Source organism: Oncorhynchus clarkii, chromosome 20, assembly GCF_045791955.1.
Source record: "Oncorhynchus clarkii lewisi isolate Uvic-CL-2024 chromosome 20, UVic_Ocla_1.0, whole genome shotgun sequence".
Lineage (NCBI taxonomy): Eukaryota > Metazoa > Chordata > Actinopteri > Salmoniformes > Salmonidae > Oncorhynchus > Oncorhynchus clarkii.
Window position 1 is genome coordinate 61,307,546 of NC_092166.1, and position 141,329 is coordinate 61,448,874.

Genomic DNA, 141,329 nt, shown 5'->3' on the forward strand with positions numbered 1-141,329 from the left:
TCAAACACATTTGGTGTGTCATCATAGTGATCTCTGACTTGTGGTCAGACTCACTCAGGTGGAACAAACTTAAACTTGTGCATTTTTTTCAATGCTGATTTGAATGCCATTGAGAAAAGAGTGTAAAATATTTTTGGGGCTTGAAGCAAATAGGCAAGTGTAAGGTGGTGTCGAGCAGCTGGACTGATCAAGCAGGGAAGACGTGGATTAAAGGGGTGACAACAGGAGTGCCTCTGAGTGTTAGCATTAAAGAGGTAAGCGACATCTTGAGTGGAGGCGTTCTAGTGAATGTTCAAAGGTCGCAAGCAACAAGGGGTGGAGTTAGGGTAGATAGTCCATCTATTCTGTTACATTTCAAGGACAGGGTACTGCCAAATAACGTAGCCATAGGATATATAAGTTATGTGAGGATTTACGTACCAAAGCCTTTAAGATGATATAACTGCCAGATGTTAGGGCATGTTGCAACAGCCTGTAAAGAGAAAAAAGTGTGGAGGGGAGCATGAGAATGGGCAGTGTGGGGATGGTGTACAACCAACATGCTACAGCTGAGTTTATCATACAGGAATATTTAGTGGTTTGTAGGGACATATATGGAGGGAGGGGGGGGGCACCCTCATAAAGCAAGGACTTCCTTACAGGATGCTAGGCAAAGGTATTGAAAGGTATTGAATGTGGTATGTGGTGTTGTGAGGAGGGGTGCTAGTGGTAGTGAACTACTATAATCCAGGTCAGATATTGGACCTGGAAGTGCTGGAGAGGGTGGAGGGCCAGGATAGAAGTAGGGTAATGTTGTGTGGGGAGTAGGCAGGTAGGTGTTTGGAAGGGCAAAGTGGGATCCGTTTCAGGTGCGGAGTGAGCAGGTGATGGCTCGGGTGAATATGAAAGGGGATGTGGATAGTATGAATAACTGGGTGAGTTAGAGGGGCAGCTACTGAGGCTATACCTAAGAGTTCAGGGAGGAGAAGGAGGAAAGCAGTCCCATGGTGGACGGAGGAGTGTGGGGCTATGTTGAGGAGTAGTAACAGGGCATTTAGAGTACTGCAAAGCACGCACAACTTCCAACACCTGATTCAGTATAAGCAGGCCCTGGTGAGGAGAACTATCCGTCAGGCAAAGAGGCCATGTTGGCGTCGGTTCTGTGACGCCATTGGGAGGGCGTCAATTGTGGGAGAAGTGTGGGGGATGAGTGGGGTCAGAAGGGAGTGGGATTATCCAGTGTTGACGAGTGGGGAGGAGGTGGCAGTAACAGATAAGGCAGAGATGAAGGCCAAGGCATTTGTCCAAGTGCATACTGTAGCTCTGCAAATTTGTCAGAGGAGGGGCAGAGAGAAAACGAGAGAGGAACACCATGGAGTGCTGGATAGGAGGGAGGATGTAAATGATATGTTGAATGCACCATTTACCATGGCAGAGATGAAAAGGGCAATAGGTAAGTCTCGGTTAACTTCACTTGGGAAAGATGAGGTGTGCTATGTTATGTTGGCCCATCTTAGTGATGAGGCACTGGGTAAAGTATTGGTGTTGTACAACAGAGTGTGGGAGGAGGGGAAACCCATAGGCAGCTGGAAGGAGGCAGTAGTGGTACCAATCTGGAAGCCAGGGAGGACCCAACGAGGCCAACAAGCTAACGGCCAATAGATTTAACATCACATGTACAGTACATTTGGAAAGTATTCAGAGACCTTGACTTTTTCTACATTTTTTTTTACGTTACAGCCTTATTCTAAAATTAATTTAATAGTTTTTTGTCCCTTATCTACACACAATACTCCATAATGACAAAGCAAAAACAGGTTTTTAGAAATAAAAAATGGAAATATCTAATTTCCATAAGTATTCAGACACTTTATTCAGTACTTTGTTGAAGTACAGCCTCGAGTCTTCTTGAGTATGACTCTATCAGCTTGGCACACCTGTATTTGGGGGAGTTTCTCCCATTCTTCTCTGCAGATCCTCTCAAGCTCTGTCAGGTAGGATGGGGAGCGTTGTGCACCTCTATTTTTAGGTCTCTCCAGAGATGTTTGATCGGGTTCAAGTCCTGGCTCTGGCTGGGCCACTCAAGGACATTCAGAGACTTGTCCCGAAGCCACTCCTGCATTGTCTTGGCTGTGTGCTTAAGGTTGTTGTCCTGTTGGAAGGTGAACCTTCGCCCCAGTCAGAGGACCTGAGTGCTCTGGAGCAGGTTTTCATCAAGGATCTCTCTGTACTTTTCTCCATTCATCTTTCCCTCGATCCTGACTAGTCTCCCTGCCGCTGACAAATGTCCTTACAGCATGATGCTGCCACCACCATGCTTCACCGTAGGGATGGTGCCAGGTTTCCTCCAGACGTAATGCTTGGCATTCAGGCCAAAGAGTTCAATCTTGGTTTCATTAGACCAGAGAATCTTGTTTCTCATGGTCTGAGAGTCTTTAGGTGCCTTTTGGCAAACTCCAAGCGGGCTGTAATGTGTATTTTACTGAGGAGTGGCTTCCGTCTGGCCACTCTACCATAAAGGCCTGATTGGTGGAATGCTGCAGAGATAGTTGTCCTTCTGGTATGTTCTCCCATCTCCACAGTGGAACTCTAGAGCTCAGTCAGATATTGAGCTGCAGATACCCAGACTTGGAAGATGGTAGCATGCTGAAATGGCACTTCCTGATCTTCAAGTGCGCTACTAAGTATTCTGATAGGAGACGCAATCGTATGGGGTGACGTCATCGTTCATATTTTCTACAGTCTATGGCAGATAAGCTTGTGAACAACAGGTGCCTGGTTTGTACTTGCAAAACAGGTCTACCAGTAAATAAAAATGTACAGGCTACCGACAAAAATGAGAAAGTCTGGAAAGAATCTGTATTATTTTTGACCAAGTCCACCTCTTCGGCACCTCCATCAATAAAATCAGTCGTTACTGCCGCGCACAGAGTAGTTTACGGAGTTTCCTTTTTTACCCGGGTAGAGTTGGTGGCGGTAATGCAAGATAAATATTGGATGCCAACCGCCGTTAAACTTAATCGAAGAAGAAAACTTCCCTACGATGGATATGGCGCATGAGCACTTGGTCAAAAACAATAACGATTCTTTCCTGACAAGGCATATTTTCGGTTGCTTGTACATTTGTATTTAGATACAGGGCGGGACTGCAGTAAATAAAGATAGTTGCTCAGCGAAACGCCATATTTTGTGAGTAACAAACGTATTTTGAGAATTGCTTTCAGAGCTGTCTAATGGAAACAAACATGGTAGCTTTCTGGGCTAGAAAGGCGACTCGTCAAATTCACCGTCTTCTCTGACCAGACCTGACCTGGTTCAGCCTAAATGCAAATTGTATGAATGTAAAGGCAACGTTTGTATAGTAGGCTACTCCTTTCATGATCAAAAGTCGAGCATTGTATTGTAATGGTAATTTATGCATGATCATTGTACACATAGTAATTTACTTGCTGCTCTCCAGATTTCAGCTACAATGGATGCTTTACCAGCATGGCCCAAGGGGAAGAAGCTGGTTCACCTGGATCTGAAAGGAGCACCTCCTAGAATTGATTACCTGCACAAGGTAATAGCACTGCTCACCTATCTCTTCCTTATTTGTGTGTTGAATGCAAGAGGTCTGTCTGACATGACCGTTCCCTCTCTCCAGCTGATTGGTCTTTTTTCTGGTCTGGGTGCTGACGGTATATTGGTGGAGTATGAAGACATGTTCCCCTATGAAGGCGAGCTGAAGGTGCTGCAATCCACTCAGCATTCACCATACAGGTTGGGCTATACACATCCACCATACAGGTTGGCCTAAAGCCAATCACTGATATCAACTCTTATCCTCGAACATCACTATCTTGGCCTCGCTAGAAAGTGAGAAAAAAAAAGGTTCTTCCTGACAGGTAATGATTCTCCTCTCTCTGCTGCAGTCGTGAGGAGGTCCTGTCCATTCAGGAAGTGGCCAAGTCCCAAGGGTTAGAGGTCATTCCTCTCGTGCAGACGTTTGGACACATGGAGGTGAGAGAGGGGGAACACATATCTGCCTCCCACCTGTTCATATCATACCTCACTTAATAATCAGAGAGATTGAGGCCAGTTTATGTTGTTGCATGTGGTTGTATTGTCTTAGTATCTTTGGTATTCTTTTCTTTCTTTACCTCCTTTATCACTCACTCTCTCACAGAACTTCTCACCCCCCACCCCCCTCTCTCTCAGTTTGTGTTGAAGCACAAGTCGTTGTGGGGGCTGAGGGAGGTGGGCCACTGCCTGGGCACTCTGAACCCCCACAGAGAGGAGGGTGTGAGGCTGGTAGAGGAGATGCTTCGCCAGGTGGTGGAGCTCCACCCAGGCAGCACCAGCCTGCACATTGGAGCTGACGAGGTGAGGCCTGGTATTTTGATCCTTTTGCAATTAAAAAAAAAGTGCAGACGAAGGGGAGGAGATGAGGAAAGGAAGCCATATTGAGATGCATACAAGATTGAAATAACTTTCTAATGATGAACGATGCATGACACCACTTTAATTGAAAGCCTTTCCCCCCCACCATATGTCATGCGTCCTCAGGTGTACCTGCTAGGTGAGGGAGAGGAGTCTAGACGCTGGCTGAGCACACCTGGCCGTACAGTACAGCAGCTGTTCCTCAGTCATGTGACCAGGGTAGCAAAGGGCGTCAGGGAGGCGTGGCCAAACCTCAACATGATCATGTGGGACGACATGTTGAGAGGGATGGACCACGACACACTGAAAGGTCAGGGTACAGGCTCTTAAAGTGATAATTCTGCAAAGTTACACAATCATTTCAATGTTTTAGCCTGAAAGTAGTCTATGGGACAGTTTGCAATCCACTAACATTTGCTTTTTATACCTGTTTGCCAGGCAGTGGTTTAGTAGGATTGGTCCAGTTGATGCTGTGGGACTACAACCCCACCCTAGATGTGAAAAACACGGGTAAGAACTAGTGGTTTTACTAGAACAGTTTCACTATGCACATAGACAAACACGATTTGTGCTTAATGTCAATGTTTCCCATCTCCTTTCCCCTCTCCAGTATATCTATTGGAGAGGTACAGTGGTGCAGGGCTGTCAGAACTGTGGGCAGCCAGTTCCTTCAAAGGCTCTACTAATGTCCACACCTGTGTGACCAGCACACAGAGACATGTGGACAACCATCTACAGTGGCTACAGGTGGCAGCAGCCCTGCCTGAAGGCATACACATGCTGGGCATCGCCCTCACTGGCTGGCAGAGGTGAAACGGAGAGAATTCACTTGTTTTCATCTAAATGATTGTGTCATAGGGCAAAATCAGACTTGTCTAAATCATACAATGCGTCAGACTTTTGCGTAAATCATGGGATGTTTGTGCCGAAATGTATGATGTTATGATTTAGCCATAATCTATTTAATAATCTTATTTCAACAATAGATATGACCACCTGTCTGTGCTGTGTGAGTTGCTGCCCCTAGCTCTGCCCTCCCTGGCCTCCAGTCTACAGACACTCACACATGGTCAATACTTTTCTCCATATACACTTTGATGTGATCCTTGAGGTATTGTAATGGCACCTGACCCGTGTTGATGGTGGTTCTGTGTGTGCTACAGGCCAGTTCAGCCCGGAGGCTCAGAGCAGGGTGACAAAGACTTTGGGCATCTCTTCTGTAGAGGTAGAAACCATGGAAAGGTGAGACCCTTCATAACAGAAAATTCTCCTCTGTTATAAGGGGATTGCGTTTTTAATCCTAAAAGTGTCTGTCTCTCTGTGCCCTGCCCTAGCTCCACTACAGGTGACTCTGTGCTGTTTCCAGGGAGGAGGTTGGCAGAGCTGGTTGTGGAACTAACAGCAATACTGCAGTCAGAAGAACTCCGCCATTTTGAAGACAACATGTGAGTGAAGCCAGCAGCCACCTGGGCTGGAACTAAAGCCTGCACACCCTGTAGCACTCTAGGAAGAGGCTTTGTGACCACTGCAATAAAGGCACACTTAATGATTTCTTGATTACTCCTATAAAATCCTTGAATTAAAGAGCTCTCTAACCTTGACACATATTGCTCTGTGGTTCTCAGGTTTGTGAGAGGCTGGTTCACTCCTTACCACAGACAGAGAAAGATAGTCAGCCCACTTATTGCTCAGCAGTTACAGAGTCAAGCCATGACGTAAGCATCTGAATGTTTGTATTCCACCACTGTTTATATGCTAGGAAAGGTTTTTCACTCCCTCATATAGTTTTTTTTTTTTTAAATGAACCCGAACAACCCTCCCCCTAAACAAAAAGAAATGTGCTCACCCGTGTTTCTTTCAACCACCCTCCTCTCCCCCAGATTGTTGGCTCTTGTGGAGCAGAGAGTGGCGATGGTGAAGAAGGAGATGGTGCGTCTGTACCCAGCCTCCACAGCTCTGGAGTGGGTAGAGCAGCATGTCAGCCCCGTGGTGGCTCCCCTCCAGAGGGTCCTGGAGGACACCAGAGCCAGCCTACTAGAGATGGTACCCCAGAACGTCTCAGCTTCTATGGTTGGGCAGTAAGGTTTAGCCTGGGTCCAGAAAGCGATCTATCCGTGCAGACTTCATACAGTGAGGTCCAAGAGGTAGTGAGAAAATTATGAAAATGATTTTCAAAAAGCAACTTTTATTTAATTTTGTTTGTTAACAAAAAAAGCAACAATAAATGTATAAAAGTTTTTTTTTTTTTTTTTTTTTTTTTTTTTACTTAAAAAAAACCAAAAGACTAGGCAAACCAGTACCTGAAGTCATCCAGCAACACACACTAACTGGACACAAAATATCTCATGCATTCTTTCTTTCAAGCAACAGAAGGCATCTACACTCACCTTCCTCTTGCCAACAGATGCAGTAACTTAGTTAATACAGTCCAGATACAATGTAATACAGTTTATTTGTCAAACATACATATTGTTATTAACACATTTGTCTATGGACAGGAATGTTACCTGAGACTGGTCTTTCGTTTTGTGTATATAAGGCCAGACGAAATCTGTAGTTTACCCAATGAATAATAAATCAATCAAATGTATTTATTACACCCTTTTTTTTACATCAGCAGATGTCAAGTTTTATACAGAAACCCAGCCCAAAACCCCAAACAGCAGGCAATGCAGATGTAGAAGCTGTTAGATCAAGTTCATTCTAGAGGTTTTGCCTCCCCAGATTCTGTCTGACCCTAGTGATAGGACCCATCAATGCTGAAAGACATGCAAGTATTTACTTTAACATAAAAACAGGCAAACATTCTTAACTGATCCCTGGAAATCCATGCTTGATTATAGTTTACAGTCACATGCATTCAGATGGATGGATGGTTGCAGTGAGTAGAGACAATCCTACTAGACCAAGATTATCACTTGGGAGGTCTCAAACACACTGTGTTCCCTAAACTGTGGGAATGTTTTGAATGAGTATTTCACACATACTGATTACATTTAAATAGAAAGGCACTGTAATTATAGGGTTGAGTCTAATAGAGTAATGATTGTTTTTGAAGATCAGGCAACACAAACTATGAATTTGTTTAAATATTCTGTGGAAAACTCTACCATTGAAGCGTATTTAAGGCAATTTATAGTATCAAGGATACTACAAAATGCTGTAAAATATATTTGGGTGCATTTCAAGTCTGCTGTGGCTTCCCCTCATCTCTTCCTCTTCTACTGCACTTAGTCCCCCTCTTCTCCGGAGTCGGTGCTGGGGTTCAGTTCATCTTCCTCCCTGACTGCCTCTTCCTCCTGCTCCCAGCGACACTGGAGCTCCTCCAGACCCAGGAAACGCTTGAGCAACGAAGCCACTGCCTCCACATCACTGACAGAGAGGGGGAAAGAACAGGATCAAACAACTAGTTGTGATCAAAAATAGACAGCAGGAATATTTTGACAATCAAAACACTAAATACATTTGTCTAATTTGACTTCTGTTCCATGCCATTCTTGAACTGTTATACTAAATATTCTACAATGTTTTCAGATCCTGGGAAACCTGTGTTCTGATCCTTTAACACACATCTTCCATGTTAGGTCTATTATAAGACCCTATCTCACCTGCGTCCCCCCATGGTGGCGCTCTGTGTGAGGGGGTAGGAGAAACCTGTGGCCAGTCGCAGCACCAGCAGGTAGCCCTTCCCTAGGTAGCGCACCTTCTCTTCCTGAACACATACGTCACGCAGGTGCCTCATGTCCATCACCACTGAAAGACCGAGACCGGAGGAGAGGAAGGGTATGAGGCAGGTGACGGAAGGGCGACAACAGGAGAGGGAGGGTATGTGAGGGAGATGGAAGGGAGCAATAGAAGGATGGAGACAGGGAGAGACCCCGTTGGAAGACCCCTGCGCTAACTGGATTCCAATCGTAAAACTCATCCCATCTGATCTACCCTTATTGGTAAAGGAGGTTCCATGTGAAAGTACTGTACAGGACACATTAGGTGATGTTTCTCACCTTTCTCCTGGCCTCTCCTACACATGGTGAGAATCAGGGCATACAGACTGAAGGTCTTCAGCTCTATCACTTTCTTGGTTTTATCAAACACTGCCTCCTCCCACTCCTCCATGTTCTGCATGGCCACGAACAGACAGCCCGTCACGTAGAAAAGCTTCCACAGGATACTGTCTGGAAAGACCAGAAAATGGGGATGAGAGACAGGCAGACATTTTTTCCCCATTCTGTCTTAATTATGTAATTGATGACGGGACAGGCTGGCACTGGTGATGCCTGTAAATCAGGTTGTACCGGAGCTGTAGTATGCAGCAGTCAGGCCAATGGACGCAATACCTGAAATCAGAAAAAGGACCAAATGCTGGGGCAATTTATTTTCTGACATTGCATTCAAAGAAATAAACTCAGTAAATATACACACACACATCATGATCCTACCTATGAGCAGCGACCAGGAGCGGATGCCAGGCGACCTCTTCAGGTGTAACATGTTGGTGGTGTGCTCCTCTACCTGCATATACCCCATCTTACAGACCGACAGGCAGACATGAACAAATTGTATACAATATGGATAGGCAAAAGCTACATAATATAAAGAACCATTGCTTACACTTGTAATTCTGTGCTTACTTCAAGGAAAGAGGGAGGATGTATGTCAGAAGTAGAACATGGCCATGTTGGTTCAATATTGAAGTTATGAATAATGATCACAGATGAATGGAAACCAGGATGTTTAAACAGGGAAATTGTCAGTGTTGAGGAAATGGGGAAGCAGATCTGAAATACAAAATGCTATGTTTGACTTCTGACAGATATCCCCCTTCTCTCTAAGAGCAGGGTTGCCAGGTCAAGCAAAATTTCCAGACCAATGGCAACTCAAAAAGTGCCCAAAAGGCCTGAAAACAAGCTCCTTTTTTTCACAGCAAGAGGAGTTGCCATTTATATTGTAAACCCCTTTTCCATAATGTTACCGAGACAATTAAAGATGATCGTAGTAACTTGTAACTACGTTGGAAGCTAAATTCAGTTTTCCTCATAATAATTATTGCAAGCTGTGCCTTAGACCGCTGCGCCACTCGGGAGGCCAACAGTTCATCTACTCCAGCAGCTCTCCAGACAACGTCTACATTAGAGGAAAACTGTAACATTGAAGGGAATGGAATAAGTTATTCTGCAATGTATGTCACGACGTGCGCGCGTGTCAATAGCTGTAGTGCTCTCTCAACTCACACACACACACCCCTCCGGTCCCCCCAACCACTCACTCACAGTGACAACCTGCCTCACAGTCAGCAGCAGGTCCCTGTGAAATATATATTTTAAGATATATGTATAATTCTATTCGTTATGAAGGTATTCAATTACAAAAAAAGAAAACAATGAAAACGTTCATGAAAGGCATCAGATAGAAGTAAATTAATCCACGAATATAATTTTACATAGATCTTCAATGACCGCGTTTTCATGAATTTGATTATATAATTTTGAATGCCATTCAAAAACAGTGGGCATGATCCAGGAAGTAGGTGGGACATTCATAGTGTTGCCGATCACTCATTCATCATCTCGCCTATAAATGAAATAATTTATCCCCATATGCCTATTCATTTCTCTCCTACCTTACACTTTCAACTGGAATCCTAAAATGATACACGCTGAATAATGTGTCAAATCGGCTTGATGATAGTGACAGTTACATGTCTAAAATTTTAGAGAAGTCCCAATTAATTTAATTTCACAGTAACAACGCACAGTGGGAATGTGTTGATTTCTTCCGGGTTACGTCTATGCTGATTAGATGATGACATGAGCTACAGTTTATCCACCCCCTCATGATAATATTTCTAACAACTTGTCTCGGATATTTTAATAACACAAACCCATAGAAGAAGAAGAAAAAACGCATCTCAATCATATTTGATTTGAAGTGTCTTACAGTACTAGAATATAGTCATTGATTTACACCAAAAGTGTGGCGCGTGACGCACCCAAAGGGAACCGGGTTTTACGCATGCGCCCTTGATTGACCGGGGCTCAATGGATTCACTCATGTTCTTTTATAGTTCAATGTTCACGAATTCTGATGTCAAGCCGTCTGGAAAACCGGTCTGGAACCCCCGACTCATTTCTACATCAGACGGTCTTGTGACAGAAACCGTCGCGGAGTCGCATATTGTCCATTATAGCCTTTCAGTGGTATCGTAATCGCTTCAGATATTGCTGAGTAAATATCGCTACATATTACCCTGGCTCAAACTCCCCCTTTCTCCTTTACGAAACAGCTTGAAAGGTGTCTGAAGTCATTTGTATAAAGTCAGACTAGTAGAAAACGTCCAACCGGTGAGTGAGTGCGTGCGTGCGTGCGTGCAGTGATGTAATAAATACGGGAAAATCGGATGTCATTGAGTTCAATAATTGCCAAGAACGTGAAAGACACACAAAACATAACAAGATAATTCGTTATAATAATGGACTTTAGATAATCTTTTCTTATTATTTAGTATTTTAAGACTCAATTAAAACAAATTATATCAAAAACACGTTAAAGCAGGGGGTTGATTTATTTAATTTTTTTATTTAATATGGTTTTGTGGATATAACGTTGACCAAAATCATGACGTTAGTTCTACATTTGAAAGAGTTCAAAGTATCAATAAAGTGACCAGTTTTACTCGGTATGTACTCCTCCATATCTCTCCGAAATCTAATAGTGTACGAACATCTGTAAAACAAATGTGTCAGTGTTTCCGGTTCATCATTGGCGAATGCACACTTCTCATCAATTTCTGTTAACATTGACACCATTGTTTTGGAGGGGTATACATTGTGCACAAATATTTCGGTGCACCTCTCATCTTATTAGAAATACCACATTTGGAAGGGACAAAGCCAAGACTTTCGATATTGAATGTTTGTTTTTCCACACAGTTGGTCAATTAATTGTTCATCTCCTTACATGTGGATTCACGCACAAGAAGAGAGCGAGCTGGATAAACAAACCGAGATACACCCTCAGCCTTTGTCAATAGAACCATTCTTAACTAATACATTTAATGGCTGATGATGGAGCCTGGTATAGGCGTCATAGGTTATCTGAGCTATGCCAGACATTGCACATTTGTTGCCAAGCAAGGAATGTTTTTCTCCCCCCAATTACTGTTTAGAGATTTAAAGCATAATCATAGATAATTAACTCTTACCAGGATATAAATAGCTAAATAAATTGCTGTTTATATTGGGTCCTGATAATAGGCCTATATGTTCTAACAGAGGCTTCAGCCTTTATTTAGCATTTATTATATCAATTATGATGATGAATGATGTATAATAATAATTTATGATTATTTTTGTCTTTATTTACTGTATACTATGTAAGCCCATTTTGAATACAGTAGTCTTCTCGGAGGACACACAGATGGTTTGGGTCCATTCTTTGGCTCTCCGTCAACATAATAGTTATCATGGCATAGCCTATACAAATAAAGCTTTATTGCCTGCCTATTGAAACACTTGGTGCAATTATGTATGCTTTGTTGTGATATGGAAGCTGTTTTGTCTGCAGTTTACCATCTTTATTATATGTTGCTGTTGAGATAAGAAGAATGATCCTGATTGGTTAGGACAGGGCTAATGATGTAGAAGTTGGGTGGAGTTGAGTCACACACCCACACACAAATACTAGCATTTTAGTTTGGATCGTAGAGTAGTTGGCACCCCAGTTGTCCAAGGAAAATGTGTAGAAGTGTTGTGAAGATTCCAGGTCTATTCCAGAGTTGGATGGCTTACTGATCCTGTGTTTGTGTGAAATCCAACCCACAGCCATTTCACAGAAAAATGTCAGAAGAGAACATCAGAAGACGCAAGGAGAAGTGTGAGAATTGTACTAAACAGGTAAGCCCATGGAATGTTTGTGGTTTCACTGTGCAGTGTACAAGTGTCTCTGCAACTGAAATTGTCCATCCAGTCGTATCTGACCAAGTTGCTTGAGGTCATTACTTTTTGCACGTTACAGTCAAACATCATATATTGTGTCCAATTCTAACATTGATTAATTTATAGATTTTTTTGGTTGATTGGTAATTTCCAGTGCAACAAGAAGCCGAGTGATGAAGACCGTAGCTCCCTTCCGGAGGAAGATGTAGCCAACGGAGAGGTCCCTGCCTCTTCCCATCTCCTCAAGCAGCAGGTGTTGCTGAGTGCCTGTCTGTCCTGTGAGGGCTGTGTGTCCGAGGAGGAGAGCCTAAAGATCTCCCAACAGAACCTGGAGGAGGTGGCCCGCGTCCTGGGTCTCAACAAGGTACTACTGGACCACTGACCAGGCTACCTTGGTCGTATTCAATAGGCACCAAATGGAAGAAAACGGACTGAAACGGGGAGGGACTATTTGAACTTATCTAATAAAAACTGATGTTTTCCCTTTTTCGTTTCAAAAGGTTTTTGCTGAGGTGGCCACTAATGAGTACAAACCTGGACACCTCGCATGATTAGCCTCCCTAAGCACTTGTGGAGATCTGAGAGGCTTTATGATGTCAAGGCTTCAATAGTAGCTAAAGAGACAAGGGTATATACTGTCTGAGAGGAAAGGGGAACAATTGTGTTATCTTTGCTGTACTTAGTTTCCAGATGACCTCATGCCAGATTTGTTTTAATGTGGGTTGTTATTGCTGGTCTCTTTGCCTGGCATGCAGACTGATTGTTTTATTTCACTTCACTGAAATGTATGGGGCATTCAGTGTTGATGCCAGGTAAATGGTCTCTCTCTTCTCGGCCAATGTTTGACAAGTCCCTCTCTCCCTCTTTTTGTCATTGCAGAAGTGTGATGTGTCCAAACACCAGGTCCTGGTGGTGTCAGTCTGTCCCCAGTCTCTGCCTTTCTTCGCTGTCAAGTACGGTCTGGACATTCCCGAGGCCACACGCAAGCTCTGTGGCTTCCTCAAAAGCCTGGGTAAGTGAGCATGTACAGTATCTATGTCTCTGTGTTGACTGGGAATTCCAGACAAGCCCTGTAGTTTCCTCAAAGATATGAGAGAGAGAGAGGTACATTCATTGGCATCTACCATAACAGATTAATCATTATCTTCCCTTCTCTCTTCTCTCTCTCTGTCTGTAGGAGTGCAGTATGTCTTTGATACCACTCTAGCAGCAGGCTTCAGTATTCTGGAGAGCCAGAGAGACTTTGTCCAGAGGTACAGCAGGAGGCACCATGATAGCCAGGCCCTACCCATGTTCACCTCCTCCTGTCCAGGTAATATTTACACAATCTCCTTGTTCCTCCCCCTCTTTCCCTCTGCGCGCACACACCACAACCTGAGTATAAAATATTAAGCAGCTCTGTTGTGTTTCAGTTTAACATTTGTGTGTGCTGTTTGAGGGATGTGTGGCATTATTAAGGTACGGGTATTAAGGGTTGGACCTAGCTCCTATTTGAAAGTAGAGATAGCCGGGCTGGGAGAGAGAGATACAGACACAGCCTCACACCACTCCCTTCCCTGGAGATAGGCCTTTCAGGAGGGGAGTCGCCCTCCCTCTCCTGCTCTCTCATTCAAATCAAATAGTTTTTGTTACATGCACCGAATACAACGGGTGTAGACCTTACCGTGAAATGCTTACTTACGCTCTCTCGTGTACTCGTTCTCTTTTTTTCAGTTTCAGTCTTGCTCGCTCTACACCTTTCTCTGACCCCATCCCTTTAGATAATAAAACCATAAGCTTAGGACTCAAGTCAATTTCATTATTCTATTTCTGTTCAGGGTGGATCCGGTACGCTGAGCGTGTTCTGGGCAGTCTGGTCACTCCTCACATCTGTACGGCCAGGTCTCCTCAACAGATCATGGGCTGTCTGGTCAAAGACTATTTCACCAAACAACAGGTCAGGGCTATTTGTGTGTCGTAACAACCCATCGGCATACAATTAAATTAAACTCATGAGAACATGTGAATAGTGATTGATTGCCACACTATTCATGTGTTTTAACCATGTTACTCATCTCACACAGCAGGTGAATAGTGGTGTCTGCTTTGTGTTTGTAGAAGCTGAGCCCAGACAAGCTTTACCATATTATGGTGGCTCCATGCTTTGATAAGAAACTGGAGGCAGTGCGAGAGGAGTTCTACAACAGTCTCCTGGAGAGCAGAGACGTGGACTGTGTCCTCACATCCGGTACTATGCTCTCATTACCTCTACCTCTACACCCTTGGACTTTTTCCACATTTTCTGGGATTAAAATGGATTTGTCTTTTTTTGTGTGTCAACAGTCTACACAAAATACTCTGTCAAAGTGGAAGAATAATTACAACTTTTTTTGTAAAAATAATTATGACAAATAAAACGCTAATGTTCATTCGGAAAGTATTCAGACCCCTTGACTTTTTCCACATTTTATTACGTTACAGCCTTATTCCAAAATTGATAAAATAACACAAAATACCCCAAAATGACAATATGAAAACAGTTTTTTGTTTTATGTTTGCAAATTTAGCAAAAACTAAAAACATAAATACATTATTTACATAAGTATTCAGACCCTTTTCTATGAGACTCGAAAATGAGCTGAGGTACATCCTCTTTCCATTTATCATCCTTGATTTGTTTCTAAAACTTGATTGGAGTCCACCTGTGATGAATTCAATTGATGGACATGATTTGGAAAGGCACACACCTGTCTAATAAGGTCCCACATTTGACAGTGCTGCAAGCCATGATATCAAAGGAATTGCCTGTAGAGCTCAGAGACAGGATTGTGTCGAGGCTCATATCTGGGGAGGGGTACCAAAACATTTCTGCAGCATTGAAGGTCCCCAAGAACACAATAGCCTCCATCATTCTTAAATGGAAAAAGTTTGGAACCACCAAGACTCTTCCTAGAGCTGGCCACCTGGCCAAACTGAGCAATCGGGGAGAAGGGCCTTGGTCAGGGAGGTGACCAAAAACCCAATGGTCACTCTGACAGCGCTCCAGAGTTCCTCTGTGGAGATGGGAGAACCTTCCAGAAAGACAACCATCTCTGCAGCATTCCACCAATCAGGCCTTTATGGTAGAGTGGCCAGAAGCCACTTCTCAGTAAAAGGCACATGACAGCCCGCTTGGAGTTTGCCAAAAGGCACCTAAAGACTCTCAGACCATGAGAAATGAGATTCTCTGGTCTGATGAAACCAAGATTGAACTCTTTGTCTTGAATGCCAAGCGGAAACCTGGAGGAAACCTGGCACCATCCCTATGGTGAAGCATGGTGGTGGCAGCATCATGCTGTGGGGATATTTTTCAGCGACAGGGACTGGGAGACTAGTCCGGATCGAGGGAAAGATGAATGGAGCAAAGTACAGAGAGATCCTTGATGAAAACCTGCTGCAGAGTGCTCAGGACCTCAGACTGGGGTGAAGGTTCACCTTCCAACAGGACAACGGAGTGGCTTCGGGACAAGTCTCTATGTCTTTGAGTGGCCCAGCCAGAGCCCGGACTTGAACCTGATCGAACATCTCTGGAGAGACCTGAAAATGGATGTGCAGGGACGCTCCCCATCCAAACTGACAGAGCTTGAGAGGATCTGTAGAGAAGAATGGGAGAAACTCCCCAAATACAGATGTACTGAGTAAAGGGTCTGAATCATATTTTTGTTGACAAGCAGACCCATAACATGATGCAGCCACAACCATGCTTAAAAATATGAGGAGTGCTACTCGGTGACGTGTTGTGTGGATTTGCCCCAGACATAACGTTTCGTATTCAGGACATAAAGTTAACAAATTCTTTGCCACATTTTTTGAAGTTTTACTTTAGTGCCTTATTGCAAACAGGATGCATGTTTTGGAATATATTTTATTCTGTACAGGCTTTCTTCTTTTCATCCTGTTTTTTTCCCCATCACAGCCATTAAACTGGCCTCGTGGCCCCATTGGCCTCACGGTGAAGTCCCTGAGCGGTTTCCTTGCTCTCCGGCAACCGAGTTAGGAAATACACAGTCACTACAATGTATCTTTGTAGTGACTGTTTATTAATACACCATCCAAAGTGTAATTAATAACTTCACCATTCAATGTCTGCTTTTTTGTATTTTTACCCATCTACCAATAGGTGCCTTTCTTTGCGACCCATTGGAAAAACCTCCCTGTTCTTTGTGGTTGAATGTTTCAAGTTCAATGCTCGACTGAGTGACCTTACAAATAATGTGGGGTACAGAGATGAGGTCGTCATTCAACAATGGTGTTCACCACTATTATTATTATTACTACTATTATTATTGCACACGAGTCCATGCAACATATTATGTGACTTTTTAAGTACGCTTTTACTCCTGAACTTATTTAGGCTTGCCATAACAAAGGGCTTACTCATTGACTCAAGACATTTCAGCTTTTCATGTGTAATTAACGTGTAATCCCCCCCTCCCCCAAAAAAACAAACAAACAACGTCATTCCACTTTGACATTATGAGGTTTGTGTGTAGGCCAGTGACGCAAAATCTCAATTTTAATACATTTTAAATTCAGGTTGTAACACAACAAAATGTGGAAAAAGTCAAATGTTTTGAATACTTTCTGAAGGCACTGTATAAATAAAATGTTATTTGTCACGTGCCGAATACCTTACCGTGAAATGCTTACTTACAAGCCCTTAACCAAAAATGCAGTTTTAAGAAAATACCTACAACTTGTTGAAGAGATAAGAATAACAAATTATTAAAGAGCAGCCGTAAATAACAATAGCGGCGTTATATACAGGGGGTACCGGTACAGAGTCAATGTGCGGGGGCACCGGTGTCGAGGTAATATGTACATGTAGGTAGAGTTATTAAAGTGACTATGCATAGATAATAACAGAGAGTAGCAAGCAGCAGTGTAGAAGAGTGGGTGGGGGCAATGCAAATAGTCTGGGTTGCTATTTGATGTTCAGGAGTCTTTTGGCTTGGGGGTAGAAGCTGTTTCGAAGCCTCTTGGTCCTAGACTTGACACTCTGGTACCGCTTGCCGTGCGGTAGCAGAGAGAACAGTCTATGACTAGGGTGGCTGGAGACTTTGACAATTTTTAGGGCCTTCCTCTGACACTGCCTGGTATAGAGGTCCTGGATGGCAGGAAGTTTGGCCCCGGTGATGTACTGGGCCATACACGCCCTGTGGTCAGAGGCCAAGCAATTGCCATACCAGGCAGTGATGCAACCCGTCAAGATGCTCTCGATGGTGCAGCTGTAAAACCTTTTGAGGATCTGAGGACCCATGCCAAATCTTTTCAGTCTTCTAAGGGGATATAGATTTTGTTGTACCCTCTTCACGACTGTCTTGGTGTGCTTGGACTATGTTAGTTTGTTGGTGATGTGAACGCCAAGGATCTTGAAGCTCTCAACCTGCTCCACTGCAGCCCTGTCAATGAGAATGGGGGCATGCTTGGTACTCCTTTTCCTGTAGTCCACAATCATCTCCTTTGTCTTGATCAGGTTGAGGAAGAGGTTGTTGTCCTTGCACCACACGGTCAGGTCTTTGACCTCCTCCCTATAGGCTCTCTCATCGTTGTCGGTGATCAGGCCTACCACTGTTGTCATCAGCAAACTTAATGGTGGTGTTTGAGATATGCCTGGCCGTGCAGTCATGAGTGAACAGGGAGTACAGGAGGGGACTGAGCACGCACCCCTGAGGGGCCCCCGTGTTGAGGATCAGCATGGAGGATGTGTTGCCCTTACCACCTGGGGGGCGGGCCGTCAGGAAGTCCAGGATCCAGTTACAGAGGGAGGTGTTTAGTCCCAGGTTCCTTAGCTTAGTGATGAGCTTTGAGAGCACTATGGTGTTGAACGCTGAGCTGTAGTCGATGAATAGCATTCTCACGTAGGTGTTCCTTTTTTCCAGGTTTGAAAGGGCAGTGTGGAGTACAATAGAGATTGCATCATCTGTTGGTGCGGTATGCGAATTGGAGTGGGTATAGGGTTTCTGGGATAATGGTGTTGATGTGAGCCATGACCAGCCTTTCAATGCATTTCATGGCTACAGTGGTGAGTGCTATGGGTCGGTAGTCATTTAGGCAGGTTACCTTAGTCCCTGTGCCCAAGAACACTATGGTGGTCTGCTTGAAACATGTTACTATTACAGACTCAGACAGGGAGAGGTATGTCTATCTGCTTTACCCCTTTCTCTCTCTCTCTCTCTTTTCATCAACTATTTTCTTCCTTTCAGCATTTCCAGCCTCCTCCTCTCACACAAGATGCCTCGATGCCAGCTATTCTTTCAATTCCCTGTCTCCTATACCTAGACCCATTTCATTACCCCTTCTCTATCCCCAGAAATTGAGAAACATCAGACAGTGAGGGATGTCATTCGTGTTTATACTGTAAACCTGTAGGTTTTATAATTTGTCCATTGTTTAATGTAAGACTGTAAATCTGTGTGTGTGTTCCAGGGGAGGTGTTCCACATGATGGAGCAGAGGAAGGTGTCACTAGCAGACCTAGACTCCGTCCCTCTAGACCACGTGTGAGTGTTTCACTTTTCACTGGCCTCTTATCAGGAAGTTTGTGTCATTGCTCAATGTGGGGTTCATTGCTCAGTGAAGCGGTGGTGTGTGTGTGTCCTTCCTCCTAATCAATTAAATCAAATCAAGCTTTATTTACACAGCACATTTCAGACATATGGAATGCAACGCAATGTGCTTTATAAGAATCAACAAATAAAATAATAAATGAATAAAAGCTGAAATGTTTTACTACACAACAAACATTAAACAAAAGAAAGACACAAACTGAACAACTAAAAAGCACCCTAAGGAAAAGCAAAGCTAAAAAGATGTGTTTTAAGATCTCTTTTAAATATGTCCACAGTTTCAGCCCCCCTCAGGCTATTCCAGAGGCTGGGGGCATAATAACTAAAGGCTGCCTCTCCATGCCTCTTTGTCCCAGGCTTTGTGATAGTTAAAAGGCCAGTGCCAGAGGAACTGAGAGACCTACAGGGTACATAACTTAAAAGCATGTCTGACATGTATTGAGGTGCACAATCGTGGATTGATTTAAAAACCAATAGAAGAATCTTAAAATGAATTCTAAAAATCACAGGCAGCCAGTGCAGAGACCTTAAAACCGGTGTAATGTGTGCTCTCTGTCTGGTCAGTACCCGTGCTGCAGAATTCTGTATGTTTTCAGAGGACCAATGGCTTTCTTGGGTAGACCAAACAGGAGAGCATTACAGTAGTCACGCCTGCTTGCAATAAAAGCATTGATGAGTCTCTCTGTATCAGCCTGAAAGAGAAATTGCTGCACCATGGCACTGTGGTAAAAGCTATTTTGGTCACATTCCTAATGTGGGATTCAAAATTTAGTTCAGAATCTAAAATAACACCTAGGTTTTTTACCTGGTAGAGTGCGGGCTCCCGAGTGGTGCAGAGGTCTAAGGCACGGCATTTCGGTGCAAGAGGCGTCACTACAGTCCCTGATTCGATTCCAGGCTGTATTACGTCCGGCCGTGATTGGGAGTCCCATAGGCCTGGGTTTGGCCGGGGTAGGCCGTCGTTGTAAATAACAATTTGTTCTTAACTGACTTGCTTAGTGAATTAAAAAATAATTATCTCTCTGTGCTTTGGCTCCAACAATAATTACCTCTGTCTTGATTTAGCTGGAGGAAGTATTTAAATCACTAATGCAGTCTAATCGTTTATCCACGGAGCTAAATTCCTCTGGTGACACAGAAATGTAAAGCTGTGTGTTGTGTGCGAAGCAGTGAAAATCCATGCTTTCTGATAATGCTGCCAAGGGGTAACTTATATAAACTGAACAGTACCGGACTCGAAATCTAACCTTGGTACGCCACATGTGATATGTATTCTCTCTGAGTTATGTTCACCAAGGGTGACAAGCTCTCAACCGGTTAAATAGGTCCTACACCAATTTAGACCTGGACCGGAGAGGCCAACTCACCTCTCCAGTCTGTCCAGAAGGACATCATGGTCAACAGTGTCTAATGCAGTACTTAAATCTAAGAGTACAAGGACCAAGATAAAAATACTGTTGGCACTTAACTCTTTTAGCTATTTGAAAACCAATTTCTCCAGAATCTTGCTCAAGAATGGAAGTTTGGAGATGAAAATTGCTAACAACTGAATAATCTAGATTTTGTTTCTTTGTTATAGCACTTCTGTTTTGTTATTTTATGATATGAAGTACGTTTTTACTTGTATTGAAAGCCCTAAACAAATAGTTTATTATTATTATGTGTGTGTCTGTGAGTCTATTTCTGTGTGTTCGGTTCAGTGTGTCACGTTCTTCTTCGTCTCCATGTTAGCCTGGGTGAGGCGGGGGATCCAGCCTTGGTGAGACACCAGGGCAGAGGATCGGAGGGCTTCCTGGAACACATCTTCAAATATGCTGCTTCTGAACTGTTTAGTCTGGATGTAGAGGAGATCACATACAAGACTCTCAGGTAAGTTGTGAGAGGGATGACTGGGACAGAGAGAGAAGTTGAAGACCTTGAACTGAGAAAGATGGAGAGGGAAGGATGAGAGCAGAGAGGGGTAGGAAAGGGGGTAGAGGAAGCAAGCTGTAAAAGAGGACGTGAGTTTAAATATCCCTCTCATTCTGTCTCCCCCCTCCCTCCCTCTAGGAACCGTGACTTTCAGGAGGTGTGTCTGGAGCGGGATGGGGAGGTGCTGCTACAGTTTGCATCCGTCTACGGCTTCAGGAACATCCAGACCCTGGTCCACCGCATGAGGAAAGGACACGTCCCCTACCAATTGGTGGAAGTGCTCTCCTGCCCCGGAGGTAACCCATTGGCCCAGCCACCTGTCAGTCACATCTACTTCCTAGTTCTGATTTGGTTTTGGGTAAATGCGACGAGGCAATTGTGAAAACCTGTGTTAGAAATTCTTGCACAAATCATTTTTTTTTTACAATTGAGTAACCCCAGACTAGGCTGCCATTGAACTTAAATCCACCGTTGCAAGTGTAAAAAATGTAACTGAGGAAGCTGAATTCATGTAGAAACTTCAGTAGTAATTTAGTGTGATCTTTATTGTCCCAATGAATGTTGACCCTTCATTCTCCCATCTTCTCTCTCTCTCCTCTCTGCCTCCCCCTCTTCTATTCTCTTCCCTCTCTCTCCCCAGGTTGTGTGAGTGGTCGTGGGCAGGCGCAGGGAGAGACAGGAGGCCGGGTGGACAAAGCCTTGGTTCAGCAGATGGAGGAGGCCTACAGCAGTCTACCAGTCAGGCTGCCTGACACCAACCCTGGCCTACACTTTCTCTACCAGGACTGGCTGGAGGGACAGGACTCCACGCACGCCAACACACTCCTACACACACAGTACACACAGCAGAGCCCCAGCCAGACACTGACACACACAAAGCCCCCGCACATACAGTGGTGAGAGAGACACACACACCTCTCGTACACACACGCGCACACACACAGAAAACTCCAACACACCTCAACATCCAAAAGCCCAATATGAGGGGTAATCAGGACACTGACCCTTTCTTTTCTAAGGACCATTATAATGCTTCCCATAGGTACCATTGTATAGGTGGGGACGGCCAGAGGACCAGGATGTTGCTTTTGTGGTCTTTTGCACCCCGCCTAAAGAATAATCTATGGAAAAGACTGGACCAGTATATCCCAGAAAGACTTAATTCTGGACTTCAATATGCCACAAGGTGGTGCTGTTGTTCCATCTGTTTCACTGCTCTAGACTGCTGTGGAGGCTGGTCCACTGTGCTCTCACACCATGGAGGGGGAAACAAAGATATGGGAAAAGGACGCTAGTGCCAAATATGTGGGCTAGATTCCAGCGCGAATCAATTATGTGACGGACCACAACATTTAATCCAGAGGGACACATTTGCAGGATGGACAACATTTCATCTGCCAGCCAAAGGAGCAGTAACCCTGGGAGGAATAGTATTCGATCCAAGGGGATGAAGCTGAAAAACTCACACAAATGTGTCCTGTTAACATGTACTGAATGTTAAGCCTGTAAGAAGATCTAGCTAGATGCCTTAGTAGTATTGCATTTCAGAGGGGTAAAAATACCCAAAATGTTCAACATAAAACCAGGTGTACTTGTTTCAACTGTGAAATGTACATGTTTTGTCTCCTGTGATTCCAAAATGATCAATCAATTGATTGAAAATGCTAGATCTTCTCACTAATAATGCTGATAGTGCTGTTGTGACTGCCATTTGCATTGCGTGTGTTCATCCATCTAATAATCACTGCAATCAATTTGGTAAATGGCTGTGGGATAGGGATGGAGAAATATAACCACTCTCAAATTCATAGACAAAGCTATTGAGACTTTTTCATTTATTTGTATTTTGTTTAGCCTTTATTAATACAGTTTTTTTCCCATTGAGATAACATCTCTTTTTCTTGAGGGACCTGGAGAGAGACTGACCATTTATGATTTAAAAATGATAGTTTTAACCATAACAAATCAAATGTTATTAGCCAAACGCTTGGTAAACAACAGGTGTAGACAAACAGTGAAATGCTTACTTACGTGTCCTTTTCCAACAATGCAAAGTTAAAGATATAAAACGTAGAATTAGTGACACGAGGAATGAATACACAGTGAATAACACTTTTTTTTTTTCATATTCACATTGTTTACAAACAAATGAATAAAACAAGCTCATATTTAGGGTTCTGATGGGGTACAACAGTTGATCTAAGCATGAGGCATTTCTAAGTTATATTTTTCAATAGTTATTGGGTACACATCAATCCATTTACAAGTCCAAAAGTGAATGTACCAATCACAGATTGGCCCTTTTAAGGTTTTTGTTTTATTTGACCATATAGTGTCTGTGTCATATTGATTGATGAGCATTAAAACAATTCTAACCTGGAAATCAGTCTGATTTGAATCCATTCTGAAATGGGACTGAGAATATATCCCTTAGCCCCTCTCTCTCTCTCTCTCTAGAATGCTATAGACTCTAGATCCTAGAATTTTGAAAATGTGTGGAAAACCCAACAAATCATCCACCTCTGTTCTGACAAAAATAAAGTGATGCAAAGGTTGCATTTTAGGAGTGCAGGCTAGGGCTCTTTCACCTCTGTAAACTATAGTTGCACGTTTTAATGTCACAAGTACAGTTGAATGCCTTTCTTGCAAACTCAAAACCCAACAATGCAATAATGAATAATGTATTACTAGGAGAAAAAAAACATGAGAAATAAGAAAAATGAAACACACTAAGTAAGCATATAATATACAGGAAATATTTTAAAAATCAGATCCAATACAATATTTGCATGTACAGGGAGGCTGGTGTGATCGAGGTAGATATGTATAGGGGTAAGGGGAATAGGCAACAGGATATAAGATGAACAGCGTAGCAGCAGCTTGCACGTGAGTGGGTGTGTAGAGTCAGTATAAAATGTATGTGCATATTATGTGTGAGTGAACAAATGATGGAGTGAGTGTTTGTGTTGGAGTGACGATGTCTGTGAGTGTGTATATATTGAAATAAAAATGCAACCAGAGGATGGCAGTAAACCTGTAAATAGTATGCTGCTGTGGCTGGATATTGGAGCAGGGCCCAGATCTACCCTCTTTCTCCCCTCTATCTTGTACAGTGTGTATTCTATTTTGGGAATCAGGAAAGTCTGGTTTAGTTTATTTTCCTTTCAAACTGTAAACAGATTTGATCATATATAAGTCCATGTTTGCTTTTACTGTTTGTTGCTTTGTCTCAGCAGTGCATACTACATATTGTTTCCGATGAGTTTGTCATGAGCTTTTGTTTTCATTGACTACACTAAAGCTGGTTGTCTTTTCTTTTCTATTGATGCAGTAGTAGTTCAGATGGGGAGAAGTCTGTCCCTAGTAAAGTGATGCTCTGCCTTCTTAACAACACTATCAACAGGGCAGGTCCTACAGGCCCTAGTTTGGTCGACCTTGACTCTTCATGGATTTAGTACTGTAGATATGTGGTAGTGTTGGAGTAGGGGCCTGAGGGCACACCGTGTGTTGTGAAATCTGTGAGTATTGTAATGTTTTTAAAATTGTATAAACTGCCTTAATTTTGCTGGTCCCCAGGCAGAGTAGCTGCTGCGTTGGCAGGATTCAATACAAATACAGCCCCTACAAACATGTGATTGGGAATGTTGATTGAGCCCAACAAAAAGTCTAATGAAAACAGGGGAAAAAAACTATTCAGGCTTTGTCCTCCCTCAGTGCCCATGTTAAAACCTGTCGAGACCTGTCAGAGAGAGACATCATGACAGTGTAAACTGCATCCTGTTGGCATTTGATTTGTTTAAGGTACCTCCTCCAATGAGAGCCATATCATTTGCAGATTGCCTCAGGAAAGATAGGGAAAGTTAAAAGTGGAATATCCACTCTCTCCACCCACTCACTTCTCCCACAGTTATAACCTGGGACACTGCATTGTATGGATTTATTGGACAGAAGAACCTCCAGAGGCTGTGAGCTTGTAAGTGCATTATATGTACTATTTAGATCATTGTGTGTGTGTGTGTGTGTGTCAGGATTTATTAGTCACCTGACTTCGAGGTGACATCTCATGGTTACGCTCAGGGTCTCTTTCTCAGAATGACCTTTAGAGTCTGTGTTTGATGGTGAATTCAGCTGAACTGTGGGTGTTTCTTTGGCACTGAGGCTGTGGAGAGAGGAAACTGCATAAACTTGAAAATATTTTGGTGTACTCTGGGACTGGGGCTGACACAATTAGAAATCCCTGATCACACTTGTAGGTGATGTCATGGCAACGTTGGCTAGCTAAACTCATGCGCAGAAACACATCATCGGGTCTAACGTCATCACCTGCCAAACTGCGGGACACATGAAAATGTGTCAGTTTGTCTCTTTCATGACCTGGCCTCCACAATCACCCGACCTCAACTCAATTGAGATGGTTTGGGATGAGTTGGACCGTAGAGTGAAGTAAAAGCAGCCAACAAGTGCTCAACATATGTGTGAACTCCTTCAAAACTTTTGGAAAAGCATTCCAGGTGAAGCTGGTTGAGAGAATGCCCATTGTGCAAAGCTGTCATCAAGGCGAAGGGTGGCTACTTTGACGAATCTAAAATCTATAATATATTTTGATTTGTTTAACACCTTTTTGGTTACTACATGATTCCATGTGTTATTTCATAGTTTTGATGTCTTTACTATTATTCTACAATGTAGAAAATAGTACAAATAAATAAAAACCCTTGAATGAGTAGGTATGTCCAAACCTTTGAATGGTACTGTATATATATTCCACTTTGACATGACAGAGTATTTAGTTGTACAATTAAATCAATTTTAATCCCACTTTGTAACACAATAAAATGTGAAGAAATCCAAGGGGTATGAATACTTTTGCAAGGCACTGTACATATACTCTTTAAGTTAGTCATGTGTTGTGGTCTTTTTTCTTTGTGCTTTAAGACAGATAACTCACTGGCAAAATGCTTCTGTTGTTTCTGTCTCTGGTGTTGGGAACTCCACAAGGACAAGGTAAATTTCAAACTGCAAACTTATATGATAATGAACATGTGAATGTCCACTTTTATCATTGTATATATATGAGCATATTTATCATACTGATGTCATCCATTGATATCCTTTTATTCATTGATATCCTTTTTGCTTTACAGGGGTTACAGTAACGTGTGACAATATATCGGTTTCAAAAGACCAGCAACTGACACTGTGCTGTACAGTGGATTACACTGCCATACAAACTATCAAACATGGGACGAAGGGGACCACAAATGACACAACATGTGTTACTGAGTGGTTTCAATGGAAGTATTCAGATAATGTACTACGGAATTGTAGTAAAGACTGTCACAAGAAGGAAACGGAAGCACCACACTACTATTATAAGAAAGAAAATGTTACAAAAGCTGATGAGGGTAATTACACTTTTTCCATTGGCACAAACTGTGGGATTAGTTCAGGGACAACAAGCTTTTTCACTGATGCAGTTACTGGTGAGTACAATGCTAAAGCACAAAGCACTACATCAACTACTCCTGTGTCAATTCACTGTCCGGTAAGATATGCTCTGCTTTACCGGACAGTGACCAGTCTATATTGACTAGGGTTAAATGGGCCCTGAGTTTTTCCCGATCATGTGATATGACCAGGAAAAGCTTTAGTAATTATTAAATGTGATAATACAATATTCCTATATAAATTCAATATAGGGCTTTGTACTGTGACGTTTGTGAGTATTCCGTGTGTTCACAGCAAACTTATCTTTATTTTCTCAGCGAAAAGTGTTGACAACTGGAGAAAGCAACAAGTATGGTCAGCTCTGGTTGTTATCATCAGCGTCGTCGCTGTTCTGGGCGTTCTATTGTTTCTAAAAACTTCTCGTTCTGGCAGAAGATTGATGGAACGACTCAAGAGTTCTCTGACCCAGAGCAACAACAACACTGATGAGAGCCCTGAAGGTTCAAGAGAGGCCGTTACCCTGGTGCCTGCATAACATTCAGCGTGAGCCAGTTGTCTTGTTGGTTATTTCGAAATGAACTCCACGTTGACCTCTGCTATGTTGCTGTATGTCAGATGCATTCTATACCAATAAAACACTCACTTTTGCACCTAAATTAGTTTTGCACCAACATTTGTGGAATCAGTTAGTGAAATCACTAATAATTGTCTTTCACAGAAAAAAGGGTGCTAAAAAGGGTGCTATCTAGAACCATCCCCATAGGGGAACCCTTTGAATAACTCTGGTTCCAGGTAGAACCCTTTTCATAACCCTTAAGCTTGTTTACAAAGGCAGTTGGTTTTGGTCTATATATACATTGATGTTGTAATATTCTGTAATATTCTCACAAGCATTGTTTTCATAACTACTAAGCTAAACTTGTTTTTAGTTTTAGCCTAAACTCTGACGTAATTTTCTGGGACTCATGTTTTTTTTTATTAATATGAAATGTTATTGATTTGTGTACAAATAAACGTTTGGAAATAACCAGTCTTCATAATGTTATTTCTCTCATATAGAGCTTGTTGTCTTGTGCCGAATTATTATCTCCAACAATAATGTACATTTCAGTTATCACAGCACATAGAGTACCCGTCAGCAGAAAATAACCACAACACTTCCTGTGAACAAGTCAACAGAGGAAACTCTTCTCTATCCATTTATTCAGTTGTTCACCATTTTACCCTGCCAAAAGACAGTTCACCAGTCAGTTGTGAGTGTTTTGCGCGTGTGGAAGAGTGTGTGGAGCTCTCTGATAAATGCAGCTGGTACCTAGTCGGCAGGATGGATGTTCTGTTGTGGAGATGTGTGCTGGGACTCCTCTGCAGCCCTGCAGTGCTCACCTGGACAGGTAAGTGAGTTTTTAGTTGACCCTAAATGGACAATTAACCGTCAGACAAAAAAAAGGAGGACCAAGGTGGCATTCTTGTCTTCATAATAACAATATGTCTAAATCCTGGGCCCCTGTCTATCTATCTCTCTCCCTGCAAGTTTCCCAGAGCCCCAGTGCCGTAGCTCTGATGAAGGTCAACTCCTCGGCCGAGATCCTCTGCTCCACATCGCTACCGGACCCCACAGGCCTCTACCTCAGGGGTCGATTCCACAACAACAGAGATGTGCTGTACTTGTCGATAGCTGACAGAGCAGTCGGTAGGACCACAATCCACAATGGGTTCAGAGGTCGGGTCACAGTGGTGTCAGACCAGGACCAGGAGGTCAAGCGGTGCTGTGATTTCACACTGAGGCTGTCCCAGCTTGGGGTGGAGGACACAGATAGTTACTACTGCAGCTGGAGGTACTACGACACCAAAGGGAAAGTGCTGGTACAGCGGCACAGTAATGGCACCATCATCATTGTCAGAGGTACAAATATTATTATTTTTATTAAAGAAGAAGAAGAAATGTTATTCATCAGGGTTAGGGTGAATTCCATTTTTCATTCAGATTGTCTTTCTCTTCCTGGATTAACAAAGACTTGGTATCCAATCATTATTCTAGAACTGTCTGTTCCACACTTTTTTATGATTGCGGTGTGAAAATATCAATCTCTACTATTTCAACGACATACCACAACTGATGTAAGTGGTTTTAATGTGCTAGTACAAGCTATGATCATGATTAGTGCACAATATGTCAGGTATTGTGTTCCAATATGTGCAATATGGACTCACCATATTCCTTTGAATTTCTTTTGAATGAGTTTTCCCTGAGCAGTTGACCAGGCCAGGAAAAACTCTGGGTCAGAGTCAAAGGGCTATAATGAGGGCCCAGAGTTTTTCAAGAAGACATGAAGCTGAACCACTCCTTCTAATTCCCTCTCCCCTCCATACAGAGAGAGATCCAGAGAAGGGCTGTGGCGGCGGTCAGACCATCATGGAACTCATCTTGATTGTGTTGAGTTGGACGGCCTTCATCGTCATCTTCTTCCTCTTCATTGGAGCTCTGATGTGGCGATGCACACGGGTAAGCCAATGTTTCCCTTATATTTGCCACTGCAAAAACATTCAAGTAGTAATTATAATAATTTTTGGGATGGTAAAAACGTTTTCAGTGTAACATTAAACATATTGGAGCAATATATTTTCAATAAATAAGATTATCTTTGAGAACTAACAATCACCATTCTCAGGGAGAATCTGAAATTCCAAAAATGTCATGGGCTGGGTCCCCCGAATGATTTCTTTGTCATGTTTGAGTCATTCCAGATAGCATAAGAACAAGGCATAGGTCAAGGCTAAATGTATATAATTGCAGGAAATTATCTTTAAAACTGAAAATTCTCTCAGTCCCATGACAAAATGTGTAGAATTGCAGGAAATTAGCTTTAAAACAGCAACATTTTGTGTCTGCGGCCAAGAGGAGGGCCTATAAAACCGTGCCTTTGCCCATGCCCATGCCCACTAACCCCACCATTTTGGATGAAGTCTAAGATGAGTGTGAATATGAATTTAAACATCTCTATGTTTTCCTACAGACCAGAAAGCACTACACACCAGCCAGGGACAATAGAAGACACCACCATCACCACCACCAGCATGTGTGTCCACAGCACAGGCCTACTGCTGACCCACAGTTCATCTACTCCAGCAGCTCTCCAGGCCATGTCGACTTTAAAGGGAAACTGTAACATTGAAGGGAATGGAATAAGTTATTCTGCAATTGCGGTAATGATTTACCTTTAGAGTGTCTACGCAGTTACGCCTACTGTCTGTTCTCACTAATGGAATGTTCTTTACTTACTGTTTTTGGCTAGATTTCAGATGTATTTTCAGACGTCTGTCTGAGCAATCCATTATTTGCGTTTATTTGCCAAATTGGTAGTTGTGCATTTCTGTTCATTGCATCTGACAGAAACATCCGTGCAATTAAATAGTGTGCAATTATGTGCATTTTGTTAGGCTACTGTTCTCATGAGCTCTTTCTCACCAAATGTCTGTTTTTCTCTTCTTTTGTGTCTCCACTTCCGATTGTTATGGGAATTGTCTATGTTAACAGAAAGACTCTTTCTATGTGACTCAGTGATACTAACAGCAACGTACCATACCACATCCTGCAGTTTGATGTCTGACATGCTTTCAGATCATATATCGGCTGCCTAATGTGTGAACGGGTCAATTGTTTAGTTTTTTGCACATCCTGTAGATTTAAGTGTTTCGACAATGTTGTGCTAATCTGTTAGATTATCCTGCTCTTCATCTGACATGTCCTAATGTGACCAAGCTGAATATACATTCCACGCAAGTGAGAGATATAAAATAGGCATGTGTCAGTCAAGTCAACACATACCCATTTAAAGAGATATTGCTGCATTACTTTGTATTTATGGATTCCCTGGTCTCACTGACAGACAGCGGCGAGCCCCAGCTGTTTAGTTGATTTATATATATATTTTTGGGGGGTTGCGTGTTATTTTGGCATTAATACGTGTCACAAATCAGTTTGCAAACAATGTGAAAAAAAATAAAGCTGCATACAGACATGGTCTCTTTTTGCTTTCTTGAGGCAGCTTCAAAATGCGGGTGTTTCAGCCGGGCTCAATGATTTCTGTGGTGGTGGAGCAGCCAGTGGAGAATACGGAGTGTCGAGGTTGGTAATGTTCTTTAGTTGCACCGTGATTGGCTCAGTGTTCTGTCACTCATGGGGACACTACATCACTGCAAAATCTACAGGGAGAGCTCGAAAATTCAAGCCCTTGGGTGCTGCCATAGATTTACATTAGAAGTGCGCAACCAAGCAGGCTCAAGATAGAATGATGTCAAATCACATTATATCTACCATAGCTTTGATTGTCGTCAATCTACTGGCAAATCCTTTTCAATCCTTGTCATATGAAGAGAAATGAAAGATAAAACGTATCGGTGCTCATCGGCCATAAACATTGCACAACAAGTTGGAAATCGCAATTTCAACAATGAGTGGTTGAGAAAGAATCAGTGGCTAAGTGAAAGCTTCGCAAAGCAATCACTAGCCTGCTATTTAGTGGAGAGGGTGTGTGGTCCAGGTCTGGGTTTAAGGGTCTCTTTTCCAAGCTTAAAAGGATAAACATTCACTCGTAACACACCATGGGCCAGAAAAGGTTGAATACATTGACCATGCTGTCAATCCAGCATGACTTCTGACGCGTTCAAAACAACTGGGAACAGTCATCCAACTCAGAATTCCAAGTCGGAAACTCAGGCCTCTTTCTAGACCTCTGACCTGAAGATCACTAACGTCGTGAATGAACATTGTTTTCTTGGAGTTCCCAGTTGTCTTGAAAGCACCATAAATCCTGAGAATTCCAGACTTTGATGACAAAATATTCCCACAAGAAGGACCGCCATGCCACCTTCCTGTTCAAATGAGCACAGCACAACAAGGTGAGTCCAAAAATGTGTTGTATGCTGCTGCATAAATGATGTAATATGTCAGGGAGATATGTATACTGTAGCGAAGAAAGTAATACTAAGTGTATGTTGGTAGTAAGCTCTTAGTAGCCCATGTGCGTCACCCTAATAATCTGGTCCCTTTCCCCCTCATAACTTAGCCTACTTTTCTGACTTGGTGGTGCACATGCAGCCTATAGCCTGTTTTAGAGAAATGTAATCATTGAATATTGTAAGAGCTTTCCTTGTCTGCTTATATGCCCCCTTATTTATCCTACTGTTCTGACTTGGTGTACAGGGACAATACTGTAAGAATGGACCATGTTCTGAATCGCTTTTGAAAAATGCTGAACAAATTCATATTGACTTTGTCCATCTTAGCTCGCTCACTAATATCTTAATCGGAATTACGGATTGCCTTTTATCTACTCATCGTTCCCTTATGCCATAGTTTGTACATTTCAATTGTCAGTAGAAACCACATTTGTTTAAGCAAGTCAGCCATATCAGCTATGTTTTTTTTTAGAAAGGCAGTAAATTATGCTGAATGAACTGTTTCGCTGCCAGACAGGGCTCCGCTGATAGCCAGGTGGAACGTGGTAAGGATTCACTCCATGGTGCTGAAAAGAAAGCTCTGATATGTAGGCCCTAACAGTTTGTGGGCACCGTTTGTCACCGTTATAGTGCAGTTGATGTATTGTTTAGTGTTGTGTTGTGTAGTGGCTTTGCTGGCATGCATCTAAAAAATATATATTTTGTTTGCCCCACCAAGATTTATATGCTAACATTGCCACTGCTAACAGATATTGTAGAGTTTATGAGAATTTGGCACTCTACAGGGGAATTTCATGAGGCAATTATCTAGGGCTTGTCAATGTCTAATCTAAGAATGCATTATGGTGTCTGAAAGAGAGGACATAGTAATTCATTTAAACTTCAAAATAAAACATGGTGCAGAAGCTATTGAATTTATTTGATGTAGAAACCCAACAAAAAACACAGTGATGTTCATTCAAGGGCGCCAGAAATTCAAAAGCAAGGTCTTGTTATGTAACTGTGCGTGTGTGTACCCTGGGGTCCTGATAAATCCAAGACATTGACCCACTATTACCTTGGGTTTAGAGATTATTATCTCTATAATGCCATTTGTCAAGGTGCAGTTAGCTTTAACCCGGAACTCTGTATGCAGCTGTATTTTCAGGACGAGATACTTTGGACGGAACACATGATAAACGGTTAGTTTTTGACATATGATTTACATTTGTTTCAAGTCTTCCACTATTGTTTTAAAATGTAATCTACCTTCACGTATGGCAAGTGCCACATTTTTCAGAATAGCTAGCTAATTTAGTTTGTCTAATAATTAACTCTAAATCGCATAAACCTAACCAGTTGAGCGAGGTAGCTAGCTAATCCTGTTGAATTAATTTGTCAACAAACGCACCCACGGTCATCTGCAGCACTGTGGCTAGCACACTCACGTAGCTACTACACTGTGGATGGTTAGTTATCTAGTAGGGGAACAATTGTACTTTTAATGAATGACTGTGCATTTATTTAGTTACTAACGCTAGCTAGCTACCTATTTGCAATGTACCAGCTATCTGATTAATTGTGTTTTCATTATTGTGTGACAACTGGAGCGCACACGCCGCCGGAAGAGATGAAGTGATTGATAATCTCGCCCGTAATCCATTCCTGTCCTAGTGCCTTGTCTCTTCTGCATTTAACGTTATGACCAAAGATCAGTCTGGACCAAACTACAAGCTAGTCTCGCTAGCCGCCTACCAAAGAGACATTTCCTGGACGATTGATGAGTTGTGAAGATGAGCACTCATAAAGCTGCGTTGTGCAAGGTCCAGATTTTAAAGTTATTTCTGACTTCGGCAAGGTGCGGGAGGATCACACGATTCCATGGTAAGAAGGGGGGCAAACAATGGACACTGGTCTCCAAGTGCATGCAGTAATTCACCCTGCTTAGAGTAAAACGACACATCTACAGGTCTGGACAGAATAGTGATTTAGTAACAGATATTTATATGTCTGACACTAGCCTATATTGACAGATAAAATTACCATGTAGTGACATAGAATGAGTTAGCTACATACATGGGTCGTCATTGCTCATTCTGGCTTGTGTCTATACAGGTGTGTGTGGACTTTCCACCACACCTGCCTCCAGTGCCAAGGTGTGCATAGTTGGAGGTGGCCCAGCTGGCTTCTACACTGCACAACACCTAGTCAAGGTGAGTGATGTCTCAGTGCTACCGTCCCCAAGATTTGAACCATTGGGTAGATGCTTCCCTTAGGCACAAATCTTGGATCAGAGCTTTCCCAAAATCCTGTTCCAATTTATTGCCCTTTTCCCTGAAGTGTAAACTAGGGAGTCCATTCCACGAGGGGAAGTTAACAAGTGCAGACTTCAGGAAGGATAGAGATTAGATAAAAGGGACAGCAGCCAATGTGTACTTTACACCCAGAGTTGACATAATTCCCCACCTACAGTAATCCACCAGACCCAGGTCTTTGTTGTGCTACAGCTCTGTATTGTTTACATAGCTGAGAATTTGATCCTTTGGCCAAAAAAACACATTTATAAACAAAAGTACAGTCAATAGAAATCTATACCGTGTGTGCAAATGAAGTAAGGAGGTAAAGGCAGTAAATAGGTCATAGTAATCAAATCAATGTATTTATTTACTTTTTTTCTCCCCAATTTCATGGTATCCAATTGTTAGTAGCTACTATCTTGTCTCATCGCTACAACTCCCGTACGGGCTCGGGAGAGACGAAGGTTGAAAGTAATGCGTCCTCCGATACACAACCCAACTGCTTCTTAACACAGCGCGCATCCAACCCGGAAGCCAGCCGCACCAATGTGTCGGAGGAAACACTGTGCACCTGGCAACCTTGGTTAGCGCGCACTGCGCCCGGCCCTGCAGTACAGCGCCCTTAACCACTGCGCCACCCGGGAGGCCCTTATCAAATCAAATTTATTTGTCACATACACATGGTTAGCAGATGTTAATGCGAGTGTAGCGAAATGCTTGTGCTTCTAGTTCCGACAATGCAGTAATAACCAACAAGTAATCTAACCTAACAATTAAACAACTACTACCTTACACTTGTGTGTATAAAGGGATAAAGAATATGTACATAAAGATATATGAATGAGTGATGGTACAGAACGGCATAGGCAAGATGCAGTAGATGGTATTGAGTATAGTATATACATATGAGATGAGATGAGTAATGTAGGGTAAACAAAGTGGAATAGTTGAAAGTGGCTAGTGATACATCTATTACATAAAGATGCAGTAGATGATATAGAGTACAGTATATACATATGAGATTAATAATGTAGGGTATGTGAACATTATATTAAGTAGCATTGTTTAAAGTGGCTAGTGATTATATTTTTACATCAATTTCCATTATTAAAGTGGCTGGAGTTGAGGCAGTGTGTTGGCAGCAGCCACTCAATGTTAGTGGTGGCTGTTTAAAAGTCTGGCCTTGAGATAGAAGCTGTTTTTCAGTCTCTCGGTCCCAGCTTTGATGCACCTGTACTGACCTCGCCTTCTGGATGATAGCGGGGTGAACAGGCAGTGGCTCGGGTGGTTGTTGTCCTTGATGATCTTTATGGCCTTCCTGTGACATCGGGTGGTGTAGGTGTCCTGGAGGGCAGGTAGTTTGCCCCCGGTGATGCGTTGTGCAGACCTCACTACCCTCTGGAGAGCCTTACGGTTGTGGGCGGAGCAGTTGCCGTACCAGGCGGTGATACAGCCCGACAGGATGCTCTCGATTGTGCATCTGTAGAAGTTTGTGAGTGCTTTTGGTGACAAGCCAAATTTCTTCATCTCCTGAGGTTGAAGAGGCGCTGCTGCGCCTTCTTCACAACGCTGTCTGTGTGGGTGGACCAATTCAGTTTGTCCGTGATGTGTACGCCGAGGAACTTGAAACTTACTACCCTCTCCATTACTGTCCCGTCGATAGGGGGGTGCTCCCTCTGTTGTTTCCTGAAGTCCACAATCATCTCCTTTGTTTTGTTGAGTATGCGGTTATTTTCCTGACACCACACTCCGAGGGCCCTCACCTCCTCCCTGTAGGCCGTCTCGTCGTTGTTGGTAATCAAGCCTACCACTGTTGTGTCGTCCGCAAAACTTGATGATTGAGTTGGAGGCGTGCATGGCCACGCAGTCGTGGGTGAACAGGGAGTACAGGAGAGGGCTCAGGACGCACCCTTGTGGGGCCCCAGTGTTGAGAATCAGCGGGGTGGAGATGTTACCTACCCTCACCACCTGGGGGCGGCCCGTCAGGAAGTCCAGTACCCAGTTGCACAGGGCGGGGTCGAGACCCAGGGTCTCGAGCTTGATGACGAGTTTGGAGGGTACTATGGTGTTAAATGCTGAGCTGTAGTCGATGAACAGCATTCTCACATAGGTATTCCTCTTGTCCAGATGGGTTAGGGATTCTGAAACTAAAACAGGAAACACCCGTGCTCTGGTCTGTTCACTGCTGGTCCGACCAATCTGATTCCACGCTTCAAGATTGCTTCGATCACATGGACTGGGATATGTTCCGGATAGCATCGAACAACAACATTGCTGTATATGCTGATTCGGTGAGGGAGTTTATTAGCAAGTGCATCGGTGATGTTGTACCCACGGCGACTTTTAAAACCTTCCCCAACCAGAAACCGTGGATTGATGGCAGCATTCGCGTGAAACTGAAAGCGTGAACCACCACTTTTAATCAGGGCAAGGTGACCGGAAACATGACCGAATACAAACAGTGTAGCTATTCCCTCCGCAAGGCAATCTAACAAGCTAAGTGTCAGTATAGAGACAAAGTAGAGTCGCAATTCAACGGCTCAGACACGAGAGGTATGTGGCAGGGTCTACAGTCAATCACGGACTACATAAAGAAAATCAGCCCCGTTGCGGACCCCGATGTCTTGCTCCCAGACAAACAAAACCGCTTTTTTGCTCGCTTTGAGGACATTACAGTGCCACCGACACAGCCCGCTACCAAAACATGCGGGCTCTCCTTCATCACAGCCAATGTGAGTAAAACATTTAAACGTGTTAACCCTCGCAAGGCTGCCGGCCCAGACGGCATACATCGCCGAGTCCTCAGAGCATGCGCAGACCAGCTGGCTGGTGTGTTTACGGACATATTCAATCAATCCCTATCACAGTCTGCTGTCCCCACATGCTTCAAGAGGGCCACCATTGTTCCTGTTTCCAAGAAAGCTAAGGTAAATGAGCTAAATGACTATCGCCCCATAGCACTCACTTCTGTCATCATGAAGTGCTTTGAGAGACTAGTCAAGGACCATATCACCTCCACCCTACCTGACACCCTAGACCCACTCCAATTTGCTTACTGCCCCAATAGTTCCACAGACGACGCAATCGCAATCACACTGCCCTAACCCATCTGGACAAGAGGAATACCTATGTAAGAATGCTGTTCATCGCCTACAGCTCAGCATTTAACGCCATAGTACCCTCCAAATTCGTCATTAAGCTCGAGACCCTGGGTCTCGACTAGAGGTTGACCGATAATCGGCCATTCCGATTAAAATTCCCCCATACAGAAGACGCCTTCGTCCAATTACTTTTATGTGTAATGTATTGGGCTAACCTTAACCACACTGCTAACCTTATGCCCTAACTTTAAATTAAGATCAAAAAGCAAATGTTTTTATGTTATGATATTGCCCATTTAAACGTTGTGGCTGTGGTAACTAGTGACAACTCTTTTTACTAGAGTAAATGTAAAATATGGGTTTGAATTTGAATTCAATCACTTATTTTTTTTGTCAACTTTTTAAAAACTTTTTTAACATCAGTTATTTAAAAAGGCATCAACTAAAAAATATTGCATACGCTGTAGCTTACTTAGACCCTACTTTACATCATTTTAGGTTTTTGTGTTGTGCCCACTATCAGTTGAGACACTACATGCTCTTGAATACCGGGTGGGTGTCATTTCAATCATAGAAATAGAATGGACCAATCCCTTCAGACCACTGCAATTTACCTAGTACACCATTGACATAAACATTTAATTGAAATGTTAAGTTCTAATTACTACCCCAAAGATGGCTGCCGGCCCACCTATTGTCGAATGTCAACTTAAATGGTTGCGTCTATTCTATTATCCATATTCCTATGATTTCATTAGGTTTGCTATGGTATAATTTAACCCTCAGTCCCGATACCCCATCAAAAATTGTCTTTTCATTTATCTGCCTGTCCAGCCCTTATATTTAGCATCACAATGCAGTGATTTACCATTTTCTTTTCAGGACAACCAGGGGCTACAAGTAGAACACAAACCAATTTGACATAAACAGTTGCATTCATGAGTTTTTGTGGCAAAAATCAATAATAAAAAAAGAAAGTCAGCCAAAGCAAAAACCTGATTAAAATTGAATTTATGAATGCTGTAAGTACAAAAAACTACAGAAAAGGTTTGCTCACTGGGAAATGAATATCCAACTAGTCCGTGACAACCGTGTAGAGTTTGTGACAGCAGCTGTGAGCTCATTACATTATTCTAGGCACTGTCCTGAGATTGTCTACCTTACCTTTCAATAACTTTTGTATAAGCTTGTGAGCACCGCTCTAATCACACAGTTGGTATCTATGGCTGCAGAAGAAATAGACATATCCAATGGTATAACGCAGAAGTCTGTAGACACACAATGTGTTTTTCAAGAGGTTAGAAGTCCAAAACGTGCTGGCGTTATGGTGGGACTCATTGGGTTAAAACAACAGACGAAACAGACGAAAAAAAATCTTGAGTTGAGGCGTTTTTAGATAATTGACGTTTAAGGTAAAACAAAAAAAAATACAATTTGACTAAATGTTTTTTTCACAAAAGTATACAATAGTTTGACAGCCCTGTTTGTAAGCTTTTAAATGATAGCAATCTCAACAGTGATGAAGACATGGATGTCTCATGGTATGGTAGGGTAAGCAATATAGGTCAACTTTGAGCACCTATCTCTTGAATGTTCTGGCATTCAAGTTTTAAAAGTAGCTTTCTGACAAAAAAGTAACTTCGACAATGGGAAAATATATATATGGAAGGTTTTGTTCATATCAAAGTGATGCTGTCAAAAAGTGATTGAATTCAAATGGATTTACCCATACTTGGTGATATTAAGAGATCATCTGAGAAATTGTATGTGCACAATTGCCTAATTTGCTTGGAACATATTTTTACAGGCAGCTACCGAGCCTGCTCGTAAACCAGGAAATTATGTCATCAATTGCTGATTACTCTATCAATAGCTCTCATTTGTATTGTGGTACATACAGTACATAGCGACTGGCTGCTACTTGTATATTTCCCATGTGTAAAGATAGCATTATTTGTGGTCCACGGTTGTTAAATGGCATGAATACATTTCCTGCACTTGCACACAAAGCCCTTATTTTAAAATAAAAGCCTACCAAGTCTGACAGTACCCGACAGTGTTGCTCTAGCAATACTGTCGGGTCAAATATAGCCCTGCATATGTCAATAGAGTCAAACTAAAGTAGTACGCAGGCCTGGGCAACACCAATCCTCAGGGGCCTGATTGGTGTCACACTTTTGCCCCAGCCAACACACCTGACTCCAATAATCAACTAATCATGATCTTCAGTTAAAAATGCAATTAGTTTAAATCAGGTGTGTTTGCTGGGGATGGGGAAAAAGTGTGACACCTATCAGGCCCCCGAGGACTGGAGTTGCCCAGGCCTGAGTCAGTGTCAACATATGTTTGGTTCATACTGGCATGTTTTTAAGTGTAAGCAAGGCTTTTTTTGTGTGTGTGTCTGTAAAAGACTCGGACAGATGTTCAGGTGGACATCTACGAGCGTCTACCCGTCCCCTTCGGCCTGGTCAGATTTGGGGTGGCCCCCGACCATCCAGAGGTCAAGGTCAGTATTGATTGATTAAATGATAGCCAGACAGAAGCAGACAAAATGTATATAATTTATTGAATCATGGCATCTCTCCTTCTCTCTCTTCCCTCTTCTCCTCTCTCTCTCTTTTTTTCTTGTGGTCTCGTCAGAACGTCATCAACACCTTCACCCAAACGGCCCAGCATGCCAGGTGTAGTTTCCATGGCAATGTGAGAGTGGGGAAGGACGTCACTGTGGAGGAGCTTCAAGAAGCCTACCACGCTGTGGTGCTGGTGAGACTACACCCCAAAGAGATCTACACCCCTAAATCACTGTGTGTGTCTTTTAAGTGTGAGTATTTATGTGTGTGTGTGTGTGTGTATCCGTAGAGCTATGGAGCGGAGGGGAACAGGACAATGGGTGTACCAGGGGAAGACTTGGCTGGGGTGTACTCTGCCAAAGACTTTGTCGGCTGGTACAATGGGCTGCCTAGAAACAGTGAGGTAATGTTGTCCTAACTATTTACAGAGGTGTTAGGAGAAAGTACTGAGCTTTTAAATCACAGGCTTCGACACACATTTCAGTGATATACAGTGCCTTCGGAAAGTATTTAGACCCCTTGACCTTTTCCACATTTTTCCACATCCTTATTCTAAAATGTGTTAAATATTTTTTCCCCCCATGTCAATCTACACACAACAACCCATAATGACAAAGCAAAAACAGGTTTAGACATTTTTGCTAATTTAAAAAATGTAAATATCACATTTACATAAGTATTCAGACCCTTTACTCAGTAACTTATTGAAGCACCTTTGGCAGTGATTACAGCATAGAGTCTTCTTGGGTAGAAGCTACAAGCTTGGCCACCTGCATTTGTGGAGTTTCTCCCAATCTTCTCTGCAGATACTCTCAAGCTTTGTCAGGTTGGATGGGGAGCTTTGCTGCACAGCTATTTTCAGGTCTCTCCAGAGATGTTAGATCGGGTTCGGGCTCTGGCTGTGCCACTCAAGGACATTGAGACTTGTCCCGAAGCCACTCCTGCATTGTCTTGGCTGTGTGCTTAAGGTCGTTGTCCTGTTGGAAGGTGAACCCGAGTGCTGAGGTCCTGAGTGCTGTGGAGCAGGTTTTCATCAAGTAGCTCTCTGTACTTTCCTCCATTCATCTTTCCCTCGATCCTGACTAGTCTCCCTGCCGCTGACAAATGTCCTTACAGCATGATGCTGCCACCACCATGCGTCACCGTAGGGATGGTGCCAGGTTTCCTCCAGACGTAATGCTTGGATTTCAGGCCAAAGAGTTCAATCTTGGTTTCATCAGACCAGAAAATCTTGTTTCTCATGGTCTGAGAGGCTTTAGGTGCAAACTCCAAGTGGGCTGTCATGTGCATTTTACGGAGAAGTGGCTTCCGTCTGGCCACTCTACCATAAAGGCCTGATTGGTGGCGTGCTGTAGAGATGGTTGTGGAACCTTCTGGAAGGTTCTCCCATTTCCACAGAGGAACTCTAGAACTCTGTCAGTGACCATCGGGTTCTTGGTCACCTCCCTGACCAATGTCCTTCTCCCCGATTGCTCAGTTTGGCCGGAGGGGCAGCTCTAGGAAGAGTCTCTGTTTTCAAATGTTTTCCATTTAAGAATGATGGAGGCCTCTGTTCTTGGGGACCTTCAATGCTGCAGAATTGTTTTGGGTACCCTTCCCCAGATCTGTGCCTCGCCACAATCCTGTCTCGGAGGTCTACGGACAATTCCTTTGACCTCATGGCTTAGTTTTTGCTCTGACATGCACTGTGAACTGTGTAACCTTATATAGACAGGTATGTGCCTTTCCAAATCATGTCCAATTAATTGAATTTACCACAGGTGTACTCCAATCAAGTTGTAGAAACATCTCAAGGATGATCAATGGAAACAGGATGCACCTGAGCTCAATTTCGAGTCTCATAGCAAAGGGTTTGAATAGTTATGTAAATAAGGTATTTATGTTTCTAAAAACCAGTTTTTGCTCTGTCATTATGGGGTACTGTGTGTGGATTGCTGAGAATTTTATTTAGTCAATTTAAGAGTAAGGCTGAAACGTAACAAAATGTGGAAAATGTCAAGGGGTCTGAATACTTTCTGAATGCGCTGTACATAAATCTGTCTATCTCGGTCCCTCTCCATTTCTCTTTCTCCATCCTACTAGCTTAGGCCGGATCTGAGCTGTGAGACGGCTGTCATTCTGGGGCAGGGTAACGTGGCACTGGATGTTGCGAGGATACTGCTATCTCCTGTAGATATTCTGAAGGTAAGATATGCTTGCCTGACGACTCATCCCAAATTTAATTCCGCTGCTCTATCGCTCCAAACATTGTCTGAAACTGCCATCCTATAAGTTTTTTGTGTTGACCTCAAAATGAGGGCCCTTGTACAAAACTAATTAAACAGCAAATGGGTAATCTCTAGCAAATCTAACGAATCACAATATCAAAGTTGATAACATCATCATGTAGGCCAGCTCTGGGCCAACCCATTGGTTTCTGGGACCAATCGGAACTCTCAGAATGTGTTTGCATTCTAGAGAACGTAATGGAGGAAAGCAAACCCGGACTCATTGTGGAGAAGAAACGCTAGTTTGGACAGAGCAATGTGGATGGGTAGTCAGGCTAGAGATATGCTGCCACGTATCTACCCAAATACATTCTATATCTGATCTCTCTCTGTCAAAGCCTGAATCCTGTCATTGTGTATAAAATGTTAAAGCACACAGAAAGAAAACAATCAAAATCTGCATATCTCTGGATTAGAGGTCGACCGATTGTGATTTTTCAACGCCGATGCCGATTTTTGGAGGACCAAAAAAAGCCGATACCGGTTAATCGGCGAATTGTTCATTATTACAATATATATATTTGTAATAATGACAATTACAACAATACTGAATGAACACTTTTATTTTAACTTAATATAATATATCAAAATCTATTTAGTCTCAAATAAACAATCAAACATGTTCAATTTGGTTTAAATAATGCAAAAACACAGTGTTGGAGAAGAAAGTAAAAGTGCAATATGTGCCATGTAAAAAAGCTAACGTTCAAGTTCCTTGCTCAGAACATGAGAATATATGAAAGCTGGTTCCTTTTAACATGAGTCTTCAATATTCATAGGTAAGAAGTTTTAGGTTGTAGTTATTATAGGAATTATAGGACTATTTCTCTCTATACCATTTGTATTTCATATACCTTTGACTATTGGATGTTCTTATGGGCACTATAGTATTGCCAGCCTAATCTCGGGAGTTGATAGGCTTGAAGTCATAAACAGCGCAATGCTTGAAGCACCGCGAAGAGCTGCTGGCAAATTGAATGAATGCTTATGAGCCCGCTGCTGCCTACCACCGCTCAGTCAGACTGCTCTATCAAATCATAATTTAATTATAATAACACACAGAAATACAAGCCTTAGGTCATTAATATGGTCATATCCGGAAACTATCATCTCGAAAACAAGACTTTTATTCTTTCAGTGAAATACGGAACCGTTCTGTATTTTATCTAACCAGTGGCATCCCTAAGTCTAAATATTGCTGTTACATTGCACAACATTCAATGTATGTCATAATTATGTACAATTCTGGCAAATGACTTATGGTCTTTGTTAGGAAGAAATGGTCTTCAAGCAGTTCACAACGAGCCAGGCGGCCCAAACTGCTGCATATAGCCTGACTCTGCTTGCACAGAACGCAAGAGAAGTGACACAATTTCCCTAGTTAAACTAAATTCATGTTAGCAGGAAATATTAACTAAATATGCAGGTTTAAAAATATATACTTGTGTATTGATTTTAAAGAAAGGCATTGATGTTTATGGTTAAGTACACATTGGTGCAAAGACAGTGCTTTTTTTTGCGCTTGTTAAATCATCACCCGTTTGGCGAAGTAGGCTGTGATTCGATGAGAAATTAACAGGCACCGCATCGATTATATGCAACACAGGACAAGCTAGATAAACTAGTAACATCATCAACCATATGTAGTTAACTAGTGATTATGTCAAGATTGATTGTTTTTTATAAGGTAAGTTTAATGCTAACTAGCAACTTACCTTGGCTCCTTGCTGCACTCGCATAACAGGTAGTCAGCCTGCCCCGCAGTCTCCTCGTGGAGTGTATTGTAATCGGCCATAATCGGTGTCCAAAAATGCAGATTACCGATTGTTATGAAAACTTGAAATCGGCCCTAATTAATCGGCCATTCTGATTAATCGGTCAACCTCTACTCTGGATATATAATTATTGCTAAGTGTCAGGTGTCTCCATGTAACCCCTTCTCTGTCTCATTCCCGTGTAGAAGACTGATATCACCCAGCATGCACTAGATGCCCTGGCAGAAAGCAGTGTCCGCAGGGTGCTCATTGTGGGGCGCAGGGGACCCCTACAGGTGGCCTGCACTATTAAGGTGAGGCTCTGACCCCTAACACTTAACCCCTGACCACTACAGGTGGGTTGCAGAACACAGGGAGCACACAGGTTGATGTCTCACATTTCATGATTCACATTTGATGATTAACATTGTATGTATTTTTATTGTCCAAACACTAAATTATGAATTCATATTTATGAGGGTTTAAAGTTCCAAGTGCAATTGTTTTGTTCTGTAAATCAGGGACTATTTATTACTGCATAGTATTTGTGTTGGTTTTGCATAGTGTGATTCTAGATTGTGGAACAGTTTCCATTCACAACATACAATTGACTGTGACGGTTTGCCATGTGAGTATACGTGCCAAAGGTTTAGCCTTTTATCTGCCTAAACATCCCCACATCTTTATAAATGAACTTTCCCTCAGATCAGGTCAGGGGTAATGTGTTAAATCCACCGTGCCTCCAACTTGGCAATCCCCTATCATTGTAACAAATATTTTGGAAGTTATAGAAATGCATTTATTAATGTCTTCATTTTGTTTTTTTTCCACATTTATTCGATTAAAATTATATGTGAGCTAAAAATGTAAAAACATGAAACACCTGTAACTTTTTCTACTTATAATTTGTCCTACTTCTTTGACGAACACTTAAGACAACTAGATTACAAAGAGTTAAGAGTTGCGTTCATAACCATCACCTGTGCTTGTATGTAGTTAAATCAACATTATTTTTGCAAACACTCGTGGGTGTTTATTTGTTGTTGTGTCTAGGAGCTGAGAGAGATGGTGAACCTGCCTGGAACCAGACCAGAGATGGAGGCGTCTGAGTTTGAGGGCATAGCAGAAACTCTTAAATGTGAGACACGGCTGTTTAGTTCCTCTTAAGGTTTCTCTCATTAAAATCTTCTGCTATTGACTTTTATCCTTGTCCTTAGTAATGTGATGTCACACACTAACCCTTCACAGGCCTCAACAGCACCTTCCCCCTCCCTAAGGCCTCCATTGGGACCATCTATCTGACAAGGAATATGCTCCAAACTCCCCCCTCTCAATCATGTCGGAACTCTGCAGACCAGCAGCAGTATATGTTTGCTCTACCATAACCCAGATCGTCAATGGTTACAGAATCAGATTAACATCCATTTGTAAATTCTCCCTTGTCTTCAAACCAGCATCTCTCTCTCTCTGCCTTCCCATCAACCTGTTCCCCATGATAAACTGTCTCTAATCTAGACTGTCCGCTCTGCTATCACAGTCTTGTGAGGGCGTTTCAGAAGTCTGAATTATTTACTCAATTGTCAGTCACATATTCACAGTATTTTCTTAACCATATTGAGTATAGGACTATGGATTTTCATCTTACATTTACATTGAGTCATTTTGAGTCATTTAGCCGACTTACAGGAGAGCAACATACAGAGCAACTTAAAGGAGGAATTAGGGTTAAGTGCCTTGCACATCGCAGATTTTTCACCGACCCAGCAACCTTTCGGCTAAGTGGATGACATAATGGAGATTATCTATTGGAACGGTGCTTCTTCAGACAGCCTGAGGGATTCTTTTTGCACGGAAAAAGAAATTGAAACAAGTTTGACGTGTAGGAGCTAGTTTGGCAACATGTGGTGTCTCGGAAAAGTACCTGAAAGTTTCAACCAAGGGTTAGTGTAGATTCCTATGTGTGTGGGCTGTCTTATTTGGGTTTATGCCTGAACTGTAGGTATGTGTTGATACTTCCCCCCTAGCTTTTGTTCAACTTGTTTATTTTTGTCAGTATAATTTGACTGTAATTGTGTGTGTGTCCTCTCAGCGCTGGCCAGGCCCAGGAAGCGTCTGACCGAGCTGCTGCTGAAGGCTGCAATAGAGACTCCAGGGGAGGAGGAGTTGGAGAGACGAAACAGGACAGAGCGGGCCTGGGGATTCCGCTTCCTCCGGAAGCCCCTGGAGGTCCTCCCCTCCACTGACCTCATCAGGGCCGCAGGGATACGATTGGCTGTCAATCGGCTGGAGGTGAGCCGGGTGCTTTAGGAATAGATATACTGTGGGATCATCTCTTGAGCTTACCCTCTTACCCTCTGTCGTAATTGATTGTCCCTACCTTCCCAGATAAACCCAATAAAACCTTTTTCATTAAACACAAGACAAGGCCATATTGTCTGAAGCTGGAACAGAGAAGCGCCTAGGTTAAGCTGGCCCCGGCCTCTCTCTGTCTCTCCCCAGGGCGACGGTGAGGGGGTGAGGGCAGTGGCCACCGGTGAGGTGGAAGATGTGGAGTGCGGCCTAGTCATCAGCAGCATCGGCTACAAGAGCCTTCTCATCGACCCCGCCGTCCCCTTCGACGCCCGAAAAGCCATCATCCCCAACACTATGGGCCGCGTGCAGCAGACTGCAGGTGTGTATGGGTGCGTTCGTCTGCCTGCCTTAAACACAAGCTAATTGGAAAAATGGGTCCCTTTTGGATTGAACTTTAACCTCTGTGTGTGTGTGTGTGTGTGTGTGTGTGTGTGTGTGTGTGTGTGTGTGTGTGTGTGTGTGTGTGTGTGTGTGTGTGTGTGTGTGTGTGTGTGTGTCGGCAGGTCTGTACTGCAGTGGCTGGGTGAAGAGGGGTCCCACGGGGGTGATAGCCACCACCATGAACGACAGCTTTGACACAGCCAGGACTCTGCTACAGGACATTGGCAAAGGAACACTGGATGTATCCACCGTCAAGCCTGGCTCACAGGGGGTCTCCGCCCTCCTGGAGAAAAGAGGTACTGCAACTCCTTAGCACTGTGTTGATTATTAAAATGATTCAATTCACTTCAAATAACAACATTTTTCCTGTGAGGAAACTTCTTGTGTGCAATAGTACGTACAGTAAATGCAGTACAGCAGTGTACCGGTGTTACGCCTGCAGTGCTGTTATTTGTGTTTTAACTTCTTGCATGTACTATTTACATCAGGGATAGGTAACTTTGATGGGAGTGGGGGCCACAACAAAAATCTGAATTCATCATGAGGGACCACAGATCCTCTTGGGTCGGCGTACCCACATGTGCATTTCTGTTTTACAGCTAATTACCTGCAATTATACACGTAGATGATGTGAGCAAGACCTCTAAACAGGTCAATGTTCACAAGGCCGCGGGGCCAGACGGATTACCAAGATGTGTTCTCCAAGCATACGTGGACCAACTGGCAAGTGTCTTCACTGACATGTTCAAACTCTCCCTACATACATGTTTCAAGCAGACCACCATAGTCCCTGTGCCCAAGAATGCGAAGGTAACCTTCCTAAATGGCTACCGTTGGTACCGTTGAAGTGTTTTGAAAGGCTGGCCATGGCTCACATCAACAACAACATCCTAGATACCCTAGACACACTCCAATTAGCATAATGCCCCAACAGATCCACAGATGAAGCTCAATCACACGCCACTCTGCCCTTTCCCACCTGGACAAAAGGAACACCTAAGTGACAATGCTGTTCATTAACTATACCTCAGCGTTCAGCACAATAGTGCCCACAAAGCTAAGGACACTGGGACTAAACACCTCCCTATGCAACTGGATCCTAAACTTCCTGACAGGTTGTCCCCAGGTGGTAAGGGTAGGCAACCACACATCTGCCACTGTGATCCTCAACACTGGGGCCCTCAGGGGTGCGTGCTCAGTCCCCTTCTGTACTCCCTGTTCACCTATGACTGCGTGGCCAAGCACGACTTCAACACCATCATTAAGTTTGCTGACAACAACGGTGCTAGGCCTGATCACCGACAATGATGAGACAGCCTATATGGAGGAGGTCAGAGACCTGGCAGTGTGGTGCCAGGAAAACACCCTCTCCCTCAACGTGAGTAAGACAAAGGAGATGATCATGGACTACAGGAAAAGGAGGACTGAACACGCCCCCATTCACATCGACGCAGGTGTAGTGGAGCGGGTCGAGAGTTTCAAGTTCCTTGGTGTCCACATCACCAACGAACTATCATGGGTCATACACGTCAAGAAATTCATGAACAGGGCACGACAAGGCCTTTTCCCCCTCAGGAGACTGAAAAGATTTGGCATGGGTCCCCAGATCCTCAAAGTTCCACAGCTGCACCATTGAGAGCATCCTGACCGTTTGCATCACCACCTGGTATGGCAACTGTTCTGCATCCAACCATAAAGTGCTACAGAGGGTAGTGCGTACGGCCCAGTACATCACTGGGGCCAAACTTCCTGCCATCCAGGACCTAAAGTTGAAGTAGGAAGTTTACATACCCTTTAGCCAAATACATTTAAACTCAGTTTTTCACAATTCCTGACATTTAATCCTAGTAAAAATTCCCTGTCTTAGGTTAGTTAGGATGACCACTTTATTTTCAGAATGTGAAATGTCAGAATAATAATAGAGATAATGATTTCTTTCAGCTTTTATTTCTTTCATCACATTCCCAGTGGGTCAGAAGTTTACATACACTCAATTAGTATTTGGTAGCATTGCCTTTAAATTGTTTAACTTTGGTCAAATGTTTTGGGTAGCCTTCCACAAGCTTCCCACAATAAGTTGGGTGAATTTTTTACCCATTCCTCCTGACAGAGCTGGTGTAACTGAGTCAGGTTTGTAGGCCTCCTTGCTCGAACATGCTTTTTCAGTTCTGCCCTCAAATTTGCTATATGATTGAGGTCAGGGCTTTGTGATAGCCACTCCAATACCTTGACTTTGTTGTCCTTAAGCCATCTTGCCACAACTTTGGAAGTATGCTTGGGATCATTGTCCATTTGGAAGGACCCATTTGCGACCAAGCTTTAACTTCCTGACTGATGTCTTGAGATGTTGCTTCAATATATCCACATAATTTTCCTCCCTCTAGATGTCATCTATTTTGTGAAGTGCACCAGTCCCTCCTGCAGCAAAGCACCCCCACAACATGATGCTGCCACCCCCGTGCTTCACGGTTGGGATGGTGTTCTTCGGCTTTCAAGCCCTCCCCCTTTTTCCTTCAAACATAACGATGGTCATTATGGCCAAACAGTTCTATTTTTGTTTCATCAGAGCCGAGGACATTTCTCCAAGAAGTACACTCTTTGTCCCCATGTGCAGTTGCAAACCGTAATCTGGCTTTTTTATGGCGGTTTTGGAGCAGTGGCTTCCTTGTCCGAGCAGCCTCTCAGGTTATGTGGATATAGATACTTTTGTACCTGTTTCCTTCAGCATCTTCACAAGGTCCTTTGCTGTTGTTCTAGGATTGATTTGCACTTTTCACACCAAAGTACGTTCATCTCTAGGAGACAGAACGTGTCTCCTTCCTGAGCGGTATGACGGCTGCGTTTTTTTTCTGATGTCTTGGCTGATTTCTTTTGATTTCCCATGATGTCAAGCAAAGAGGCACTGAGTTTGAAGGTAGGCCTTGAAATATATCCACAGGTACACCTCCAATTGACTCAAATGATGTCAACTAGCCTATCAGAAGCTTCTAAAGCCATGACATCATTTTCTGGAATTTTCCAAGCTGTTTAAAGGCACAGTCAACTTAGTGTATGTTAACTTCTGACCCACTGGAATTGTGATACAATGAATTATAAATTAAATAATATGTCTGCAAACAATTGTTGGGAAAATGATTTATGTCATGCACAAAGTAGTTGTCCTAACCGACTTGCCAAAACTATAGTTTGTTTACAAGACATTTGTGGTTGAAAAACAAGTTTTAATGACTCTACCCTAAGTGTATGTTAACTTCCGACTTCAACTGTATAAACTAGGCAGTGTCAGAGGAAGGCCCTAAAAATTGTCAAAGACTCCAGCCACCCTAGACAGACTGTTCTCTCTTTTACCGCACGGCAATCGGTACCGGAGCGCCAAGTCCAGGTCCAAAATGCTTCTTAACAGCTTCTACCCCCAAGCCATAGGACTCCTGAATAATTAATCAAATGGGCACTCAGACTATTTGCATTGTCCCCCACCACAACACACACAGTCACTTTAGCCCTACCTACATGTACAAATTACCATGACTAACCTGTACCTCCACACATATACTCGATACCGGTACCCCCTGTTTATGGCCTTATTATTGTTATTTTATTGTGTTAAAAAAAAAAATCATAATGAACTATTTTATTTAGTTAATAGTTTCTTAACTCTATTTTCTAAACTGCATTGTTGGTTAAGGGCTTATAAGTAAGCATTTAAGGTAAGGTCTACCTACACCTGTTGTATTTGGCGTATGTGACAAATACAATTTGATTTGATTTTACCATAGGGTGGAGAGAAATGTTTGCGGTTTTTAATGATATCTGGACGAGACTGAATAACAAAATCAATGGAGCCTCCCCCAGACCGTAATTCGACCATGATAACAAGTTTAAATAGCTGGCCGCTAAACTAACTTAGCAATCTAAAAATCTTAGCTGACATTGGTTAATTGAGTGACTATCAAATTGTATTAGTCACATGCGTTGAATACAACAGGTGTCGACCTTCTAGTGAAATGCTTACTTACGAGACCCTAACCGACAGTGCAGTTTAAAAACATACGGATAAGAATAAGAGATAAAAGTAACAAGTAATTAAAGACTGACAAAAGAGAAACTGCTGGCGCACAGGCAATTTTCGAAATTGCAACTATTCTATCTTACAAGAATATATTTGTATGTTAAAAAAAAAAAAAAAATTTAAGTTTGATCTGAGGGCTTTCAATTTTAGATTCAATTCAATTCAGATTTACAGTCTGGAAGTCCCCTAAGGCAAATGGTAATCTTGCTGACTCCATACAGACCTTTCTCTGTCACTAAGATGCCATAAACGGAGCCTGACTAAAGAGAAAGGGATAATAATAACAATGTATCTCCACTGTAATGTAAACTCCGCAACAACAAAAAAGAAACATTCCTTTTTTCAGGACCCTGTCTTTCAAAGATAATTTGTAAAATTCCAAATAACTTCACAGATCTTCATTGTAAAGGGTTTAAACACTGTTTCCCATGCTTGTTCAATGAACCATAAACAATGGACATGTACCTGTGGAACAGTCGTTTCTTTTTTTGCTGAGTTTAGGTATGTTTAGGTATGTTGAGGACTAAGTATCAGCTTCCACAAGTGTTAGCGTCCACCTTGATATTTTACAAAAACGACCTACCTCCCTGTGCATGACTGTAGGTGTGAAGCCAGTTTCGTTCTCTGACTGGGAGAAGATCGACAGTGAGGAGACGAGGAGGGGAGAGATCAAGGGAAAGCCCAGGGAAAAGATGCTGGACGTGGGAGAGATGCTGCAGGTAGCCCGGGCATAGGGACAAGGGACCACACACACAGGTCATACGGATCAGAGGACTCGACAACCAAGAAGTGAATAAGAACCACTGACCACACACACAACTCTGGTCCAACCCCACTTTTTATGCCACCTACAGGCCACAAACTTGTCTGTCTATGGTACACGCACACGATCAATTTAGTCCCTGACCATCATGCAATGCCAGACATGCAATACCCAAGTTCCAAGTTGACTTGCCATATGTAATAAATACACTTTATACACTTACTCACCAGAGCTCTCATTGAAGCAATGGTGGTGTTTCACTGCAGTACTAGTGATTTTAATGGTTGTGGCTTGGCGCTAATAAAAACAGTCAGGGCCTGGTTTCCCGATAGCGATGGAATTTAGGCATACAAGTGTTTTTAATGATGCATCCATATTTCTGAAGATGTAGTATGTGTTTCTCAATACACCACAGAGAGAACGTTCGCTAAGTGCGTTGTTGAGGCATGTGTCGATACAGATAGGATCGAGACAAAAAAAGCCAGTGCTGCTCTTGGATCAGCGTTCTCCGTTCAAATAACACCATAAACATTATAATTATTCCACAATACTGTCGATGGATCAGCTCATGGAAAGATTATCGCCTATGGCTGCAAATCTTAAAACACTGGATTTGGCACGTCATTGTGCACATTAGGCTACACATCATGAAATATATTGAGTACAAAAAATAGACAGTAGCCTAATAGCAAACTAAATGAACTTTGAAGTTCCGTATATAGGCCTATGTAGCTGTAGGTCGACTATCTTTTAATGCACTCGTCTGGGTTTTCATTTGAAGCATATTTTTATCCTTTGCTTATTTGTAAGAATTTTAAAGACATTGGCAACTTTATTCGTAGTCAACTTCGCTGTGAAGTTATCGACCTTCACAGAGAGACAAATATCTTGATTCTATGTTTAGCGGTGATCTTCTGTGTATGAAGTGACGCGGTAGGAAAAAACGCATCTAATTACGCACTTAGCTGTTCTTACGAGTGGTCTGAGGGAGATGGTAAATAACAAGCGTTTTCAAGTGCAACTTTAGTAACGATGGATTTGGGAAAGAACTCTGAGATTTAACGATGCCCCGTGAAGGTTCTAACAATGAATTTAGCTTTAAGATGCCTTATGAAAACTGGGACCTAGTCTCTGTTGCATTTCCATGAAGACTTACATCAGTGTTCCATGAAGACCCCACATCAGTGTGTCACTACTATTTTATGTTAATGTAACTGTAGTGTAATTGTGTTTTCATTGAGAGTGTGACACTAAAAACTTGGTTAGACCTGAATCAACAAAGCCAGTTAGTCAGTTTATCAGGAGTTATCCTGATCCTATTTGGAATGTGTTTACACAGCGGGAAATGCATGCGTTTAACACAATCTGGGGAGTAGCCAGCTGAGTACAAGTCTATCATCTTCATATAAATGGATGAGTGTCCTACTGCCTGACCTGTTGTTGCTGTAAATTTAGAAGAGTGTGGGGCCTAGGATCGAGCCTTGGGGTACCCCCTTGGTGACAGACAGTGGCTGAGACAGCAGATGTTCTGACTTTATACATTGCACTCTTGGGGTGGCAGGTAGCCTAGTGGTTAGAGCATTGGAAAAGTAACCGAAAGGTTGCAAGATCGACTCCCCAAGCTGACAAGGTAAAAATGTTGTTCTGCCCCTGAACAAGGTAGTTAACCTGCTGTTCCTAGGCCGTCATTGAAATTAAGAATTTGTTCTTAACCGACTTGCCTAGTTAAATAAAGATAAAATAAATCAACTCTGAGGTAGTTAGCAAACCAGGCCAAAGATCCCTCAGAGACACCAATTCTCCTTAGCTAACCCACAATAATGGAATGGTCTACCATATCAAAAGCTTTGACCAAGTCAATAAAATAGCAGCAGGTAGCCTAGAGGTTAGAGCATTGTGCCAGTATCCGAAAGGTTGCTGGATCGAATCCCTCTGAGCTGACAAGGTAAAAATCTGTCGTTCTGCCCCTGAACAAGGCAATTAACCCACTGTTCCCCGGTAGGCCGTCATGTTCTTAACTGACTTGCCTAGATAAATAAAGGTTTAAAAAAGCCAGTCAGTTGATTGTTGACAAGTTTTTCCAACACTTTTGATAACAGAGCAAGATGTATATTCAAATCAATGTATTAGTCACAACTAACTTTAGCCTTCTAGATAGCGGAGTGCACTTATTCCTGAACGAGAGCCAGTCAAGCTGAGTATGCATGTATTAGTCACATGCACCGAATACAACACCTTACAGTGAAATGCTTAGTTACGAGCCCCTAACCAACAATGCAGTTTAATACTTTTATTTCTATACATTTTAAAAGAAAATTAACAAGTAATTAAAGCGCAGCAGTAAAATAACAATAGCGAGACTATATACAGGGGGGTGCCGGTACAGAGTCAATATGCAGGGGCACCAGTTAGTCAAGGTAATATGTAGGTAGTTATTAAAGTGACTATGCATAGATAAGAGAGTAGCAGCGGTGTATATTGGCCTATAACGGTTAGGATCAGTTTGATCTCCTCCTTTAAATAAAGGACACACCGTGGCTGCCATCTAAGCAATGGGAACCTTCCCAGAGAGGAGAGACAGGCTCGGCAATGATAGGAGCTGCAATCTTAAAGAAGAAAGGATCTAAACAATTTGACCCAGATGGTTTTTGGGGGTCAAGTTTAAGGAGCTCCTTAAGCACCTAAGACTCCCTGCAGGGAGAAACTTTATAGCGGGGCAGGGGAAAAAGAGAGACGCATTAGAAGGGCTGGGGGAAGGGCTGGGGGAACTGCGCCTTAAAATAACTAACTTTAGACTTCTGGATAGCTGAGTGCACTTATTTCTCAATTTCCTGAACGAGAGCCAGTCAAGCTGAGTATGCATGTGCTGAGCCTTTCACCAAATATAACTCTTGAGGTGCTGTACCTGTTTTGAATTCTTATTTTCTTTGTGGGGTGTGTTGGTTAACAATGCCACTGAAATCATGTTATAGGTATGCTTGTAATCATTAAGGATTGGAAAGTTTTTCAGGATACAAAAGAAATGCAGGCACACCCGTTTTCCACTGCTTTCCACTATACACTGGGAGATACATTTCTCAACAGCACAATAATCTAAAACGAAGCCAAATCTACACTGGAGTTGTTTACCCTGACGTTGAATGTGGCCGAGTTAGTTTTGACTTAAATCTACTTAAAATATGGCAAAACCTGAAAATGGTTGTCTAGCAATGATCAACAACAAATTTGACAGAGCTTGAAGAATTGTTTTAATAAATGGGCAAATATTACACAATCCAGGTGTGTAAAGACTCCCTGCTGTAATCGCGACCAATGGTGCTTCTACAAAGCATTGACTCTGGGGTGTGAATACTTACATAAATGAGATCTGTATTTCATAGAATAAATTTGCTAAAATGTTTTCATGTGTGTAGATCAATTTAATCCATATTAAATTCAGGCTGTAACAATGTGGAATAAGCCAAGGTGTATAAAGGCTTTCTTTAATTGATCCCTATATTCTGAACCAGTTCTCTCGATGTATTCTAGTGAGTCGGTCAACAATTCTAATAAAGGTACACCATATTTAAAGGGATGGCTTAAGAGTGTTATGTTGTAATTCTCAGAGTAAAAAAACTCAACGGACACTGAACGCTTAACCAAGTTTATTCTGCCCAGAGGGTCGATACAGCTGCATTCAGACAAAAAATGTTTCCACCACCACAAGTGTATATATACTCCAATGTGGGAACTTCTCCAGTCCTTCCAATCCTTACATATTTTATGGTTCAACAGGAAGACGAAGCGATAGTGTAAAACCATTGTTTCTCCCTTCTCCTTCCTGTCTGAACATGATGTAGACAAACCAGTTAAAGCCAGTAGCCTTGGCAGGGATCGGGGCCAGATATTGACAGGTCCTGCCGTCACAGCCCCACCTGGGATGTTCCCACTGGAAACAAGGAGAGGATGTCAATTGCTCGCTTTTTTTTTTTTGTGGTAATTTCCTGATTGTAATTAAACTAATCTATATAAATTAAAAACAGATTATCTTCATCATATTGGTGGAGGAAGGATTTTGTTACGGGCAATTCCACAGTAACAGAGTGATGTTGAGACACTGCAAAGTTAAACAAACCATACAACTATGCACAAGGATTACTTTTAACAATTTTCACCAACATTTTTACATAAACACATGAAGGACAGTGCAGATGCAAAGTTTGATAACAGAATGACAGTGTGCTGTTGGTACCGCCATACTGTTACCAAACTTTGCATCTGCACTGTTCAAGTAAATGTGTTTTTGTAACATTTTTGGTGGAAATTAAGTCATACTTGTGCATAGAATTGTATGGTTTGTTTGGCATACATTTTTTTTGAAAGTGTAAAATCAGTCTCCGCATTATTCTGTTACTGTGGAATTGCCCTTACCCCCAGAAAATGTAAATCCCTTACAAGTTTGACAAAAGCACAATACAATAATCATTATTGCAATACTCACACCAGCCAGTGCACACACTCCCCTTCACTATCCAGCAGATGCTCATCTGAAATGAAGGAATCATTCAGTAAATATTTATTTAGTCATACATTCGTATGGGGACACAGTGTCACCATGTGGACATGTTAAGAACTGGATTACAAAACTCGTATTCTCAAATGGTGTACGAGTGTCTTGCCTGGGCTGGTGCGCAGCAGTGTCCATAGGGAGCCCTACTCTGCCACAAAACTGACCTGAGGTGCTACAGAAGCCTGTCACACACAGAGGAGGGCAGGTGAAATAGAAGAGCCATGCAGGATTCAGAGAGCTAAAAACTGATCTGAACAAAGACACGGCAACAGTTATTGTATCTTTCATAAAAACTACTGTATGCCCTATGATCCATTTATCTTACCTCTTTGGGCATCAAGTGATTCCCATAATGTACTTGTGCTGAGCTGTCTTGGTCGTAGTTGACGTGCAGTGTGACCCGGGGGACGAAGTAGGCCATGGGGAACAGATCCTTGAAGATCCCATAGTGATCCGCAAGCCTCGACGTGGTACGGGCCACTTGTCTCCTCCCAGCCTGCTTGCACCCGGTCCAGGTGAACGTTGACTGGAAAAACAACAAAGACCACTCATAAGGTGAATTGCTGACACCTACTGTACAGGGTAGTAAAAAAATCCCCAAAAACAAAATGTTTTGGATTAACAAATTCATACTAATTATCAAAAATTTAAAAATCACTAAGCAAATTCACACTACTACCCTGAATTTCGAACAAAAACACAAAAAAACTCCTTCATTCGGATTTAAATGTCTATTCAGATCCCAACACAGGCTCGGGAAACTGGGAGAGGGGAACCTCTTCATTCAGTACTCCCTATAACATTTCAGCTGTAAAGTCCTGGAGATCCAGAAATCTATTTGTCGCATTCACAATGTCTAGCTAATTAGATTGTTTTTATTCGTTTGACTAGTGCAATGTATCACTTGCGCTATAAACGCAAAAGTCCGTCTTCACTGTTAGTGTGTCGGGATCCTTCTCCTGCATTGCATTAACTGCAAATTGTGGGGACATCCAATAGCATCTAATCTCTACTCACTCCTTCAGCTATTTTCACTGCCTTCACATAAGAGACCTGCTGGATCGCCCTGATCCTAGCTACTGCAACCTCCATCCTTACAGGGCACTCCGGGAACGTGATTCCAATCACAATTACAGCAGAATGTTTCATCTGACCCTTCAACTACGGCATATTTATTCCTTAGACAACACACTTGCCAAGTGTCCAAACTTTTTACAATTGTAACAATGCAGCGGCTTCTGCGCATATGGTGTCACCGCATATTCCTCATACATAATGTAAAACTTAAGTCGGGAGAACCACTTCGTCAAATGACAGCAAAACTGATAAGACAGAAAAAAGCCTATCGTTCGATTAAAGCGACGTGCGTCTACCACTCCTCGAACGTTATTCTTAAACCACACATCCTCTATGTCAAACGAGAACCAATGTAAAGACAGTTTCAAGTTGGATATTCACGCTTTCAAATCACTTGAGCCACAGACTCCAAATAAGTGTCATGATGTTAGAAAAAATGTGCACAAAATAGCACACGATTTGGACATTAATTCACGTTCCAAAGTACAAACTTATTTTTACATTTGAATTTCAATAGCTCCTTGGTCATGTGACCTAACTTCAAACAAGATTCAGAATATACCCTCAGTGGGCCTAACATTGCACACCCTTTTGTTTGTCCATTTTCATCTCACACGTTTTTACAAGCTTTCAATGTTTTTCAATGTTTCTAATTTCAATAGTTCCTTGGTCATGTGACCTACTGACCTCAAACTACTTTCAGAATGTCCGACTACCCTTCTATATTGCACACCCTTTAGTTTGTCCATTTTCATCTCACACTATTTTACATGAATATTTCAAACTTTCACATTTAAATGTATCCTTGGTAATGTGACCCACTGACCTCAAACTACTTTCAGAATGTCCACAGTATAAGGGCACAAGGTGAGACCCAAATGCAGACATAGGAGGCAGGTGGTTGAGCGCCGATAATTATTATGGCAAAGGCAGGTCGGGGACAGGCGAGAGTTCATAAACCAGGTCAGAATCCAAACAGTACCAGGCAATAGGCAGTCTCGAGGTCAAGCCAGGCAGGGGTCAGAAACAGGCAGAGTGGTCAGGCAGGCGGGTTCGGAGTCAGGACAGGCAAGGGTCGAAACCAGGAGGACTAGAAACAAACAGAGACTGGGAAAAGTAGGAGCAAGGAAAAACGCTGGTTGACTTGGCAAACAAGACGAACTGGCACAGAGAGACAGGAAACATAGGGATGTATACATTGGGGATAATAAGCGACACCTGGAGGGGGTGGAGACAATCACAAGGATAGGTGAACCAGATCAGGGTGAGACACACGGACTGGCGCCGCGAGGCATCCAGTGTGGTAACGCGACCGATCCCAGAGAATCTGGCGGGAGCCCCGGGGCGAGTTCTCTTTTCTTTCTGTCCTGGAAGGGGTTCGCCCCGAGAGAAGGGCCCAAGCCCTAGAAAGCGTTGTGGTTTCGGCGGCATCTGGTGAGCTCTCCCTGGCCCTTGAAAATCCGGGGGATAGGGTTTAAATCTCATGCTGGGCAGTACCCATATCCGCAGCAGGTCTCCAAGGTGAACAGCCTCTGGCATGTAGCTCTAACTACAAAAAGTTTTGGGACACTGTAAAGTCCTTGGAGAACAAGAGCACCTCCTCCCAGCTGCCTACTGCACTGAGGCTAGGCGACACGGTCACCACAAGATAAATCCATGATAATCGAAAATGTCAGTAAGTATTTCTCTACGGCTGGCCATGCTTTCCTCCTGGCTACCCTAACCCCGGCCAACAGCTCCGCACCCCTCGAAGCTACTTGCCTGAGCCTCCCCAGCTTCTCCTTCACCCAAATCCAGATCGCAGATGTTCTGAAAGAGCTGCAAAAAGTGGACCCGTACAAATCAGCTGGGCTAGACAATCTGGACCCTCTCTTTCTAAAATTATCCGCCGCCATTGTTGCAACCCCTATTACCACTCTGTTACACCTCTCATTTTGTCCGAGATCCCTAAAGATTGGAAAGCTGCCGCGGTCATCCCTCTCTTCAAAGGGGGTGACACTCTAGACCCAAACTGTTACAGACCTATATCCACCCTGCCCAGCCTTTCTAAAGTATTCGAAAGCCAAGTTAATAAACAGATCACTGACCATTTCGAATCCCAATGTACCTTCTCCACTGTGCAATCCGGTTTCCGAGCTGGTCACGGGTGCACCTCAGCCACGCTCAAGGTACTAAATGATATCATAACCGCCATCGATAAAAGACAGTACTGTGCAGCCATCTTCATCGACCTGGCCAAGGCTTTCGACTCTGTCAATCACCACATTCTTATTGGAAGACTCAATAGCCTTGGTTTCTCAAATGACTGCCTCGCCTGGTTCACCAACTACTTCGCAGATTAAGTTCAGTGTGTAAAATCGGAGGGCCTGTTGTCTGGACCTCTGGCAGTCTCTATGGGGGTACCACAGGGTTCAATTCTCGGGCCGACTCTTTTCTCTGTATATATCAACAATGTCGCTCTTGCTGCGGGTGATTCCCTGATCCACCTCTACACAGACAACACCATTCTGTACATCTGACCCTTCTTTGGACACTGTGTTAACTAACCTCCAAACGAGCTTCAATGCCATACAACACTCCTTCCGTGGCCTCCAACTGCTCTTAAACGCTAGCAAAACCAAATGCATGCTTTTCAACCGTTCGCTGCCCGCACTCACCCGCCCGACTAGCATCACTACTCTGGACGGTTCTCACCTAGAATACATGGTCAATTACAAATACCTAGGTGTCTGGCTAGACTGTAAACTCTCCTTCCAGACTCATATCAAACATCTCCAATCCAAAATCAAATCTAGAGTCGGCTTTCTATTTCGCAACAAAGCCTCCTTCACTCACGCCGCCAAACTTAACCAAGTAAAACTGACTATCCTACCGATCCTCGACTTCGGTGAGGACTAACTTTAAACATCAGCTATCTGAGCAGCTAACCAATCGCTGTAGCTGTACATAGTACATCTGTAAATAGCACACCCAATCTCCCTACCTCATCCCCATATTGTTTTTATTTACTCTGCTGCTCTTTTGCACACCAGTATCACTACTTACACACCATCATCTGCTCATCTATCGCTCCAGTGTTAATCTGCTAAATTGAAATTACTTTGCTACTATGGCCTATTTATTGCCATACCTCATGCCATTTCCACACACTGTATATAGACTCTTTTTTTCTATTGTGTTGACTGTACGCTTGTTTATTCCATGTGTAACTCCGTATTATTGTTTCTGTCGCACTGCTTTGCATTATCTTGGCCAGTTGTAAATGAGAACTTGTTCTCAACTAGCTTACCTGGTTAAATAAAGGTTAACTTTAAAAAAAAATAACAATGTAGGTAAGGGAAGTTGACAAAAAAGATCTGTAACTTCGGGAGAAGGATTGGCTCTAAGGGCTGGGTCAGTCGGGCTGGGGTGCGAAGCGGGGCTGGGCTTAAGCCGGGTCTAGGGGTGCAGTCGCTCTGTCGCCCTCCTCGGCACCATTGGAAGTTCATTGTGCGGCCTATCTCGCTGTCTCTCGTGTGTGGTTTCGCAAGCGGCTGCGTGCAGGGGTTCGTTGGGGTGGTGTCCGTCGGCGGGCTGGTAGGGTGTTGGCTCCGATTGTTGGCGGCGGAAACTCTGGACGCACGCCAGGCCCTTCTCGCGGATCTCCCCAGACTACGGCGCCCGCCGGCCCCCCACATTGTAGGTGGGGCAGTCTCCTCTACGCTCAATTGACTTGAGATGGAGACTAAACCCATTGGCCCTGCAGTGATAGGGCATTGCATGGATCTGGCTCATGCCCTACGAAGTGGGGAGAGGTATCTCCAGCTTGTCTGGTGAGGGAAGCCTACATCTGATGTGGGTAGTACCATCCACACTCATCGATTTGCTGCGGAGCCATAAAACGGACGGAAGAAGCCTAGGTTCCCACTGGGCACGGATCACTGAATGTCAACTTGATGAAATTAAAAGGAACATACCCACCTGTCGCGGTCACACTAAAGTCACCCGTTGGGTGACTGTGACCCCCTCATGTCAAAGTGAGGAATATCGATTGAAGCGCTGGTAAAGGTGGTTCCTATGGTTCTCTCCCGGAGGGCTGACTGGGCAAGCAAATGATTGAAAGGGGATGATTATTTTCTGTTGCTTCTTCCGACACCCAGTTGATGGTGCCGCTAGATACTGCAAGGGGTATTTGGTTCTCAAGCCTATAAGTATTGTGCTGGCACTTGATGTCGATTGGGTGTAAAAAAATATATAAAAAAACAGCTAAAGTCCGCAGAAGGTTAGTAGCAGCAACTGATGTCCAGTTTGTAAGACAGAAAAGCCTCTGATGATACCACCGGACGTTACTCAGGGGCAGCACTCAGGCTGTGGAGGTTGGGGACACCAGGTGCACAAGGAGGCCTCTAACAAGGTGGAGGGCACTCTGAGTCCAAGCAAGGGCGGTCAGACTCGGGGGCTGGGGGCAGCACTCAGGTTATGGAGGTTGGAGTGGGGACTTAGTCTGTGAGCAGAAAAAAGCAGGCGGGTCACTAGGAGCACAGAGCTTGTTTCGGTTTACCAGGTGCACGTGGTTCCTAACAGCGGGACTATAGACGTCTTAGTAATTCCAAGGAGTAAGCTATACTCTAAGGCCAAGGGAGAGGGGTGTTGACCGGGTAAGGAGAGTAGGTGTGGAGGCCTGGAGGTCTGTAGTTCCAGGGAGTAAGCGAAACACTCTCAGGCCCAGGGAGAGGGCAAGCAGGTGGGCAGGGAGTGTAGGCCTAGAGGCCAGGAGTCAGAGGTCACCAGGTCAATGGGGGCCTCCCTGGAGGTTAGGAAGGCCCCAGGGAGAAGGCCCAAGTGAATAGGTTTGTGAATGACACTGTCCTTCAGGGGGGCAGAGCAGGCAAATTAATGTAAAATCGTGTGAGATGAAAATGGACAAACTAAAGGGTGTGCAATGTGTAGGGCCAATGAGTGTACATTCTGAAAATGAACAAACTAAAGGGTGTGCAATATAGAAGTGTAGTCAGTGGACATTCTGAACCTAGTTTGATGTCAGTAGTACACATGACCAAGCAGCTATTGAAATTAGAAACATTGAAAATTCATGTAAAATTGTGTGAGATGAAAATGGACAAACTAAAGGGTGTAGGCCCACTGACTGTACATTCTGAACCTTGTCTGAAGTCAGTAGATCACATGACAAAGAGCTATTGAAATTCAAAAATGTAAATAAATAATATAAAATAGTGCAAGATCGACAATAAACAAAATATATAAAAATCGACCAAAAAAGTGTGCAGTGTGTGTCTATACCTTCGGGTTAGTTAGAACAAGTTTCTAACATTTTAGGAGTAATTGAAATTTTACATGTTTGATTTGTCACCATGTTGACGGTCCCTAAATGCTGTTCAACCTGAAACTGTCTTTACCTCGGTCAAACGAGACACCAGAGACAACACCTTTAACCGGTGATATACTCTGAAAGGTAAAGCTTTGCACAACATATGTCGACATCTTGAAGAGCCAGAGAGCTTTCCTATTTTGCGATTTTGTCACACGAAATCAACATCATACCGCTCATGAGTCCTGATCACTCTGACCGATTCCACTTTACCTAATTCGTCATTCACCATCTTCGAGACCGTAAACTGGGTCAACCAAAAAATATATCATTGCTCGTGAATAGCACTCACACCATAAACTGCTGTTCATTTCCAACTTTAGCCACTTTTACTCTACTCTTCTTCTCCACCGTTCACACATTTTCACCAACTGTACTCGCGCCAAGAGAATCGCACAAGACTTCCACAGGGCGCTGTCTGACTTTGGTGAATGAAGAAACGCAAACTGTAACATCCGGTAAGTGGGAATAGGTATGTGTATATGCGTACTTCGTCATCATGTGGAGCGTCTGCTGCGTTCAAACCAACTCGGAAATCTCTGTCTTCCGACTTTAATAAATATATTTCTTATTTAAACTTGAATTAGCTAGGCAAGTCAGTTAAGACCAAATTATTATTTACAATTACGCTATAAACTGACCAAACCCGGACGACGCTGGGCCAATTGTGCGCCGCCCTATGGTACTCCCAATCACGGCCGGTTGTGATACAGCCTGGACTTCAGTTTATTCAAGACAACTGGGAACTCGGAAAAACAAACTCCGACTGAGAAAAATGAATGATCATCCAACTAGGAATTCCAAATCGGGCCTCTATCCAGACCTCCGACTTTCCGACCTGCAGATCACCGACGTCGTGATTTTACCTCGTTTTTTCCGAATTCCCAGTTGTCGTGAACGCTGTATTTCGGCAAGGCAGATTCTCAGCAACTGTATTTACGTCAGATGCCCTAATTTATTATATTGCACTGGTGAGCTACATTTACTTTTAAGTGGAATGTTAGCTAGAATTAAAAATGTGAAAAGGTGTACCTTAAATCCATTTGGCTAGTATCATAAAACTGTAACGTTACTCATATTTCTACTTGATAGCTGTCTTTTTACTGTAATCATGGTTACAAAGTAACGTTAGCTAGCTACATTAGCTATGTGTTAACGTTAGCGCCATGGATAGTATCTACTGTGATGTCATTCATTTGATATAGCTAGGCTAGCTACAAACTGCTGGCTTTGCTTTAGCCTATGTAGCATCGTTTGTCCCACTCACTGTATGGCATCAAATGACAACATCTCATAGTGTATAACGTTAATTCCTTTGTAATGGTCGAGTTGCTCATAATGTCCAACTGTCACCATGGTCATTCTCCTAAATATACAGTATATATTAGGTTATATATATATATATTTATATATACAGTGGGGCAAACAAGTATTTAGTCAGCCACCAATTGTGCAAGTTCTCCCACTTAAAAAGATGAGAGAGGCCTGTAATTTTCATCATATGTACACTTCAACTATGACAGACAACACGAGAGAGAAAAAATCCAGAAAATCACATTGTAGGATTTTTTATGAATTTATTTGCAAATTATTGTGGAAAATAAGTATTTGGTCAATAACAAAAGTTTATCTCAATACTTTGTTATATACCCTTTGTTGGCAATGACAGAGGTCAAACGTTTTCTGTAAGTCTTCACAACGTTTTCACACACTGTTGCTGGAATTTTGGCCCATTCCTCCATGCAGATCTCCTCTAGAGCAGTGATGTTTTGGGGCTGTTGCTGGGCAACACGGACTTTCAAAGATTTTCTATGGGGTTGAGATCTGGAGACTGGCTAGGCCACTCCAGGACCTTGAAATGCTTCTTACGAAGCCACTCCTTCGTTGCCCGGGCGGTGTGTTTGGGATCATTGTCATGCTGAAAGACGTGTCATCTTCAATGCCCTTGCTGATGGAAGGAGGTTTTCACTCAAAATCCCACGATACATGGCCCCATTCATTCTTTCCTTTACACGGATCAGTCGTCCTGGTCCCTTTGCAGAAAAACAGCCCCAAAGCATGATGTTTCCACCCCCATGCTTCACAGTAGGTATGGTGTTCTTTGGATGCAACTCAGCATTCTTTGTCCTCCAAACACGACGAGTTGAGTTTTTACCAAAAAGTTATATTTTGGTTTCATCTGACCATATGACATTCTTCCAATCTTCTTCTGGATCATCCAAATGCTCTCTAGCAAACTTCAGACGGGCCTGGACATGTACTAACTTAAGCAGGGGGACACGTCTGGCACTGCAGGATTTGAGTCCCTGGCGGCGTAGTGTGTTACTGATGGTAGGCTTTGTTACTTTGGTCCCAGCTCTCTGCAGGTCATTCACTAATTCCCCCCGTGTGGTTCTGGGATTTTTGCTCACCGTTCTTGTGATCATTTTGACCCCACGGGGTGAGATCTTGCGTGGAGCCCCAGATCGAGGGAGATTATCAGTGGTCTTGTATGTCTTCCATTTCCTAATAATTGCTCCCACAGTTGATTTCTTCAAACCAAGCTGCTTACCTGTTGCAGATTCAGTCTTCCCAGCCTGGTGCAGGTCTCCAATTTTGTTTCTGGTGTCCTTTGACAGCTCTTTGGTCTTGGCCATAGTGGAGTTTGGAGTGTGACTGTTTGAGGTTGTGGACAGGTGTCTTTTATACTGATAACAAGTTCAAACAGGTGCCATTAATACAGGTAACGAGTGGAGGACAGAGGAGCCTCTTAAAGAAGAAGTTACAGGTCTGTGAGAGCCAGAAATCTTGCTTGTTTGTAGGTGACCAAATACTTATTTTCCACCATAATTTGCAAATAAATTAATAAAAAATCCTACAATGTGATTTTCTGGATTTTTTTTTTTCATTTTGTCTGTCATATTTGAAGTGTACCTATGATGAAAATTACAGGCCTCTCTCATATTTTTAAGTGGGAGAACTTGCACAATTGGTGGCTGACTAAACACTTTTTTGCCCCACTGTGTGTGTGTGTGTGTGTGTGTGTGTGTGTGTGTGTGTGTGTGTGTGTGTGTGTGTGTATATATATATATATATATATATATATATTATATTAATTTATTTTTATTACTATTTTCTACATTGTCGAATAATAGTGAAGACATCAAAACTATGAAATAACACATATGGAATCATGTAGTAACCAAAAAAGTGTTCTTCAAAGTAGCCACCCTTTGCCTTGATGACAGCTTTGCACACTCTTGGCATTCTCTCAACCGGCTTCATGACTTAGTCACTTGGAATGCATTTCAATTAACAGGTGCGCCGTGTTAAAAGTTAATTTGTGGAATTTCTTTCCTTAATGTGTTTGAGACAATCAGTTGTGTTGTGACAAGGTAGGGGTGGTATACAGAAGATAGCAGCCGTATTTGGTACAAGACCAAGTCCATATTATGGCAAGAACAGCTCAAATAAGCAAAGAGAAATTACAGTCCATCATTATTTTAAGACATGACGGTCAGTCAATCTGGAAAATTTGATGTTTTTTTGCAATCAAGTGCTATGATGAAACTGGCTCTCATGAGGATCGCCACAGGAAAGGAAGACCCAGATTTTTTCCCTCTGCTGCAGAGGATAAGTTAATTCAAGTTATCTATCTGCACATCAGATTGCAGCCCAAATTAATGCTTCACAGAGTTCAAGTAACAGACACATCTCAATATTAACTGTTCAGAGGAGTCTGCAAGAATCAGGCCTTCATGGTCGAATTGCTACAAAGAAACCACTACTAAAGGACACCAATAAGAAGAAGAGACTTGCTTGGGCCAAGAAACACAAGCAATGGACATTAGACCGGTGGAAATCTGTCCTTTGGTCTGATGAGTCAAATTTGAGATTTTTGGTTCCAACCGCCCTGTCTTTGTGAGACGCGGTGTGGGTGAACGGATGGATGATCTCCACATGTGTGGTTCCCACCCTGAAGCATGGAGGTTTGCACTTAGTCCCACTATCATTTGTTTTTCAACAGGACAATGACATGAAACACACTTCCAGGCTGTGTAAGGGCTATTTGGATGAGGGATTCTCAACTTTACTTCTCAACTCCTAATATCTAATAGGCTGTGTTCACAGGCGGTTGGTGGCACCTTAATTGGGGAGGATGGGCTCGTGGTAATGTCTGGAGCAGAATTGGTGGAATGGTATCAAATACATGGTTAGCCAGCCATTAGTATGAGCCGTCCTCCCTCAGCATCCTCCACTGTCTGTGTTAGAGTTTACACTTCCTTTTCCAATTGTAGTGTGGGGAGGTCAGAATAATGCAAAATCTATTCATTTTAAAATGTTGATTACTTCTCCTTGGCATTCACCTGATGATAAGATGTGAATTATATATTTTTTGCTAACATATGATGGGGGTCGGCGCTTTGCCTGGGCGGTAGTCCCTGGGCAAGAAAGGTTTAAGACCCCTGTCCTAAATGGCTCTTTGTCTCGTGATGCTGTCGATAATAAATAAATGAACATGTTACAGTAGGCCAGTACACAATAATGTGACAGTATCATGGCTAGCTACAGCATGAAGCAATCTTAGAATCAAGATTGAAATCCATATGTTATGTAGCTACTGTATCAGCAACCTACATCATGTCCAACTTCTCCCATTCATTTCTCTCCACAGATCTGAAGAGGTGTGTTCTGTTTACAGATCTACTGGAGGGATGGAGACCCATAATTTGTCCTGTGCCATTTGCTTGGACCGCTTCAAAGTCCCAGTCACCATCCCATGCGGTCACACCTTCTGTCGAGATTGCATCACGGCTCACTGGGACACCAAGTCCAAATCCGACATCGGGCCGCATTGCCCTATCTGCAATGAGAAATTCCCCACTAGACCCATCCTAAAACGCAATGTGTCCCTGTCCGTCCTGGCTGAGGCCACAGCGAACAGTGCCGGTGCATTCGGTAGAGACACTGTACCGGTTATGAGGGGCGACATGGCCAGAGTCACGCCCCTGATTTTGTGTGACCGACACAAGAAGCCCCTGGTGTACTACTGCCGGAAGGACAACATGTGTGTGTGCTGCGAGTGTGCCATCTCCGAGTGTAAGAACCACGAGAAAGTGCTGGTGGAGGCTGAGAAGGAGAACCGAGAGGTGAGTGTCAGACAGACCGTAAGTGGCTCCTATGTTCTTGTGACTGTCACAGAGATGAACAAAAACAAAATCTGCCACAACCCCATTGGCTGCCTGTGACCCAACACTAACTCCTGGAAAACACCGATACTATATATATATATACACACTATATTCTCTCTGACAGGTCAACATTTGTGTGCTGCAAATGTCATGAAATTGAATTCATACTCTGCTGCATATCCTACACACTCATTGTGGTATTGTCTATCTGAACAGTTACTACTGAGGAGGAAGAGTGTGGAGGTGGGAATATGTATGGAGAAGACTGAGAGGAGCATCGCTGAGCTGACAGAGAACATCACCAAAGCCAAGGTAAAAGTTGTTTTTTACAGTGACCGTCCCTACATCTTCATATTGAAAGTACCATAGTCAATAGATAGGCCTTATGGTTCATTGTGAAAAGATTTCCTCTACTTCCAAAGTAGATTTGTCGGATATTAGTCGCATTGTTTCAAATTAGGGCTGTGGCGGTCATGGACATTTGGATGAAGGTTATTTGTCAGCCATATGACCGCAGCCACTTTATAATCATTCAGTATATATTTTTTAAGATGCATATTTTGTCCTCTACTCCTGAATGCAGGTGCTACTGCTGAACGGGGTGCGTTGTCTAGGCAGCCTGAGACTCGTTTTCTACAACACCTTGCTTGTTTCAGCAAAGTTTAATCACGTTGTAAATGGGGATGTAACGATTCACATAGGCATCTGTCCATGATTCAAATGTTTAAGATACAAGTGCATCAGTCTGCGTCAGTCTGTGCATCAGTCCCCAAACCGATCCAAATGTAGCATGCATCGGTCAGAAAAATTCATTCAAAATGTTCACAAAAATGCCGGTTCACAAAAATGTTATGTACATTTTTCTAACTTCTGAAAATACCTCATCTTTTGTGACAACTGTCAAAGACTCCAGCCACCCAAGCTATAGACTGTTCACTCAGCTACTGTTCGAAAAAAGGTACCAGGGCATTGGCTCTCGGACGACCAGGCTCCGAGGCAGCTTCCACCCCCAAGCCATAAGACTTCTAAAGAGCCAGACTGCTAAATAGTCAATTAAGGGTACCCAAACTATCTGCACTGACCCTACACACACTCACTGGACTATATAAACACAAACCATATACACACACACACACACTCACTCACACACAACATTGACAGCCCACACAATGTTAGGTTCTAAATAACAGGGTAAAAACAACTATAAAAACTCAAACCAAGTTTAATCACCCAAAGGGTCAAACAGCTGGACAGACGAAGATGTGTTTCCACCAGCACAAGTGTATATACCTCAATTTGGGTGAAGACTCTTCCTTCCCTCTAAACATGACATCTTTATTGCTAGGCAGGAAGTTAAGTGATGCGGGTTAAAAAAAAACTGTTCCTTCTCCCTTAATGTGACCTGGCCTGACCTAAACCACAGCTCTCCATCCTTAGTGACTGCAACCATGTGATTGCCTTAACTTTACTCAGTACATTCCAAGCTTAATTGACTCCACCATATACATTCCTCCTACAGATTAACTTCTGGTGTAGAAACCAGACTGTGGCACTCCTCATTTCAATAGGATACCTGATGATTAACAATATTTCAAGTTTAGAAATCAGAACCCATCCAATATATACGCACACACTTTTATACTCATCATTTGTTGCTGCTGCTCTGTTCTTTATTTTACTCTTATTATCATCTATCCTGATGCCTAGTCACTTTACTCTGCTTTCTGGCCTCAAGTACCTCGTACCTTTGCACATATACAGTGGGGAGAACAAGTATTTGATACACTGCTGATTTTGCAGGTTTTCCATCTTACAAAGCATGTAGAGGTCTGTCATTTTTTATCATAGGTACACTTCAACTGTGAGAGATGGAATCTAAATCAAAAATCCAGAAAATCACATTGTATAATTTTTAAGTAATTAATTTGCATTTTATTGCATGACATAAGTATTTGATACATCAGAAAAGCAGAACTTAATATTTGGTACAGAAACCTTTGTTTGCAATTACAGAGATCATACGTTTCCTGTAGTTCTTGACCAGGTTTGCACACACTGCAGCAGGGATTTTGGCCCACTCCTCCATACAGACCTTCTCCAGATCCTTCAGGTTTCGGGGCTGTCGCTGGGCAATACGGACTTTCAGCTCCCTCCAAAGATGTTCTATTGGGTTCAGGTCTGGAGACTGGCTAGGCCACTCCAGGACCTTGAGATGCTTCTTACGGAGCCACTCCTTAGTTGCCCTGGCTGTGTGTTTCGGGTCGTTGTCATGCTGGAAGACCCAGCCACGACCCATCTTCAATGCTCTTACTGAGGGAAGGAGGTTGTTGGCCAAGATCTCACAATACATGGCCCCATCCATCCTCCCCTCAATACGGTGCAGTCGTCCTGTCCCCAAAGAATGTTGTTTCCACCTCCAAGCTTCACGGTTGGGATGGTGTTCTTTGATTTGTACTCATCCTTCTTCTTCCTCCAAACACGGCGAGTGGAGTTTAGACCAAAAAGCTATATTTTTGTCTCAGACCACATTACCTTCTCCCATTCCTCCTCTGGATCATCCAGATGGTCATTGGCAAACTTCAGACGGGCCTGGACATGCGCTGGCTTGAGCAGGGGGACCTTACGTTACTAATGGTTTTCTTTGAGACTGTGGTCCCAGCTCTCTTCAGGTCATTGACCAGGTCCTGCCGTGTAGTTCTGGGCTGATCCCTCACCTTCCTCATGATCATTGATGCCCCACGAGGTGAGATCTTGCATGGAGCCCCAGACCGAGGGTGATTGACCGTCATCTTGAACTTCTTCCATTTTCTAATAATTGCGTCAACAGTTGTTGCCTTCTCACCAAGCTGCTTGCCTATTGTCCTGTAGCCCATCCCAGCCTTGTGCAGGTCTACAATTTTATCCCGGATGTCCTTAAACAGCTCTCTGGTCTTGGCCATTGTGGAGAGGTTGGAGTCTGTTTGATTGAGTGTGTGGACAGGTGTCTTTTATACAGGTAACAAGTTCAAACAGGTGCAGTTAATACAGGTAATGAGTGGAGAACAGGAGGGCTTCTTAAAGAAAAACTTACAGGTCTGTGAGAGCCGGAATTCTTACTGGTTGGTAGGTGATCAAATACTTATGTCATGCAATAAAATGCTAATTAATTACTTAAAAATCATACAATGTGATTTTCTGGATTTTTGTTTTAGATTCCGTCTCTCACAGTTGAAGTGTACCCATGATAAAAATTACAGATCTCTACATGCTTTGTAAGTAGGAAAACCTGCAAAATCGGCAGTGTATCAAATACTTGTTCTCCTCACTGTACCTGGTACTGGTACTCCCTGTATATAGCTCCATTCTTGTGTATTTTAGTTTATTCCTCGTGTTACTATTTTATTTTTAAACTCTGCATTGTTGGGAAGGGCTCATAAGTAAGCATTTCACAGTAAAGTCTACACCAGTTGTATTCGGCGCATGTAACAAATAAAATTAGATTTGATGCGTCCTCCCCTTCAGTGTCAGAACTACATGTAACTGTGTTGACAGTCATTTATCTACAAGTAATTTTGCATGCCGAACAACCCCAGGCAATATCAGTAGCCTAGTCAAACTGCGCACTGTGCTCAGCATCACTCGATGACCGGCGCGAGGTAGGAGGCCTGTTCCTGATCTTGCACATATGAGTTGCACCTTTTAAGATTCAAATGCTAAAATGGCATGCCTGATATTAGGTTTTATTTTTAAAATTACAACCTATGTAATTTGCTAGGTTATTATCTATGCGCTGTTGAAAATTGTGTTTTGCCGAAATAAAAGTAAGATACTGGAGACAACTCTCATCTGGCTATACTCAAAGATGGTCTATTACAGTGCCTTGTGAAAGTATTCGGCCCCCTTGAACTTTGCGACCTTTTGCCACATTTCAGGCTTCAACCATAAAGATATAAAACTGTATTTTTTTGTGAAGAATCAACAACAAGTGGGACACAATCATGAAGTGGAACGACATTTATTGGATATTTCAAACTTTTTTAACAAATCAAAAACTGAAAAATTGGGCGTGCAAAATTATTCAGCCCCCTTAAGTTAATACTTTGTAGCGCCACCTTTTGCTGCGATTACAGCTGTAAGTCGCTTGGGGTATGTCTCTATCAGTTTTGCACATCGAGAGACTGACATTTTTTCCCATTCCTCCTTGCAAAACAGCTCGAGCTCAGTGAGGTTGGATGGAGAGCATTTGTGAACAGCAGTTTTCAGTTCTTTCCACAGATTCTCGATTGGATTCAGGTCTGGACTTTGACTTGGACATTCTAACACCTGGATATGTTTATTTTTGAACCATTCCATTGTAGATTTTGCTTTATGTTTTGGATCATTGTCTTGTTGGAAGACAAATCTCCGTCCCAGTCTCAGGTCTTTTGAAGACTCCATCAGGTTTTCTTCCAGAATGGCCCTGTATTTGGCTCCATCCATCTTCCCATCAATTTTAACCATATTCCCTGTCCTTGCTGAAGAAAAGCAGGCCCAAACCATGATGCTGCCACCACCATGTTTGACAGTGGGGATGGTGTGTTCAGCTGTGTTGCTTTTACGCCAAACATAACGTTTTGCATTGTTGCCAAAAAGTTCAATTTTGGTTTCATCTGACCAGAGCACCTTCTTCCACATGTTTGGTGTGTCTCCCAGGTGGCTTGTGGCAAACTTTAAACAACACTTTTTATGGATATCTTTAAGAAATGGCTTTCTTCTTGCCACTCTTCCATAAAGGCCAGATTTGTGCAATATACGACTGATTGTTGTCCTATGGACAGAGTCTCCCACCTCAGCTGTAGATCTCTGCAGTTCATCCAGAGTGATCATGGGCCTCTTGGCTGCATCTCTGATCAGTCTTCTCCTTGTATGAGCTGAAAGTTTAGAGGGACGGCCAGGTCTTGGTAGATTTGCAGTGGTCTGATACTCCTTCCATTTCAATATTATCGCTTGCACAGTGCTCCTTGGGATGTTTAAAGATTGGGAAATCTTTTTGTATCCAAATCCAGCTTTAAACTTCTTCACAACAGTATCTCGGACCTGCCTGGTGTGTTCCTTGTTCTTCATGATGCTCTCTGCGCTTTTAACGGACCTCTGAGACTATCACAGTGCAGGTGCATTTATACGGAGACTTGATTACACACAGGTGGATTGTATTTATCATCATTAGTCATTTAGGTCAACATTGGATCATTCAGAGATCCTCACTGAACTTCTGGAGAGAGTTTGCTGCACTGAAAGTAAAGGGGCTGAATAATTTTGCACGCCCAATTTTTCAGTTTTTGATTTGTTAAAAAAGTTTGAAATATCCAATAAATGTTGTTCCACTTCATGATTGTGTCCCACTTGTTGTTGATTCTTCACAAAAAAATACAGTTTTATATCTTTATGTTTGAAGCCTGAAATGTGGCAAAAGGTCGCAAAGTTCAAGGGGGCCGAATACTTTCGCAAGGCACTGTATATTGACAAGATGTTTGAGTGACTGCTCTAACAATGGAAATACATGTCCTTAAAGATGGAAGGCATGCGTGAAGAGGCGAGATCAGTTGGGACCATTCTAGCCAATGAGTGAGCAAATACGTGTGTCAACAACAGGCCATGGAGATGACATGACAGCATGGGCAGCACCATTGAGCCCATCTCAATTTTAAAGTAATAAATACTCTGTACTCATCTGTAAGCTGGTCATCTCTGTATACCCATCGCAGACCCACTGGTTGATGCTTATTTATAAAACCCTCATAGGCCTCACTCCTCCCTATGAGATATCTACTGCAGCCCTCATCCTCCACATACAACACCCGTTCTGCCAGTCACATTCTGTGAAAGGTCCCCGAAGCACACACATCCTTGGGTCGCTCGTCTTTTCAGTTCGCTGCAGCTATCGTCTGGAACGAGCTGCAACAAACACTCAAACTGGACAGTTTTATCTCAATCTCTTTATTCAAAGACTCAATCATGGACACTCTTACTGACAGTTGTGGCTGCTTTGCGTGATGTATTGTTGTCTCTACCTTCTTGCCCTTTGTGCTGTTGTGTGTACCCAATAATGTTTGTACTCCGTTTTGTGCTGCTGCCATGTTGTGTTGCTGTCATGTTGTTGTCATTTTGTGTTGCTACCATGCTGTGCTAGCATGGCAGCAACACGACATGTTGTTGTCTTAGGTCTCTCAACAAATGTAGTGTTGTCTCCCTTGTCGTGATGTGTGTTTTGTCCTATATTTTTATTGAATTTATTTAGATTTTTAATAATTTTGCCGTCGTTGTAAATAAGAATTTGTTCTAAAACTGACTTGCCTAGTTAAATAAAGGTTGAATAAAAAATTGGCTGATTGCTCCCAACTCGTAGGAATCCCCACCCAGTTGACTACTTTCAAATGGTGGAAGCCCTCAATGTCCATGCTAAAACAGGTTATATCAGTGATGAGTCCTCCATCTCTATGACAACAGGCATAACTCTGATATAAAATTGTTTTGGGGTAAGTTACAGAAATTCTTATATGAGTGCATTTGTAACAACCTAACCATTACAAAACTTATATTAGATCAAATAAGCCTCATGTAGCAAATTAGCTATTATATTTTTTGTTGACCAAATTCGACACTGACCTCCATACAAAAATGCAGGTTTCAGGTTCACCATCAGCAATAGTTTTAGTAGTTTTGCTTTAAACAATCAGCGTATATAGTCATCTTTAGAGTTACAGGGTGGAGTTGATGATTTCATAACGAGGAAAGCCATCACTTCTGCGAGGTGCACTGCATGGTGAAGCGAGAGGAGGAGAGAAGATCACTCTGTAAAAACATCCAAATGGTCAAAACCATTTGATTTTGAGATGGGGGGGGGAATCCAAAGTGCTTTATATTCATTGACTATGTCATTACTAATCAAATCAAACTTTATTTGTCACATGCGGCAAATACAATAGGTGTAGACTTTACCGTGAAATGCTTACTTACAAGCCTTTAACCAACAGTGCAGTTCAAGAAAGAGTTAAGAAAATATTTACCAAATAACCTAAAGTAAAAAATAATAAAAAGTAACACAATAAAATAACAATAACGAGGCTATATACAGGGGGTACTGGTACCGAGTCAATGTGCAGGGGTACAGGTTAGTCAAGGTAATTTGTACATGTAGGTAGGGGTAAAGTGACTATGCATAGATAATAAACAGCGAGTAGCAGCAGTGTAAAAACAAGTGGGGGGGGGGGGGGGGGGGGGGGGTCAATGTAAATAGTCTGGGTGGCCAGTTGATTAATTATTCAGCAGTCTTATGGCTTGGGAGTAGAAGCTTTAAGGAGCCTTTTGGTCCCAGACTTGGCTCTCCGGTAGCGTTTGCCGTGCTGTAGCAGAGAGAAAAGTCTATGACTTGGGTGACTGGAGTCTATGACAATTTTTTGGGCTTTCCTCTGACACCGCCTAGTATATAGGTCCTGGATAGCAGGAAGCTGATGTACTGGACCGTATGCACTACCCTCTGTAGCGCCTTACGGTCAGGTGCCAAGCAGTTGCCATACCAGGCGGTGATACAACCGGTCAGGATGCTCTCGATGGTGCAGCTGTAGAACTTTTTGAGGATCTGGGGACCCATGCCAAATCTTTTCAGTCTCCTGAGGGGGGAAAGATGTTGTCGTGCCCTCTTCATGACTGTCTTGGTGTGTTTGGACCATGATAGTTTGTTGGTGATGTGGACACCAAGGAACTTTAAACTCTCGACCTTGTCCCCTACAGCCCCGTCAATGTTAATGGGGACCTGTTCGGCCCTCCTTTTACTGTAATCCACAATCAGCTCCTTTGTCTTGCTCACATTGAGGGAGAGGTTGTTGTCCTGGCACCACACTACCAGGTCTCTGACCTCCTCCCTATAGGCTGTCTCATCGGTGTCGGTAATCAGTCCTACCACTGTTTGGTGTCAGCAAACTTAATGATGGTGTTGGAGTCAAGTTTGGCCATGCAGTCATGGGTGAACAGGGAGTACAGGAAGGGGACTAAGCACGCACCCATGAGGGGACCAAGTGTTGAGGATCAGCGTGGCAGATGTGTTGGTGCCTACCCTTACCACCTGGGGGTGGCCCGTCAGGAAGTCCAGGATCCAGTTGCAGAGGGATGTGTTTAGTTCCAGGGTCCTTAGCTTAGTGATAAGCTTTGTGGACACTATGGTGTTGAACGCTGAGCTGTAGTCAATGAACAGCATTTTCACAAAGGTGTTCCTTTTGTCCAGGTGGGAAAGTGGAGTGCGATTAAGATTGCGTCATCTGTGCATCTGTTGGGGCAGTATGCTAATTGGAGTGGGTCTAGGGTATCCGGGATGATGCTGTTGATGTGAGCCATGACCAGCCTTTCAAAGCACTTCATGGTGTTGCAGGGTGGTAATCATTTAGGCAGGTTACCTTCACTTCCTTGGGCACAGGGACTATGGTATTCTGCTTGAAACATGTAGCTATTACAGACTCGGTCAGGGATAGGTTAAAAATGTCAGTGAAGACACTTGCCAGTTGGTCCGCACATGGTTTGAGTACACGTCCTGGTAATCCATCTGGCCCCGCGGCTTTGTGAATGTTGACCTGTTTTAAGGTCTTGCTCACATCGGCTTCCGAGAGTGTTATCACACTGTCGTCCAGACCAGCTGGTGCTCTCATGCATGCTTCAGTGTTGCATGCCTCAAGGCGAGCATAAAAGGCATTTAGCTCGTATAGTAGGCTTGCATCACTGGGCAGCTCGCGGCTGGGTGTAGTAGGATTCAATCTTAATCCTGTATTGACGCTTTGTCTGTTTGATGGTTCGTCTGAGGATGTAGCGGGATTTCTTATGAGTGTCCGGATTAGTGTCCCGCTCCTTGAAAGCTGCAGCTCTAGCCTTTAGCTCAATGCAGATGTTGGCTGTAATCCATGGCTTCTGGTTGGGATATGTACGTACAGTCCCTGTGGGGACGACATTGTCAATGCACTTATTGATGAAGACGATGACTGAGGTGGTGTACTGCCCAATGCCATTGGATGAATCCCGGAACATATTCCAGTCTGTGCTAGCAAAACAGTCCTGTAGTGTAGCATCCGGGTAGTCTGACCACTTACGTATTGAGAGAGTCACTGGTACTTCCTGCTTTAGTTTTTGCTTGTAAGCAGGAATTAGGAGGATAGAATTGTGGTCAGATTTGCCAAATTGAGGGCAAGGGAGAGCTTTGTATGCCTTTCTGTGTGGAGTAAAGGTGGTCTAGAGTTTTTTTCCCCTCTGGTTGCACATGTGACATGCTGGTAGAAATTAGGTAAAACGGATTTAAGTTTGCCTGCATTAAAGTCCCGGGCACTAGGACCGCCACTTCTGGATGAGCATTTTCTTGTTTGCTTATGGCCTTATACTGCTGGTTGAGAGTGGTCTTAGTGCCAGCATCGGTTTGTGGTGGTAAATAGACAGCTACGAATAATATAGATGAGAGCTCTCTTGGTAGATAGTGTGGTCTACATCTAATCATAATATACTCAGGCGAGAAATACCTCAAGACTTCTTTTATATTAGACATCACGTACCAGCTGTCATTGACAAATAGACACACACGCCTGGCCCTCGTCTTACCAGACGTAGCTTCTCTGTCCTGCTCATGCATGGAACATTCCGCCAGCTCTGTATTATCCGTGTCGTCGTTCAGCCACGACTCGGTGAAACATAAGATATTACAGTTTTTAATGTCCCGTTGGTAGGATAGTCTTGATCGTATATCATCCATTTTGTTTTCCAATGATTGCACGTTGGCCAGTAGAACAGATAATCGTAGGAGTTAACTCACTCGCCTACAAATTCTCAGAAGGCAGCCTGACCTCCGCCCCCTTTTTCTCCTTCTTTTTTTCACGCAAATGACAGGGATTTGGGCCTGTTCCCGAGAAAGCGTATATATCCTTTGCGTCAAACTCGTTAAATAAAAAAATCTTTGTTCAGTTAGAGGTGAGTAATCGCTGTTCTGATGTCCAGAAGTTATTTTCGGTCATAAGAAACATTAGCAACAACATTATGTAGTGAATAAGTAAAAAAATAAGTTACAAACAACGCAAAAAAACGAACAAAATAGCACAGTTGGTTAGAAGCCCATAAAACGGCAGCCATCCCCTCCGACGCCATTCTAGTGGAAATGAGAATGTTAATCTGTAAACAATACATGTTATACAACACTAGCTCAAACACTTAATCTACAAAAATTAATTTGTGGGTAATGGTGATTTCCGAACCAAAGTGGTCGGACCAACAAAAAAAACATCCCCTTAATCTGATAGTGGGGTGGTAGATGTTTAGTCTCGTTTTATGGCACAGCTCAGGTCCTTACATAGTACATACATAATTTACACACACACACACACACACACTTTTTATTTTATTTAACCCTCATTTTACCAGGTCAGTTGACTGAGAAAACATTCTCATTTACAGCAACAACCTGGGGAGTAGTTACAGAGGAGAGGTGGGAGATGAATGAGCCAATTGGAAGCTGGGGATGATTAGGTGGGCATGATGGTGGTGTGGGCCAGATTGGAAATTTACCCAGGACACTGGGGTTAACACCCCTACTCTTATGTCCATTAGTCCTTTGGTGACCACAGAGTCAGGACACCTGTTTAATATCCCATCCGAAATACAGCACACCCTACACAGGGCAATGTCCCGAATCACTGCCCTGGGGTATTGAGATTTTTTTAGGTCAGAGGAAAGAGTTCCTCCTACTGTCCCTCAAACACCACTTTCAGCAGAATCTGGTCTCCCATCCAGGGACCGACTGCTTAGCTTCAGTGAGAAGCCAGCATGGGGATGCAGGGTGGTATGCTGCACGTGCGCACATGCACACAGTCTTGTGACACACAATTCAGTCCCATTCAAAATCTTATTTTCCCTAACCCGTACTCTTAACCTAACCCCAAAACCTAACTTTAACCCTAAACACTAGCTCCTAATCCTAAAACTAACCCTAGCTCCTAATTCTAACCCTAACACTAATTCTAGCCTTAAGCCTAAACCCCCTAGAAATAGCATTTGACTAACAAAATGTCCCCAGTTGGTCAAATCTTTGTTTGTTTACTATTCTTGTGGGTACTTCTGGTCCCCACAAGAATAGTTAAACACTTCCACCCCCACACACACACACACACACACACACACACACACACACACACACACACACACACACACACACACACACACACACACACACACAGAGGCCCTTGTCTTCATTCCTAGAGTCAGATTAACTTGTGGATAGCATTTTTATGTCTCTGCGTGCAGTTTAAAGGAAGTTGCTAACTAGCGCCAGTTTAATTGCTAACTCGCGTTAGAGCAATGGCTGGAAGTCTATGAGTTCAACTGACTCTGGTGAAGTAGATAAAGGGCCTCATTGCCAAAATCCCAAAGTGTCCCTTTAACCCTGAACCTTTAAACCTAAAATAGCTGGTCCTGACAAGATAGGAAAACAAGTTCACACACACATCGGCTCAGACAAATCCAGCTCAGAGAGGCCCAGCTCATGAGCTCCATCAGCAGCAGATTTTAATTGGAAAATGAATGTCTATGCAACAAATGTTCGTTCATCGAATCGCATCGATTAGTTCTCTATTCAAACCAGTTCACTTAAAACTAAAACGTATCATTCCTGTATCGTATCGGAGCCAATGTATCTAGATACGAATTGAATCCACTTGAAAGGGAAAGATACACATGTAAAAAATATGTACCTGTGGAAACACTCAGCCGCACGAATGAATTCAGCTGTTCGTTTAAAACATAAAATAAATGTAAATGTAATGAGTTGTTTTATTTTCATGACGGTCTTCATCCATAATCTGCGTCAACACAAGCCAGCCCTAATTTCAATATTGGTTTATTGGAAAGTTGACACCTCTCACTGCAGTCAAAACTACAATCCTAAATACTACTACTATCCTTGTCTCCATATGGTAAATGTTTCCCCTCTTACTGTTCTCACCCCCAACTTCTCCCCCTCTGTAGGTGACCCTGCAGCAGACCTCCCACTGGGTGAATGCCAAGTTTTCCATGCTGTTGAAGGTGCTAGCAGAGAAACAGGAGTCTACAGAGAACTTAATTGAGCAGGAGAAGGAGGCTTCCCTCTCCCAGGGGGAAGCTAGGTTGGAGGAGCTACAGGAAAGGGCCAAGCAACTCGGGGAGCGCCAGAGCCAGATCGCAACTCTTCGCAACCTGCCCGACATCCAGCTAATACAGGTTAGCATTGACATATTTTCCCAAATAGATAGGATTTTTACCGGCATACAGAATGACCTATCCCCAAAAACAATATGCTGATCATTTATCTAAGAGCTGGTTTTATATGTATGCATTCACTGCTATAAAACTTGTCAGTTAGGAGACTCAAGCCTAGTGTGCACAGAGCAGAGTAATAGAAATGTTTAAAAAGATTGATAACCTTGATATTTAGCACTGACACCGTTCCCTCCTGATTCAGGCAGCATCCTCTATTTACAGACCATTGATATATTCTACTCCCCAGTAAACAAATCACATCAGGATATAACAAGATTGAACCCAAGTGCAGACTCAGACGAGGAGACAGCGATAAGGTTACCAAGGTATTTATTGAAAAGCAGGGGGAGATGGGGTGCAGGCCAGGGGGAGCTCAGGCGGGTAGCAGGAAACTAGGAACTGAGGCTGGGATAAGGGGAGTAGGGGCAGGGTAAGCAGGTCCGGAGCGGAATCCAAGGAAGCAGTAGAGCGGGGGTCCAGGGCAGGGATGCAGGATTGACAAGACGAGGGACTGGCGACACGGACCAGAGTCAGAGCAGACGGAACTGTAGAGTAGAGAAAAGCAGCGTTAGGCTAGGGAAAACAGGCACCACAGAATAACATTTCAAGCCATTTGCAGGAACAAACGGCTTGAAATGCAGACTGACTGAGCAGAGGCTACAATATGGCAGTGTGGAAGTGGCAGGCCTGAGTATTTGTAGAGGTCTTGATTATGGAACAGGTTGCAGCTGGTGGGGATCTGCTCTGACTCCAGCACACCTGTCTCCACTCACACGATCAGATACACCCACACAGAGAGAGCACTGGAGGGCTTGTGGCAGGTTAGGGAGACACAAGATGAGAAGTAGAGGGCGTGGCAGGGGCAGATGTAACACTACCATAGTTTGGGGAAGCCTGGGACTGTACTTCATTAGTCTCCAAATACTCTAGAGCATCAACTAGATTCAGGCGCAGGTAATAAAAAAAAAATTGGTCGGGGGGGCCAGAACATATTTACTAATAATTTGTAGACTGCAAAATGACAGCAAGAAGCCCAAACATATAAAATATTTGACTAAAACATAAATCATTTCAAGCATTGTTTACGATCACATGTGTCTATTATGTGTGGGAATAGTTGGAGCTGGAGCACTTGGAGCTGATTTCCTGGTGTTTTTACAGTCAAACAGTGCATTCAGAAAGTATTCAGACCCCTTGACTTTTTCCACATTTTGTTACATTACAGCCTTATTCTAAGATGGATTAAAACAAAAAATATCTTCAATCTACACACAATTCCCCATAATGACAAAGCAAAAACATTTAATTTTTTTATTTTAGCTAAAAAATAAATGAAAAACTGAAATAGCACATTTACATAAGTATTCAGACCCTTGAAGCACCTTTGGCAGCGATTACAGACTTGAGTCATCTTGGGTATGACGCTACAACCTTGGCACACCTGTATTTGGGGAGTTTCTCCCATTCATCTCTGTAGATCCTCTCAAGATCTGTCAGGTTGGATGTGGAGCGTCGCTGCACAGCTATTTACAGGTCTCTCCAGAGATGTTCAATTGGGTTCAAGTCCAGGCTCTGGCTGGGCCACTACCATAAAGCCCTGATTGGTGGGGTGTTGCAGAGATTGTTGTCCTTCTGGAAAGTTCTCCCATCTCCACAGAGGAACTCCAGAGCTCTGTCAGTGACCATCGGGTTCTTGGTCACCTCCCTGACCAAGACCCTTGTCCCCCGATTGCTCAGTTTGGCTGGGCGGCCAGCTCTAGGAAGAGCCTTGGTGGTTCCAAACTTCTTCCATTTAATAATGGAGGTCACTGTGTTTTTGGGGGCCTTCAATCCTGCAGAATTTTTTTGGTACACTTCCCCAGATCTGTGCCTTGACACAATCCTGTCTCGGAGCTCTACGGACAAGTTGTAGAAACATCTCGACGATGCTCAATGGAAACAGGATGCACCTGAGCTCAGCTTCGAGTCTCAAAGCAAAGGGTCTGAATAATTATGTAAATAAAGGTATGTTTTTTATTTTCAATACATTTGCACTTTGTCATTATGGGGTATTGTGTGTAGATTGCTGAGTATTTCTTTATTTTTTTTTCCATTTTAGAATACGGCTGTGTAACAAAATGTGGATAAAGTCAAAGGGTCTGAATTCTTTCCGAAGGCACGAATCAATACGGAGTATACCAAACATTAGGAGACCCTACTAATATTGAGTTGTACACCGCCCTTTTGCCCTCGAAATGCCTCAATTCGTCACGGCATGGACTTTACAAGGTGTCGAAAGGCACAGGGATGCTGAACCATGTTGACTCCAATGCTTCCCATAGTTGTGAATCATTCGTGTTACACACAGTAAACTGTTGTGTGAAAAACCTCGCAGCGTTGTAGTTCTTGAGTCAAACCTGGCATCTACTACCATACCCGTTCAAAAGGCACTTACATCTTTTGTCTGGTTCATTCACCTTCTGAATGGCACACATACACAATACATGTCTCAATTGTCTTAAAAATTCATCTCGATCCTTCATCTACACTGATTGAAGTGGATTTAACAAGTGACATCAATAAGGGATCATAGCTTTCACCTGGACTGACCTGGTCAGTCTGTCATGGAAAGAGCAGGTGTTCTTAATGTTTTGTATGCTTAGTGTGTGAGGATGTATTGTGGCAGACCAGGGGGTTTTGTCAAGACGTTTACACAGATCAGACACGGACAGTATGATTAGATCGGTTTCAAGGGTGTTTATTTAAATAATAAGTCAGAAAAGGATAGGTCTCCCCCATGAGACCCTCTCCGGGATACCGTCTTGCTGTATCCTGTCTGGCACAAAAACTGAACTCCCTCCTCATACCTCTGCAACCGTCACCAACTATACAGAAGTCCTTTCTTCCCCCACTCTCTCTCTCTTGTGTGCTGCCCTTCTGGCAGCTTTATGGGCCTTGCACAGCTGGTGAGCAATCAGCCCTTGATTACTCACCAGCTCCCAATCAGCCCTGGCCGAAGAGCTCGTCGAGACCTGGCACGTCCAGCAGATGGAGCCATCGCCTCGTGATGTATACTCCGTCTGTCACCAGGCATCGACCAGGCCTCGACGAGTCTCCCCCTGGTGGCTGACCTGCTGTATGCCACAGTGTATATGTACTACCGTTCAAAAGTTTGGTGTCACTTAGAAATGTCCTTGTTTTTGAAGGAAAATAAAATGTTTTGGTCTTTTGTCCATTAAAATAACATCAAATTGATCAGAAATATAGTGTAGACATTGTTAATGTTGTAAATGACTATTGTAGCTGGAAACGGCTTATTTTGAATGGAATATCTACATAGGCGTCCAGAGGCCCATTATCAGCAACTATCACTCCTGTGTTCCAATGGCACGTTGTATTAGCTAATCCAAGTTTATCATTTTAAAATGCTAATTGATCATTAGAAAACCCTTTTTCAATTATCTTAGCACATCTGAAAACTGTTGTCCTGATTAAAGAAGCAATAAAACTGGCCTTTAGAATAGTTGAGTATCTGGAGCATGAGAATTTGTGGGTTCGATTACAGGCTCAAAATGGCCAGAAACGACAAAAATTATTCTGAAACTTATCAATCTATTCTTGTTCTGAGAAATTCCATGCGAGAAATTGCCAAGAAACTGAAGATCTCGTACAGCGCTGTGTTCTACTCCCTTCCCAGAACAGCGCAAACTGGCTCTAACCAGAATAGAAAGAGTGGGAGGCCCCGGTGCACAACTGAGCAAGAGGACAAATACATTAGAGTGTCTAGTTTGAGAAACAGACACCTCACAAGTCCTCAACTGGCAGCTTCATTAAATAGTACCAACAAAACAACAGTCTCAACATAAACAGTGTTCCTCTGTCCAGTGTCTGTGTTATTTTACCCATCTTAATCTTTTCTTTCTATTGGCCAGTCTGAGATATGGCTTTTTCTTTGAAACTCTGCCTAGAATGCCAGCATCCCGGAGTCGCCTCTTCACTGTTGACGTTGAGACTGGTGTTTTGCGGGTACTAACATTGCAAATTGCAAAAGGGTTTTCTAATGATCAATGAGCCTTTTAAAATTATAAACTTGGATTAGCTAACACAATGTGCCATTGGAACACAGGTGTGATAGTTGCTGATAATGGGCCTATGTACGCCTATGTAGATATTCCATTAAAAAATCTGCCGTTTCCAACTACAATAGTCATTTACAACATTAACAATGTCTACACTGTATTTCTGATCAATTTGATGTTATTTTAATGGACAAAATTTTTATTTTCTTTCAAAAACAAGGACATCACCGCTCTGACAATCACTGGTATGGCTGATTAGCTGTTCTAAGTAAAGTATCTTCGAAAGCGAATATAAGTAAGACCATCCTGTTACTCTCCTCAAACCATCTTATTACGCTACTCTCATCACCCCATTGGGGAACCATCGATATGGCTGGCTAAGCCTATCTTCAAAGAAGCATCTTCAAGAGCGAATGGAAGGAAAATCAACTCTGTAATTCTGTTCAGGAATACACAACAAGTCACCAGATACCGGACAACTACAAAGAAGGACAACAGGAGAAGAATTGTTGGAACCATTTTGGACAATCGGAGCCTTCCTTACAAGCATGCCGCGAAAGGGCCCAACCCCCTTTCCGAGGCTGCTCCATTCACCGAGAGACCCCCGGCGAACCCAAGCATGTCATGAAATACATTCATGATTTCTTTCTCAATGCGGGCGCTGGTTCGTGTGCAAAGTATATTGTTATTATAGGTGAGAGTAGTTTCTGAATGTGACAATGTTAAGTGTCTGTCTGTCTCTCTCTCTCCATCTCTTCTTTAACAAGCATCTGTTGTTGTCAATCCGCTAGGGACCTGTTTTCAGCGTATTAGGTCTCCAGTCAATAACCGGTGCAGAGTGTGTTTATCCTGTGTTCCCATTTAATTAGCTAGTAAATACATAATCTAACCAATTTGGGTAAAATTTGTTGTGAAGTTTACCCCTTTTTCTCCCCAATTTTGTGGTATCCAATTGTTTTTAGTAGCTACTATCTTGTCTCGTCGCTACAACTCCCGTACGGGCTCGGGAGAGACGAAGGTTGAAAGTCCTCCGATACACAACCCAACCAGCCGTACTGCTTCTTAACACAGCGCCATCCAACCCGGAAGCCAGCCGCACCAATGTGTCGGAGGAAACACTGTGCACCTGGCAACCTTGGTTAGGGCGCACTGCGCCCGGCCCGCCACAGGAGTCGCAATGAGACAAGGATTTCCCTACCGGCCAAACCCTCACTAACCCGGACAACGCTAGGCCAATTGTGCGTCGCCCCGCGGACCTCCCGGTCGCGGCCGGTTACCAGAGCCTGGGCGCGAACCCAGAGTCTCTGGTGGCACAGCTGGCGCTGCAGTACAGCGCCCTTAACCACTGCGCCACTCGGGAGGCTAAGGCTCGGGTTTTTGCAGTTGCAAGGAGGTTACGACTGTTCAAAATGATGATATGATACGAAGTTATGATTAATAAGTTGTCTGGTTATAGATGTGATAGCTAAAGACCTTTTAGAGTTGAATTCAGGAGATGGTAACTCTTTAAAAAACCACTGTCGTGGTGCCCCAGATCCTAATGAGCTAATTGTTACATGGTTAATTCATATCGGGTAACAATTACACATAGTTGGTTAATTAGTTGAATAACAGTCTTCAGATGAATGTTAAGTCACGACATTATCATAGTAGCCTATCCAGTCCCAAGTGAAAATACCAGTCATCGGAAGGCAAGTCCGAGTCCCCAATGGCCGAGACCAAGTTTAGTCACAAGACATAAAAATCGGGATTCGAGTTGTACTTGAGTACTACAACGCTGCATAAATCACATACATAAAATATATGTACATGTTAGCACTAAGTAGCTTTGGGATTAAATTCCCATATTGTATTATTATTGACAATCAAACTATATAATTTTCCTCCTTTGCTCTGTAGGAGTCTCGGCTGGTGGAGGTCCCTCGCATGAAGGACATTCCAGTGGATGTGACCCCTAACCTGCAGGAGAGGCTCAGCGGGGTGACAGACGTCCTCTCACGGATCTCCAAGCTAGTGTCTGAGGACCTGGAGAAGGCTGTGTCTACAGCTGTGGGGCAGGACAAGCAAGGTAACCTAACCTCACTGTATGCAGGAGGAGGCTGTGTGTAAGGTCAGGACAAGCAAGGTAACCTAACCTCACTGTATGAAGGAGGAGGCTGTGTGTAAGGTCAGAACAAGCAAGGTATCCTAACCTCACTGTATGCAGGAGGAGGCTGTGTGTAAGGTCAGAACAAGCAAGGTAACCTAACCTCACTGTATGAAGGAGGAGGCTGTGTGTAAGGTCAGAACAAGCAAGGTAACCTAACCTCACTGTATGAAGGAGGAGGCTGTGTGTAAGGTCAGAACAAGGTAACCTTATTGTATGAGGAGCATATTGTCTTACTTTGCTGAGGTAAATGCTCTATATTTAGCTGCTCTATATTTAGCTGGAGCTGTGTGTGTTGTTTTAATGGATAGTCATCTCTAAACTTTTAAAATGTCTGTCTGTGGATCTCCCTCCTTTTCCCCATCCCCCAACCCCATCTCTTCCCTAGGTTCTCCCCAGGATAAGCGCCCTGTCCTGGCTGTGGTCCCCAGTCCTGCTGCTCCATGCCACCCCGCTGGGAAGGAGGGCCTCAGTGAATGTATGTGGTCATTCCTTACTTTAAGATAAAACGTTCAGATATCAACACAGTGACTGTAAATAACATGTATTTTTTTTCTGGAATCTATAATTAGTAACCTGAATGATGTTCAGAAGTTTACCAACATAAGCGATCTATCACCTACCCTTTGTTTTAGAGCTAATTTAGACTAATAAATAAACTCTACACCTAAAAGTCTTCTCACATGCTACTTCCCACCTCCTCAGACCGCTGCACCCTGACCTTTGACCCTCGCACAGCCAACAGTCACCTGCTCCTCTGCCAGGAGAACCTACGGGCAGAACACCTGACCTCTGGGCCGCGCCCTGTCCCGGCCCACGAAGCTCGCTTTGACCACACCTGGCAGGTGCTCTGCTTCCAGGGCTTCAAACACGGAAAGCACTACTGGGAGCTGGAGTTGTCCAAGCCATGGGCCTACCTGGGGGTAAGAAGATGTGAAGGCCATGGCAGCCGAATGATATGTAAATATTTGTATATACAGTGCCTTGCGAAAGTATTCGACCCCCTTGAACTTTGCGACCTTTTGCCACATTTCAGGCTTCAAACATAAAGATATAAAACTGTATTTTTTTGTGAAGAATCAACAACAAGTGGGACACAATCATGAAGTGGAACGACATTTATTGGATATTTCAAACTTTTTTAACAAATCAAAAACTGAAAAATTGGGCGTGCAAAATTATTCAGCCCCCTTAAGTTAATACTTTGTAGCGCCACCTTTTGCTGCGATTACAGCTGTAAGTCGCTTGGGGTATGTCTCTATCAGTTTTGCACATCGAGAGACTGAAATTTTTTCCCATTCCTCCTTGCAAAACAGCTCAAGCTCAGTGAGGTTGGATGGAGAGCATTTGTGAACAGCAGTTTTCAGTTCTTTCCACAGATTCTCGATTGGATTCAGGTCTGGACTTTGACTTGGACATTCTAACACCTGGATATGTTTATTTTTGAACCATTCCATTGTAGATTTTGCTTTATGTTTTGGATCATTGTCTTGTTGGAAGACAAATCTCCGTCCCAGTCTCAGGTCTTTTGCAGACTCCATCAGGTTTTCTTCCAGAATGGTCCTGTATTTGGCTCCATCCATCTTCCCATCAATTTTAACCATCTTCCCTGTCCCTGCTGAAGAAAAGCAGGCCCAAACCATGATGCTGCCACCACCATGTTTGACAGTGGGGATGGTGTGTTCAGCTGTGTTGCTTTTACGCCAAACATAACGTTTTGCATTGTTGCCAAAAAGTTCTGGTTTCATCTGACCAGAGCACCTTCTTCCACATGTTTGGTGTGTCTCCCAGGTGGCTTGTGGCAAACTTTAAACAACACTTTTTATGGATATCTTTAAGAAATGGCTTTCTTCTTGCCACTCTTCCATAAAGGCCAGATTTGTGCAATATACGACTGATTGTTGTCCTATGGACAGAGTCTCCCACCTCAGCTGTAGATCTCTGCAGTTCATCCAGAGTGATCATGGGCCTCTTGGCTGCATCTCTGATCAGTCTTCTCCTTGTATGAGCTGAATGTTTAGAGGGACGGCCAGGTCTTGGTAGATTTGCAGTGGTCTGATACTCCTTCCATTTCAATATTATCGCTTGCACAGTGCTCCTTGGGATGTTTAAAGCTTGGGAAATCTTTTTGTATCCAAATCCGGCTTTAAACTTCTTCACAACAGGATCTCGGACCTGCCTGGTGTGTTCCTTGTTCTTCATGATGCTCTCTGCGCTTTTAACGGACCTCTGAGACTATCACAGTGCAGGTGCATTTATACGGAGACTTGATTACACACAGGTGGATTGTATTTATCATCATTAGTCATTTAGGTCAACATTGGATCATTCAGAGATCCTCACTGAACTTCTGGAGAGAGTCTGCTGCACTGAAAGTAAAGGGGCTGAATAATTTTGCACGCCCAATTTTTCAGTTTTTGATTTGTTAAAAAAGTTTGAAATATCCAATAAATGTCGTTCCACTTCATGATTGTGTCCCACTTGTTGTTGATTCTTCACAAAAAAATACAGTTTTATATCTTTATGTTTGAAGCCTGAAATGTGGCAAAAGGTCGCAAAGTTCAAGGGGGCCGAATACTTTCGCAAGGCACTGTACTGTATAGAATTGTGCCCGTGTCTTTAGAAATGTTGACTGCACCTCTTCCTACTTTTGACCCCTGCATCTCTCCCCCAGGTGACTTACGAGGGCATCCCCAGGAAGGAAAAGGGGAAAAGGTGCATGGTGGGAATGAACGATCTGTCCTGGAGCCTCCAGCTGGATGAGCGCCAGCTGAGTGCCTGGCACAACGGCCGCCGGGAGACGGTGGCTGGCCACTCCCACCACTCCCGCATCGGAATTCTGCTGGACTACGAGGCTGGAACACTGACGTACTATGGAGACGGGCATACGCGGCTGCATGCCTTCCACTGTGCCTTCACTCAGGAGCTGTTCCCCGCCTGTTGGATAGGGGAGGGCGTGACCATCACCCTCTGCTCGCCATGACGACAACACAAAAGGGAATGACCGTGATCTAACAATCTCTTATAGGACTAGTCTTGGGAAACTATAACCCTGTTTATACCTGGTGCTAACATGGGTCCTTTGTCCTGATCTTGCCTACATTCTGATTGTGCCTACATTTCCAGAAATGTGTCAACATACAGTATGCTATTAAAATGTGCCTGTTGGTCCATTGTGTCTCCATTTTGACCAGATTTCCTTGTTCCTTTATGCAAATTATTTCACAGCTTTCAAAATAATATTTATTTAAGACACATATTGATGTAATCAGTCAATGGTGCCACCTGTCAATGATTTTAGAGAGTGGAATAATTATGATTTAAATGGTTTCTCTGTCCGGATCTGTCTACACTTGTAAAATATCCAGACACTGTGTGTCTGACGACCTCCAGTCACAATCAAATTACAATGTGTTTTGATTGTCAACACCGGTCTAAAAATGTGGGCACAATCAGGATGTTGACAGGATCAGGACAAAGGACACAGGTTAGAACCAGGTAAAAACGGGGCTTATGGCAACAGGTTCAGTTATTTTTCGGGAACCATAGACATTACATCATTGTATCTGTCCAATTATGGCGTCTGTGAGAGCACGGAAAAGTCTAAACGGGATCCTAGGGATGTCCCAACTCTGACATCATCCCATTGAAGTTGAATTTTAAACATTTTGAGTTAGGGTTGGGGGGGTAGATCGTTTTCAGCTGTTCGTGCATAAAAAAAATTCTAGAGACAAGCCTGAAGTTCGAAGCCAAAGTTTTACACCCCTTTGTCGGTGATTGGTCAACAGTAGTGATTTTTCAATGAAGTGTATGTTGTCATTCAAAGAGAGGTTAATAGTTTATGTACACCACCGTTCTAAAGTTTGGGGTCACTTAGAAATGTCCTTGTTTTTGAAGGAGAAGCACATTTTTGTCCATTAAAATAACATCAAATTGCTCAGAAATACAGTGTAGACATTGTTAATGTTGTAAATGACTATTGTAGCTGGAAACGGATGATTTTTAATGGAATATCTACATAGGCGTACAGAGGCCCATTATCAGCAACTACCACTCCTGTGTTCCAATGGCACGTTGTTAGCTAATCCAAGTTTATCATTTTAAAAGGCTAATTGATCATTAGAAAACCCTTTTGCAATTATCTTAGCACATCTGAAAACTGTTGTCCTGATTAAAGAAGCAATACAACTGGCCTTTATACTAGTTGAGTATCTAGAGCATCAGCATTTGTGGGTTCGATTAAGGCTCAAAATGGCCAGAAACAAATAACTTTCTTCTAAAACGAATTGAAGGCTATTCCATGCGAGAAATTGTCAAGAAACTGAAGATCTCGTACCATGCTGTGTTCTTCTCCCTTCACCGTACAGCGCAAACTGGCTTTAACCAGAATAGAAAGAGTGGGAGGCCCCGGTGCACAACTGAGCAAGAGGACAAGTACATTAGTGTCTAGTTTGAGAAACAGACGCCTCACAAGTCCTCAACTGACAGCTTCATTAACTAGTACTGGTGTTTTGCGGGTACTATTTAATGAAGCTGCTAGTTGAGGATTTGTGAGGCGTCTGTTTCTCAAACTAGACACTAATGTACTTGTCCTCTTGCTCAGTTGCGCACTGGGTTCTCCCACTCCTCTTTCTATTCTGGTTAGAGCCAGTTTGCACTGTTCTGTGAAGGGAGTCGTACACAGTGTGTCCCAAGGATCCAGGATAGGATGAAGCAAAGATCTCAAAAGGCAGCTCAGTTGAAGCAATCTAATTTTAATCTACTACTACTTCTGTGAGTTGGTAAAACAAACAGAGGGTGCACACTGCCACCTAGAGTGTATTGTTTGAACCGGTGTGAAGCCAAGGTTGGTGATTTACTGTCACCTGCAGTTATGGAATGTTTCCTAATGAGTATAATTGACTAGGTTGTAGTGTTAGATAGAGGACTCTAGGTGGATAAAATCTGTTTTGTCATGGGCATTGCCATTGAGGGCTTCCACCATTTTATAGTAGTCAACTGGGTGGGACTTCCTATGGGTTAAGGACAGATCACATGATTCCATCCAGGTCATCAGGAGGGTCAGCCAATTAATTATAGCCAATCACCAACCTTGGCTTTATAACTGTTCAGACAACACACTAGGTGGCAGTATGCACCCTTTCTGTTTGTTTGTCAACTCAGAAGTAGTAGAACAAGAAAATATACTACTTCAAAATAGAGATTGCCTCAATGGCGCTGCCTGTGCACGCACAGACGCCATTATGGGACATGTATAAATATGATATCTCTATCATTCTCTACGGGCTAGGTAGAGCTAGTACCATAATGTCTATTCTTGTGGTCACTAACCTTAGTCTAGGGGAGTCATCACATATAGAGGGAAGAAAGGGAGCTTTTTGAATTGAATTCCTGCCCCTGTCCCAGTTGGATACTAGAACACTGATGCCTGGATGGGTGAAAGCAATGTGGTTTTCCATTATGCTCAGTGGAGTTGCCTCCATATTCTGTTCACCTATCCAGACTTTTAAGATCAGTACGTTTGGGGAGGTACTAGGATGTATGTAGGAAAGTCAAAAATAAAATGTGTATTAGGGACCTAGCCCATGTGAGACCTTTCATTCTCCGACTGTAGTCTGCAACCCTCATTTTCCCATAGTGAGATAATGTAGCAGTCAGCATTTTATAAACAAAATCCTTAACCTGGTGAGACCCCCGGTTGCAAAAATGCAACAGACCCTAAACTCATGTCAAACACGACATAGTTAATCTCCTTAGATCCAGATGTATATCTTAGTAGCATTTGTTGTGTGTCCAGTATTCTCTAAGATGTATTGATTACATAGAAGAAGAAAAATAATCAAGAAAAACATTCTAGGCCAGAGCTAGATGTTAATTAAATCTAGTTGTGTAGTTGCCAAATGTTGTGAGTTAAAAGAGACCGCTCCTAATTGGAACCTTAACAAGAATACAAACCACTCTCCCTCACATTGCTGTCCCTAACATGTAAAGCTGATGATAGTGCTGTGATGTCACCTTACTGTACAGATGTTTTGTACAGGCCAGTTGTGGGACACTGACTTAAATGGGAGAGATTAGTAAGTACAGCTGTGTCACAGGAATCTTCTGGAATGTTAATGGAAAGGACTACTGTACGAGAAACCGGTTTTCTGTGAGAGAACGGAAAATCACATCTCTAGGGCTGCTAGAGGCTGAGGAAATGTCACAAAAGTTCCTGTTGGAATTGTACTGGAGATGATGTTAAATGTTTAGAACAACTTTGTGTTGGAAGTTGGAGCTGGACATAAGTATGGAATTAATGTAGACTTGGTGCCAGCCTGTTTCTGATTTAGCCAACTTGTCATTTTGTCAAACAAGGCAATGATGTAGCACATAAATGCAGATATAGTCAGGTACCCAGGTTAGCATCACAATGTGTACATAAAAATTCAACACAGTCAAATTAATAAAATGGACACGCTTCACATCACACAAGATCAGTTTGATAAAACCCAATTCACTGCATATTAGTTACAATTGAGACCATGCTTTGCTTTTGTTTTGTCTTTTCAATATTATATTTGAACATTTTAATTACTCAATAAATTAATGTGAATTTGAAATAAATACAGTGCATTCGGAAAGTATTCAGACCCCTTGACTTATTCCACATGTTACTAATCCTTATTAAAAAAAAAAAAAAGATTAAAATGTTTTTTTTTCCATCGATCTACACACAATACCCCATAATGAAAAAGCAAAAACAGGTTTTTAGATTATTTTTTTTGCAAATAAACTGAAATATCACATAAATATTCAAACCTTTTAACTCAGTACTTTATTGAAGCACCTATGGCAGCGATTACAGCATCGAGTCTTCTTGGGTATGATGCTACAAGCTTGGCACACCTGTATTTGGGGAGTTTCTCCCATTCTTCTCTGCAGATCCTCTCAAGCTATCAGGTTGGATGAAGAGTATCGCTGTACAGCTATTTTCAGGTCTCTCCAGAGATGTCCGATCGGGTTTATGTCCAGGCTCTGGCTGGGCCACTTAAGGACATTCATAGACTTGTACTGCAGCCACTCCTGCGTTGTCTTGGCTGTGTGCTTAGGGTTGTTGTCCTGTTGGAAGGTGAACCTTCACCCCAGTCAGAGGTCCTGAGTGCTCTGGAGGAGGGTTTCATCAAGGATCTCTCTGTACTTTGCTCCGTCCATCTTTCCCTCGATCCTGACTAGTCTCTCAGTCCCTGCCGCTGAAAAACATCCCCACAGCATGATGCTGCCACTATCAAACTTCACCGAAGGGATGGTGCCAGGTTTCTTTCAGGCCAAAGAGTTCAATCTTGGTTTAATTAGACCAGAGAATCTTGTTTCTCATGGTCAGAGTCCTTTAGGTGCCCTTTGGCAAACTCCAAGTGGGCTGTCATGTGCCTTTTACTAAGGAGTAGCTTCCATCTGGCCACTCTATCATAAAGGCCTGATTGGTGGAGTGCTGCAGAGATGGCTGTCCTACTGGAAGGTTCTCCCATCTCCACAGAGGAACTCTAGAGCTCTGTCAGAGTGACCATCGGGTTCTTGGTCACCCCCCTAACCAAGGCCCTTCTCCCCGATGGCTCAGTTTGGCCGGGCGGCCAGCTCTAGGAAGTGTCTTGACGGTTCCAAACTTCTTCCATTTAAGAATGATGGAGGCCATTGTGTTCTTGGGGACCTTCGATGCAGCAGACATTTTTTGGTACCCTTCCCCAGATCTGTGCCTCGACAAAATCCTGTCTCGGAGCTCTACGGACAATTCCTTCGACCGCATGGCTTTGTTTTTCCTCTGACATGCACTATCAACTGATGAGACCTTATATAGACAGTTATGTGCCTTTCCAAATCATGTCCAATCAATTAAAAACTTACCACAGGTGGACTCCAAACAAGTTGTATAAAATCTCAAGGATGATCAATGGAAACAGGATGCACCTGAGCTCAATTTCAAGTCTCATAGCAAAGGGTATGAGTAAAAGTGATATTTCCAGTCCAAACATTTTTAAACCTGTTACCGCTTTGTCATTATGGGGTATTGTGTGTAGATTGATACAATTATTTTTCTCAACAACGTAACAATGTGGAAAAAGTGAAGGGGTCTGAATACTTTCCGAATGCACTGTATGTAGCCATATATTTATTACTTGTTAACTTCACCAAAAGATCCGTTACGTTACATTTGTTTACTCTGAACTGCACTGCACTGGGGCCGGAATGCCATCATGGTTAGATTAAGAAACCACGGAGTACTCCAAATTTGACCTTTATCCAAACTGTACATCGAGAAGATTGAAATACTGCTACTTTTCTGGAAACTGCCCTTTTCGTCATTTTGTGGAATGGCACGTCGCGTTGAACAACAAAGGAGCTGATTGACTGACAAAATGGCTGTGGTGGCTACTGCTAGATAGCATGAGGACGAAAAGGGCAGTTTTCTGAGAAAACAAGCAGTATTTCAATCTTCTCGATTGAAAATACTTTGGATCAGTGATCTAGTCAATTAGTGTTAGTCTGGAACACTGCAGAGTGATTTGATGCAAGGATTCTTTTTTTTAAATTCCTTGATGTTGATGGATTCTGGGTTCTGACTCCTAAACTTGGAATATTGTTAATTATCAGGTATCATTTTGAAATATTGAGTGCTATAGTCTAGGGCAGGCCTGGGCAATTATTTTCCATGGAGGGCCACGTTAGAATATATTTTTGCCATTGCGGGCCAGTCATATTACAGGTTTGTACATCATGTGTATGACTGTGTTGACAGATATATCTACTGTAAATCACATCCAGCTTTGCTACTTACGGTTTTAACATGAAAATAAATAAACCACATCCATGTTCTCCTTTTGGTAGGCATTTTCATTATTAAACATGCAATGAACTACACGGAGGTAGTTGTGCATTCAGCACCACAGACTGAACTCCTGTTAACGGGTATGCACAAAAACACAAGAAAGAGAGAGCTCAACATTGCATTTAAACTACTCAATCAGTGTGAGGAGTGAAGTCTCTGATGGGCATTGACTAGAGAGGTGATGTCAGGTATAGTTTCTGACGTCGCGATGCGCAGTATTGCTGAGAGGTGAGAGTCAGTAAGAGATGATCTGTGCCTTGACTTGTTATATTTCATCAATGAAAATGTCTGTTCACATACATAGGTTGACCCAAACAGTACAAACATCTTCTGAGCATGACTCCTAATCTGAAGATCGATAAACTCAAGTTGCAGGTCAGTGGGAACGTGAAAGGAGAGGAAACCAACAGCATGTCATTTTCCAACACTTTGAAATCCTCAAAACGACGAGAAAACTCCCCGTTCAAAGCACGTGGCAGCGATGTATACTTCTCCCCACTGGTCATCTGATAAGGAACAGACTAGTTGTGTCGGAAGGTGGGTGAAATTGTTGGCTTCTACTTGGAGTAATTTTCCATTGAAGGCTTTGACAAGGCTGTACATCTAATGTGCAAAAAGGCCCTTCCCTTGTAGTTTAGAATTCAGTTCATTCATGAGGGCCATGATGTCAACGGTGAAGGCAAAATCAGTCAACAATTCTTTATCTTGCAGTTGAGGGAAATCCACATATTTTCCTTGAATTTACAAAAATTCAGCAATCTCCGACTTCAGGTCCAAGCACCTTCCCCAAACTCAACCATCTCACATATGTATGGTAGGGAAGATCTGCATGACCCGACTGTCTCTTCCAACAGTGAGACAAGCTGCCTGTGGTTTAAAGATTTTGCTCTTATGAAGTTTACCACTTTAGTGACTGTATCCACAGCATGGCTAATTTTCAGAACACATTTACAGAGCACCTCCTGATGAATAATGCAATGCAGGAAAATCATTTTCTGATCTGGGTTCAGCTCAGTTACCTGATCTTGTATCCTTTTCAAAAGGCCAATGTTTTTTCCTGACAAGTTTGGGGACCCATCAGTGGTCACACTAGATAACTTTTCAAAACTCAGTCCCAGCTTTGACACACACTTATTAACCTCCTCCAATAAATCTTTCCCTGTGATTGTGCTCTTCATTGACTGCACTGAGGCAAGCTCCTCTGTTTCAAAGTCTGGGGTTATGCCTCGTAAGAATATCAACAATTGTGCATCACTGCTCTCATCCAGGGTCAAGAAGAAATAGGTGAAATCCTTTACCTCGTCTTTCAACTGTTGTTCCATATTCTCTGCGATGTCCTCAACACGCCGGGTCACTGTTCGTCTTGACAGGGAAACCTTTTCAAACAGCTCTTTCTTGACGGGGCAAAGTATTGCTGCGGAGTGAATTAAACATTCTGTATTGAATTCGCCCTCAGTGAATGGCTTGCTATGTTTAGCAATTTTGTGGGACAGTACATAGCTATCTCTCGCAATTCCTTCGTTTGCTGAATACAGTTTTGTGAAAAGTCCGTGCTGCTTTTGCAACTGAGAAAGCAAATCTTTCGATGCACTTGCCCTCTGCTCAGAATACATATTCCTAAAATTCTCTGCATGCCTCGTCTGGAAGTGTCGGGACTATTGTAGTTTTTCTTTTCAGTTGTAGTCTTTCAAGGCAACAATGCTCTCTTTGCACACAGCTTTCCCTGATACCTCAATAAAGAAAATATTTTGATGTCCACTCATGCTGGAACACCATTCATTGTCTACTTTCCTTTGAAATCTTTGAAAAACTCATTTCTGCTCAATTTCTAGCTAGCTACTATTTGTAAATGTGACGTGTGTGTCAGCCTGTCAGTCACTGTCTGTCCTCGTGCAGTTGTTATTTATACGTGCCTTCAAAATAAATGTCCCACAAGCGGTGGGAGTTAAATCATTACACAAAGGCGAGTATACATTGGGCTTTTAATTTGAATAACAAATACGTTTTTCAAAACTTTATATATATATTTTACCTCTTGGGGATATCATTCGAAAACATAATGTTAACTTTCACTGCTATGCGGATGACACACAGCTGTATATTTCAATGAAACATGGTGAAGCCCCAAAATTGCCCTCACTAGAAGCATGTGTTTCAGACATAAGGAAATGGATGGCTGCAAACTTTCTACTTTTAAACTCAGACAAAACAGAGATGCTGGTTCTAGGCTCCAAGAAACAAAGATATCTTCTGTTGAATCTGACAATTAAATCTTGATGGTTGTAAAGTTGTCTCAAATAAAACTGTGAAGGACCTCGACATTACTCTGGACCCTGATCTCCCTTTTGACGAACATATCAAGACTGTTTCAAGGACAGCTTTTTTCCATCTACATAACATTGCAAAAATCAGAAACTTTCTGTCCAAAAATGATGCAGAAAAATTTATCCATGCTTTTGTTACTTCTAGGTTAGACTACTGCAATGCTCTACTTTCCGGCTACCCGGATAAAGCACTAAATAAACTTCAGTTAGCGCTAAATACGGCTGCTAGAATCCTGACTAGAACCCCAAAAAAATATCATATTACTCCAGTGCTAGCCTCCCTACACTGGCTTCCTGTTAAGGCAAGGGCTGATTTCAAGGTTTTACTGCTAACCTACAAAGCATTACATGGGCTTGCTCCTACCTATCTCTCCGATTTGGTCCTGCCGTACATACCTACACGTACTCTACGGTCACAAGACGCAGGCCTCCTAATTGTACCTAGAATTTCTAAGCAAACAGCTGGAGGCAGGGCTTTCTCCTATAGAGCTCCATTTTTATGGAATGGTCTGCCTACCCATGTCAGAGACGCAGACTCGGTCTCAACCTTTAAGTCTTTACTGAAGACTCATCTCTTCAGTAGGTCATATGATTGAGTGTAGTCTGGCCCAGGAGTGTGAAGGTGAACGGAAAGGCTCTGGAGCAACTAACCACCCTTGCTGTTTCTGCCTGGCCGGTTCCCCCTTCTCCACTGGGATTCTCTGCCTCTAACCCTATTACAAGGGCTGAGTCACTTGCTTACTGGTACTCTTCCATGCTGTCCCTAGGAGGGGTGCGTCACTTGAGTGGGTTGAGTCACTGATGTGATCTTCCTGTCTGGGTTGGCGCCCCCCTTGGGTTGTGCCGTGGCGGAGATCTTTGTGGGCTATACTCGGCCTTGTCTCAGGATGGTAAGTTGGTGGTTGAAGATATCCCTCTAGTGGTGTGGGGGCTGTGCTTTGGCAAAGTGGGTGGGGTTATATCCTGCCTGTTTGGCCCTGTCCGGGGGTATCATCGGATATGGCCACAGTGTCTCCTGACCCCTCCTGTCTCAGCCTCCAGTATTTATGCTGCAGTTTTTATGTGTCGGGGGGCTAGGGTCAGTCTGTTATATCTCAACAACTACTGTGATTATTATTATTTGACCATGCTGGTCATTTATGAAAATTTCAACATCTTGGCCATGTTCTGTTATAATCTCCACCCGGCACAGCCAGAAGAGGACTAGCCAGGTTTCTTTCTAGGTTTCTTCCTAGGTTTTGGCCTTTCTAGGGAGTTTTTCCTAGCCACCGTGCTTCTACACCTGCATTGCTTGCTGTTTGGGGTTTTAGGCTGGGTTTCTGTACAGCACTTTGAGATATCAGCTGATGTAAGAAGTGCTATATAAATAAATTTGATTTTCAGGTATATACCGAGTGTGTATAAGTTTAAGGAGCGTTGTTTTTCTTCCTTCCGTGAGTAACTGTGTTCTCTTTTGTCATGGCTGTTTATTTTGGTATTGTACCTGATCCTGTTCTTGTTGACTTGCCTATTAAAATACGCTACTTGGACATCTCTGCTCTCCTGTGCTTGACTTCTTCACCTACCTCTAAATACAATATGGCAACAGTGGGGCTGTTGGTCATTAGAAAAGGGAGTGTAAGGTGGGAATGGAGCCTGCTGCATTCGGGGGAAATGCTGCCATGCAAGCGTTTGCATATTTGTCAAAAGAGCAGCAACAAGGGCCTCCCAGTGATGCAGTGGTCTAGGGCACTGCATCGTAGCGCTAGCTGTGCCACCAGAGACTCTGGGTTCACGCCCAGGCTCTGTCGCAGCCGGCCGCGACCGGGAGGTCCGTGGGGCGACGAACAATTGGCCTAGCATCGTCCGGGTTAGGGAGGGTTTGGCCGGTAGGGATATCCTTGTCTCATCGTGCACCAGCGACTCCTGTGGCCGGCCGGGCGCAGTGCACGCTAACCAAGGTCGCCAGGTGCACAGTGTTTTCTCCGACACATTGGTGCGACTGGCTTCCAGGTTAGATGCGCTCTGAATCTTGGCCCCAGGGCTGTACGCACTACCCTCTGCAGTGCTTTGTGGTCAGAGGCCGAGCAGTTGCCATACCAGGCAGTGATTTAACCAGGCATACCAGGCAGTGATTTAGACCACTGCATCACTGGGATGCTCTCGATGGTACAGCTGTATAACTTATGAGGATCTGGTGACCCATGCCAAATCTTTTCAGTCTCCTAAGAGGAATAGGCTTTGTCATGCCCTCTCCCCGACTTTATTGGTGTGCTTGGACCATGATAGTTTGTTGGTGATGTGGACACCAAGAAACTTGAAGCTCTCAACCTGCTCCACTGCAGCCCCATCGATGAGAATGGGGGCGTAATCGGTCCTCCTTTTCCTGTAGTCCACAATCATCTCCTTTGTCTTGATGACATTGAGGGAGAGGTTGTTGTCCTGGCACCACACGGCCAGGTCTCTGACTTTCTCCTTATAGGTTGTCTCATCGTTGTCAGTGATCTGTTGTGTCGTCGGCAAACTTAATGGTGGTGTTGGAGTCGTGCCTGGCTATGCAGTCATGAGTGAACAGGGAGTACAGGAGGGGACTGAGCATGCACCCCTAATGGGCCCCCATGTTGAGGATCAGCGTGGCAGATGTGTTGCTACCTACCCTTACCACCTGGGGGCGGCCGTAAGGAAGTCCAGGATCCAGTTGCAGAGGGAGGTGTTTAGTCCCAGGGTCCTTAGCTTAGTGATGAGCTTTGAGGGCACTATGGTGTTGAACGCTGAGCTGTAGTCAATGAATAGCATTCTCACAGTGAGGCCTGATCAACCTCACTAGAAATGATCGAGACAGGTGGGATTTAATTATAACATGAGGGACACCTGTCTCTAGTCTAGTTTACCATTACGTTATGGGATACCATTATTTCCTTATGGAGTTATTGAGAGTTGTAATTCTAACTTTATTGATTTAACCTGCGGTCTTGTTTGTTTTTGAATCACGATGTGAGACGTGTTCAAAGTTTTAAAAAATGACCTGTTACCTGTGGCCCTGACCCTTCTGTAAATATTTAGTTCAGTCTGCATATAAAAGGAAAAATATATGTTAATAATGGTTGAGAGTAATTCCAAATGGATTGTGATGTGTGTATTGCTGTTGTTTTCGTTCTTTTCTTTGTTTCGATACAAATCTCACCAGATTTGGTCTGCTGTATTGTTGGGATTTCTCCCGATGGGTTAGCGCTATAACTCCCTGACCCGGTAGCTCTTCGGAGAGGTTGCCAGTATCATGAGGGTGTATAAGCTAATTGTGAAAATGGTTACAACAGTTGTGGTTATGCTCTTTGACATTTGTCTTAGAGTTTTTAGGAATATTAAGAGAATTGGGAATGTAATAATTTGTCATATGGTGAATGGATGGTCTTGAGTTCCAGATTCAGAAGTGTCTTAAATTGTTGTTTTGCTCTCTTCTCACTCAAGTTATGCCGAAGGTGACCACAGAAGGTGTCTTGATGAATGGAAGGGATCATTTGACCACAAATAGTGTGTGAACCTCAAAAACACTCCCTAACTGGCTGATGAAAGAGCGACAAAGGCGTTCAATACGACCGTGACTTTTAACACCTGTGACCTGAGTCCAGGCCATCAACCTGGGTACGGGCGGCAGGAGTGCGCCATGAGTCCTGAGACCGCGCATGTGAAGTGAGCATGGAGAGAGATCACGTTCAAACTTCTCTCATGCTGCTGGTGTACTGGTGGGGAAAATGGACCAGACAGAAGGGTGGTGGCGGCTCAGGTGAGAGACTTGTGTACTTGGATTCATTTCTTTGTATATTGAAACTGGGACATTATCAAGGGCCATCAACTGTGACAGGCATGAGTTACATATGTGCCGATGGGAAGATGTAACGCTGTCTGAAGAAGAACCAAATGAAGACACGCTGAAAGGATGAGTGCCGCGTGAAGGGGGGAGGTCAACCGTGCCTTTAATAGTTTAGTAAGGAATGTCAGGTTTATTGAGGAAGTTTGAGATACTGTTCTGTCACTAATTACCAGTCCACCCGCGACAGTAAAACAGGGATAAACAGGGGTTACAATGAGAGAAGTTATTACCGGTAGTATATGGTCCCGTTTGTAAATGTACATTCTTACCGTGATGATGTGTGCTAGGTTGAGGGGCTTGAATTTGACTGATAGACTCTGTTACGCGGAGTGGAAGGGGGAACCTAAGAGCAGACTCAAGGAGACGGGGATGAAGTAACCAAGGAATTTATTGGAACACAGGGGGAAGATGGAGTGCAGGTCAGAGGAAACTCGGGCGGGTTGCTGGAAACTAGGTGCAGAGGCTGAGGGGTTGAGACAGGGTAAGCAGGTCAAGGGGGAATCCAAGGGAGTAGTAGATTGGGGAATCCAGGACAGAGTAGCAGGGTGACGAGACGTGGGACAGGAGACAGAGACCAGAGTCAGAGCGGGCAGAACTGTAGTGGAGAGGAAAACCGTGTCAGGCAGGGAAACAGGATCTAACAGTAACAAACAGCTAGAACCGTAGACTGACTGAGCAGAGATTACGATCTGGCAGCGTGGAAGAGGCAGGAGTGAGTATTTGTAGAGGTCTTGATTATGGAACAGGTTGCAGCTGGTGGGGATCTGCTCTGACTCCAGCACACCTGTCTCCGCCCACACAATCACACACACACAGGATGAGCAGTAGAGGGCGTTGCAGGAGCAGATGTGACAAACTCAATGTAAAGCACTATGGACTGTCATTCTAAATTTGGGTTGGATAATTTATCAATTTTTTTAATTATGATTCGGGAAAGGAGAAAAAGAGAGAGAGAGCATTGCTCTCAAACTGTGAGGGGTGGGTGCATTTATTTGGTCTAAGGAAGGTTTTTTCTCCCTAGAAACCTTTTCTTTAAGTGTCCTCCGAGAGTGAGGTTATTAGAGAACACTAGATGATAGCTTGAGTCAACCATGAAGGTTTTTTTTGTTTTACCATGTCATCAGAATTTTTATGTTAAATCGCATCAATACATCAACATTTCTGGATGATACGGTACAATTAATTGCATACAAGGCTCATAGTCTGTGTCTTGGGTCAACACCCAAGGATGAAAATGAAGGAGACGCATGAAGACTGGCATCGGATGGACATTTTTTCCCCCTGTCTTGGTCGCATCAAGGGTGGTGTGAAATTCTTAAACATGTATCGCCTCTCTTCCCTGTCCAAGTCCATATGTGTTTAGGTGTGATGGAACATAAGAGTGATCATTGTTCCAGAGGAGGGATGGGTGCATATTGACTAATTGATTTGAGAATGTTTTAGTATGGTTATAACTATAGTAGTGACTAATGTGTTAGATGGAATGATTTATGTGCAAATGTATTTGTAGCAGGAGGCGAGGTACACACGAGGCCTGTGGTTGAGACAGAATGTTTACATAAGGGTGTGAAGCGTAATGGAATGTTAATGTGGAGCTCATAAATGAAGGACGGGGTGATAGTCTGTGGGGGATGATACCACTCCTCTATGTATATTGCTACAGGAGATAGCTCGTAGGAGAGAGATGACAGCTAACTGTAAAGACTACTATGATGTTAAATTGAACGTCACATCACGGTGAGAGTAGCAGAGATAGTGTTGTCATTTCAGACACTGTTTTCAAATTTCAATTATGGGTTTGTCAAAGAAGACAATGCTTGGAAGAATAGCCACAGATTCCTGTATAGAGGAGGCCACATCACCGGAAGGCTGTAATAATAGCAGCACATCTCCTGCAGAGTGGGAATAAGAAACATGTGACTCAGAGTTGTGTAAGGTTGGATACTCTTCCAATGTCACTAATCTCTCACCCATTTCTAACAGCCAGTAAACACTTGACATCTCTCCCAGAAGAAACCAGCACCGCTCTTTGGGACCGTACCCCTCCCAGTTGACCAGGTACTGGAGAAGCCCCCCACGACGCAGTGAGTCCAACAAGCTGCGGACACAGTACGCCCCTACGACGTCCAAGGGAGGGGAAGGTGCATTGTGGGGTCCAGCATTAGCCAAGGGACCAGCTGCCACCGGCCTGAGTAGAGATACATGAAATGAGGGTAAGGCACGGTAATTGACAGGGAGTTAAAATCTGTACGTCACCTCATTGACTCTCCTCAGGACCTTGAGGGCTCAGCTTCCGGTCGGGCAAGCAGAGGGGCAGGTCCTTCATAGAAAGCCAGACCCTGTCACCGGGGTGAAAGACCGGGGCCACACTGCTGTGTCGAACGGCCTGCGCCGTTCACACCGGAGTATGACAGGTTGGAGACGGGTGTTCCATACCTCCTCGTCGTGCCGGAAACAATCGTCCACCACAAGAGCCTCGATCTGACTCTGGTGCCAGTGTGCCAGGGCCGGCTGATAGCCTAGAACACACTGAAAGGGTGTGAGGTTAGTGGAGGAGTGATGGAGGGAGTTTGGTGCATATTCTGCCCAAGGCAGAAATGCAGCCCACTCCCCCGGCCGGTCCTGACAGTAATTATGAAGGTACTTACCCAGTTCCTGATTTACCCATTCCACCTGCCCATTTGATTGGGGACGGTACCCGGGGGTGAGGCTGACCGTGACCCCCAGATGTTCCATGAAGGCCTTCCAGACACGGGAAGGGAACTGAGGACCATGGTCAAACACAATGTCCTCTGGGATACTGTAGTGCCAGAAGACGTGAGAGAAGAGAGCCTTCGCGGTCTGCAGGGCCGTAGGGAGACCAGGCAGAGGAATCAAACGACAGGCTTTGGAAAACCGGTCCACAACAACCAGGGTAGTGATGTGTCCCTCCGAGGGGGGAAGGTCTGTGACAAAGTCCATGGAGACATGGGACCAGGGTCATTGAGGAACCGGCAGCGGGTGGAGTTTGCCATAGGGGAGGTGTCTAGGTGTCTTGCTCTGTGCACAGGTGGAGCAGGGAGAGACGTAAACCCGGACATCCCGGGCCAAGGTGGGCCACCAGTACTTGGCAGAGAGACAGTCGATAGTACAGGCTATACCATGGTGCCCCGACACAGGTGCTGTGTGTGCCCAGGCGAGGAGACGGTCCTGCACATCAGAGGGCACGTAGATATGCCCCTCGGGACAGTGGGCAGGTGAGGGCTCCTGTCGCAGGGCTCAATGGATGTCCGCGTCCACATTTCACATCACAGGAGCCACAATGCGGGACAGGGGAATAATGGGTGTCACTATCTCCCTCCAATCCTCTGTGTCATGCACCCGGGACAACGCATCGGCCTTAACGTTCTTTGATCTCGGCCGGTAGGAGAGGGTAAAGTCAAACCTGGTGAAGAATAGGGCCCACCAGGCCTGACGCAGGTTCAGCCTCTTCGCTGCTTGAATGTACTCCAAGTTCCTGTGGTCCATCCAGACAACAAATGGGTGTTTAGCATCCTCCAGCCAGTGCCGCCTTGCTTTCAGCGCCTTCTTGACGGCCAACAACTCACGATCGCCCACGTCGTAATTCCACTCCACTGGAGACAGCTTCCGTGAGTAGAAGGCGCATGGATGGAGTTTAGGCAGCGATCCAGTGCGTTGGGAGAGAACAGTCCCTACTCCAACCTCAGAGGGGTCCACCTCCACGATGAAAGGCAGAGACGGTTCAGGGTGAGCCAGAACAGATGCGTTAGTAAAACGTTCCTTGAGCGCACGAAAGGCTTCGTTGGCCTCCACAGGCTTCTTCTAACCCATCGCTTTTTACTACATATAATAATACGATTGAATGATTCACATTAAAAACCAAAGTCTATCAGAATTCCAGTCATTCCAATACAAGTTATACCCCTTGATCTTCAAGGATAGAACTTGGAAATATGGAAGTATCGATTAGCCAAATTGTTTTACCTGAGCATGACCCCAAAACGAAGGATTTATTAGCCAGTCCTACTCTGTTGTTTATGATTCTGTTGTCATGGAATGATTGGGTTCATTGATTCAAGTTGGAAAAATAAGTGCTGCGCTCATGGAATGGCATGCTTTGAGCATTAATGAAAAGTGCCATTTATTTGTAAAAAAGAATACCATATATGCTGCATTTGCTATAGGCCTGTTGTTTACCTTTCTGTTGGTGACACTTTGATATATTGATAATATGTAGATGTTTAAAAGACACATCCACAGATGCCCCACCTCTATTTTAGTCCAAAAAACTGCCAGATGAATAGACAGAGCTACAGATGCAAGGACTGACCATCCATGATATAACAACTGTTGTTTTAACCATGTTTTTGAGGCTATAAAGTGTTTGTTTACATTTATAATGTTTACAAACATTGGAGAAAAACGAGCTTCTATTTTGGGTTCTCATGGAGTATGCAGTTGAACTAAACTCAAAACTAAGGCATTTATAAATTATATTCTTCAAGAATCAATGGGTGTATATAATTTATAAGTCCAAAAATGGATGTAGCAACTACAGATTGCACCTTTAAGTATATCAAAAGTGTGCAAATTTGAGCATGTGTCCATTCAATTTTTTTTCTCGCAAACACCCTTTCTGAATTTAAAAGTAATCCTCAAAGTAATCATCTAGTTTTTAAAAGTATCGGCAATCTGATTAGCCCACAATATTTTAGCTGGTAACGGAACGGAACATTTAGCGTTTTTTTGTAATCCCTTACATGTAACGGATTACATGTAATCCCTTACTCCCCAACCCTGGCTATTGGTTGCTTTAAGACACATTTGTTTTATTGATTTCAGTATGTCATTGACAGTGCATCTTGTCATTGTGGTCATTTGTGTACCTCTAAGAATAATGAATGCTGAGTGTAGCAGTGCAAGGTCTTTTTAAGGAGAATATTTGGATTATTAGTTTATGAACGATTTGCATTTCGATTGCTGGATAATCAAAGCCATCTCTCATTCTCTTAAATCTCTTAAAATAGCCTGTACTCTTCATGTGCAGTGTATAGCCTACTGTACTGTTTGTCTGTCTGAACTGTCAGCCTGTCTTGGTGAGAATCTTAAGTTAATAAAATACTATACTGAACAAAAATATAAACACAACATGCAACAATTTCAACAATTTTACTGAGTTACAGTTCATATAAGGAAAGCAGTCAATTGAAATTAATTAATTAGGCTCTAATCTATGGATTTAACATCAATTAGCAGGGGCACAGCCATGGGTGGGCCTGGGAGGCCATAAGCCCACCCACTGGGGAGCCAGGCCCAGCCAGTCAGAATTAATTGTTCCCCACAAAAGGGCTTTACTACAGACAGAAATACTCCTCAGTTTCATCAGCTGACCGGGGGGCTGGTGTCAGATGATTCTGCAGGTGAAGAAGCCGGATGTGGAGGTCCTGGGCTGGTGTGGTTACATGTGGTGTGCCGTGGTGAGACCGGTTGGACGTACTGCTAAATTCTCTAAAACGATGTTAGAGGCAGCTTATGGTAGAGAAATGAACACTCAATTCTCTGGCAACAGCTCTGGTGGACATTCCTGGAGCCAGCATGCCAATTGTATGGTCCCTCAAAACTTGAGACATCTGTGGCATTGTGTTGTGACAAAATGTTTGTGTATTTTTATTGTCCCCACAACAAGGTGCACCTGTGTAATGATCATGCTGTTTAATCAGCCAGACTTGTCAGGCGGATGGATTATCTTGACAAAGGAGAAATGCTCACTAACAGGGACGTAAACACATTTGTACACAACATTTTAGAGAAATAAGCTTTTTGTGTGTGGGTTCTTTAATTTCAGCTCATGGAACATGGGACCAATACTTTACACTTCACTCGCCAGCCAGGGTAGGGCAGGACAACGTTCCAATGTTATAGTCTTGTGAATCTCTCCGGCAAACTTTTTTCATTGAAAGTGGTAACAATCGGAGCGATGGACAAATACTGATTTCAAAATGGACTTCATTCCCATTCATATTATCAAGACGTGAGGTGAGTATCAAAATAGTTTAAAAAGATGCCCTTGCCTTAAAGTTGAACCTCAGATCTTTAGTGTAATAGCCTATAGAGTCAAGTCAAAATATGTTCTGTTCTTTTGAAATAGCCAAACATGTTCAGTATCAGAATGAGACTAAATGAACCGACATAGGCCAAACGGATTTGGTGATGTTGTCCTATATTGTATGGACTTATTAGACTGTTAAAATGTAGGGGGAAAGGCAGACATTATAGGCTCGAATGTCATAATCATTTGTTGTTTTCAGACGTTTTCCATTGGAAGGCCTTACCCATGATGTCAATACCAAAGCTGTTCATTTTGACTTGTTTGAATTGGAATGATGTTAATAATAGTGATGACGGTGAGAGCCCAGTATAACCTAACCCTTTAATCTTAGGCTACTGTTACTTTGTGTCTCTCAAATCATTGTTTCAATTTCTATAGTCATGTGAGTCTTTTTTAATTGAAACGTCCAAATTGCGGCCATATACCAGATATATTGTTTTCGGCATGGACTGTTCTATTTTCATTATTGATCCAAATTCAGTATGCTATAGCCTATAGATCACATTCTGCCCATATGAACACATTTATTTTAGGTCACATAAAAGAACAGCTATGCATGATTGGATGAAAAGCAGCAAACAGACAAGGGCTTTTATTAAAGAATGTAAAACAAACAGAAACAGGCAATACAGCTGGCTTCACAGTTTTCTTCGTATAATTTTTTACCAGATCTAATGTTATATTCTCCTACATTAATTTCACATTTCCAAAAACGTCAGTGTTTTCTTTCAAATGGTGTCAAGAATATGCATGTCCTTGCTTCAGGTCCTGAGCTACAGGCAGTTAGATTTGGGTATGTCATTTTAGGCGAAAATTGGGGGGATGGGGGGCGGATCCTCTTAACAGGAATGCAAACCACTCTCCCTCCTGTTGCTGTTCTTAACATGTAAAGTTTATGATGACAGTGTTGTGATGTCTCCTGTACAGATGTTTTTACGGTCCTGTTGAGGGACACCGACTTGAACGGGAGGCAATTAGTAAGCACAGCTGTGACACAGGAATCTTCTGGAATGTTAATGTTCTGGAACATGGGATCAGACTCTGTACAGCGGGCTTGTCTTTGGGATACTGATGTAGATTTGCACAAGTTCTCCGACCTTGTCATTTTGTCAAACAAGGCAATGATGTAGCATATAAATGCAGAAAAAGTCAGGTACCCAGGCTAGGATCACAATGTGTACATAAAAAGACAACTAGTTGCAATTGAGACCATGCTTTTGTTTCGTCTTTTCAATAAAAATATTTGACAATTTAAAATAAAATACTCAAATGAATGGGAGTTATAAATATAGTCATATGACTTGTTTACTACATACAGCCATAGCAGGAGTGAAGAAGCCTGATGCATCGTTTTTTATAAAGTGCAAAGAATCAGGTGACTGCCTTGTGTAACAGAGGGAGAAAGAGAGTGGCCAAAATATTAAGGTGCTCAGATCCGATTCAGAGATTGACCTCAAACATGTCAGTGAAGAACACATCACAAGAGAAGTACAGCCATTACTGTTGTCATAAGACAGAGAACTGACCTAGTCTGTTAGCTAGTGCAAGTCCGGAACACTGCAGAGTGCTGTGACGCAAGTTCGACAGCACTTATCCTTGATCTGATGTGGTGGGTGAATGAGTTCTAGAATGTTCAGAAGAGTGACACACAGGACATTACATCTTAGGGCAACTGCTCTATACACACACACACAGAGAGAGAGGCAGTAGCAGATAGCTATTTCTCTCAAATTTTGGGCACAAATTTGTTAACATACCTGTTAGTGAGCATTTCTCCTTTGCCAACGTAGTCCATCCACGTGACAGGTGTGGCATATCAAGAAACTGATTAAACAGCATGATCATTACACAGGTGCACGTTGTACTGGGGACAATAAAAGGACACTCTAAATTGTGCAGTTTTGTCACACAACACAACGCCACAGATATCTCAAGTTGAGGGAGCGTGCAATTGGGAAATTCCACCAGAGCTGTCGCCAGAATGTTATGTTCATTTCTCTACCATAAGCCAATGTCATTTTAGAGAATTTGGCATTACGTTCAAACGGCCTCACAACCGCAGACCACGTGTAACCACGGCAGCCCAGGACCTCCACATCCGGCGTCTTCACCTGCAGGATTGTCTGAGACCAGCCACTCAGAAAGCTGATGAAACTGAGGAGTATTTCTGTCTGTAATAAAGCACATTTGTGGGGGAAAAAAATATTCTTATTGGCTGGGCCTGGCTCCCAAGCGTGAGCCTAGGCCCTCCCAGGCACATCCCTGGCCAGACATGTGAAATCCATAGATCAGGGCCCAATTTATTTATTTAAAATTGACTGCTTTCCTTATATGAACTGTAACTCAGTAAAATTGTTGAAATTGTTGCATGTTGTGTTTATATTTTTGTTCAGTACAGTTCGACTAGGATCAGGGATTCACTAGTATTCTAACTAGCTGTCAACTATAGCTGACATTATGGTCCCTATCAACACAAAGGGCGAGTCTTAAATGACACCATATTTCCTATATACACAAGGGTATCATTTCAGATTTGTACCATATATGTCAAACTTCACCAACTGTTCTGTATTTAACCTTTTTTTTATTCAGGTTAGTCTCATTGCAATAACATTTATTTTTCAACAGAGACCTGGTCCAATGATCTACTGCTATGCTCTCATATTTAAAGTAGTCACATTAAAATCCTGTACAGAAAATTAATAAATAAATAAATAAATAATCAACAATACAGACTTTCGCTAGCCACTGGATAGATTAGCAAAGAAAAAAAACTTCATTCAGTCCAGTTTGATAGGTCGTCTTAGAAAACAAATCACTTTCCCATCAAAACAACCTGCTAAACCTTCAGCCTGCCCGTTTCTAGTTCAGCCAACTTGCCGTTGTCATGTCTGGCAAGAAAATGTAGGGTTGGCTAACACAGAAAAAGGCAGGTACCCAAGACTAGAACCTCAACCTAATATCCCCTGTTTCCTGACAGCTTAGGCCCAAACAAGCTACAATCATATCATCAACCACTCTAGAAGAGATGTACGTTACACTGTGTAGTTAAAGTCAGCTGGGTATGATATAATTGTTTAGTGGAACTCAGGTAGAAGGGAACTGCCTGTACACAAGCTTGAGAAAGCTGGGATGGATTCAAAAGGGAGCCAGGTAGACAGGAGGTGTTGGCAGAAGAGACAGAGGAGGAGAAAGGAGGAGGAAACGCATCATAGGGATGGAGAGATGGGGCGGTAGAGGCCGTGGGAGCCGAGATACCGCTGCTCTACTTGGTCTTCTTGTCCTCAGTTGGAGAGTAGGGGGGAGGTTTGTCCTGGAGAAGAGGAGAAAAACACAGCGTTATTACAGATATACACAGTACGGAGGACAAAAATCAACCCTGAGTTAAACCCATTTGATTAAAGTGCTACATTGATACTATGCTAATCTGATACCCTGTCAGTTCCTATGCTGGATATAGCAGGATAACATTTGGCATTTGCTTTTACTGGTTTCTCCAACCTGTCTGTTTCTGATTTCGGGCTGTAGCCGTCATTACATTCTGTCCGCTGGTTGTTGTCATGCAAAAGACGTGCTGGTCTCACAGTAGTTGACGGCTAATTAACATAAACATTTAGCATCTCCAGGCCTCAACTCAATAGGATATGAAGAAATTGTATTTCAGAAGAACAGAATACGAGTTGGCCTACTGCATGTTATCTGGCTATGCACCGCGCCATAGGCTGTAGGCTTCATTTAGCAGACGATATACAGTGCCTTGCGAAAGTATTCGGCCCCCTTGAACTTTGCGGCCTTTTGCCACATTTCAGGCTTCAAACATAAAGATATAAAACTGTATTTTTTTGTGAAGAATCAACAACAAGTGGGACACAATCATGAAGTGGAACGACATTTATTGGATATTTCAAACTTTTTTAACAAATCAAAAACTGAAAAATTGGGCGTGCTAAATTATTCAGCCCCTTTACTTTCAGTGCAGCAAACTCTCTCCAGAAGTTCAGTGAGGATCTCTGAATGATCCAATGTTGACCTAAATGACTAATGATGATAAATACAATCCACCTGTGTGTAATCAAGTCTCCGTATAAATGCACCTGCACTGTGATAGTCTCAGAGGTCCGTTAAAAGCGCAGAGAGCATCATGAAGAACAAGGAACACACCAGGCAGGTCCGAGATACTGTTGTGAAGAAGTTTAAAGCCGGATTTGGATACAAAAATATTTCCCAAGCTTTAAACATCCCAAGGAGCACTGTGCAAGCGATAATATTGAAATGGAAGGAGTATCAGACCACTGCAAATCTACCAAGACCTGGCCGTCCCTCTAAACTTTCAGCTCATACAAGGAGATGACTGATCAGAGATGCAGCCAAGAGGCCCATGATCACTCTGGATGAACTGCAGAGATCTACAGCTGAGGTGGGAGACTCTGTCCATAGGACAATAATCAGTCGTATATTGCACAAATCTGGCCTTTATGGAAGAGTGGCAAGAAGAAAGCCATTTCTTAAAGATATCTATAAAAAGTGTCGTTTAAAGTTTGCCACAAGCCACCTGGGAGACACACCAAACATGTGGAAGAAGGTGCTCTAGTCAGATGAAACCAAAATTGAACTTTTTGGCAACAATGCAAAACGTTATGTTTGGCGTAAAAGCAACACAGCTGAACACACCATCCCCACTGTCAAACATGGTGGTGGCAGCATCATGGTTTGGGCCTGCTTTTCTTCAGCAGGGACAGGGAAGATGGTTAAAATTGATGGGAAGATGGATGGAGCCAAATACAGGACCATTCTGGAAGAAAACCTGATGGAGTCTGCAAAAGACCTGAGACTGGGACGGAGATTTGTCTTCCAACAAGACAATGATCCAAAACATAAAGCAAAATCTACAATGGAATGGTTCAAAAATAAACATATCCAGGTGTTAGAATGGCCAAGTCAAAGTCCAGACCTGAATCCAATCGAGAATCTGTGGAAAGAACTGAAAACTGCTGTTCACAAATGCTCTCCATCCAACCTCACTGAGCTCGAGCTGTTTTGCATCAATAGTATTACGTTTTCACAAGGAAACATTTAATTTGACTGTTGACAGTCCAACTCTCTGCTTGCTTGAGAAAGGAATGTAGGAGAGAGAGGAGATGGAAATTCTAAAAAGTCACGCTTCAGCCTATTAATTATGAAAATATTGTTTTAAATCCCTATTACTAGGGAATTTGCAATTTCACTAGAATTGTAAGCTAACGCTGTAAGCCTGCCTCAGCCTATATGTTCTTCCCCAGAATCATATATAGAATGTTTGGAGCGTAGCATAAGGTAACCAGTCCATCCAGTATGCATGATAATACAGTCCTCACTCAAAGAAGATAACTAGAATTTGTTATATTTTGGAGTACAGACTCAACCAATTATGTACCAGACATCTGAAATCAGTTTTTATGTTTCTGTGCAATTGTGTAATATGCAGTAGGCGATGTATTGTATAACGGGACAATAGAGCCCTGAGTATCAGGCCATTAGCAACCTGATGGTAGTTAGCAAATTGGGTACTACCAAATCATGTCCAGAGTGCATAAAAGGAGATTACGTGACTCAAAAGGCTACGTGGAATTTTACTGTGGTCATGACTGCCGGTGTGGCGGTAATACGGACACAACAGCCCTAGTCTGGCTACTCTCCACCTGAGAGGAAGTGAGCACCTGTTCTCTGGTTGCACTGTAAGTGGGATGTCTCACAGGTCTCTGTACCATTGGATTGTTTCTCTCTCATTGGTCCTGTGCTGCATCCTGCATGGCATTAATTGGCTGTACTCTAACCTGCTCTTTGTTTATTGGGTCAGGCAGCTGTCTGCATTGACTTGTCCTGATGACCCTGCCTCTCCTACCTGCTACTGGGCCAACAATGTAAATATAATGGGGAAAATCCATACCCTACTAAAGTGAAATGTTATCTATGTGCATTTGATAAAGTCAGATTTACAGTGGTAAAAAGGTGTACCTGTGGCAGGTAGACGGGAGGGAGTGTGGCACAGCTGGCACTGGCTGCTGCCTCTGCTGCCTTTGCCTCGGCTGGGGGAGGAGAGAAGCAAGTTAATTAATTGTCCTATTATTTAATGCTTTGGCAGCATGGGATCGCTCACATCACGCCAATTAAAACTATCACTGATGAAGGAACTTTGCAAGAGTGAGTTAGACAGAAAGAAAAGGAGAGTGTGAGCGAGGGGAAGGAGAGAGAAAGCGAGAACCCAAATGTATTCTGACCTGCAGGTGTGGAGGGCAGGTCAGGGTTGTGGGGGGCCTGCTGTCCCAGGGGGGCGGAGTAGGGAGGAGGGGGCATGTAGGCCGCAGGGCCATCAAACTGGGCGGGGTTGGGGTAGAACGCATCTGGAAAGAAACAACAGACAGTGGTTAGATATGAGATGCATTAATACATGGACTGTTTTTTGTGACTAAACTATTTTTCAAAGTTCAATTGGACAAGTACAAAACATTAAAAGGGGGACAACAGTCGGCTTCGTGTCTGGTCAGTACCTGGCGGAGGGGGGTTGGGGTAGGAGTACCCGGGTGGGGGTCCCGCCGGGTACCCATTGGCTGGGGGAGGAGGGTAGGCATATGCCCCGTTGGCCATGTACGGACAGCCCCCAAAGCCACCACTCACAGGCTGCCCTCTGGATGCTGCACAGGGGAAGAGGAGAGGGGGAAACATCCATTTAAACTAGCTATTTCAAAGGGAGCTAGTCACTGGGTAAAATGGTCAAAGATTAAAGCTCCAAAGTTCTTCACCTTGTGCAGCGACCTGTAACATGCACTGTCCAAACTCAATGGCTCCTCCAGCAGCAAACACCAGCTTAAAGGTGGCACAGCCTTCCCAGCCTCCTGAGATCGTGATAGAAGTACAGTTAACTCTTTCAAAAAATAAAATATTAAAATCTGGAATATGTTTTAACTAAAGCGAGCCTGTTCCTCCAAGGTTTGGCAGGGAGATCAAGAAGACTTTCCTTCTAAGTCCATTTTAAGCACAGAAGTGGTCCTTGGCTAGGTATGTCTCATAAATGTACTACTACAAGGTCTACTACACCTGTTGTATTCAGCATTTCACGGTAAGGTCTACTACACCTGTTGTATTCAGCATTTCACGGTAAGGTCTACTACACCTGTTGTATTCAGTGCATGTGACAAATACAATTTGATTTGATTTATGTTTCTCTGCTACTGACAGTGTGAAGTTCTTTGAGGTGTGGTGGTATACAGTCAGTCTCATCCTCTCACACACACACACCTCCGGGCTCTGCGCTGACTGTGCCTTTGATGTAGTTGGCCCCCAGGACAGGCTGTTTGACCTCACAGCCCTTCATCAGGTAGAAAGGCATCATGAAGGACAGCAGAGCATCATGACCCCCCTTCGCCACAAAGATCACCTGGGGACAGACAACCTGGATTACACCCATCATTTTCTTTCATATCTAGTGCCTATAGGGTTAGGGACTGGGTTGGGGTGTTTGAAAAATGTGCACGGTAAAGAAGTGTGTCTCCTCTTACCCTGTAGGGGGTCAGGAAGATGCTCCCCTTCTTACTCTTCCTGAAGGCATCAGGCAGGCACTCAGCTTCACAGAATACAAGCTCCACGTTCTCATAGCTCATCAACACACTGATGGCACACACACACAGACTTGTCAACATATCATTTTGAAGTTGCAAGTCAATTCAGTGTTCATTTACCTAAATCAACATGACAATTATTATTTTCCATAACCACAGATAAAAATAAAACATTTAAAAAGAGCATGCTTATGAGATCAGGGGGGCATTGTGCAACTGTCCGAGTTGGTCAGTTACCATAAGTGATCTATTGCTCATCTCCAGTAAAGACCTAGTAGGCTGTAATAGGCTTAGTGACACACTAGTGGCTGGCTAGACAGTTAGTTACAACACCTTAATACGTTTACCTGCCATGTCCGCATGACAGATACGTAACACGTATTTCCGGGAAAACGGCATGATTAGTGGAGTAGCGTTGAGTGTAGAGGTGGATCAAATTAATATTCTTAGTGTTTGTGACACCCGCCGTTTGGTGAGAAGTAAGACCCGGTGGCAATGGCAAGACGGAGAATACCCAGTCTGTCTTGTTGAGCTTTGACAGTGTTTCTTCCTGATAAGGTCAGGTTGTAGTTGCTATTCTGTGAGGGCCTATGTTCCAAACCAGCTTCGGTGCTTTAGGTGCCAAGGATTCGGACATGTTGCAGCAGTGTGTAGACAGGCTATCCCACGATGTGAGAAATGTGTAGGAGGGCAAAGTCAGAGGGAGTGTACAGTTGCAATAGAGAAAGCCCTATGTCAATCATGGGGGTGCCCATGCAACTGAGGATCCAAAATGCCCTGTGAGAGAGACAGGTTGAGATTGCCAGAGTTTGAGTGGGGCAGAAAACGTCCTATGCTGAGGCAGTGAAGAGAGTAGAGGATAGCCCAATGGTGAGTTAGGCAACTCCGAGCCCCCAATTGAGTAGGCCTGAAGAGAGAGAGCCAGAGAGGATGAGTTTTAGTAAGGTTGGATTTCTTGCATTTATAGCCATGGTGATCAACCGCAATGCACTGATGGAGCAAAAATCACAGAAGATAGATCTGGTAGTTGCAGCAGCAAAGATATTTGGGTGTGAGAGATTTTAGTGCAGAAGATCTACAGGAGATTTTGGGAGAAGGGGTTCCATCTTCCCAGGCTGACGGCCTACTGTAGGATCGCTTAGGGCCAAGTAGTGGAAGTGGTGGGAAAAGTACCCAATTGTCATACTTGAGTACAAGTAAAGATACCTTAATAGAAAATGACTCAAGTAAAAGTTAGTCACCTAGTAAAATACCACTTGTGTAAAAGTCTAAAAGTATTTGGTTTTAAATATACTTAAGTATTAAAAGCAAATGGAATTGCTGAAATATACTTAAGTATCAAAAGCATGAATAATTTCAAATTCCTTATATTAAGCAAGCCAGACGGCACAATGTGTTGTTTTATTATAAATGTATAGATAGCCAACAATCAGACATCATTTACAAACAAGGCATTTGTGTTTAATGAGTCCGCCAGATCAGAGGCAGTAGGGATGACCAGGGATTTTGATAAGTGTGTGAATTTTCCTATCAAAATGTAATGAATACTTTTGGCTGTCAGGGATATGTATGGAGTAAAAAGTACATTATTTTCATTAGGAAAGTAGTGAGGTAGAATATAAACAGTAGAGTACAGTTACCCCAAAAAACGACTTATGTAGTACTTTAAAGTATTTTTAAACCACTGAGTAGTGGGATGGGGTTGTGGGTTTTTGGGGACAGTGTATAGGTGCAGGATTAGATGGTGCTGCAATTTAAGTTTTTGCTATTCCACTTTATTTTCTTGTTTTGTCACAATGTGGAATGCACATTCCAAACTGATAAAGGTAGCAATATGCCAAAAAGGGTCTAGTCTGCCAGAAATTCACAATAGGAAGAATAAGACTAGGTCAAATCATGACTTCAGTGATCTTCAGGTCAGAGTTCTAGAAAGATTCCGAGTTGGATGACCGTTCAGAGGTCGTTTTTTTTCCTCTCCCAGAGTTCCCAGTTGTTTTGAACGCGGCATAAACTCAACCTAAACTGATGAGCTGAAGTGACACTGACAGACAGTCAACACACGATTTGATTGTCATCATTATGCAAGAGTTAGCTTCCGAGTCCTGGCCAAGTTGTTGACAAGGCAAGATCTATTAGCTAGTTTGCTAGGTGCCTGAAAGAATACGCAATGTCAAAGCTACAGTAGCTACAATACATTGAATGGCTAGCTGGTAAAATACACAGAAAGCTAACTAACGTTACATAGCTAGACATTGCCTAGCTACATAGGGAGAATCTCAATTGCATACTCCTAGGTTCTTCCCCTCTGGCCTTCTCCTCCAAATGGGTTTTGAGGAGGTGAAGAGAAGACGAGGAGATTCCCCCATAGACACAGCTAACTAACGTAACTCTACCAAAGACGGTACAGTATGAAGACAGGAAGGAATTGCTTCTTGGATAGAAATTCAGGACGACGCTTGAAGGCGATGTCATGGCGATGTTGGCTAGCGAAGCTCATGCGCATAGACACGTTAGGCTCGTCTCACGCCGAACTGCGCATGTGTAGACCGTCAACTCAAAGGCACTCCTTCGCTATAAAGTCGTTTTTGACGAAAATAAAAACGTGTCAGTTTGTCACTTTCACGAGGTTGGAGTAATAACATGTTCAAATACTTAATACATTGGCACGAATCTAGGTGGTGCCTTTACATTTCATGAAAATTAACAACCAATTAATATTTTTTCACTTCACTCATTGACTTCTCCAACCCCCAAACCCCGGCCTGGTCTGTTTAGTCTGCTTCGCAAGCATTCACAGAAGTCTAGAGATGTTCCGTATCTGTGTTAAGAAACTCTGTGCGTCTACTACGGCTGGCTTGCTCAGGTTGACTGAAGAGCATTAGCTAGCTAGTGTGAGCAAGCTAGCTCTAGCTATCCAACGTTACCTTTCACTGTTGGTGATAATGACGCCTCCGGATTCTGAATTGTTCTTGTTCAAAGCCATTGCGATGTCGCTTCGTAACTACCGAGTGGAATGAACAAAGTAAAAGACTGACAAATGCAGTCTCAAATGTGAACTGGATAAAATCGTTGTGTAGTTTCACTAGTCCGCCTGCTTCACGGACCACTTTTGTTGTGATGCTGATGCGCCTGCACTTTCTGGCATGTTACGCCCACACGGCGGTGTCATCTCAAAGTGTCTATCTGGACATTTCTAGAGAGAGAGAGTGGACGACTTTAAGAAAGATGTCATTAAGGTACACAGTGAAGTGGTTTACCATACTGTATTTTGTTAAACATATTAGCAGTTGAATTTGAAAGAGCTCTACAGTACCTAATATTTAGGCTACTTATTGACTATGGGTGCAAGCATAGCTGCTGGAAATAGTGGTGCTGAGTAGGGGTGTGCCATGTAGTCAGTTAATGTAATAGATATATGGGCAGGTTTCTGGATACAAGTATGATCCGAGTATTTATTTTATTATCCGTGATTTTTTTGTTGTTGATTTTTTTTTAAATCAGGTGTCAGCACACAACTTTCTAATGTCAGTCATTCATATGTGCACGTTTCTAAATAACTCAACTGGCTAGTTTGCCTGTCTGTAAAGAGATGGGCGGGCTGTACTTTGATCCTGCTGCTCTGACAGAGCCTATTTCTGAGTCCACTCGCTTCCGATCACTTTTCCTCACATGATCATTTAGATTGCTGCTGCCTGATACTAGGATTTAACTTTAATTTATTTTGAATCCCTTTTTTGTTGTATCCAATTGGTAGTTACAGTCTTGTCCCATCGCTGCAACTCCCGTACGGACTCGGGAGAGGCAAAGGTCAAGAGCCACGCATCCTCCGAAACACGACACTTAACACAATGCCCGCTTAACCTGGAAGCCAGCCACACTAATGTGTCGGAGGAAACACTGTACACCTGGCAACTATGTCAGCCTGCATGTGCCCGGCCCACCACAGGAGTCGCTAGAGCGCGATGGGACAAGGGCATCCCGGTTAGCCAAGCCCTCTCCTAACCCGGACGGCGCTTGGACAATTGTGCACCACCCCATGGGTCTTCCAGTCGCAGACTTGAACTAGGATCTCTAGTGGCACAGCTAGCACTGTGATGCAGTGCCTTAGACCACTGCACCTCTCAGGAGGCCCCTGATTTGACTTCTTAAACATTATTAGTCATTTAGCAGACACTCTTATCCAGAGAATGAGTGTATCCATTTTCCATTTATACTGGTCCACCCATGGGAATCAAACCCACAACCCTGGCATTGCAAGTGCCATGCTCTACCAACTGGGCCACATGGGACTAAGCAAATCAAGCTATCAATATGCATAATATCAAAAAAATCGGGACAAGGCTAGAGAATGTAATATGAAATGCTGATGCGGATTCTGACCAGAGGAGGCTTCTGAGGACGGCTCATAATAATGGCTGGTAGGGAGTCAATGGAGTGGTATCAACCACATGTAAACCATGTTTTTGATGTGGCACATGCGCCGAATACAACTTTACTGTGAAATGCTTACTTACAAGCTCTTAACCAACAAGGCAGTTTTAAGAAAGTTTAGAAAAGATTTTCACAATAAACTAAAGTAAAAAATAAAAAAGTAACAATAAAATGTAAATAACGAGACTATATACAGGGGGTACCAGTACAGAGTCAATGTGCAGGGGTACAGGTTAGTCTAGGTAATTGAGGTAGTATGTACATGTAAGTTGGGGTTTAGTGACTATGCATAGATAATTAACAGCGAGTAGCAGCAGCAGACTTTTTTTTGTTAAATTTAGCAAAGGGAGGTCAATGCAAATAGTCCAGACATTTGATAAGCTGTTCAGCAGTCTTATGGCTTGGGGGTAGAAGCTGTTAAGAAGCATTTTGGACCTAGACTTGGCCATTCCATTGACTTGGCCATTCCATTGACTTGGCCATTCCATTGACTTGGTCATTCCATTGACTTGGTCATTCCATTGACTTGGCCATTCCATTGACTTGGTCATTCCATTGACTTGGCCATTCCATTGACTTGGCCATTCCATTGACTTGGCCATTCCATTGACTTGGCCATTCCATTGACTCCATTCCAGCCATTATTATGAGCCGTTCTCCCCTCATCAGCCTCCACTGATTCTGATTGAGTGACAGCAAACTTGGCTGCCTGCTGCAAGTTGAAGAGACAGACCAAGAGGCTTCTAATCAGCTTCTACCCCCAAACCACAAGACTCCTGAACACCTAATCAAATGGCTACCCAGACTATTTGCACTGCTCCCCCCCCCCCCCCCCCCCCCTTTACGCTGCTGCTACTCTCTGTTATTATCTATGCATAGTCACTTTAATAACTCAACCTACATGTACATATTACCTCAATTACCTCAACTAACCGGTGCTCCGCACATTGACTCCGTACCGGTACCCCCTGTATATAGCCTCGCTATTGTTATTTTACTGCTGCTCTTTAATTATTTGTTAACTTTTATTTCTTATTTTTTAAAGTATTTTTCTTAAAACTGCATTGTTAGTTAAAGGCTTGTAAGTAAGCATTTCACTGTAAGGTCTACCTGTTGTATTCGGAGCATGGGATTTGATTTGACACACACACACACGCGCGCGTAGGCCTAATCTGCAGGGGTTTTTGCAGTGAGAAACATGCAGGGAGGTATTTTTCAAACATCTACTTAGGCACATTAAAACATTTACGGATGTGAAAATATCACAGCCCCCCCCCCAAACTACTTCCCTCGGCTATAGGTGCAAGTGCTCTTGTTGACACCATACATTGGTTGACGCAGAAAACCTTCTGTGTGTAGGTTAGTCATCCCTGTATGTAAGCACAACTGAACAATAAAAACTGATCAAATTATTTACTCTTTTATTTTCTCTGCAGGAGATTTTTGGTCAAGAACAGCTAGTCAGGTCTCATGCCGCATTAAAAACAAATGGGAACCTCGAAATCTCGGACTTCCGACTTCAGTGTATTCAAGACAACTGGGGAAAAAACTAGCTTTGACAGGAAAAATTTGTTTTGAACGGTCATTTGCTCTGTTTGCTTCCATTTGGTTCTTAAACGGTAAACGTAAACGGTTTCCGTTACAAGATGTAATGAATACACCCCAGGTTTGATGAGTACATTTTGTGGTCAGTTACAGGCTGCAAAAGCCCATGGTGCTCCCCACCTTCTTTATCTGTGATATTCCAAGAAGACTTTCTCTTGACTGTAAGCTCTGTGCTGTGCTTTACCGTGGAGGGGTTGAGCTCCCAACTTCCAAGTTAAATGTATTCTTATATCTTGTGTCAAGGGCGCAATTTTGGTTTAAGAAGTGTATGGGGGGGGGTTGCTTCCGCATGGTCCTAAAGCACAACATTGCCTCATTTTGTATCACATTCCAATGATAAAACTGGGGGGGAACAAAAGTGCAATTTCAGAATGTGTTATATTTTTACATAACAGGATTGCTACTGTGGACATTTCAGTGCCTAATGCAAAGCAACCATGTTCAATATTTACATTTTATTGCCTTGCCTAATCTACACATAACAGGAGATTGCCATGTAAGGCCCTGAGAGCCATAGTTATAGCCTTCTTGGTCAGGCAAGTCTCAGACCCCTTACATTGTGTTTCACACTGAGCTTAGACCAAGCAATGTTGCCTAAACCAAGATGTGGAAGAAGTCACCGAGGTTCACTGTAGCTTCTAGAGGAAGCTTGGTGGTGATGGGCTTATGAGTTTTGTTGAAACAGAGACAAATGAGAAGAGAACACCATGCAGGGGAGAGAGAAACATGCCATGTTCTTGAAAGTGATGGATGGTGTGTGTGTGTGTTTGTTTTATGCGTTTGAGTGTGTGTACACTACTGTATACAGTTTGCAAGAGAAAGAGAGAGATGGCATTTGGACAAAGATAAAGAAACGGTTGCAAGTTACAGCAACCACCTTCAACAGGAAATGATGACTTCCTGTTGCTAAGCGATAGCACGGCTCTCTCGTATAGCCTCTCATCCACTAGACACAGCAGACAACACACAGCCACACACACTCAGTCATACAGTCTCACCAAAGACGGGCATTTGGCTGTCCGTCCACCCCAACCATGATGACAAGCCAGGATGGGATCTCCAGAACGGAAGACGACCTACTACAACCTCCCGATCAGGCAAGTACCCAACGTTGTCATGTAGAAAATAAGTGACTTTAATGTGTTCATATTTGTAATACGCAACAAAATAAATCCAAAGCATTGGCCCATCTTATTAGAAAGGGTTTATATTGCGTGTTTGGCACTATGTTTATCATCAGGCTCATGTGTGTGTGTTTAGAGTTTGATGTCCTCTTAGATAAAAGTTTGGGAGGATGGTTCTCTACGGATGCTGAGGTCAAATTGGTTTGCAAAACTTTATTTCCCGCATCAGTTAAGTTTTGAGTGACTTCAAAATACCTTTTGTATTGAGAAGAAATGTGTCATGATCATTGATGTTTTAATAACACTTTAATTATCGTTAATGTACTCGTTGTGTAAGCATTAAATCAAATCAAATCAAATCAAATTTATTTACATAGCCCTTCGTACATCAGCTGATATCTCAAAGTGCTGTACAGAAACCCAGCCTAAAACCCCAAACAGCAAGCAATGCAGGTGTAGAAGCACAGTGGCTAGGAAAAACTCCCTAGAAAGGCCAAAACCTAGGAAGAAACCTAGAGAGGAACCAGGCTATGTGGGGTGGCCAGTCCTCTTCTGGCTGTGCCGGGTGGAGATTATAACAAAACATGGTCAAGATGTTCAAATGTTCATAAATGACCAGCATGGTCGAATAATAATAAGGCAGAACAGTTGAAACTGGAGCAGCAGCACAGTCAGGTGGACTGGGGACAGCAAGGAGTCATCATGTCAGGTATTCCTGGGGCATGGTCCTAGGGCTCAGGTCCTCCGAGAGAGAGAAAGAAAGAGAGAATTAGAGAGAGCATATGTGGGATGGCCAGTCCTCTTCTGGCTGTGCCGGGTGGAGATTATAACAGAACATGGCCAAGATGTTCAAATGTTCATAAATGACCAGCATGGTCGAATAATATTAAGGCAGAACAGTTGAAACTGGAGCAGCAGCACAGCCAGGTGGACTGGGGACAGCAAGGAGTCATCATGTCAGGTAGTCCTGGGGCATGGTCCTAGGGCTCAGGTCCTCCGAGAGAGAGAAGGAGAGAATTAGAGAACGCACACCTAGATTCACACAGGACACCGAATAGGACAGGAGAAGTACTCCAGATATAACAAACTGACCCTAGCCCCCCGACATATAAACTACTACTGCAGCATAAATACTGGAGGCTGAGACAGGAGGGGTCAGGAGACACTGTGGCCCATTCCGAGGACACCCCCGGACAGGGCCAAACAGGAAGGATATAACCCCACCCACTTTGCCAAAGCACAGCCCCCACACCACTAGAGGGATATCTTCAACCACCAACTTACCATCCTGAGACAAGGCTGAGTATAGCCCACAAAGACCTCCGCCACGGCACAACCCAAGGGGGGGGGGCGCCAACCCAGACAGGATGACCACATCAGTGACTCAACCCACTCAGGTGACGCACCCCCTCCAGGGACGGCATGAGAGAGCCCCAGTAAGCCAGTGACTCAGCCCCTGTAATAGGGTTAGAGGCAGAGAATCCCAGTGGAAAGAGGGGAACCGGCCAGGCAGAGACAGCAAGGGCGGTTCGTTGCTCCAGAACCTTTCCGTTCACCCTCCCACTCCTGGGCCAGACTACACTCAATCATATGACCCACTGAAGAGATGAGTCTTCAGTAGAGACTTAAAGGTTGAGACCGAGTTTGCGTCTCTGACATGGGTAGGCAGACCGTTCCATAAAAATGGAGCTCTATAGGAGAAAGCCCTGCCTCCAGCTGTTTGCTTAGAAATTCTGTCTGCATTACATGCAGTCCATTTGGTATTTCTAGATAAGATGTGACCATGAATCATACTTTGGTACTACTCGGTACTACATGAGGTCAGATGATACTGTATGGAGAGGGATGTGTTTTCACTTTTCATAAAAGAACCACAGACAAGACATCCATAGTTTTAATACCTATGTGTGTGTGTGTGTGTGTGTGTGTGTGTGTGGGTGTGTGTGTGTGTGTTCATGTTTTATGTGCATAATTTTTTATCCAATCCTAAATTTGTGTACAGAAACTGGAGTAGTGTAGTTTCTTTATCGCCTTCAATGAGGAAGTCCCTGCCAGAATCGATGCCTATCTGACTTGTGTCACCCTGACTATGCATGGGATTGTTTCACATTAAAACTCAGACATTTCTCAAGCTCCCCACTATTGCATAATTGCTATGTCCCAGCAGGTACATTTGGCCTATCTATGGTGTGCATTTCTAGGATAAGTATAGGGCCAGGGGTTTCTTGACCACCAGTGGCTAAACTGTGTTGTTTCCCTTCCACATTTGCCTCCATACAGACTCGTGGCTCAACTTGGAACAGACAGAGACAGGTAGAGTGAGAAGAGCCTCTATTTTAAATATGCACAAAATATGAATGCTATATTGCGATACATGCTTCCCACAACCAAGGTTTCCTGTATTACGGTATTGTGTGTAACCAATACAGGAACCTCTGTCTCTCAGAGCTCCCCTGCCCGTAGACTGGGGATGACCAGGAAAGAGAAGGACACGAGGGTAGGTCCAGCATCTTTTCTCTCCACATAGGGACACGGGTGGTTAATCAGTATGAGCTAAAGCCTCGTGCTGCAATGAATATCATACTCAATGATGTTGTGTCTTGATTGTATTTGCCATTATCAAATAAACTATTAAGTAAGTTTGTACACCATCACTTTATGAACTCTGAGTTCAGCATTTCCTGAATACAGCACACACAGTAGATAACAGGATCGATGTACTTTCAGGACTTTAAAGAGAATGAGAACCCAGAAGAGAATGAGAAAAGACATAAGGAGCAAGAGGTATCATCGCTGCCACTTACAGGAATTGTGCTCGTTTTCATTGGCTTTTTCTCTACAGCAGGCTGCATTAGTAGTCCTTTTAGAGTCCCTATTGAAGGTTCATGTTTGTCCATCTTCTCTCTCTTACTCCCACATCATCTCCCTCCCAGCTCAAGTCGCTGTATAAAGAGCTGCTGTACACTATCACCCACAAGCTGGGGAAGCCAGCCTCGGCAGAGGTCTTCACTGACAACCAGCTGCACCAATACATCCGAGAGGTGATAATCTAAACGAACAAACTCAGCTAACCCTATAATGTACTAACCCTCTCATTTACATGACATCTAACCACACTCTCGCTGTCCTCAACCTCTCACAGACCAAATGCTGTGCTCTGATTATTTCATTGTCCCAATACTAATACCTTGTTGCTATCAAACTACCCCTCCCCCTTTAGGCTTTCTCTATGGCAGTGGATGAACACCAGAGTCTGACAGAGAGGGTCCAGAACACAGAGGTGAGTTAGCAGAGGAGTTTCAAAGGTCTATGAGAAGCCATTTGACCCAGCAGTATTTACCTATACAGTATCTAAGGGGGATTTTGTCTAATGCAAGAGTCCACCTATTATTTTTCTCAGTTCTTGAGTCTTGTCCACAGCCTCCAGTCTACTGTCTGATGGCCACTGTGAAGGAAGCCAAGGGCATCCTGGGAAAAGACGTCAGTGGTACGTCATCCTCACCTCAGATCTGTGAACACAATTCATTTCACTTAGGTTTAGAGTGAACTATTTTGATTATCTGGAGTTGGCAAGAGATTTCTCTATTTTGGTTGGTCCCTTTAGGAACTACAGATCTAGCAGAAGTTTTACTATTGTGGCATGCAAATCCAACTATAGCTGACCTCCAGTGGGTTGTGTTATGTTGTCCCCAGGTTTCAGTGACCCATACTGCTTACTGACCATCTTGGAGGATGAGAAGGAGAGCAGGACACGGCGGTCCAGACCTAAACCCCGTAAAGCCGTGGTGAAGGACGCCGTCTCAGACGAGAAGGTTTACACGACAGACACAAAGAAACAGACCCTCAACCCCATCTGGAACCAGACCTTCATACTGTGCGTGAAGGAACATTTACATAGAACATAGAACCTATAAATATAACAAATCTATGAGTTTACTTTACATAGGGTGCCTTGAAATAGCCTGGTCCCTTGAACATCCTGACAAAGTGAACACTGAAGCTTCTCCATGTGGTGTCTCTCATGGAGATTGTAAACATATTTCTTCCCCTGGGCTGGTAGGGAGTTTGAAGACACTGCAGTGGCCAGCTTCCACATTGAGATGTGGTGAGTTTCCAGTAAACCACTGTTCTGTTAGGTTGAAGTAAAAGAAACTCAATCTGTTACTTCATATTCATTCTGAACAATCTCTCTCTCATAGGGACAAGGATGAGGAGTTGTCTCTGGCACAGAAGCTAGAGGAGATCCGAACCAATTTCCATGGACTGAGGAGGTAGAGCTTGCATACACACATGCACTCGCTCGCTCACACACACACACACACACACACACACACACACACACACACACACACACACACACACACACACACACACACACACACACACACACACACACACACACACACTCACACACACACACATTATCCCAATGTTGATTGTTTCTGATCACATTCAGGATGATCAAAGATGCTAAGAAGGAGAAAGGCCAGGATGATTACTTGGGAAGCATTGTGCTGAGACTGGAGGTAAAGCAGTTCCAAAACACACATGCTCCCCCACCCTGATGCTCACCAAGCAACACTCCTAATGTGTGTGTGTGTGTGTGTGTGTGTGTGTGTGTGTGTGTGTGTGTGCGTGCGTGTGCGCGTGCGTGTGTGTGTGTGTGTGTGCGTGTGTGCGTGTCTGTGTGTGTGCGTGTCTGCGTGTGTGCGTGTGTGCGTATGTGAAGGACCTGCATTGTACAGAGGATAACTGGTATGTTCTGGAGCCGAGGACAGAGACTTATCCAGATCGGGGCCAGTGTCATCTGCAGCTCAAATTCATCCATAAAGAGGTATGGAGCTCAAGTCCCTCTACAGCTCTCTAGTGGCAAATTATGTTTAATAATAAAGCAAAATTGGTCAACATAATGAACACACCAAACCAAAATTGTCAATCTACACATCTAGTCAGACGGATGAGAGAAACACCCAAGGAGCAGGGTGGTCTTTCTCTTACAGTAACTGTGATTTATATGATTTTTTTTTTAAACAATGTTTTATTAACAGTCAGTAATAGTTGTAATAGTTGTTGTTCTATAGTAAGCTCAGGTTATCACTTGTAGTCTGCTGTACAATTGTATTTTATTGTATGCGAAGAAAGAAACAGATCGATTATAGTGTTTGTTTGTCTGTGACAGAGAGACGGGACATTGAGTGCTGGCCGTAGTGCCTACGTCAACTACTGTGGGATCCTACTGCAGTTTGTCCAGTCACACATCTCTAAGCAGCAGGTAATCAATGTTCAGTTCCAACATTTGACAGTCATACATACATACAGCCTGTACATCTAGTGGTTCATCTGTGAAGGTAACACACCTGCCTCAGGGTAGTGTTCCATGGAAGGGGGAGTTGTGTGGGGAGGGACAGACCCTGTTGGACCTCTACGCCACTCAGTGTAACCTCTCACCTTTCCTGCAGGACCTGGCGTAAGTAGGCTACCACACACTCAAAACACATACACACATCTACACTCGTTTACATGTTCAAATTGACACTATCTGTTTTATAGGAAGTGGATGGCCTACAGCAAACTATACCAGAGTTTAGAGGTGGACTCCTCAGTGCTGCTCCAGCAGCTGACCAGTATAGAGTACCACTGGCACCAGCAGGATCTGCCCTACCAACAGGTAAGACAGGCTTTACTTTGCTTTGTTTGCATATTATATACTGTGTATATCATTTACTAAGGAAATAAACACGAACATATGTGTTCAGAAACAGGAGCTAGGGGACTCTCTCCGTGGTTTCCTGCAGTACGGACTGTGTCTCGTGGCCAAATACAGAGACATCTTTCCCCCAACGCAGGACGCTACCCCTCGCTTACACAGACTGCTCAGGTACCCTGCTGTATGTGTGTGTTTTGTATTTGTATTTATTATGGATCCCCATTAGCTGCTGCCTTCCTGGGGTCCATCACAATTAAGGCAGTTGTACAATTTAAAAAAACATTACAATACATTCATAACAGATTTCACAACACACTAAGTGTGTGCCTTCAGGCCCCTACTCCACTACCACATCTCTACAACACAAAATCCATGTTATCATGTGTGTGTATGCATGTGTCCGTGTCTATGTTGGTGTGGCTTCACAGTCTGCGCTGTTCCATTAGGTGTATTTTTATCTGTTTTTTAAAATCTGATTCTACTGCTTGCATCAGTTACCTGATGTGGAATAGAGTTCCATGTAGTCAGGGATCTATGTAGTACTGTTCACCTCCCACTGTCTCTTCTGGACTTGGGGATTGTGAAGAGACTCTGGTGTCATGTCTTGTGGGTCATGCATGGGTGTCTGAGCTGTGTGCTAGTCATTTAAACAGACAGCTATGTGCTTTCAACATGTCAATACCTCTCACAAATACAAGTAGTGATGAAGTCAATCTCTCCTCTACTTTGAGCCAGGAGAGATTGACATCCATATTATTCATGTTTTTCTCTCTGTGTACATCCAATGGCCAGCCGTGCTGCTCTGTTCTGAACCAATTGCAGTTTTCCTAAGTCCCTCTTTGTGGCAGCTGACCACACGACTGAACAGTAGTCCAGGTGCAACAAAACTAGGGCCTGTAGGACCTTCCTTGTTGATAGTGCTGTTAAGAAGGCAGAGCAGCGCTTTATTATGGACAGACTTCTCCCCATCTTAGCTACTGTTGTATCAATATGTTTTGACCATGACAGTTTACAATCCAGGGTAACTCCAAGCAGTTTAGTCACCTCAACTTGCTCAATTTCCACATTATTTATTACAAGACTTTGTTGAGGTTTAGGGTTTAGTGAATTATTTGTCCCAAGTACAATGTTTTTAGTTTTTGAAATATTTAGGACTAACTTATTCCTTCCTGCCCATTCTGAAACTGACTGTGACTGTTTTAATAAACACATTATATATGGAACAATTCCTGATTCTACCTGGATTTGGTTGGAGAGGCTTCCATTAAAGAACACCCTCTGTGTTCTGTTAGACTGGTAACTCTTTATCCACAACATAGCAGGGGGTGTGTTGGTTCTGTTTTTCTGTGCTCCGTTTTATTTACTTACCAAATAAGGAACACTCAAAATGTGCACTTATAAATCATAACAGTTTGAATCAAAATACAGCTGTAGACTGAAGTCAAAGATCAAACATCACATATACAACTGATGCCTCTCATGAGATCTGCCCCATAAGAAAAGTCCAAGTTGATTTTATCATGCTTGTAGTCAACCCCCTGTGATGTCACTGCATACGTCATTACCTACTACTCCTCAGACCAAGCCCATGCATACACGGCTATACTAACTGGCAAGAGATACAATAGCTCCAGTGTTTTCTAAGGCCTCAGCAGTAAATGTCCACTCCCCCAAGTTGATTTATAGAGGTATGTCTGACTAGCCTCTTATCTCTTCTACTCCCCTGCAGGGCTCTTTGTTTGTCTTTGAAATGCTTTCTCACAGACCCCATTTCTTTATAAGAGGCAGAGACTTAAAAAAGACTGTGGAACAATTCTAAAACCCTACAATGCATATATATAAGGTTAATCTGTAGTCTAGGATCCTATAAATGTAGAGGAGGAGGGGTCCCATAGCCCCTCCCCTTCTATTAATACAACATAAGCATAATCAATTATTATAATACATCAAACATTTGGTGCAGCCCCTATCATGACCCCAATTTGACCCATCAGGTGTAAAGCCATAACACATACGTTTTTCCGACAGCAGACTATGATCGATAATGTCAAAAGCCGCACTGAAGTCTAACAAAACAGACCCCACAATATTTGTTTTATCAATTTCTCTCAGCCAATCATCAGTCATTTGTGTAAGTGCTGTGCTTGTTGAATGTCCTTCGCGTGCTGAAAGTCTGTTGTCAATTTGTTTACTGTAAAATGTGCGTGCGTGCGCGTGTGTGTGTGCGTCGTATATTATGTGTTTATTAAAACAGAGCTAATGAACAACCTGCGTGTTGTTTTGTTCTAGGATCCTGTCTCAGGTCTGTAAGACGCAGGCCTTTCAGAAGCTGAACGCAGCTCAGTTTGACCTACATGACGAGGTCAATGGGGCTGTGCACGTAAGTACACATAGAAAGACTACTATGATGTGTACAGTTAATACTGTGAACGATCCACAGAGCTATGACTCTGTAAGACTAAACGTCCTTGTTTGCCTCAGTCTGGTACACAGGAGTGGTTCGCCATAAAGAAAGGGCTACACCAGCCCATGACCAAGGTAGGCTACAGACAAAGGAAGAGAGACCCCCTCCCACATATCAATTTCAAAGCACATCATGCACTTCTTTACACACTTTCCCTTTACACACATTCTGTAACTTTATCTCTCTCCCCCCCCCTATTTCCCTCTTCCCAGGACCTGACAGAGACCGTGAGTGCTCTCTCTAGGCTGATAGGTGAAGTACAGCAGGACATCAAGCACAACAAGGACAGCTGGAATAGAGTGTTTGTCAGGTAAGAGACAGACAACCATAAAGAATATAAGTATGGTGGGAGGTGTCATTGTCTGTCTTCAGTACGAAGAAGGTCTGGTTGTTTGACATACGAATGGACTTGAAAGGGCTTGTTTCTTTCTCTCTCTCTCTCTCTCTCTCTCTCTCTCTCTCTCTCTCTCTCTCTCTGTAGTGCTGTGCAGGTGGATGTGTTCACTGTAGTCTACCAAAAGCTGGACTTCCTGGTAAGTGGAGTCCAGAGTTTTTTACTCTCTACCTCTCTCTCTCCTCTGTATAACTCACACCTTTCCCCCTCTCTCTCCTGTAGCTGGCGGGGGAGGTGAGAGACACTCTAAGCCTGTTGGAGGGTGAGATGGAGCAGAATCTAGCCAATAGCCTGTTCCCTCTCTACCTAAGTCTACAGGTCATCCACAAAGACAAGGCCTTCCTACAGAAAAGGTCAGAGATTACTCCCTTATGCTACATACTCAGTAGTACACACTACTTACACACTACTCCCTTACACATACTCAGTACTTCACACTACTCCACTATATAATAGAGCTAAGGCTGTTGTGTTGTTTCAGGGGTAAACTGTTGGAGCTGACTAACTTCCATGAGGGCTTCCGTGAGGCGCTTCCCTATTGGTTGAACAAGGCCTTCAGCACCACTCAGGACAGGGTGGAGAGAGCTGTACAGGTGGACCAGGTAACATACTGTTATAACACAACACCTAGAATAGAATGGAATTCCACCCACTCCTCAGTCAAAACTACCATTATCCCGCCCATTCTCCCTCCAGCAGAGGCGGGACTTCAGCCCCTTCGCCAGGTTAAATACACACACCTGCAGGCAATTAGTGGCAGCCTGACAAACCTCCAGTTGATACCTTTCGGTGTTGGTAGTAGTTCAGTAGGTTATACCTTTTACCTGTTGATGCATTTATTGAAAATAAATCATCTGTACCATCCTGTCATCCCTGCTATTACATTCTATGATTAAAATAGGCTATAGCCTTTTGGACTGTTCTCCATCTCTCTGTGTGTTCTTACCGACACAATTTCCACGGTAGCCCATACCAACATCAGCAATACAACCTATACAGTTATATTATTCAATTGAATAATATAATAAAGTAGAATAGATACCAGCTACAATATTCACTGTACACCTTAAAGTTGCACTCCAGTCTCCTTTTTCACCTGATATATGCAACAAAGGGCACATCTCGATAGGTGGTCGAGGTATCCTCGTGATTTGGCACAAGTGGGAGGATTGGACTTTCCTATTTTGTTCTCTATTGCTCCTCTACTTTTCCCTCCAAGCAAGGGAGGAGACCGATGACATCAGAGGGCACCATCAGACCAACTCCCTGAATGGCCTACATCTTGAAGTTTGCAACAAGCAAAAAAAGCACTATTTTCCTCAAAACATATTTGTCTACATTACTGTATTTATACATGGGATATTTTTTTTCAACAGGAAAAGTTTAAAAAAATGTCTGGAGTGCGTCTTTTAAAGCCAGGTAAGATACTTACTCACTCCCTCCCTCTCTCCCCCAAGCTCCAGCCTCTGCAGTCTGGCCCGGTGCCCATAAAACACAGCTCGTCGGCAGTAGACCTGGTGACCTGTGTCCAGCCCATCTGTCAGCTGTGGGAGCAGCTCTCCTGGCCAGACCCTGAGGAGGCCTTCATGCTCATGGTCAAACTCACTGAGGTACTGCATCATAAACATGCATTGTCATGCAAGTACACATAGTATCTCATCATAAGTGGACAAGGACATGCTCTAGCGTACATTATCATACACACATTTACTATTGTTGGCATACACGTTTTTTGCTCATTTTTCGTGTGTGTGCGCGGTGTTCATTCAGGACGTGTGCAAGATTGTGATGAACTACTGTCGTATCCTGAAGGAGCGGGTCAGGGAGCTGTCTGAGAACTCAGACCCCGGCAGGGCTGTCAACATGGTGAGGGGAAGAACACTCCTCCCTCTATCCACTTCCACTTTCATTTATTTTCCTTTCTCTCTTTCTACTTGTGTCCATCTCGATCACAATCTTTGTGTGTCTATCTCCTCTTCTCTCAACTACATTTAAGTGAATCATGTTCATGGCCATCTCTCTGTGTCTCTCCCTCTTTCACCCCCCCCCCCCCACCCACCCCCCCCCCCCCAGCTGTGCGTAGTAGTGAATGACTTGGAACACCTGAGGTCAGTGCTGATCCGCCTGCCCCAGCAACTGAACTGGGCAGGGCTTCGAGAACGTACCCTTCACGTGATAGGGGACCCTCAGTTCCACAACGTGCTCCCCTCACAGCTGCTGCATGCACAGGGGGTCCTCAACAAAGAGATACGCTCTGCCTTAGAGACCGTTGGACGGAAGGTACTTTCTAGGGAGTTTTTCCTAGCCACTGTGCTTCTACACCTGCATTGCTGGCTGTTTGGGGTTTTAGGCTGGGTTTCTGTACAGCACTTTGAGATATCAGCTGATGTACGAAGGGCTATATAAATACATTTGATTTGAAGGTAGGGGCGTAGGAGAGAGGGGGGGGGTTCAATGGAGGAGAGTCAAAAGAGACCTAGACCAGGGCTGCGTTCAGTACGTTTTTACGTTCTGGAACGTTCAATTGAACGGAAACGGTGCTGTACTGAATGACTAAAACGGGGAGGGTGTGGGTTGGGGAACGCTGTCAGCATGGCCACTTCCCTTTAAATACATCACTCAATGCTTCAAGCCACACCACGCCACACCCACCAAACGGGAGCAAAACATACCTCAAAGTCTGTTTAAGAACTTACAAGAACATTTTGGGGAAACGTGTCGTTCAGTACAAACCGTTCCGCAACGTAGCAAACGTTCAGGTGAACTGAACGCACCTCAACTCACATTTCGAATTCAATCTTGGCCTCTAGCATTTCTTAATGAACCAAATCTAAAACAAGGCCAAACCAGGAAGTTCAGCCGCCCTTTATGACCCAAACGCTTCAGAAATTGGCCTATAGTCACCTTCATTAATATAGTTTATAGTTATTGAAGTAGCTCTCTCGCTCTCTCCAGCTGAATTCAGACATTGCGATGTACGTCCGCAGCATGTCTACTCGATGCAGAATCCCCTCCAAGTCCACGGAAGAAGTAAGAAACTGCCGTCAGCCATTTCCGATTCAGCAATACTGAATTTATAGACAAACATTTCCTTGACTTATGAAAAGCATATTACTGTAACTGACACGAACTGTTCCATGTGTCCCCTACCGTAGGCTGTGGTTCCCCTGATAAAATATCTGGAGAGAGAACTGCAGTACATGAATGAGAACCTAGTCCAAGAGAACTTCAACAGGTACAGGTACACACACCTGTAGCGCCGATCACACACTCTTTCTGGTTCAACTGGTGCTGAACATGTATCACCCTCTTTGTTCCAGCATGCCTGTATGAATATCTTAGAGTAGTAGTTGCCAAGCCTTTCAAATATTCTCGTCATCTCCACTCTTCCTTCCTTCCCCAGTCTGTTGACTCCGTTGTGGACTAACTCCATAAGGACCTTATACCAGGTAGCTACACAGCAGAAGCAGGAGGATGGACTCATGGTGTTCTGTCAACGACTGCAATTCACACTCCAGGTTAGTTAAGTACTGAGTACACACTCCAGGTTAGTATGGTACTGGGTACACACTCCAGGTTAGTATGGTACTGGGTACACACTCCAGGTTAGTTAAGTACTGAGTACACACTCCAGGTTAGTATGGTACTGAGTACACACTCCAGGTTAGTATGGTACTGGGTACACAATCCAGGTTAGTATAGTACTGAGTACAAACTCCAGGTTAGTATAGTACTGAGTACAAACTCCATGTTAGTATGGTACTGAGTACACACTCCAGGTTAGTATGGTACTGGGTACACACTCCAGGTTAGTTAAGTACTGAGTACACACTCCAGGTTAGTATGGTACAGAGTACACACTCCAGGTTAGTATGGTACTGAGTACACACTCCAGGTTAGTATGGTACTGGGTACACACTCCAGGTTAGTTAAGTACTGAGTACACACTCCAGGTTAGTATGGTACTGGGTACACACTCCAGGTTAGTATGGTACTGGGCACACACTCCAGGTTAGTTAAGTACAGAGTACACACTCCAGGTTAGTATGGTACTGAGTACACACTCCAGATTAATACATTATTCTTAAATACAAACTTCAGAACATTTCTGACTGTGTGTTGCAGTGTCTGGAGCAGTGTTTTCATGCTGAGGGGAATGGACTGCCACTGGATACTCTTCACGTTGACAGCTACAAGGTGAGTTCATGTTGGTTACATTTCACATTATATTGTTAGAAACATATATGGTTCTATAAGGACATGTAGAAACATGAAATGGGGGGGGGACCTTGGGTTATAAACACTATACAATAACTCTCTTTCCTCTCTCTACTCATTCATTGAGATTCTGAAAGCTCACCTGACACACAACTCTCTCAACTGCCAGCAGCTCATAGAGAAATTCCTGGATAGAAAAGTATGGGAGCAGGTAAGATACTATTTTATTTGTGTTGTATAACAGTAAAAAGCATTGCCATAGAGAATACATTGAATCTGTGTTTGTGTAACAGAAGGTTTACAGTGGAGAGAAGTACGGCGCAGTCACACTCCTAGCATCCTACAGGAGGTCTGACCATAGACTTAGAGTGGAAGTGTTGAATGCAGCTAACCTCCTACCTATGGACTCCAATGGTAATTGGTTTCCTCTCCTCATCTCCTTCTATTCAGGTCTACTAGACAGGTCTTCTTACAGATCAGATATGTCTCCTGTCTCTCTCCAGGTTCCAGTGATCCGTTTGTCCAGTTGCGTCTGGAGCCTGGTCATGTGTTTTCTGAGGTGGAGCCTCGCACCACCCAGATCAAGAACTGTGACCTCAACCCCCTGTTCGACGAGGCCTTCGAGTTGTAAGCACTAGCTCCAACTGCTGCCCTTCCGTCGCTACACTGGTGGCAGCGGATAATCCAAGTCTCTCAGATCTTTTCCACTTTAACCTTGCCTCCTACTCATCCCTGTCCTTAGGACCCATACAAGTGATTATCTCTCATTCTCCTCTTCTTCTTTATGTACTCCCTCTGTCAGTCTGGTGTCAGTGGAACAGTGCCAGGCTGCGGGGGCGTGTCTGGTGGTGACAGTGTTGGACTATGACACCCTGACAACAGACGACTTCGAGGGGGAGGCCTTCCTGGCTCTGAAGGCAGTGCCGGGGGTCGGAGGGGGATCAGGGGACAGACAGGGGCACCAGCCAGACCCCTCCCCAGCCCAGATACGCCTGCCGCTCATGCACCCCAAACCAAACGGTATGATTTGGAATTCAATTCGGTGAAAATTAAACACAAAGGTGTATGATACTGAAGTGTGTGTGTTCTCTCCAGATGACAGTATCCTGAAGCTGTTGGAGTCGAGGAAAGGAGAGAGGGAGGCTCAGCTGTTTGTGAAGAAACGCAGACAGAGAGAGAAACAGTCACAGGAGGGGAAACAATAACACACAGCTTCATCCAAAAATATACATTTGTTTTATTTTTTTATACCAAAACACACAAAATGAATCACTGTTGGTGGATGCAGTAGAACAAGGTGTGAACTTTGTGCCAGGTCTATGTATAGTAGTGATCGTGTCTTTTCACTGGTTATCAACACACCCCTGCTGTTTCCAAAGCCTGACACCTGGTGTAGTCAGTGCATGTAGCAAGCATGATATACAAGAACTATGTATATTTGACATGAGTTTGACATACTGTGAAATATCAAAATGCTTACAAATGTAAATTATGCCCCAAAAACATTATACATAGATTTTTATAAAAAGAAAAGGCTGGCATTTGAGTTCACGTGAAGCGCCTTGTTATTAAATGAAAAATCGGCATAATTCAGACTACACAATTGAATAGTACATTTTTCTTGATTGTGTTAACCGGAAAGATGGGAGCATGTTAACAAAGAATAATAATATTAGACTGCAAACCTGAGTCAGTCACACACAGAAACTATCTGTAAGCAACACAGACCGAGTCAGTCACACACAGAAACTATCTGTAAGCAACACAGACCGAGTCAGTCACACACAGAAACTATCTGTAAGCAACACAGACCGAGTCAGTCACACACAGAAACTATCTGTAAGCAACACAGACCGAGTCAGTCACACACAGAAACTATCTGTAAGCAACACAGACCGAGTCAGTCACACACAGAAACTATCTGTAAGCAACACAGACCGAGTCAGTCACGCACAGAAACTATCTGTAAGCAACACAGACCGAGTCAGTCACGCACAGAAACTATCTGTAAGCAACACAGACCGAGTCAGTCACGCACAGAAACTATCTGTAAGCAACACAGACCGAGTCAGTCACGCACAGAAACTGTAACAAACAGACTGCTGCGTCCAAATAGTTTAACATGGCTTTCCTTCCTTAATCTGCAATTTCTATGTAGGCTTCCACCATATGTCCTTCCTGTAGTTTCAGATCAGTGTGAAGGAGACGAGGAGAGGAAGCCTTTTTATACTATTGAGATGCAGCCCTATTCTTCCTCGGACTATAAGTCTCCTTAGCAAAACAATAATAACTAATGTTAAAAACTAAAACCTTGTACTCCTTCAAATGGTGGCCCACTTAGGCTGCATCATGAGATGGCTGTCTGGATCATGCATGCCTTTAACAACTGAGTCAGATTTGTGGTTTAGCTTGTAATGGTTAAAGCCAGGTCTGTGGTTAAAGCTGATCCTGAATCATTTCTTATGGACGGGTAGTGCATGTAAAAAAAAAAATCTGATCTTGAATCAGTGACTATATGGACCGGAGGCTGGTCTTTGGGCTGGTCTTTGAGTGAGGATACCATATCTATATATGGGATATAGATAGTGGAGTTCGGTCAGGATAACTGATCTAGGTTCTGTTCTGGGCAAAGGGGGCACTCTGTAGAGCTGGTGCAGCTGTCACACAGTAGACCATGTCCACAGGGCAGCGAGACCGATCCCTGCTCTCCACACGTCACACAAGATTGACACTGCTTTCTATACACCACCTGGATAAGGGGAAGGAAGAGGGGGAGAGGAGAGGTAAAAGAAATGTCTGCTGGTTAGTTGGTGCTGGTTAGTCTGTGTGTATGCGAGTTTGCATGTGTATACTGCAAATATCAGTGTGTGTCTCATTTACCTGTTCCACAGTGTGTAGACATGTACAGAGCTGGGCCTGCAAACTGAGGACAGACTCTAGAGGCAGTCTGTGGAGCAGCTGGAGCTGGTGGAGGCCCAAGTGAGGGTTCTCTCCTGTCCTCATGCTCTCCAGCGCCTCCTGGAGAAGGGAGGTTCGTCTCTTTGCCGCCTCCTCAGCCTGCCTGGCCCGCTCTGCTTCAAGAGCTGACCGACCGGCCGAGCCACGAGACTCCTCTGCATCAGACTTCAACACCGCCCACGACTGGAGTGAGAGCGGGATGTAGAGTAGGGGAGGGTGATGAGTGAAAAGAGGGAGAGAGCAACAGAGGGAGAAAAGGGGAAGGAAGAGAAGGAAAATGTTTTAGTCTGAACCATCTGTTGGTTTATTTGTGTACACTAACATGCGCACACACACACACAAACCCACACCTACTCCCACTTCTCGTACCTGTGCTGTATGTCTCCAGGTGTGGTCCCAGTGTTTCAGTAGTCTGTTAGCATCGTCTAGTTCCTGTCGGACCCGGACTGTCTCCATGCTCTGGCCCATGGTGGGTAGCAGGGCCGGGGGCGTACCGGGAGAACCCTGGCCTGATGGGTGCTCCCAGATACTACTGCTCATACCATTCAGACCTGCAATACAGGAGACATGGAACACATGAGACATGTACTTAGCTGAGGTGTCTTTGGAATGTATGGGAGAATTAAAGAATTATACACATTTTAAAACCCTCTAATTTTGTAGGATTTGGGCAGAAAAATACATTATCTAAAAAGATATCCACAAACCTAAAGAGCTATGCGATGGCCCCAAGAAGCTGCTTTCTGATTTGCTGGGCTGCGATAGATGGGAGGAGAAGAATGGCGATTGGTGGGCTCTGATTGGTGGAGAGGGCGAGGGGGAGCTGAAAGGGGCAGAGCTGCAGAGGGTTCCTGGAATGTTGACAGGAGCAGAACTCTGGAGCTGATTTCCTCCTGCAACATCAATCAATAATTTAATTAATCAATCAATCATGAAATTCCACTCAGGCGTGTGCGTGTGTCTTGGCTCCATACTCACCCAGCATGGCTCTGGGAAGAGCTGAGCTGCTGTCCAGACTTCTTTGCAGGGCAGACATACCAAAGTCATTCAGGTCCAGGTCATCCAGAGCTGACTCTATACAACACATTATCAACCAAAACATCAGTCTGTCAGATCTGTCCCACAGCAATCAAGTGGCAATATTCTTCAGCGATATCCCATGTAATTGCCCCTCAGGGATAAATAATGTTTTTTTTTAATTGAATGGAATGTTAGGAAGTGAACTACAACAGTTAGCTACTTTTACAAATGGCTAGCTCCTCTAAGAGTAATAGGAGTTTAAAAAGTCTACTGTGCCTGTGTGACTGACTCACCCACTACAGACTCGACGGTGTCGCTGGTGGGATAGAAGGGCAGTGCGTTGGCATTCATGCCCGGGAAGAGGCCTGGTGCTGGGGCTCCATGGTGGTGGTGGCCCTGGTGGAGGGGCCCAGGAGGGGCAGGGCTGGGAGGGGTGGCTGCCAGGCTGGAGGGAACACTGGAGGACAGACTCAGAGGACTACCCACTGGGAGGAACACCAGCAGGTCCTAGAGAGAGCGAGAAGGGTGGTGGTGGTATCTTCTATACAGACTAGTGTAGATATAGTACAATAAGCAATGTTGCCTAATAGTTTCTGCATTCAACAATGTGATATTACTGCCTTACAGAGACATCAAGACAATGAATGACAAGCTGGCTGAAGCAGCAACAGACACCCAAGCCAATAATGTGTAATTATCAAAATGAAAGGAGGACCAAGGCACTCTTCATATAATTAATTAAAATGCCTTTATTTGTATGGCATGTTCAATAGAAACAAAGTTTTAGAAATCAGACGCGTTTCGGCTGCATGGCCTTCGTCAGGGAGGACAAAGAAAAAAATACAATGTCCTCTTTTGAACAGCTTTTCAATTAGCCCTAATTGGAAGAGGGAGTGGTTACACAATTGATTGGACACACCTAGTAAGCAGTAATATACACATTAAAAAGTGAAATACAGTAGCTATGTTATCATAAAAATACAACTCCAAGCTAGAAGTATCAGAACACTTAGAAAGGTAGTTTTAACCTTAAATATGACTGGGAGAAGTGTCAAGAATAAGAAAGCAATATATTCCATGGTACACTAGAACACAGAAAAACATGAACAACAACAGTCTAAACATAGCTGAAGGTAATTGAGCAAAATGTCCACTAGATGACAGCAAATGGACCCATCACGACCCAACAGGAAGGGTGAGAAATCCATATCTTCATTTAAACCAGGGTATTTAGTGGACTGTAGTGTGTAAATCCATATCTTCATTTAAACCAGGGTATTTAGTGGACTGTAGTGTGTAAATCCATATCTTCATTTAAACCAGGGTATTTAGTGGACTGTAGTGTGTAAATCCATATCTTCATTTAAACCAGGGTATTTAGTGGACTGTAGTGTGTAAATCCATATCTTCATTTAAACCAGGGTATTTAGTGGACTGTAGTGTGTAAATCCATATCTTCATTTAAACCAGGGTATTTAGTGGACTGTAGTGTGTAAATCCATATCTTCATTTAAACCAGGGTATTTAGTGGACTGTAGTGTGTAAATCCATATCTTCATTTAAACCAGGGTATTTAGTGGACTGTAGTGTGTAAATCCATATCTTCATTTAAACCAGGGTATTTAGTGGACTGTAGTGTGTAAATCCATATCTTCATTTAAACCAGGGTATTTAGTGGACTGTAGTGTGTAAATCCATATCTTCATTTAAACCAGGGTATTTAGTGGACTGTAGTGTGTAAATCCATATCTTCATTTAAACCAGGGTATTTAGTGGACTGTAGTGTGTAAATCCATATCTTCATTTAAACCAGGGTATTTAGTGGACTGTAGTGTGTAAATCCATATCTTCATTTAAACCAGGGTATTTAGTGGACTGTAGTGTGTAAATCCATATCTTCATTTAAACCAGGGTATTTAGTGGACTGTAGTGTGTAAATCCATATCTTCATTTAAACCAGGGTATTTAGTGGACTGTAGTGTGTAAATCCATATCTTCATTTAAACCAGGGTATTTAGTGGACTGTAGTGTGTAAATCCATATCTTCATTTAAACCAGGGTATTTAGTGGACTGTAGTGTGTAAATCCAAAAACTTCATGTTTTGCGGTGTTCTAGTGTACCATGGAATATATTGCTTTCTTATTCTTGACACTTCTCCCAGTCATATTTAAGGTTAAAACTACCTTTCTAAGTGTTCTGATACTTCTAGCTTGGAGTTGTATTTTTATGATAACAGCTACAGTATTTCACTTTTTAATGTGTATAGTACTGCTTACTAGGTGTGTCCAATCAATTGTGTAACCACTCCCTCTTCCAATTAGGGCTAATTGAAAAGCTGTTCAAAAGAGGACATTGTATTATTTCTTTGTCCTCCCTGACGAAGGCCATGCAGCCGAAACGCGTCTGATTTCTAAAACTTTGTTTCTATTGAACACGCCATACAAATAAAGGCATTTTAATGAATTATATGAAGAGTGCCTTGGTCCTCCTTTCTTTTTGATGACCAAAATCACCCCTTTTACCAGAGAGCACCTTCTGTCTACCAAAATGTACTATTGTGTACCTTAGTAGCGCTTCCCTTCCTCCTCTTTCTAATGTGTAATTATAGTTCGAAGCTGGTTGATTTTGACAACAATAAAAAGGTACCTGTTTGCTGTGATGAGACGCCATTTCTCTGTTGCGCTGGTCCATGGTAAAACTCTTCTGTTTGGCATGGTCTTCCCTCTCGTACCCCGGTGCCCTACCATACCCCCCTTCCCCAGCCCAGGGGGAGAGGGGTTCGCCTCCCCCACACACGTCCTCACACAACGACAGCACCCTTCCTAACAGGCCCTGTTCTGCCACACACACCCCCCCTGATGGGGAGAACGGACCTCCAGACAGAGACCCAGATCTTCCACCTCGGCCCCCAGGGCTGGAGCATCCTTCCTGGGCAGGGTGAGGGTCTTGGGGTCCTGGGGGGAGAGGTGGGGAGCTGGGGGTCTGAAACGAGGGTTCTTCACTGATAGGGGGCTCTAGGGGACAGGAGGAGAAAGAGTAGATCAGTTACTTACTTGCTAACTATCATTTTACAACACGATTTTGCTAACTTTCATTTTACAACACGATTAGGGTGTTGAGACACTTACTGTTGTCAAGGTGTGCAAAGGCACAGAAGGGGCCCCGGGGGCAGCTGCCACACTGCTGCATATCATTACACTTCGTGGACTTATAGATCTGGAGAGGCACATCAGACAAAACACACCGTCAGTT

The 141,329-nt window shown here is 43.4% G+C and overlaps 8 protein-coding genes, 1 long non-coding RNA gene and 1 pseudogene across 15 annotated transcripts in view; 7 read left to right on the forward strand and 3 right to left on the reverse strand.

Moving 5' to 3' along the window:
* Positions 1-2,895: 2,895 nt before the first annotated feature.
* On the forward strand, positions 2,896-9,404 carry LOC139376640 (hexosaminidase d). Of its 3 annotated transcripts, XM_071119449.1 has the most exons (15): positions 2,896-3,168; positions 3,440-3,541; positions 3,626-3,741; positions 3,894-3,981; positions 4,180-4,344; positions 4,528-4,711; positions 4,840-4,911; positions 5,012-5,210; positions 5,388-5,470; positions 5,565-5,643; positions 5,736-5,846; positions 6,027-6,116; positions 6,282-6,444; positions 7,636-8,903; positions 8,944-9,404. In XM_071119449.1, exons 2-14 carry the CDS (start codon positions 3,452-3,454, stop codon positions 7,825-7,827), a joined length of 1,632 nt encoding a protein of 543 aa, XP_070975550.1. In that variant the 5' UTR covers positions 2,896-3,168; positions 3,440-3,451; the 3' UTR covers positions 7,828-8,903; positions 8,944-9,404. The 3 variants fall into 3 exon arrangements, with proteins under 3 accessions (XP_070975550.1, XP_070975553.1, XP_070975552.1); XM_071119452.1 differs by lacking the exon at positions 8,944-9,404 and having other exon boundaries at positions 6,282-6,545; positions 7,636-7,879; XM_071119451.1 differs by lacking the exon at positions 8,944-9,404 and having other exon boundaries at positions 6,282-6,479; positions 7,636-7,879.
* Positions 9,405-10,407: 1,003 nt separating this feature from the next.
* Positions 10,408-23,215, forward strand: LOC139376641 (nuclear prelamin A recognition factor-like). 2 transcript variants are annotated; one of them, XM_071119453.1, is made up of 11 exons: positions 10,408-10,742; positions 12,222-12,293; positions 12,490-12,699; positions 13,215-13,347; positions 13,513-13,647; positions 14,153-14,271; positions 14,433-14,562; positions 18,783-18,855; positions 20,653-20,790; positions 20,971-21,128; positions 21,473-23,215. In XM_071119453.1, exons 2-11 carry the CDS (start codon positions 12,237-12,239, stop codon positions 21,730-21,732), a joined length of 1,413 nt encoding a protein of 470 aa, XP_070975554.1. In that variant the 5' UTR covers positions 10,408-10,742; positions 12,222-12,236; the 3' UTR covers positions 21,733-23,215. The 2 variants fall into 2 exon arrangements, with proteins under 2 accessions (XP_070975554.1, XP_070975555.1); XM_071119454.1 differs by having other exon boundaries at positions 10,564-10,742; positions 12,210-12,293; positions 21,473-21,956.
* Positions 23,216-24,726: 1,511 nt separating this feature from the next.
* Positions 24,727-27,304, forward strand: LOC139375617 (uncharacterized). Its single transcript, XR_011627831.1, has 4 exons — positions 24,727-24,805; positions 25,768-25,836; positions 25,977-26,315; positions 26,598-27,304. It is a non-coding gene; the product is annotated as an uncharacterized lncRNA (long non-coding RNA).
* A 156-nt stretch (positions 27,305-27,460) lies between these two features.
* Positions 27,461-30,297, forward strand: LOC139375618 (uncharacterized). The gene is made up of 4 exons (XM_071117410.1): positions 27,461-27,671; positions 27,812-28,183; positions 28,653-28,783; positions 29,295-30,297. Exons 1-4 carry the CDS (start codon positions 27,605-27,607, stop codon positions 29,445-29,447), a joined length of 723 nt encoding a protein of 240 aa, XP_070973511.1. The 5' UTR covers positions 27,461-27,604; the 3' UTR covers positions 29,448-30,297.
* A 2,081-nt stretch (positions 30,298-32,378) lies between these two features.
* LOC139376646 (ferredoxin reductase) lies at positions 32,379-52,827 on the forward strand. 2 transcript variants are annotated; one of them, XM_071119463.1, is made up of 13 exons: positions 32,379-32,420; positions 32,893-33,102; positions 33,334-33,431; positions 39,027-39,122; positions 39,257-39,379; positions 39,476-39,589; positions 41,269-41,370; positions 43,414-43,521; positions 44,261-44,345; positions 45,297-45,496; positions 45,707-45,878; positions 46,063-46,236; positions 50,613-52,827. In XM_071119463.1, the coding sequence occupies exons 2-13, from the start codon at positions 33,012-33,014 to the stop codon at positions 50,741-50,743; spliced, it is 1,494 nt and encodes a 497-aa protein (XP_070975564.1). In that variant the 5' UTR covers positions 32,379-32,420; positions 32,893-33,011; the 3' UTR covers positions 50,744-52,827. The 2 variants fall into 2 exon arrangements, with proteins under 2 accessions (XP_070975564.1, XP_070975565.1); XM_071119464.1 differs by having other exon boundaries at positions 32,385-32,420; positions 32,930-33,102.
* A 1,705-nt stretch (positions 52,828-54,532) lies between these two features.
* On the reverse strand, positions 54,533-57,937 carry LOC139377130 (large ribosomal subunit protein mL38-like; annotated as a pseudogene).
* Positions 57,938-62,668: 4,731 nt separating this feature from the next.
* LOC139376645 (tripartite motif containing 65) lies at positions 62,669-89,342 on the forward strand. The gene is made up of 8 exons (XM_071119462.1): positions 62,669-62,737; positions 66,421-66,895; positions 67,154-67,249; positions 78,941-79,171; positions 85,168-85,336; positions 85,803-85,892; positions 86,120-86,337; positions 88,089-89,342. The coding sequence occupies exons 2-8, from the start codon at positions 66,461-66,463 to the stop codon at positions 88,395-88,397; spliced, it is 1,548 nt and encodes a 515-aa protein (XP_070975563.1). The 5' UTR covers positions 62,669-62,737; positions 66,421-66,460; the 3' UTR covers positions 88,398-89,342.
* A 19,784-nt stretch (positions 89,343-109,126) lies between these two features.
* On the reverse strand, positions 109,127-117,285 carry LOC139376649 (WW domain binding protein 2). 2 transcript variants are annotated; one of them, XM_071119467.1, is made up of 8 exons: positions 117,080-117,285; positions 114,096-114,204; positions 113,836-113,974; positions 113,340-113,432; positions 113,088-113,231; positions 112,818-112,940; positions 112,555-112,625; positions 109,127-109,873 (listed from the first exon to the last, which is right to left on the reverse strand). In XM_071119467.1, the coding sequence occupies exons 1-8, from the start codon at positions 117,136-117,138 to the stop codon at positions 109,826-109,828; spliced, it is 786 nt and encodes a 261-aa protein (XP_070975568.1). In that variant the 5' UTR covers positions 117,139-117,285; the 3' UTR covers positions 109,127-109,825. The 2 variants fall into 2 exon arrangements, with proteins under 2 accessions (XP_070975568.1, XP_070975570.1); XM_071119469.1 differs by lacking the exon at positions 117,080-117,285 and adding an exon at positions 116,444-116,532 and having other exon boundaries at positions 109,609-109,873.
* A 3,857-nt stretch (positions 117,286-121,142) lies between these two features.
* Positions 121,143-135,694, forward strand: LOC139376643 (protein unc-13 homolog D-like). Of its 2 annotated transcripts, none has more exons than XM_071119458.1 (34): positions 121,143-121,288; positions 123,596-123,628; positions 123,762-123,812; positions 124,043-124,099; positions 124,249-124,356; positions 124,536-124,595; positions 124,736-124,802; positions 125,009-125,189; positions 125,376-125,420; positions 125,515-125,586; positions 125,772-125,841; positions 126,045-126,149; positions 126,495-126,587; positions 126,664-126,782; positions 126,866-126,983; positions 127,072-127,193; positions 129,312-129,402; positions 129,504-129,560; positions 129,699-129,796; positions 129,968-130,019; positions 130,103-130,233; positions 130,362-130,482; positions 131,338-131,490; positions 131,651-131,746; positions 131,954-132,160; positions 132,836-132,910; positions 133,036-133,115; positions 133,284-133,398; positions 134,006-134,077; positions 134,226-134,309; positions 134,392-134,512; positions 134,602-134,725; positions 134,901-135,118; positions 135,194-135,694. In XM_071119458.1, exons 1-34 carry the CDS (start codon positions 121,226-121,228, stop codon positions 135,301-135,303), a joined length of 3,369 nt encoding a protein of 1,122 aa, XP_070975559.1. In that variant the 5' UTR covers positions 121,143-121,225; the 3' UTR covers positions 135,304-135,694. The 2 variants fall into 2 exon arrangements, with proteins under 2 accessions (XP_070975559.1, XP_070975560.1); XM_071119459.1 differs by having other exon boundaries at positions 121,155-121,288; positions 126,682-126,782.
* LOC139376644 (unk zinc finger) overlaps positions 135,535-141,329 on the reverse strand; it is an 8,582-nt gene continuing 2,787 nt past the window's right edge. Inside the window, exons 7-14 of the mRNA XM_071119461.1 lie at positions 141,206-141,293; positions 140,724-141,091; positions 138,370-138,583; positions 138,035-138,130; positions 137,764-137,949; positions 137,426-137,607; positions 136,979-137,239; positions 135,535-136,847 (exon numbers count right to left, since the gene is read on the reverse strand). Coding sequence (XP_070975562.1) covers positions 136,695-136,847; positions 136,979-137,239; positions 137,426-137,607; positions 137,764-137,949; positions 138,035-138,130; positions 138,370-138,583; positions 140,724-141,091; positions 141,206-141,293 — 1,548 coding nt within the window. The 3' untranslated portion in view covers positions 135,535-136,694. The remainder of the gene's footprint in view (positions 136,848-136,978; positions 137,240-137,425; positions 137,608-137,763; positions 137,950-138,034; positions 138,131-138,369; positions 138,584-140,723; positions 141,092-141,205; positions 141,294-141,329) is intronic.

What these genes read in the sequence shown, in the direction of transcription:
- LOC139376640 (XM_071119449.1), top strand. Translation starts at nt 3,452, where the DNA reads ATGGATGCTTTACCAGCATGGCCCAAGGGGAAGAAGCTGGTTCACCTG. An exon ending in GAGGTAGAAACCATGGAAAG is followed by an intron (nt 5,644 to 5,735) that starts GTGAGACCCTTC and finishes GCCCTGCCCTAG; the next exon opens with CTCCACTACAGGTGACTCTG. An exon ending in CGCCATTTTGAAGACAACAT is followed by an intron (nt 5,847 to 6,026) that starts GTGAGTGAAGCC and finishes TGTGGTTCTCAG; the next exon opens with GTTTGTGAGAGGCTGGTTCA.
- LOC139376641 (XM_071119453.1), top strand. Translation starts at nt 12,237, where the DNA reads ATGTCAGAAGAGAACATCAGAAGACGCAAGGAGAAGTGTGAGAATTGT. An exon ending in ACTATTTCACCAAACAACAG is followed by an intron (nt 14,272 to 14,432) that starts GTCAGGGCTATT and finishes TTGTGTTTGTAG; the next exon opens with AAGCTGAGCCCAGACAAGCT. An exon ending in AGTGCTCTCCTGCCCCGGAG is followed by an intron (nt 21,129 to 21,472) that starts GTAACCCATTGG and finishes CTCTCTCCCCAG; the next exon opens with GTTGTGTGAGTGGTCGTGGG.
- LOC139375618 (XM_071117410.1), top strand. Translation starts at nt 27,605, where the DNA reads ATGGATGTTCTGTTGTGGAGATGTGTGCTGGGACTCCTCTGCAGCCCT. An exon ending in TGCAGTGCTCACCTGGACAG is followed by an intron (nt 27,672 to 27,811) that starts GTAAGTGAGTTT and finishes TCTCCCTGCAAG; the next exon opens with TTTCCCAGAGCCCCAGTGCC. An exon ending in CACCATCATCATTGTCAGAG is followed by an intron (nt 28,184 to 28,652) that starts GTACAAATATTA and finishes CCCTCCATACAG; the next exon opens with AGAGAGATCCAGAGAAGGGC.
- LOC139376646 (XM_071119463.1), top strand. Translation starts at nt 33,012, where the DNA reads ATGAGCACTCATAAAGCTGCGTTGTGCAAGGTCCAGATTTTAAAGTTA. An exon ending in CTGCACAACACCTAGTCAAG is followed by an intron (nt 33,432 to 39,026) that starts GTGAGTGATGTC and finishes TGTCTGTAAAAG; the next exon opens with ACTCGGACAGATGTTCAGGT. An exon ending in CGCCCTCCTGGAGAAAAGAG is followed by an intron (nt 46,237 to 50,612) that starts GTACTGCAACTC and finishes GCATGACTGTAG; the next exon opens with GTGTGAAGCCAGTTTCGTTC.
- LOC139376645 (XM_071119462.1), top strand. Translation starts at nt 66,461, where the DNA reads ATGGAGACCCATAATTTGTCCTGTGCCATTTGCTTGGACCGCTTCAAA. An exon ending in TGTGGGGCAGGACAAGCAAG is followed by an intron (nt 85,337 to 85,802) that starts GTAACCTAACCT and finishes TCTCTTCCCTAG; the next exon opens with GTTCTCCCCAGGATAAGCGC. An exon ending in AGCCATGGGCCTACCTGGGG is followed by an intron (nt 86,338 to 88,088) that starts GTAAGAAGATGT and finishes TCTCTCCCCCAG; the next exon opens with GTGACTTACGAGGGCATCCC.
- LOC139376649 (XM_071119467.1), bottom strand. Translation starts at nt 117,138, where the DNA reads ATGGCTTTGAACAAGAACAATTCAGAATCCGGAGGCGTCATTATCACC. An exon ending in ATTATCACCAACAGTGAAAG is followed by an intron (nt 114,205 to 117,079) that starts GTAACGTTGGAT and finishes GTGTGCCATCAG; the next exon opens with TGTGTTGATGAGCTATGAGA. An exon ending in AGTCAGCGCAGAGCCCGGAG is followed by an intron (nt 113,433 to 113,835) that starts GTGTGTGTGTGT and finishes TCACGATCTCAG; the next exon opens with GAGGCTGGGAAGGCTGTGCC.
- LOC139376643 (XM_071119458.1), top strand. Translation starts at nt 121,226, where the DNA reads ATGATGACAAGCCAGGATGGGATCTCCAGAACGGAAGACGACCTACTA. An exon ending in AGGATCTGCCCTACCAACAG is followed by an intron (nt 126,984 to 127,071) that starts GTAAGACAGGCT and finishes ATATGTGTTCAG; the next exon opens with AAACAGGAGCTAGGGGACTC. An exon ending in GACTGCAATTCACACTCCAG is followed by an intron (nt 133,399 to 134,005) that starts GTTAGTTAAGTA and finishes TGTGTGTTGCAG; the next exon opens with TGTCTGGAGCAGTGTTTTCA.